A 137,574-nucleotide genomic window follows, 5' to 3' on the forward strand; every position below is an offset into this window, starting at 1 on the left:
CCACCCCAGGGCTCCCCTGCCCCTCTCTGCCAGGCACTCCCTGCATCTGTTTCTTTAGGATTGCACCCCCTCCCATTCAAACCCAGCACATCTCTACTCCCTCCAATATCCCCATTTGGGCTTTTCAGACACCCTCCCCCCAACATCACACCTCTCTGCTCCCTGGCCTGTCTACCCAATATACGCTCCCCCCACCCCTAGCCTGGCTGTGGCAAGGGATTTGGGAAACATTTGGAAGGTAAAGTGGCCACAGATGTGCAAGTCAGCCAGTGTGCCCTCTGTCCCAGACACATGAGAGACTGAGTTTGGAGGTAGGGGTGAAGTTGGGGAGAGAGTGGCCAGAGTCCCAGAGAAGGTAGGGGTATGGTGGGTGTTAAGTCAGAAGCAAAGCTCTAGGGGAGCCAAGAATCTTAGTGGAACCACCATTGTCCTCTTGTCTGTCTTGCCTGCCCTCCTCTGCCCTCCCCTCCCCTCCCTCATTCAAACAAGTGGCTCTCCCAAGGAGTTTCTGGAAGCCGCTGTGAGTCGGTATTGGGGTCAGTAGTGGCTGGGTGCTGGAGTCAAGAGTCAGGGAGGCCAGGAGGTGAGGGATAGAGTTGACTGACCCTTCCTGGGGCGTGGTCCAGAAAAGTGGCAAAACGAGCTGAAGACTCTGGGTGCGACACTCCTCCCTGGGTGGCCTGGGAGTGGGGCCATGTGGGGACCCCACAAGTGGCTGGAGTGTAGCAAGAGTTTGGGGGGAAGCCCAACGAGGTCTCAGACAGGGACAGGGGATCCCTGTCCTGGGCTGGGGGCTGCCCTCTTCCCTGGCCTGGCTCCTGCCGCCCGTGCTGCCGGTGAAACGCTGTTGACATGTCCTGAATTATTAAGCACGGGGTGGGCTCCGGAGCACATGCTGAGCGGAGCGGCTGGGGCTGCGCGGCGTGGCGGAGCAGCGCTCGCTCCCTCGCTCACTCGCTCGCTTGCAGGGACACACGCAGGGGCTGACAGCTGTGCTGGTGCTGATAAGGGAAGCCACAAGGAGACGATCGAGGAGAGAGACAAGCGGCAGCAGAGGCAGCAGCGGCAGAGGCAGCACCAGGGCTGCGGAGCTGCTGGGAGTGGGAGTGACTCCCCCACCTCAGGCCCCCACCCTGTCCCCGTCCTCCTCCCATTGCCCTGAGTTTAGAAGAGCAGCCGCTGCCACTGCCGCCACTCCGGAGGGCACCGGGGGCTGCTGGCCAGGGAGGGACAGGGGCAGGGAGGCTCCGGCCAGTCCCAGCAGCCGGGGACAGATGCCGATCGAGATTGTGTGCAAAATCAAATTTGCAGAGGAGGATGCGAAACCTAAGGAGAAGGAGGCAGGGGATGAGCAGAGCCTCCTGGGGGCTGCACGGGGGGCAGCAGCCCCCCGGGACCTGGCCACCTTTGCCAGCACCAGCACTCTGCACGGGCTGGGCCGGGCCTGTGGCCCAGGCCCCCATGGACTGCGCAGAACCCTGTGGGCACTGGCCCTACTCACCTCGCTGGCTGCCTTCCTGTACCAGGCGGCTGTTCTGGCCCGGGGCTACCTGACCCGGCCTCACCTGGTGGTAATGGACCCTGCTGCCCCAGCCCCAGTGGCGGGCTTCCCAGCCGTCACCCTCTGCAATATCAACCGTTTCCGGCATTCGGCACTCAGCGACGCCGACATCTTTCACCTGGCCAACCTGACCGGGCTGCCCCCCAAAGACCGGGACGGGCACCGTGCTGCCGGCCTGCGCTACCCGGAGCCCGACATGGTAGACATCCTCAACCGCACTGGCCACCAGCTCGCTGACATGCTCAAGAGCTGCAACTTCAGTGGGCACCACTGCTCCGCCAGCAACTTCTCTGTGGTGAGTCTTGCCAGCTGGCCCGCCAGGCCTGGGGAGGCCAGAGGCTGGCGGGGTGGGGGGGTGTGCAGGGCATCCTCAACAGGGCTTCCCTTCCTTCCGCCACCAGGGGCTGGCCTCGTGTCTCCCCGAAGCCTGGTGTTTCCCTCTGGCTCCCCAGCCATGGAGCAGTGGATGCTTGTTGGGGCTTACCCTGCTGCTGCCGCTCCTCTTCGTGGCCCTGCTGCTGCTGCAGTGCCCAGGTCTGGGGGCCGAGGGTCCTGGAGTGGGCCTGGGGGCCTGAAGCCGGTCAGCTTGTGGGGAAGGGATGCACCATGCCGTGACCAGACCCACTGACCCTTATTTATCTCTTGCTCCCTTTTTCTTCTGTGGCTAGATTCTTCTCCCCACCAAACAAGGGCAATGGGGGAAGGATGTCTGGGGGGCTCCAGCAAGGGAGGGACTTGGGGCTGCCTCTGGGGGAGGCTGGATAGAGCTGATCTTCGCACACACTGGGTGCCAGTGTCTCTTGTCTGTCTCTGTCCCGCACACACCCCCTTTCACTGTCTCCCTCACACATCCCTCTTTCATGCGGCCCCTCCAGCTTCTCCCGCTTTCCAGGCCCTCCCTCCGTTTCCTGGTTCTTGCTGCTCCCTTGCCGGGCTCGGGCTCTTAAACTGAGAATCACTCATTCACTCTTCTGTGCACGGCTCACCCTCACTGCTGCCCAGAACACACACACACACACACCCACTGCGTTGGGACATAGTTTCCTGCACACTCTCTCTCACACACTCGGTATCCCTGTCACTACACTCATGTGCACACCTGCACGCCCACGCACCCAGAGAGCTACTCATCTCTGAGCCCACATCCCTGCTCTGACTTAGCTGCCGAGGGCAGGGTCACGCTGTGAATGTTGTCCCCTCTTGTGACCCCACCCCATCTATCTCAACCACTGCTCTCCGTCTCTCACGTGTGTGAATGCACACACACACACACACACACACACACACACACACACATACACACACTCTCACGGGGAGTGGAGTGTCAGCTTGGGCTGCCCTCCTGTGCACACCATCCACAATCAGGTGTGTGAGGTGTGTGTAGGGGTGTGTCTTGTACGCTGTCTGTCTGTCTGTCGGTGCTCCATTCACCCACAGTCACAGGATGTCTATTATTCCTGGTGCTTGAGATGCTGTCCCCAGTCCACAGTTTACTTCCAGCATTGTGTACGTGTGTGTGGGGTGTGTGTTTTCATTCTTGTGACCACTGCCCAGCACATATGCAAATACATGGCGTCAACATGTGCCCATCCAGCCTAGCCTCTAGCACCACCCCGAAATGGGAGACTTTCCCTTCTCATGGCCCCCACCCAGGTTCTCACTCACTGCCTCGGTAGCACCAGGAAACATGTCCCAAGCATGTTTCTGCCCCCACCATCCCTGCAGCCTCTGGGTCCTCCTGCCGTTGGGTTGGGGGGAATTGGGTAGAAGTGGAGGGAGGGATGGGAAGGAAGATTGTGCTGGGAGAGGAGTCAAGGGGGTACTAGTCTGTTGTCCAGCTACACACCCTGCCTTCTAGGAAAAATCACTGCTCTCAAAGCCAGGGCTGCGATTGTCCCCAAGGAGGAGTGTGTGAATGTGGCCTTTCTGGTCCGTGGGGCTCCTCTGTGCGACATCCTCACCCCTCTGGGTTGGGGGGGGCACAGACAGAGCCCAGTCTCAGCAGGTGTTATTGGGGCAGAAATCAACTGGGGGCTTTGTGTGGAGTGGGAGTTTATGTCCCAGGCCCTGGCTGGGGGTGGAAGGGAAAGAGGAAGCCTCAGTGGGAGGGGAGGTGGGGGAGGAAGAGATGGAGGGGCAAGGAAGCAAGGTGAAGGAGGCAGGGGGTTCCTGCCTGGCATCTAGGAAAGGAGATACCTGGAGGATATGGGAACAGGGGTCCCCTGCTCAAGGCTGGCAAGTCCCTCTGAATCTGGAGTTGGCTGGGCAGGGGTGAGGGTGGCTCTCCCACAGGCCTTCTCCTACCCTGAGATTAGAGAGAAAAGGATAGAAGTTTGTGGGTCTCTGCTCTGGGGCTGCGGTGGCATGGTGAGGGGTGGTCAAGAAAAGCAAATACTGGGGGACAGGAATTCCCCTTGGACCCTACTCCCCTGTCCCCACCCAGTCTAGTCCTCCTACCATTCTGCTCAAACCCCATCCTTCTGAGTGTAACTCTCCCTTGGACCTGGCATTCTAGGGTTGAGTCTTCTGGCAGTTTACCAGAGTCTCGGATTATGGGTTGGGATGGGGGTCCATGATCCGTGGCATTGGGAAAGATAGGGTGTATTGTGGCAGCAAGACTGAGAAGGACGTGGACACAAAGACACAGGGTCTCTGATGAGGACATGAGGTCCCTAATAGACTCTGTGGTGAGAACACGGAAGGCGCGATGGGGATTTGGGATCTATGGTGGGGAGACGGGTACGGGGATGAGTGGTGGGAAGCTGCCAGGGTGTGGGTGGTGAGAGGGTCAGTGATAGCGACAGGCTTTGGGTCAGGGGCTCTTATGTGTTTTCTGTTGCTTTTCCTGTTTCCTCCTTCCCACTCCCCACTCTGCTATGACCTTTCCTCTGGAATCCAAGTTAATAAATGTCACATTTTCCAGCCTATTTTTACTCTGGGTAATGCACCCTCCCCCAGTCCCCTCAGCTGCTGCTCTTGCTTCTGTTACCACTGCAATTGCTCTCACCCCCATGCTCCCTTATGTCCCCTCACTGACTCCCCATCAGTCATTCAATCAATCAACATGGAGTTCTGAGCACCTACTATGTGCCAGGCTCCCTGCCAGGTCTGTGGGGGAGAACAAAGAAGGGGAGCCCTGGTCCCCAGTCCCTGTCCTCAAGCAGCCTCCAGTCTCCTGGTGGAGCGAGGATAGAGACACTTAAAAGCTTAACCAACCATGCAAGAGTTAACCAACCATGCAGGCAGTGTCAGGAGGTGGCAGGATTAATTGCCAAACGAGGTACATGGATAGTAAGAGCCTGAGTTCAGAGAGAGAGGCCACTCTGGACTGAAGAGGGCTGGGAAGGCTTAAGGGGTGAGGCAGGCTGGGCAGGGTTTGGAGAGGAAGGGAGGGGTGGGGGGTGGGAGAGCAGAGATGGCTCCTGGGTGGTGGGGGATGCACCCACCTCTCTGTTCCTGCTCCCCTCCACCTATCTCCCCCATCTCTTCTCTTCCCTCTCCCCGCTCCTCACACAGTCTCATGCCAGCCCACTCCACCTCCTCCTTTCGCCACCACCTATAATGTTCTCCTCCTTCCTCCTTGAGTCCTACCACCATCCACTCCCTCCACCCAAGTGCGCCAAGCCTCATCTGTACTTTCCCCAATGCGGCTTGCTCTCAGCCTGCCCACTTACTAGAAGGCGGAAATCACTCTTTCTCCCTAGGCTTCGTTTCTTCAGCTGTAAAATGTGGCTCTAAATCTCAGTGTCTCCTCTCAGCTGGGGACTGTACAGTGGAGCAGTCAAGTGTTTGGGTTCCAGAGCCAGACCATCTGAATTCGAACTTTGGCTGTGTGGCCTTTAAACTGTGTGATCTTTGAGAAGTCAAAAAGCTTCCATGAGCATCAGTTTCTATATTCGTTAAATAGGATACTAGAACCTAAAATAATGTGAGTGGTTGTAAGGATTAAAAGAGATGGCCGTAAAGGGCTGAGCACACTGCCTGGCACGCGTGAATTGTGCACTCTGAGCGTGTCAGCTGGTATAAATGCAGCCACCCCGGTTCCTGGCTTCCTTTCACCTGCCTGTTCCCAGCACCACCTGCTATTTTCTGACCCACGTGCTGGCATCTTCGCTACTCTCCATCACCTAGCCTTCCTCCTCTCTTGACCCTCAGGCCCCAACTCCCTCCTACCCCCTCCCCATGCTATTCAACCCTCCCCAGTATTCAGGCACGCATGCGTACATGCAGGAGTGCACACACACACACTCAAGATCCGTTCCTGTGGTGATGTTAATGTTCTGCAACTGTGCTGTCCAACATGGTAGTCACTAGCCACACTGGCTATTAAGCATCAGCAATGTGACTAGTGTGACAGAGAGAATGAAAGATCAATTCAAATAGCTGGGGTCAGTGGCTGCCTATTGGACAGTGCAGCTCCAGGTGGTCCTGGGAACGAGGTTCAGGCTGCCACGTTGGGCAGGGCTAGGCATTCCAACTGGCATCAAATGATATAAGGAGATGGCAGTGGTCTGTGATTGGAAGTCCGGCCATCTACTTTGTGGGCTGAGGTCCCAGGTTGAGCTGAGGAGGGGGCCAGTTTCTGGGGATATCAAGGTGTCTGGAAACACATATGAGCAGATACATCTTCTTCCCAGGTGCGGGACATGACCTTGGTCTTTTCCATCCTATTGTCTAGAAAACTGAGGCATGGGGAAGGTGGAGAATCCTTGAAGAGGCAGGGGTAGGGCCAGCCCGTCTCCATGAGGTCATCAGGGGTCCCAGCAGCCCCTGGAGGGGTAGGTGACCAGGGACCTGTAGGTGCTTCCCTGTCTCCATTCCCCTCTCGGCTCTCAGACTTTTCTCCCCCTCCCAACCCTCCCTCCCACACGCTGGTGACTGCCGTGACTATTAATCACTCACCCTGTTCTCTTCCTCTCTACTAATCAGGCACAATTAGACAAGGCCTCTTCCAGCAGGGCAGTCCCCCTCCCTGCCCTCTTCCCTCCCCTCCCAGCCCCACCCCAGCTGCCATCAGGACAGCTCAGAGGCAAAGGGAGCAGCCGGCAAGCCCTTTGTCACTCTCTGGCTCCCCTGGCCCCCAGTTCAAGGCTCCTCCGCTATCCTCTGCCTTCCATCCAAGCTTCTTCCTGAGCCAGTCCCTGCCCTGGTGTGGCCAGGCCCATAGTGACAGTCTCTGCGGCCCCTCCTTGATTTTGGGAGGGGCTACTCTACAAACATTCCAACGCTATACCTTTGCCACTGGCTCCAAGGGCCTCAGGGCTGTCCCTTGCCCCCTTGACTCAGGAAGGGAGAAGGTTCCCACGGAGGTTGGTCTGGGCTTCTTGTCTACCAGATGAGTTTACCTCTGACCCTCACTCCCAGGCCAGCTCTCTGTGCCCTCCAGTCCCATCTTCTCCTGGGGCATGAACCTTGAAAACATTTCGTTCAACATCTAGTTCAGAGTTGGTCCTGCCTTCAGGAGCTGGGCAGGTCAGGTCGGAGAGGGCACTCAGTAGGGAAGGGTGGGGTCTGAGGAGAAGTGAAGGTCACTTATTTTTAAAGGGAGGAGCTACCTCTCAGCCCCAGCTGTTACCCTATGGTCAGGGATGCCCAGTGTTAGGGGGTCTTCCACTTTGTGCAGAGAAGCTCCAAGTCCTGATTATTTTAATTAAAAATTACCTGATTTGAAAAAACAATACTCTGAGGGCTACCTACAACTCAGACAGCGGAACCCAGTGTGCTGGCTTCCCCACCTCCTGACCCACCACTGGCTGCTGCCCCTCAGGCTTCCTGGAGGTGGCGCTCTTAGCCTGGCTGCTTCCCATTGGCCAGTGGAGTTGGTGGAGGGGGATTTGAATGATGTATCCCAGCAGCCAAGGGCAGGCACTGTTATTGTTGCAGAGGGCTGGCCTGCAAGGGCAATGGGGAGGGCCAGGAGGAACATGCCCCACCCGGCCCCACTCAGCAGTCCTGTGGCCTCTTCATTAATCAGGAATCAACACCGAGCTGGGCTCATTATCAGCTCAGCTTCTCGTGGCACTGCCGGAAGATGCTGATTAGCATTTGAAGAAATGGCCCCCACATTTCCCTCCCGTCCTCCCTCTTTCTCCCCTGCCCATTCTCCTTCCTGGACCCCCACCCCTGCCCTTCTGCTTCCCAGGAGGAACCTGCTCCCTCTTGTGGCTGGCGGCATGGCTGCCTCTGCCGGGCCCAGGCGAGGGGCAGAAAGCATCTGGAATGGGGGGTGGGGAGGCAGGAGGAGCACCCCTGGGAGCATCAGCAGTGCAGAGCCTCAGGGCTACTCAGGTTGAGGCCCCGAGTCAGTGGGTCCCACTGGGCAGAGGAGAGGGAGTGAATGTGAGGTGGAGTCTGAGTGTGGTCAGAGAGATGGACAGTCTCCCTGGAGGAGGGGATGAGAGGGCAGCCCCAGGACAGTGAGTTATCAGTGTTTCCCTGCCCTTCCAGGCTCTACTAGCAATGCCACCTCCTTGGAGCAGCTGGGAAGAAGGGGTGGGGACACCCAGAACGGAACCATGGACAGGAGGGACAGGAGGCCTGAGGGTTTGTGTTTGTGTGTGTGTGTGTGTGTGTGTGTTTGTAAATCATGGTGGAGGTTTAGGGTCTTGGAACCATCCCAGATGAATGGGGGTGGGAAGGCAGAAAGACAGAGACCCTGGAGGTGGAGATAAGAGGGTTCACAGTGCTGTGTGTTTTCCAGAAGAGGGAGGGGGTGTCTGCAATTCTTCCCAGGTCCCCAGGCTGGGGATGGCAGCGCTGAAAATCCAACCCACGCCCCTAAACGTTCACCATGCCCTTGGGACACCAGTTTTGGGTTGGATGGGGGAGCAGTTCCAGAGATACAGGCATAGGCTGCAGCAGCCGAGGCAGCAGCGAGAGAGTTCAGAGAGGAGCCACGGGATGATTAAGGGGAAATGGAGGATTGATTTAGGAGGAAAGATTAAAGGAGCTAAATCCGTGGCGCTTGGCTCAGCGGTGACTAAGCGTGGACAGGATAATAGCTTACAAATGTGTGAAAGGTGTAAATACCAAACGGGGGGAGGGGAGGCAGTTCGGCGGGCCAGGGAAGCGGGGATGGGGGGCTGGTCAGGCCCCTGGGGGACTGGGGACCCTTGGGCCACTGCGCAGTAGGGTTGGATCCTCTCCAGTGGGGGTGCTAGAGGGAGCAAACGGGGTGTTGGGGAGCCCTGGGTTCCAAGCAGGGATCCCATCTCTGGGGCGCAGCTTCACCGGCCAGTGCTGACCTCCACGTTCCACACCCGCCCTGCTGAGGATCTGAAGCCGCGGGTTCAAATCCCATTGGAATCGCTCTGCGCCCCTCGGCACCCTCGGCCTTTCCCTCTGCAGCCATCTGCTGGGGGCCCCAGTCCCGCCGTCCCGGCTCGCGCCCCCTTGCCCCTCCCCGGCCGCGGAGGGCGGCGGGAGGCGGTGTCTCCCTCCGCGGTGGAAGCCTCTGGCGCGGCTGTGTGCGGAGGTCACTTTGCCGAGGAGCCGGGAGCCGGGGGAATGCAAATGAGGCAAACCCAGGGAGGAGAGCGGAGGAGCCCGGAGGAGACGGGAGGGAGGGCGCCCGGGCGCCGTGATGGATGCCTGCCCCGCGGGAGGGAGGAGGGGGCGCGGCGAAGAGCGGGAGGCGGTGGGTGCGGGCCTTCTGGGTGCGGGTGGGCCCGGCCTGCATGCTCGGGTGTACGCGCGGGGTTGGGGGTCACTGGCACACTCACTCACCCACCGCCGCCACCACCGCCGCCGCCGCCGCCGCCGCCGCCGCCACCGCCACAGCCACCATCGCCACCTTCTCAATCTCGGCCCCTGAACGCCCGGCGGGCCACGGGTGTGACTCACTGCGTAAGCAAACTCTTAACGAGTAACTTTGCATCGAGGGCTGGAATGCCAGGGAAAGACTTCGTTACAAATTAAAAATATTCCCGCCTGGAAAATTGACTTTCTAGGGTTTAAGGCCAAAGTGGTCGCTACCTGGGAACAGGTTTGCCTATTTACCTGCGTCCTGGAGGCCCTGCTCTCCTCTCTCCAGTGGAAACGCGGCGCTCCCTGAAATTACCATATTCTTCCACGGCCCCAAGCGCTCCTCGGCTCCCAGCTTCAGCTCGGCCTCAGCCTGTGGTCACACAGACTTGACCATCTCACCATCTCCTACTTTTTCGCCAACGCTCACGCATGTGCATTTGAACAAACATCGTGCCCATTTCCTCCTAGACCCACAAGCACTTCTACCTTGAAGAGGAAGTTCCTTGGAAAGCACCTGGGTGGCTGGGGTCGCTGCGTTGACCCTGTGGTAGGGAAGGGGTCAGGCCTTCTTGAAGGGTGGTCATTCTCCCTGTGTCTGACTGGTGTGTGATCTGATGCCCTTCCTGGGTGGATGAGTGCACTTCTTTGGGAAGTTTTACTCTCCCACCCAAATCGAACTCCCTGGCAGAGGACTTGGATTGGTTCCCCTATGGTAGCATTTATCACAACTAGTCATGATTTACCTGGACCTGGGGTCGCTGGTTTTGTGTGCTCTGTTCTCCGCTGCTGTCCACCTGGCTCAGTGCCTAGATGCTCAGTAAACATTTCTGGAATGAATGAATGCCCCAGTGGCCAGACAGCAAACTCCTTCAGGGCAAAGACCAGCAATTTTGTTCTCTGAATCGTCCCCAGCACCAAGCACAGTGCCCAACGCATCATATCAAGGAATAGTGTTGGATGGGTGAGGGGGATTTGAACACCCAGCATTTCTTGAGCACCTACTGTTTGTCGGGGCTGTGCCAGGTGTATGTCAGCACCCAGAGGCTCTGAGCACAGACTCTGGTGCCAGGTCGCCTGGTCCCCTGCTCTGCCACGTCATGTGAACTTACATTGTCTTTTCTGTAAAATAGAGATGTTAAGAAACCTTCAGAAGAGGGATTTTGTGAGAATTAAGGAGTTAATTTATATAAAGTGCTTAGGACTGTGCTGGGCGCAGAGTAAGCACTAAGTAAATGTTAGCCGTTGTTCGATTATTTAGGTACATCATCTGTTTCCTTATAATACCTCTGAAAGGTGCCTATTATTATTCACATTTTACAGATGAAAAGTGTTGGATCAGCTAGGTTAAATGGCTGAACCCAAATCCCACAGTCAGTAAAGGCAGAGCTGCAACCCTGTACCCTCCACTGATAGGAGAGCCATAGCTCAGAGCTTGGGAGTTTGCCCTAGCAGAATTCCATCCTCTAAGAAGCAAAATTGCAGTCCCCTCCAAAATTGCTGAGAGAGCCTTTACCAAGGTGCATGATGCCCTGTGAGAGTGGGCCCAGTGGGGATCCAAGATCAAATGGCTGCACCATCTTGGCAAGGAGTTCCACGCCCCACATGGGCTCCCCGACTTTCTTGAGCACCTACCTTCGCATCACTCTGAACTTTGTCTCCGATCCTCACACTGGCTTTAGGAGGAGGAATTACCATTCCCTTTTCACAGGTGAGCACTCTGAGGCTCAGAGAGGTTAAACCACCACCCTAGGTGGCCTGTCCAAGGCTGGTGTCAGAGCCAGGATTTGAACCCTGTTCTGTTAGGCTCCATAATGTGCACCCATTTTGCATGTTATGAAGCTTCTGTGGATCTGTTTCCAGCACCACATCCAGTGGTCGATCTCTGCCCCAGTTTGGGTTTTACTGGTCTTCGCAACACTCATTACTAATGAGGCCTTGTGTATATGATTTCACTCTGCAAATGCCTTTGACATTCTTTCTCTTTTGAGACTTATAACCAATCTGTGAATTAAGTGGGGCAGGAATTTCTATCCCCACTTGACGGATGAGGAAACTGAGGACCAAAGAAGTCAATAAATCACTTTACTAACCAAGATTACACAGGCTGTCACTGGTGGAGTGGGAGCTGGGACCAGGGTCTACTGACACCTGAGGTTAGTGGAGAATGCTGGGGCCAGTGGGAGGGGGGAAGTGGGTTCTAGATCTGAATTTGCCCTTTTTTCTATATGCCCTTGGATATGTCCCTTGCCATCTCTAGGCTTTTGTTTTGGCCTTTGTACAATAAGGGTTTGGACTGAGTCACCTCCCAGTTCTAATCAGTGCAGACCCGACCCTCCACCCCCTGCCCCCAGCACTTTGAGTTGGTACCATCTTCCCTGGCAGAGATAGAAAATGAGGAGGCTTTGAACCTGGACACTTGGGCCACCCCCAAGTGAAGCTGGGGCCTGAGAGCCGTCTAACCTGGGGTGCTAGTCACAGTCCAGGGTAGATGAAGATGAAGGACCCCTTTCCATTGGCCCACCCTGGACCCCAGGGCACTGCAGTGTAAGTTCCAGGGGTCTAAGTTAGAGGCATGAAGCTGGACCACATCAGGGGAGGGCTGATGGAATTTGAAGGGATAAAGCTGCCATGGAAAAGTGGGGTAGGGGGAGGTGCCAGGGCCTTGGCAGACACAGGGTGCCCAGAAGGCCCTGGAGATAAAGCCCAGGCTGCAGATTAGCCCTGGGATTAGCCCGGCCTCGGCTGCTCCTGGCTGCTTCTCATCTCATGGAGGCCCAGAGCCTTCTCCCCCTGCAGCTCTGAGCCCTGGCCCTGCTAATTGCTTGTTAACCCCGTGGGCTCTGTGACTGCAGGGAGGATGAGGGGGTGGGGAGGGATGGGGGAGAATGCGAGCCAGCCGGCCAGGGAGAACTTTTCAAGGAAATGGGGGCTGTGGACAGATGGAACTCAAGGGACTGAGAGAGAAGCCACCACTCACAAATTCTGGACAGATCTTCCCCAGCCCCTGATCGTTATCTGGGGCAGACCTAGAAGATGGGGCAGGGAAAGGAGGGAAAGTCTCCTGGGGAAGGGTTCTTGGCTTGGGGAGGCAGCTTCAGGCCTAGGGGAAAATCTAGGAGGAAAACAAGAGTCAGAGACTAGACACCTAGACTAGGGGATAGACCGAGGGGAGAGCAAACAGGATAGAAAGCAGTGGGCAAAGGAAAAGAGAGGCTGAGGTCAGTGAGGCCAATGGGAGGGATGACAGAGGCCAGGGGGATGGCAGGCTGACAGAGGGCAAGGGACAGAGGCAGAGATCAGATGGATAATTGATCAGTCAGGCCAGGAGGATAGAGAGGGACTTGAGGACATTCTAAGATCAGGGGACAGAGACTAGGAAGATGGACAGATCCAGGGCAGGGTCCAGACCAACGCTAAAACAGAGATGGTCCAAGAGGGATGGGTAGAGGGCTGGCTGGAAGGAGAGTGGTGGAGGGGTCCCAGGGGCTGCCTTCAGCGCAGACGTAGTCCTGTCTAAAAGCTGTCCAACCTACGGACAGAGGGGCTCAGCCTAGGGCCAGGAGGGTGGACCTGGGAGCAAAGGCAGAGAGCAAGGGAGGGCAGAGAAGAAGGAGGGCCAGATGGGAGGAGGAGGTGGGCTCTGAGATGGGGACAAGCCCCAGAGGCTGAGGGCTGGGTTAGGGTGAGAGGACCTGGAAATAGCCTCTTGGCCCATTAGGGCACATCCTGGCCCAGGACATGTCCCTTTCCATGGCAAGACTCTGGACCCTCAACTCCTGCTCACCCACCCTCCTTCAGGGCCAGTCCGTGGGGAGAGAGCAGTGGACAGCCAGTGGGACCTTGTGGCTGAGCAGCCGTGCCGTCTCCATGGAAGAGACTGTGGGCTGTGCTGCCACCAGAGTTCTGCCACTTAGGAGCTGGCGTCTCCACTTGCCGCTGCCTGCCTGGCCCAGGGACCGTCTCCAGGGCAACGCTCTGCTCTGCCCAGCAGTCAGGCCTGACCCGGGCTGTGCAGGTGGCCTGGCCCAGCCAGTCTGGCCTGTCCATTCCCTGCAGAGTATTGTCCATCAGACCCAGAGTCCTTTCACCCATCTCCCTTTGTCACCCCTACTCTGCACAGTCACCTCAAGGGCAGGGGTACTATGTGGCCATCCCCATCCAAAACCTTTAGAGCCAAAGCCTTCCAGGTTGGCTCTTCCCAGCACAGGGCTGGGCTCAGCAACACGTAGCCTGTGGCTGTGTGTCTAGGTTGGAGGTGCCACATAGGGAGGCTGCCCCAGCCACACCCAGGTTCAGGATCCTACCAGTCATTCACTTACATCCACCAGGTGATTTATAAGCACTAACTCTACTTTGACATCAGGTTCAGTTCTACTTGAATCTCTACTCTTGTTTACTTGCTGTGTGCTCTTAGTCAAATTACTTTCCCTCTCTGAACTTCCTCATCATGAAACGGGGGCACCAATGCTTACCTTATGTGGTTTTCTTGGAGACTCAAAGAAGAAAATAGATCAAAAGTACCAGCATAGGACCTAGTACAAAGTGGGAATGTTTGATAATGTTCATTTTGCTTTCCTTCCCCCTATCTCACTGCCTCTTTCTGCAAATTGCCCTGGGCTCTGGGGATGCCAAAATGGTGAACCAGGGTTCCTGGCCTCAGGGAGTCCACAGCCTCCCTTGAGACTATGGAGAGACCATGACAATGCCTGGGGTTAGGTTCAACCAAGGTGGTGCTGCACACTGCGGGGCACGAGTGAGCAGCTCACTGCTGTCCCCAGCGCAGCCCAGGCCTTGTTTAGCCTTCCAACTGGCCACATCAGCAAGAGCCGATTCCAGCATCTTCTTTGCCCGAAATAGGAAGAGGGGGACTGCTTTGAGATTTTGGGCAAATACTTACGTATGCCCCCCATCTGCCTTTCCCACAGCACTGAGAACCCAGGGATCTTGCCTCAGGCCCCTATAGGGTTCTTCTCCCTCCAGTGACACGTTGAGAGTCAGGCTGTCTTGATGGACTCTTGCCCTTCATCTAGGGCCTTTCTATTCAAAGTGCGGTCCTTGGACGAATAGGTTGTTAGAAATGCAGAATCTCAATCCTGCCCCCAACACACATTTACTGAATCAGAATCTGCATTTTAACAACAGGTATTCTGTGCACACATTAAAGTTTGAGAAGCACTGATCTTGGAGACCTTGGCAAATCAGCCAGCTTCTCCAACTGAGGCCAAACTGAGGAGTGTCAAGTTTCCTCATCTGTAGGATGTAACGTGGTTCTGAAGATTCAATTGGAAAGAGTGCATTAAGCATTTAGTGCAGTGCCTGGGGTGGAGCAGATGTTCTGGGACTGTCAGCAATGCCCACTCCTGCCCCACAGATGGACACACAGCAGGGAGCTGGAGTAGGCAGGGTCAAGGACTGGAACCCAGAAGCTGGCAAGGGTGCAGAAGGAGGAGGGGAGGGACAGGTGAGGAACTGAACTGAATGGTAGCAGATCTGGAGAAGAGAGTGAGAAGGGTGTAGAGGAGTGGAGTGGAAGGGAAGGAGGAGTAAGAGAAAAGGGGACAGGTGTTGGGTGACACTCCTGTCTCATTTCAGGTGGATGGGTTGACAGGAGCTGGGGCTTGGGGTAGGGTAGGCTTGGGTTGGGGGAGTTGCCAGCAATGGATTGTGGAAACATCTTGAGTCTTGCATCTGGAGGAGTTCCACCTCTCCCACTGACTAGCTGTGTGACGTTAGGCAAATCACAGCACCCCTCTGAGCTGTGGTTGCTTCATCTGTAATCACTGGGCTAATTAAACCCACCCGATACCAGAGTGGCTAAGGCGATGAAGTGGGGCAGCAGTAGATGTTGCCGTGTTTTGTTAACTGCACAGTGCTTGTTATGTGTGTGCTTTTGTTTTGAGAATCTGAGGCAGGGTGTTGGTGTGAATGAAGAACTGTACGGAGAGGAGAGGAGAGCGTAGCCAGGGTGATTAACCTAGCTGGGATGGAAGACAACCCTGCCCCGCCACAAGGGCGGCCCCAGGCCCCCAGTTCTTAGAACTCCTCACTCCCACAGCCCTCAACTCAGCCCTTTCCCTTCCACAGCCTCCCTGTGGAGCTAGGCATTTCAGAATCTTTCCCTAACCCTGCCTTGTGCCTTTTCTCCCAGCTTTTACCAAAGTGAAAATGTTCCCAAGTAGAGGGGAGGGAGAGAGAGAGAGTGATTGAGTGCACCGACCCCTTACCCCGAGGGAAGGTGCTGCCTGTGATGGGTTTGACCCTGGGGCTGGTCCCTGTAGGGTGAGCCTGGCAGAGGGGAACTTCCATCCGCCTCTCTCTCAAGCTCCTCCCCACCCCAGCTGCTCTCAACTCCCAACTGCAGCTGTGTTCCCAGCCGGAGCCTGTTTCTGTCTCCGGGGCGCCAGCTCCATCTGGTGTCCATGCTGGAGAACTTTTTGCAAAGGATGCTTATTAAAGCATCCCTGTGCCCTGCTCTGGGCCAGGTGCTGGGGACAGCAGACGGGCTCATTGCCCTTGTGCAGCATAAACTCAAGTGAGGAGAAGCTGGATATTGAACACAGGGGCAAATAGACAATCATCGCAGGTCTTTTTTATTGAAGTACAGTCAATTACAATGTGTCAGTTTCTGGGTACAGCATCATCTCAGGTCTTGATGAGTACTTTGAGCAAATCAACAATCACATTGTGGGGGGAAGATGATGCTGTGTGGTATGAGTCTGCATCTGAAGAAGGGACATTTAAGCTGAGGCTTAAAGGATGAGCAGCTAGCCATGCCAGTTGTAGGTGAGGGGCATTCCAGGAGAGGGAACTGAATAAACAAAGGCCCCAGGGAGGGAAGTTGTTCCATAAGTTTGAAATTGTCACAGAGATCTGGGAGTGGAGAGGCAGCAGAGAGAGGCAAAGGTTTCCTCACGTTGAAGACTTTCAGGCAAGGGAAGCAATTTGGTTTTATTCTCTGTAAAATGGGAAGTCATTGTTGGGCTTTAAGCTGGTGAGTGGCTTGACTGGATCCACGCAGTGTAGACCGAGCACTATGGCTACTGCGTTATGAATGGCTTGGAAGGAAAGGCAAGGAGGGATGAAGGGACACCAGTTAGGGCCCGCTGCCATAAGCCAGGGGAGAGGATGGTGAAAGGGGGACACGAGATGGAAGGAAAGTGGATAGATCCTAAGTAGATTTCAGAAGTCTAACTGCCCAGGACGGCTGCTGGATTGGATGCAGGGTGAGGGAGAGATTTCAGGGATCCTGACTTGAGAAATTAGGTAGATAGTGGGGCCCTTTACTTGGTGGTGGAAAATGGTGAGGAACAGGATTTGGGAAGATGTCAAGAGTTCTGCTGTTGATATGTTAAGCTGGAGCTGCCTTTTAATCACCTAACTGAGGGTGTCAGTAGAAAAGATGGAGCTCGGGGAGAGGCTGGGCTGTAGGTTGGTTGCTGGGATATGGGACAGGGGGCTCCAGGCAGGTCTGGTGCTCCTCACAGGGGACAGGGAAGCCTGAGCCTAAGGCATTGTCTTCCGTCTCCCCTCCTCCTCTCTCTTACCCCCAGGTCTATACTCGCTATGGGAAGTGTTATACCTTCAATGCGGATCCACAGAGCTCGCTGCCCAGCCGGGCAGGGGGCATGGGCAGTGGCCTGGAGATCATGTTGGACATCCAGCAAGAGGAGTACCTGCCCATCTGGAGAGAGACAAGTATGCAGGCAGGAAAAGGACAAGGGCTCCAGCCTGGGTCCTCTCTGCCTGGGATGGGTTTCCAAAGGTCTCCATCTCCATTGTGCAGACGAGACATCGTTTGAGGCCGGCATCCGAGTACAGATCCACAGCCAGGAGGAGCCACCCTACATCCACCAGCTGGGCTTCGGTGTGTCCCCAGGCTTCCAGACCTTTGTGTCCTGCCAGGAACAGCGGGTGAGCCCCGCAAGCTGGGTCCTGGGTTGGGCCCAGCACCAGGCCTTTGGGCTCTGAGGGAATGCTGTCCAGATCTGCCCTCCAGAAACTCCCATCCCTCCAGCTCTCCTGTGGACTTTGCCAGGGCTGTGGGCACTGGAGGGCTGGGTGGGACTTCTGGGTGTAACCCCATCATGCCCCGCCTCCACAGCTGACCTATCTGCCCCAGCCCTGGGGCAACTGCCGGGCGGAGAGTGGGCTCAGGGAGCCTGAGCTTCAGGGCTACTCGGCCTACAGCGTGTCTGCCTGCCGGCTGCGCTGTGAAAAGGAGGCTGTGCTTCAGCGCTGCCACTGCCGGATGGTGCACATGCCAGGTGGGCGCCCCACCCCCCGCCAGCCCTCCAGGGGCAGAACACTGCTCCTGTGCATGGGGGCTGGTGCATGTGTACAGCGTGTGCATATGTCTCTACCCACGTGAGTGTACACGGTATGTGTTTGGATTTTCTGCTTGTTCTCATATATGCACATGGGAGTGTGCACATGTGTGTTTGTGTGCATGTTAATATGTATTTATGCATACATGTACTTGCGTTCATCTCTGCTTGTGTACTTGTAGGGATTGTGTGCATGTGCTTGAACACGTGCATGCAAATGTGTGTGCATCTATGTGCCCCCAAGCACACATTGGTTTGTGTGCATATATGCATGTGTATATTTTCATGCTGATATGCACCAGCATGTATAAACTCACATATGCATGTGTATGTGCAAACACACACATGTGCGGGCATGCATGTGTGTGCCCACATTTGGGAATGTTGTGGGGGAGCACGGATGGAACCGTAGACTCCAGGAATAATCTTCTCTCCTTTCAGGCAATGAGACCATCTGCCCGCCAAATATCTACATCGAGTGTGCTGACCACACACTGGGTCCGTGCTGCCTTCTCCCCTCCCTGCCTTTCGTCACCCTCTTCTTCATCTCTCTGTCCACCCTTCTCCTCACTGTCTTGGTTCCCCTCCTCCCAGTCTCTTCCTAGGGGGCTTCTTCCTGGGGGGTTGAGCCGTATCCCCATACTTCCAGGGGTCTGAGGACCTTTGCAGGTGTGTTCCTTGGTAAGTGCAGGCAGTGAGGTGGGGGGTGTTGCAGAGAACCTGGGACTGAGAGTGAGGGCTGGACTTCTCACCTTGGTTCTGCAGATGAGCTTGCCTCTCTGGGAAAGTGAGATGACTTTTCCCTTGGTGTGAGGAACGTTGCATTGCTGGCTATTGGTTTAAGTAAGGCAACCCGATCTGTCCATAGGTGTCATCTGATTCACACTTCCTTCCTTCCTTCCTTTCTTCCTTCCTTCCTTCATTCATTCTACAGATGTTTACAGCCTGCGCTGGTGCTGGAGCTAAGAGTGGGAACAAGAGCCCGGTAGGGCTGTGGACAGGCATTACAATGCAGGGTGTTAGTTCTTGGGAAGGGGAACCTCAGGGTTCTAACAGGGCCCCAGGAAAGGTATGCAACCCTGCCTGGGAAGGCAGAGAGGATTCCTAGAGGAAGTGACATATGAGCTGAGACTTGAAGGCTGTGGAAGAGTCAGCCAGGTGAAAAGGGGGACATGTTCTAGGCAGTAGGAACAGCACGTGCTAAAGACCAGAGACAGCATGTGTGTCTGGGGCCATGAAAGGGCAAAGTCAGTGTGGCTGGAGGGCAGAGAACAAAGGAGCGGGTGGAAAGAGTGGAGGAGGCACTAGGAAGCCAACAACAGCTTAAGGTGAGGCAAGAATGCCATCTGATTTTAAGAAGGTGACTCTGATTAGATGTGAGGATGGATGGGGGGAGGAAGACCAGAAGCAGGGTGACTGGTCAGGAGGGCATTGTGGGAATCCAGATGCTGGGGCCATGGGGATGGGTTTGAGATGCTGGGGCAGTAGAATCACATTAAGACTTTCTCTGTCCCACACACCAACTACATCTGCCAAAGGGGTGATAGAAGGTGATTAATGAAGGAACAGATGTGTGAGTGGGACTAGGGGAACCACAAGGGGTGGTGAGACTCCGCAGAACTCACAACACCAGGGAGCCTTTCCTCCCTGGGCCTGAAGGGACAAAGGAAAGGAACGCTACTGGGCCCAGAGAGTGATCCGGGGCTGCCCGAGATGGATGGGAGCCAGGAACCAGGGCCACAAGAGGAGGAATGCAGCCTCTGCCACCTAAATACCCCAGCATCTCTCCTCTCCTTGCCCTGTGATCCTGCCGGGGCCTCCCATTGGGCAAACCTAACCCAAAGACAGTGGACAGGGAGTCTAGGTGATGCATTTGGCAGAGATCAGACCTCTGGGACAGAATAAGGTAGGGAGAGTGGAAAGTGGATCTGAAGCAGTGAACAGAGGAAACCCAGCATCCTGAGAATACCAATCCTGTCCATTTGTTCTTCTGTCCGTCCATTCATCCATCACTCCACTCATCCATATGCATGTGTGAAAACATGCATAAATCCCATTCATCCTAGGATCCTCTCCAAGCCCCTTGTGTGTCCAAGGCCTCATTGACTAATTAGCTCTGGTGAATGGGTTGTGCCCTCCCTCTGAGCCAGGAGGACCTCTCTGCCCCAGGGGGCTGGGAGGCAGAGGGATACAGGAGTGTGCTGGGCGTTCTGCCTCCACCCACTTTCTCCGGTGCTCTGAAGCTGGTCCAGGAAGGGACTCCCATCCAGTCTCCTCTAGACAGTGCCAGCACTGGCCAGAACAGGCCCTCAATGTGGCCATGCCTGCCTCAGGATACCCCTAAGATTCCTCCTTGCAGTTAGAGGGCCTCTGGGCTGCCCCTGGCCCCTATTGCAGTTGGTGCCTCTATATTGCAGACTCCCTGGGCGGGGGCTCCCAAGGCCCATGTTTCTGCCCTACCCCCTGCAACCTGACCCGCTACGGGAAAGAAATCTCCATGGTCAGGATCCCCAACAGGGGCTCGGCCCGGTACCTGGCAAGAAAGTACAACCGCAACGAAACCTACATACGGTATGTGTGTGTGTGTGTGTGTGTGTGTGTGTGTGTGTGTGTGTGTGTGTGTAGGCCGCCCTCAATAGGCCTGATTTGTGGTGGAGGCTGGGAGTGGGGCCCATCTTTATTAATAATGAGTATTCTGCCAGGAAGGTCCTTCACAGATCCTTTTCTTCTAACCAACCCCTACCTATCCTCCAAGTCACATCCTGTGTCTCTGCCTCCATGGAGGCCCTTCTGAGCCCAAATGCCTTTCATCTCCCACAGCATCCTGTACATACCTCTGTCACTGGACTTACCCACTGTTTTAGAATCCTCCATTTGTGTGTCTTTCTCCCCCAGCAACCTGGCAGCCATTAAGTGCACATGGAGTGAATGCTGTGCGGGGAGGCGGGGAGAACTAGAAGGGATTGGGGAGGAACCAGGTGGCCTGCAGGAAAGGGCCACACTGAACCTTGGGTCTGGTACCCTGCAGCCAATCCACTAATGCTGAGCATCCTCTGAGCCAGGCCCAGCGCTGGATCCTATGGAGACAGAGATGATTAGAACACAAAACTCATGCCACAATTTGTAGATGAGGCCGTGTTTGATGGTGTACTATTGATTCTTAGGCCCCGGGAGAGATTAATGTGGGTAGGGTAGGGGAAACAGGGGAGGTGTGAGTGGGGCGTCTGAGGATCCCGGGTTTGGGTCCATGAGAACAGGAGAGAAGGGAGGCATCCCAGTTAGAGATCTGTGGGATGATGCCAAGGCCAGCCTGAGCAGTAGGCAGGCTGTGTGTGTGGAGAGAAGCAGATAAGAAAGCAGTTTGGATAAGACGGTACAGTGCAATCTTGGTCTGGGCTGTCTTGGTGCAGTCTGATCATGGGCAGTCTTGAAAGTCTGGAACAGAAATTTTGGAGTGGACTGTCAGGCAGTAGGGAGCCACTGAAGGTTCTAGAGAGGTATAGGGATGAGGCAAAGTGAACGTTATTTGTTCCTCTAGAGAAAGCAGGAGGGACTCTTGCAGGCTCAGGAGTTTTGTTTTCCCAGGCCCTTTGCTAACCCTCAAAATATGAACTGACATGCATCTGGGACAGCCTCCCCTCAGAGCTTCTACACACAGGGGCTCTCAGATCTGGATCTGCTGGGCCTGGGATGTCCCTACCAGCTGCCTCCTCAGGAAGACGGCCCCACAGGGATACCCTGCTTCCTGTCTCTGCAGGGAGAACTTCCTGGTCCTAGACAGTCTTCTTTGAAGCTCTGACCTCTGAGGCCATGGAGCAGCGAGCAGCCTATGGCCTGTCAGCCCTGCTGGGTGAGCCCTGGCCCTGATTCCTCAGGGGTGGACCAGCCAAGCCTGATCCCTCTGACCGTTCTCTCGTGCTCCCCAGGAGACCTCGGGGGACAGATGGGCCTATTCATTGGGGCCAGCATCCTCACACTGCTGGAGATCCTCGACTACATCTATGAGGCAAGGCATGGGGGCCTGGTGGGGGCCATGCAGATGGAGAATGGAGGGTGGGAGGAAGGGCTGGGGGAAAGCAGAGGGGTGGTGCAGGCTTCCTGGTGGAGCTGGACTGGCTGGGAAGTCAAGCTCTGGGTTCTTTGCTGGGGCCCCCTTACTGGCAGGAAGGCCTGAGGGCACTGAGGAGTCAGGAAGAGGGGATGGGTGAGGAGGACTGGGGCGTCCTAGTGGGGGTTTGCTGGGGCTGCTGGTCTATAGGGTGGGCCTGGTGAGGCCCGTTCTGCTCCTCTAGCAAGTTTCCTGAGCTCGCCCCTCTTCCCCGACCCTGAACCCCAAGGTGTCCTGGGACCGACTGAAGCGGGTGTGGCGTCGTCCCAAGACCCCCCTCCGGACCTCCACTGGAGGCATCTCCACTTTGGGGCTGCAGGAGCTGAAGGAGCAGGTGAGGATGGGCGCTGTCAAGTGTGCAGCCAGCATCCCCTCCTGGGACTGAATCCCCCATAACGTCTCAACTAGCCTGTGGGAAGGAGTTCAGGGACAAGGAAGGGATGGCTGTGTGAGGCTTGGGGGTACTGCTTGAAATCTCCTTGTCCCACTCACTCTTCACCATGCAGAGTCCGTGCCCAAGCCGGGGCCATGCGGAAGGTGGGGGTGCCAACAGCCTGCTCCCCAACCACCATCACCCACACGGCCCCCCAAGGGGCCTCTTTGAAGACTTCGCTTGCTAGGATGGTGCTGTGTCCAAAAGGACCCAGGAGTCTTGGTCCCCTCCCTGGATCCCCACCATAGTCTCCTCCTGCTCCTGGGACAGAATATCTGGGGGCAGTGAGGGCGGTGCTCATTGGGAGGGTGGGGACTCAGTTCCTGCTCTTGCCTACCCTGGCGCCAGCTGCTTTGCACAAAGGTCCCTCTTGTCCACACCATCCACCCCTAGGCTGGTGCCCAGGGAGGGCTGGAGACCAGGCTATGGGCCCCTGTGGAGGGGAGTGTAGGGGAGGAGAGAGGGAGGTAGAAAAGGGGGCCCATCCCAACCAGGGTGGAATCCTCTGTACATTTGTATATATTTAGGGAGGACAGGGTGGGGGTGGGGGTAAAGATTTAGAAGGTAAGTGGGGCTATGGGGTGGGTAATTTAGGGACAGCCAGGGTCCCAGCCCTCGAGTGTCAGCAGGAGAAGGCAGGCCCCCAGGACTCAGGACTGCTGGGCTGGTCCTACTTCCTGCCCCTCTCCAGTCCCAGCTCCCCTTTTGGCAGGGGGAGTGGGTGGCCCAGCAGGCCTGGCCCAGCTCCCAGTTCCCCCTGCTCCAACCCCACTTCCAGAGTCCCCTCCGCAGGGAGAGGTAGATCTTTCAGAACTTGTCTGAGTTTGGGGGTGGGGAAGGGGGCGTCTCAGGCCTCTCTGCCTCCAGTCTGGTTTTATAAAGTGCTGACAAAATTGGGAATAAAGAGGCATAAAGAATTCTCTGTGTGTATATGTGACTAAGCTGGGAGCTGGGGTGGGGCTGGGCATATGCATGACTTGGTACCTGGGAAAAGGAAATCCAGGCCCCAGCCAGGACAAGGGAACCCTCCATCCTCAAAGCCCTCCCTGCCCCCATGCCTACCTTTCAAAAATTCAGAACTACTAGTCCACACTCAGCCAGTTTATTAAAGGCAAGGAGCTTTATCAGGAGTGCAGAGAGAAGCTGAGAGACACCCTACCCTCCTCTCTCAGCTCCCCAGTTCTCCAACAACTCTTCTACAGCCCAGCACCCCGGGGTGACCCTAGGAAGCAAGGCTGGCGTCAGGCAGACTGCACTGCATAAATATTCGGAGGCCACAGCCTGAATCAGCAGCGTCAAGGGGGCAGGGAGACCTGGTTTGGGGCAGAAAAGGGTGGCTCCAAGGGCACCTCTTCCAGGGCTTGCCCTGAGCCCAAGGACCTCCCAAGCCAGAGAGAGGGGGCCTGTGGGCTGCCCTGGGGTCTGAGGCTGTGGCCAGCCCTGTCCCGCGAGGCTGGCAGGGAGAGGAGCGGGGCGGGGTGCCGCCTGGCCAGGGTTCCGGGGCACAGGGCGGGGTCAGGTGCTATTGCCCTGCTCCTGCTCAAAAAGCAGCATGGCCAGCTGGGTGCGGGAGCCGAGGCTCTCGAGCGCGCTCTGGCGGCAGCGGTGGTACATGTCCTCGCTGAGCCGCGCGCTGCACGTCTGGGCCCGATAGCGCTGCAGCAGCGCAGGCTCCACGGCCCTCAGCACGTGCAGGCTGGAGAAGCGCAAGAACAGCTCGTACACATCCAAGCTCTCCAGCAGCTCCTCCTCCTGCTCCGAGGCTGCCGCCAGCCGCGCCCGGGCCGCCACGTAGTCGGAGTTGTAGAAGCAGGCCTCACTGGCTGCCTGGCGATCGAAGCGGCCCGTGTCTCGGCCCAGCTCCGGGGGTCCCGGGCCCTGGGGTGGAGCCACGGTGGGGTGAAAGGCCTGGAAGTGCATGGGAAAGAAGGCCTGCCAGCCAGAGATGGCGTGCATGCGGCAGCGGTTCAGGAAGTCCGGAGTGAGCACCGTGTCTGGCCCGGCCAGCAGGAACAGCGTGTCCAATGGGTGCTTCTTGGAGAGCAGATCCATGAGGCGCAGTGGTGAGGGTGCGGCTGTCTGCACGCTGAGCCAGGGCACCCGGGCACCGGGAAAACGCCGCTCCAGCTCTGCCACATGGGTCTTGACAGGTGCAAAGACATCTGCATGGGCCGCCCGCTGGGCCTGTCGTGGCTCGTACAGTAGCAGCAGGGTCAGGGCTGCTGCAGCATCGCCCGGCTCCAGTGCAGCCGAGGCAAAGGCCTCCAGGAAGCCAGGGGCCAGGTCACGCTCGGCTGCAGCCAGTGGCAGTAACACAGTGAGACGTGAGGCCTCGGTGACGTAGGGCACAGGCAAGATCTCCACGCGACTCAGTGGCCGTAGTAGCTGCACCCTGCGAGTGAGGGGCCGGCGGCCTCCCTGGGGGGTCAGCGCCTCCAGCTGCAAGTCCAGCGTGTACTCCATACCCCGGGCAGGATCGAAGCGTCGGTAGCCATTAACCAGCTGCTGCTTCTGGAGCCGCAGGGCTGGGTGGTATCGGCGGTTAAGCTCCTCCAGAGCTGCCCCCAGAATGTCAGCCACATCAGCCCTGTCAGCCCCACGCAGTGGGCAGCGGGGCGAGCCATCAGCACAGGAGAAAGCGTGCTGCTCTGTGAAATAGTCCCAGCGCAGCACCTCAAAGCGAGAGGCTGGGCGGGATGGTGCTGGAATGCCCATGGGCCAGGCGGCTGCCCGCTCCCCATCAGCTGCCAGACGGCTGGTGTTCTGGATCTCCCACTGGATTGAAGAAACAGGCCATGAGTAAGGCCTAGATCACGGGGGCCAGCACACAGCTGGGGGACTGGGCAGGTATCAGAGGCCACTCAGGATGGGTTCCCCTACCCTTGCCAACCTCTGCCCACCCAAGACCCCCACCTGTCCTTTCCCCAGATGGAGGAAGCCTGAGAGTCAAATGGGGGTTTCTGGAAAGGCTTCTCAGAAAAGGAGAAACAGATAGGGACTGGGAAGCAGGTTTGTGCTGTGATTCTAGTGCTAATTTTTTATTACTCTGAGATGACTGAGACCTCTCAGCCGCCCCTTACCCCTGCCTCTGACCTGTCCTCCAGCCCAGATTATACCTGTAACTCCTGGATCTCCTGGTATGTGCGTTCCAGCTCAGCTCGGGCAAAAGCCTTGTGCAGCTGGTACATGTGCACAGGGTCACGTATGGGGTGAGCCGTCAGGGCACTGCGGAAACGAGGGTCCCCCTCCTGCACGGGCTCCCCAGGGCTCAGCTCCAGGTAGCTATAGTGTACCCCCTGGGGAGGAGAAAGGGGTGCATAATGGGAAACATGAGGTGATAGTTGCCCCACCACACCTAATAGTATGTGTATCATCTTCCCATTCTATGGCCTGTTGTGGGCTTGGGGTCAGAATTCTGTGGGTTTAGGTCTACCTTGACCAGTTGTAACCTTGGGCAAGCCTCTGCTAGCTCATCTGTGAAATGGGCATGCATCCTATCTCAGAGCCATCCGGGAGCTCAAGTAAGATAATAATCGTCAACATCGAACACCTACTATGTGCAAGTCTTCCTTATTTTTTTCTTAATCCTCATAACAACTTTGAGGAATAATTATTTCCATTGGTATGGATGGGGATACGGAGGCTCAGGGGATTCAGTAATTTACCCAAGGTCACAGGGACAGAAAATGACAGAACTGGCACGGAAAACCAGGCCTAGATCTCCAACCACCCCCTTTGCCTCTCAGGGGGAAGTGTACAAGCCCAGACAGGAGGCACCGGTGAATTGACTTATCTTCCTACCTCGTGGTCGGCAGTGCAGCCCACCCCAGTGGCATCCAGAATGCAGCGGCCCAGCCACTCATCCGGGCGTGCACTGACTATGTCGTTGCGGCAGCTTTCCAGATGGGGGCGCAGCTGCTGCAGCAGTGTGCGCGACAGCAGCACCCCAAAGCCACCGTGGCAGTAGCGGCCTGGAGCAGGCTCTCCACCGATGAAGTCTTGGGGTCGGCCCAGATAGAGGTGGGCAGCGGCTGCCAGGCTGAGGCGGCCAGCTAGGCGCGCCAGTCCGTGCGCCTCGGTGTAGGTGGCATCGGGCACCAGGAAGAACCAGTCAAAGTCGTCGCCGTGCTGCTCCAGCAGGTGGCGCAGTGCCAGGTGCAGGTGCCCGATGGGCCGCTCCTCGCCCAGTGTCACCACGGCCATGCCAGGTGGTACGCGGCGGCCCCGTGAGCCTGTCAGGAACACCACACGCTCTAGCCGGTGCCCCAGAGTGCGGTTCACGGCCACACCCAGCGTGGGCAATGTGGCCTGTGAGGTCAACACCGCCACAAGCAGCCTCTGCCTGATGCCCAGCTCCGTGCTGATGTAGCGGGTCCTGGGTGGGGGAGGGGTGAGAAGATAGGGTTATTAAAAAGACAACAAGGTAGGCAGAGGGCAGCGTACATAGGCTCTGGCAGGTCACACGCTTTCTGGGCTTGTTTCCTCTCTTATGGTAGGATAAGAATAAGTCTCTCCCGGGGTCATGAGGATTTAAGTGAAATATTGATTGGCCTTTTAGGAGATGGCACTATCCATGCAGATATGAGAGATACATTGTGGGTCTGATTCCCTGTTTCATTACTTAGTAGTTGGGTCCTTGAGCAAGTTATTTAACCTATCTGAGCCTTGGGTAGCCTCATCTGTAAAATGGGGCTGATTTTATCTCTTTAAAGCACTTAGCCAAATGCTTGGCACACAGGTAACTCCACACATCAGGTATATACTTATTTCTAAATATTACGCCATTACACGAATATATCACATAAATGATGTAAAGGAATAAATGGCATAGAGATGTAGTGAATGTGTTTGGGGGAAGGGCAAACTAGGGCTCGGGTTTCAGCAACTTACCTTCTGTAACACAGAAGGTAAGTTGCAGAAATGGAATTTGAACTCAGTGTTACTTAGGAGGAATTGTTTCAACTCATATGCAGAGGCATGAATGGGATGGGTACCTCACTCTTCCCCCACAAACCTCACCCCCTCAAATGCCCACACAGGAACAAGAGATACAAGTAAATCCTAGTTATCTCTTTTCTCTTTCCCTCTATGTACCCACTCTATATACCAGTCATTTTTCTAAACCCAGCACCCACCCAGAGGGCTAAGAGGATCTTTGGGGGACCATGGGTTCAAGCAGGTTTAGGAAAGAGGCGGGCAAGTTCTATCCAGGCCTGGATGGGGCCGAGAGAGGCCTCAGATGGGCTCCACACCTCCCGGGGAAGCAGGGCCATAGGAAATTATTGGGGCGCAAAGACTTCCTGGCAGGCCAGCCCCTTCCTTCCGGACCCTGACCCAGCCCCTAGCGGCCTCCACGGCCCGTCCGTTCCGGCCGGTTCCCAGGGGGTGGGGCTGGTGGGTCTAATCCCTACCTGACGGCCTTTTTGGCGGCCTGGCCAGGCTGTGCGGGATGGTAGGGCAAGACACGCGGCTCCCAGTTCTCCCCGGCTCCTACGCCAGCCCCGGGCCTCTCGCGCTCCGCTCCGGGCTGCACCGAGTTGGGCCGGCGCGCCGCGTTGGTGTTGCCGCGCGGCGGTAACTCAGAATCTCCGGGTTGCGGTGGCCCTGGGCCGCATGGCTCCTCCACCCAGGTGACGCTGAGTAGGCTCAGAGTGAAGCCCAGGGAGATGCCCACGGCCACGGGCCCTGCGGGCCGCAGCACCGACAACAGCAGTGATGCCCGCATGGCGCCCGGACCGCGGGCCCCCGGCCGTGGAGCAGCCCCAGAGCAGCCAGAGGAGGCTCCAAGGGGGGCGGGACCGGGGAGGGGGCGGATCCGGAGGGCTTAGGCCAAGCGGGAGGGCCCCCTCCCTCCCCGCCGAGTAGAGTCCCCGGCCCGAGCCGAATCCCCTGCGCCGCGTTCCGATCTCTCTCCAGACGCCGCTTGGTACCGCTCAGGGTCCCAGCGCTGGGCGCGGGAGCCTCCGCTGGGGCCGCCGCTGTCCGACGTGTCACTGGGAGGGCCCCGCCCCTGGGGTGGGGTCTCGGGCTCCAGCTACCGGAGAGGGAGGAGAAGTGGGAGGTTAAAGGGGAAGGACCCCCGGAAGTGCCCCCTCCTCAGTGCGGGAGAGGCAGACGCCGGGGGCGGAGTCACTTACCTCCCCACGGCGTGGTTGGTGCGTCCCCTGTGACGTCAGAAGTAGCCCGCCCCTGCCTGGATGGTGCGCCCTGAGTGACGTCAGGAGCTGAGGCCGGAGCTGTCCATCAGCACCAAGGGCCGCGGGCGGGCTCAGGGCATGGGGCCGCGGCTCTGGGGCAGCCCGAGCCCCTGCTCCTGCTTCTTTCCCTTCCCCAGGCCCAGCCCGAGTCCGAGTCCCCGGACGCCGCGGGACTGGAGTGCCAGCCGGTGTTGGAGGCGGAGCGGCGACGCCGCCGCGCCGGGACTGGTCCCTCCGGCCCAGCAGCCCCCTTCCCCTCACGGGGGACTTTTACCGGACCCCAGTCAGCTGGAACCTCTGGAGCCCCGCAACCCCAGCCCCGCCGGCCCCTGCACAGCCTCTTTCGCTCAGAAGCTCAGGTCGCCTCCAGCCCAGGTAGATCTTGGACAATCCCAGATTGAGCCTCCCACGGACCAGTCTCCTGGCTGCCTCCTTCTCACCGGCAGCACACTGCCCTCATCTTCCCCAGCCCAGTCCCCCTTTTAACTTCTTCATCCCGACTCCCTCTAGCCAAGCACTTTTGTTTCCCTTTGTCTTTTGTTCCTTACTTCAGGGATGCTTTCAGAGCTGTATGATGTGGGCACCAACCACTCCTTTGTCCACTGTGTCCTTGCTTAGTTCTCCCACTCTCATTCTCACCCCCATCCCGGTAGGGACCCAGGCCTCCTCCTTGACCCCTACTTCTTCTCTGTTAGGCTGACCTGGGAGGGTGACTCCCTTCTGTTCCCAGCAATATGCCAGGCACTGTGGCGACGCTGCGGTTCCAGCTGCTGCCCCCTGAGCCAGATGATGCCTTCTGGGGTGCACCCTGTGAACAGCCCCTGGAGCGCAGGTACCAGGCACTGCCGGCCCTCGTCTGCATCATGTGCTGTCTGTTTGGAGTCGTCTACTGCTTCTTCGGTGAGACCTTACCTCATCCCTCAATTGGATTCTCCACTGTCTCCCCAAGTTATTTTTCTGAGGCACCCTAAATCTTCTTTAGAACTTTACTACCACCATGATAGCTACTTTTCTTTTCTCTCCCCTTTTTTCCATCGCACACTTTTGTAGATAATTTAGACTCCAGACCCTAGAGAACACGGGGTTTTGAATTAGATATTCTTGAATTTGAACCTGGCTCTGCACCTTATTAATTGTGATTCCTTGGCACAAGGCTGCTTTGCCTAAAAGAAGGCACAACTTTTTCTAATTTGCACAAAGGTGCCAGATGGTCTAGTGGAGTAAGTGCCCAGTGACTCTACAGAAAAGGTACAGAACTTCAGATAGGGGAGTGAGCATTATGGGCTAGGTATCCAAGGAAAGCCTCCAGGCAGAGCATTATAAGTGGTTGGATAAAGTCCAAAGGAAGCTTAGAGGTCTGGGTTCCAGTTTGGGAAGGGGTGGGGTGTGACTTGTGCTCTGGGACCTCTACATCTCCCCCTAGAATGGCTGGGTAGTAGGCAGGGGTGTGAGCCAGATGGTCCCTCCCCTGCTTCCACCCCCGAACTCTGGGCTGAACAATTGTAGAGTGGGCAGGAAGAGGAGCTCCTCTAAGGGTTCAGGACACATGCTGGGTCTCCAAGGAGTCTGTGTCACCTCACCCCCTCCACTATTCTTACCCCTCCCTCTACAGTTGCTCAGTGCAGCCTGACCTTCACTCTCCTGGGCTTCCCTGCCACCCTACCCCTCTTGGAGGCTCTGACTCCCAGGCTCTTGGACTCTCTGAGTCCTTGTGCATGCCCTGCTCCTCTTTCTGACCCCAGAACCTCCAGGACTCAAATGCTTCTCCTCATTCCCATAACTGACTCTCCTCTTTATGACCTTCCTCTTTGGCTCTCCCTGACCACTTGATCTTCATTTCTGACTTCCATCTTCCCAGCTTTTCAGAATCTACAAGTCCCTCACACTTCCAGGTACCCTTAATGGGCTTAATGGGCCTAATGGCCCTATCATTTCCATTTTTCTGAAACTCCATAACCACTATTTTCCCCTATAATCCTCTTTGACTCCCTACAACCCCTTGTAAACCCCAGTGACCCCCAACCACCCTAGCTATCTCATTACCTTCTATCCCTGTGACTCTCTCTATTACTTCTAACATAGAGAGATCCCTATGACCCCATTGCCTGATTGCTCCTACCATGATCTCAATGATTCCATTTCTCTGGCTTCAGTATTACTCTCCCTGAGAAACCCTTTAATACTATCAATGAGCCTACAGATGTCAATCTCTCCTGACCTGCAAAGACCTCAACCTATGGACACCTACCCCAATAACTCTGCTTCTCTTTGTAATAACATCATATCTCTGAAGCCCTGAGACCCCTCAGCGGCCTCATCTTTCTGATCTGTGTGACCTCACCTCTTAAGTTTTTCTGACTTCAGAACACCTCATTTCCCTGAACAATCCCTCCTTAAAGATCCCAGTGACCCTATCACTGATTCATTCTTGACTCCAATGATCTATCTCTGACTCCTCTGACCCCTAAAGACCCAACGCTCATCTCAATGACTGTCTCTCTCTTTTCCCAATGACTCCCAATTACCTATCTCTCTGACCTCCCTTGACCTCAGTGGTCCCTTCACTACTAATCTCAGGACCCCAGTGACCCCCCCCAGTTCTCTGATATTAGTGTCCTGCCTCTGGTTTCCCTTGTGATTCCATGTCCCTGACCCCTCTGACCTCCTGCCTTCAGCCCAGTAACCTTGCTTTGGCCTCTCACTAGCCCCTGTTCCCCTCCAGGTTACCGCTGCTTCAAGGCAGTACTCTTCCTCACTGGGTTGCTGTTTGGCTCAGTGGTAATCTTCCTGCTGTGCTACCGAGAGCGGGTGCTGGAGACTCAGCTGAGTGCTGGGGCAAGTGCGGGCATCGCACTGGGCATCGGGCTGCTCTGTGGGCTAGTGGCCATGCTGGTGCGCAGCGTGGGCCTCTTCCTGGTAGGGCTGCTGCTCGGCCTGCTGCTCGCCGCTGCCGCCCTGCTGGGCTCTGCTCCCTACTACCAGCCTGGCTCTGTTTGGGGCCCCCTGGGGCTGCTGCTGGGAGGCGGCCTTCTCTGTGCCCTGCTCACACTGCGCTGGCCTCGCCCACTCACCACCCTGGCCACTGCTGTGACTGGTGCTGCGCTCATCGCTACCGCTGCTGACTACTTTGCCGAGTTGCTGCTGCTGGGGCGCTATGCGGTGGAGCGTCTACGGGCTGCCCCTATTCCCCCACTCTGCTGGCGGAGCTGGGCCCTGCTGGCACTCTGGCCCCTGCTCAGCCTGATGGGCGTTCTGGTGCAGTGGCGGGTGACAGCCGAGAGGGACTCCCACACAGAAGGTGAGAGGGCCCTGGCCAGGGTGGGCATAAGAGAACTGGGAGGCCAGGGCTGGGTGGAGGCGCTGAGCGATTGGGGAGTGGGGAAATGAGCTGTACACACTAGCAGCAGAAGGCCTTAGTCAGGTTAGAGAGCTGACTGTCTCTCTGGGGAGACACCCTCCGTGCCACCGTTCATTCCACAACAATGGATAGAGCACTGGTTCTGTACCAAGCCCATTTCCAGGCACTAGGGATGCAGCAGAGACAAAACAGAAAAGGCCCCTGCCCTGATGGGGTTACATTTGGGGTTGGGGGAGAGAGAAAATAGACATGCAAACAAACAAGATAGTTTCAGTTCTGTGGAGTGATATGCAGGGTAATGTGAAATATAGACAGAGTGGCCAAGGAAGGTTACTTGGAAGAGGTGACATTTAAGCAGAGACCTGAAAGATAAGCCAGGCAAAGAGCTAGAGAAGAGGGAATAGCCAAGGGTGAAGGCCTGTGAAGGAATGAGACTGGCCTGTTGAGGAAGTGGGGCTGGAGTGCTGGGTGAGGGATGCTGATTGCATGGGGACCCTGGGCCATTGATGCAGACTCTGGGCTTTATTAGAAGGGTGATGAGCTGCCATTGGAGATATAAAACAGGGAGAATATAATGTAATTTAGCATTTGGGATGCTCATTCTGGTTACTAAGTATAGAAAGCAACGGAAAAGGGAAGCATAGAAGGAGAACAAGTGAGGAAGCAGCTTAGTTATCTAGTTGAGAGATGACGGCTAGTCTAGGTGAGTCACCTATGGCTCTGGATTGGGAGAAGGGTAATAGCTGCGGAATGGGTACCTAGAGTCTAGAAATTTTCCATAAAGACCTTTGGAAGAAAGGAACTGCAGGAAGTCCCATCTGGGAGGTGGGAGACCAGGAAAGTAAGGAGGGGGCAGTTATGGACAAGGAGAATCTGGAGGCCTGGAGTCCTTGGGTAGGAAAGAGCAGGCATGCTTTGGGGAGACGAGGCATGTGGGCCTCTGAGACCTTTCTTTGCCCAACCCTTCACAGTGGTTATCAGCCGGCAGCGCCGACGCGTACAGCTGATGCGGATTCGGCAGCAGGAAGATCGCAAGGAGAAGCGGCGTAAGAAGAGACCCCCGAGGGCTCCTCCCAGAGGCCCCCGGGCTCCTCCAAGGCCTGGGCCCGCCGACCCTGCTTATCGGCGCAGGCCAGTGCCCATCAAACGCTTCAATGGAGACATCCTCTCCCCGGTGAGCATCCCGAGTGCCTCCAGCCCGGGTGGAGAAGGGAGGGTTGTAGACTGTCCAGGCAGGACTGGGCTTTTCCTAGGGGCTAAAAGGCCTAGCACATGTCCACCCACCCATCATAACCCCTCCCGTGGGAAACTGCTGGATGGGGGAGAGGTGTCCTGAGCGTGAATTTTAATGAGGTGTGGTATGGGGGTAGGGTCTCAGGGCTGTGGACTCTGGGTGTAATGGGGTCCTAGGCCAAAAGCAGACCAGGATGTGATGGTGCAGGGAGGGGATGTCTGCCTGGGGTGGCTTTCAGGGCAGGGGGTCCATAATGGCACTCTCACACCCATGTTTACTCTCCCACAGAGCTACATCCAGAGCTTCCGGGACCGGCAGACAGGGAGCTCACTGAGCTCCTTCATGGCCTCGCCCACAGATGCGGACTATGAGTACGGGTCCCGGGGGCCGCTGACAGCCTGCTCGGGGCCCCCAGTGCGGGTATAGCAGTCAAGCTGCTCCTGCCTGCCTGGACTCATCGGTCACCAGCTCTGCCAGCCTGGGGAGGCCTGCTGGGCCACAACTCAGCCCACCTGGCCCGTGGCCTTGGGCTGTCCCTTTCCCTATCCAGGAGAGGGATGGCCTGGCTGCCAGAAGGGAGGACCTCTCTCAGTCTTAGCCTGGCCTAAGGGGAGAGCCCCCTCCCAAGCTCCCGAGGGGCTCCTGAGGGACGCGAGTGTGAGCCCCATTGGGGTGTGCTCAGGGTTGTGAGTGTGTCACTTGTGTGTGCGTGTGTTTGGAGGGATGGCCTTGGAGGGGACACTGGGACCCTTGCCTTAGATTTCTGATTGGTAGGGCTTCTCCGAGGGTGGCCCCACCTCTTCTCCCACTGCTGGAGTCCCATGGGTCACTCTCCTGCATGTTAAAGTGGAGGAGATCTGCCTTCCTCCCACATTGCCTCCACCTCTCAGCCAGGCTCATCTAAGGCTTCTTGTCCTTGACCATGGGGCAAACTGCAGCAGCCCTCACCTTGGTCCCCTATTCTCTGCAAGCCACCAGCCTGAGGGCAGTGGCCGGGGAGGGGGGTGGGGGGGTACTGCTCTGGGCTGGGCTAAGGAAGGGGGTTAGGGGGAGGGGGCTTAAATGCACGGTGCATGTCTGGTGTCTGTCATGCCACTCTGGACACCTCATGCTTCTGTCTCCCCCCATCCCACTCTGTTTTACATCTTTTATAAATGTGCCAAACTGTGCAGCTTCTGCCAGGAGTGGTGGTCTTCGGTGGCTGTCACTTCCATGGGCCAAGTTGGAAACACTGTGGCCCTTGGTTCCCTGTGTCACTCACTACACGGGGGCTCCAGGCAAGTTCTGCCCTCCCATGTCACACAGAGAGCCAGGAAAGGGGCTGTACCACTTTTATTGTCTCCCAACACCTCTGGTTCCCCTCCCTCCCCACCGCTTCCAGGGGTAAGGGCACATGCCTTCCAAGCTGTCCGAGGGCACCTGCCTGGCCTCTTTGGGTCCTCCTAGCTACCTGCAGAGGAATGAGAGCAAGTGGGGCTGGGGAGAGAGTGGGTACCACCTTCCTCTCTCCTGGCAGAGCCTGGGCTCCTACACAGGAAGAACTGGGCCCTCACCCTCTGCTCCACCCTTTCTGGACTCCTGTCAGGGCTGTCTGTGGGGGCAGGAAAGGGCAGGTGGCCAGTTAGAGGTGGGGCAAGGCGAAGCATCTGAAGGGAATGCAGGAATTCAGGTGGAGGGTAGGGCATCCCTTATGTGGACAAGGAAAGAAATGGGACCAGCTCAGGAGCCCTCTGCCCAGGCTGATGTGGAGCTCACTGAGATGGGCTGAGAAGCCAGCTGGGCAGAGAGCAGGAGGGGTGAGGGACAGGTGAGGGGCACAGACCAGGGTAGGTGGGAAGGAGAGGGACTTGAGTACAAATGGGTCATTCAGGAGAGACAAACGTGGTCTAGAGGCAGGAGGAAATGAGGAGAAGCTCAGAGAGGAAGGAGTGTAGAAAGGTGGGAGTAGCTGCCCTAAATCTAGTGTTTCCCGTTGAGAACACAGGACTCCCTCCTCTCCTCAGCCCTGGCTGTGATGTCCCGCCTGCCTCCTCACTCCCCATCTCCAACACATCTCAGAACCATCTTGCCATCCCAAGTTCAGGAAAACCTGCAGGAGGTGTGTCTCAGCCCACGGGTTCCTAGGCGACCGCTGGCCAGCTGACCTGCCTCTCTGACCTCTGCTCAATCGGATTTACTTACCCTCTACCAGCAGCCGTGTGTGGGCGCTGTCCTGGCCAGCCTGGCAGCAGTAGGTGCCCTGGTCCTCAGGTCGCACGTCATGGATGACCAGGCTGTGGGTGGGGCCATGGCTGCGCAGCTCGTACTTGTCTCCCGCGCACAGCTCGACTCCCTCCCTCAACCAGCACACTTGACCCCCCGAGCGGGACACAGTCACCTCCAGCACCGCCCGGCGCCCAACCAGAACCGTCTTCTCAAGAGGGGGGCGGCGGCACATCTGGAGAGGCAGTGCTGGGGATGGAGGACGAGGGCTTAAGTTAATAAGGACACGCAGGGCCCCCAGGAGGAGAGAAGCATCTTCCCTCCCTCTGCAGCATCCACTCCTGGTCTTAGATCTCTATGCCACCAGTCAGTTCCTCTCTACCCTCAAACTCAAAGTCTCCTCCTCCCCATCTCCTCCCCAGGAAACGCACTGCCCTCTGTGACCCGCTCCAGGAGAGCCCCGCGAGGAAGGAGGCGGGGAAGCAGGGTTCACCGGACCAGCTGTCAGCCTGCCAGTCCCAAGGCGAGACAGTGCCCACTTCAGGCCGTCCTCATCCCAGTTTCTTACCCTCAACCTCCAGCTGAGCCACGGACTGGGCTGGTCCCGCCTGGAAGCGGACCTCTCCAGCGTCCTCCGCGCGCAGGTCGCTCAGCACCAGGATATGTTTCTTCCCTGGGGGTGAGGGGGGCCGCTAGAGAGGCCGGAGCCGCCTCTGGAGAGGGGTCGGGGATGAGAGTGGGGCCGCAGTAGGTCCCCGGGTCGGTTCAGTGGCGGTAAATGTGAGCGGGGCTGGGCGGAATTGGGATGCCGAGGGGAAAGAGGGGCGGTCCAGGACCGAGGGCTCAAACTGGGGGCCTGGGAAGGACCAGGAGACTGCTCCTTGGGCTGTGGGGCGGGGCCTACTCGAGCTGGAGGTGGGACTTATCCTAGTAGGGCGGGGTCTGTCTGAGCCGGGGGCGGAGCAGTGAGAGGCCAGAGTGGGTAGAAAGTCGGCCAGACCTTCTTGTCGTACGCGGACGCGGACTCCGGGTCTAAGCGGGCGGCCTCCGAGCTCCCAGCTCCCGGTGGTCTCGACCTCCGACACGGTGCACTCGAATGTGGCTCCGTCGCCTTCCCGCGCTCGCACCGACTGGAGCTCGGAGAGCACCGGCACCTTGCGCTCTGGGGCGGAGTCAGGGGCGTGAGGAGGGAGTGGCGGTACCGGACCACGCCCACATCTCGTCCTCGCTTTAGAAGCACCCAAGAGAGTCTCGGAAGCAAGTCTGGTCCGCGGGCCCAGCACCCATGGCAGTGCCCGGCCTGGGCAGCACCCCGTACCCACCGTGCACCACCAGGTGGACAGGCCCGCCGCGTGCCATCCCCACCGCGCAGCTGTAGGTCCCAGCGTCTGAGGAGCCGCAGCGCCGCAGCTGGAGAAGGCGGCGTGTGCCAAGGGACTGGATCCTGAGCCGAGGGCTGGGAGTGAGCGGGCGCCCGTCCTAAGGGCGGGAGTCGCACAGTGTCGGTGTGAACTCGGTTGGGCATCGGCAGCCGCAGCCCCAGTAGGCGGCGGCGCCCTCTGTTGATGCCAAGCGGTTTCAAGGCAGGTTTACGCTATGGGGTAGGGCCATCCCGCGCCTTCGGGACCGGGACCGCGGCAGGAATCTCATGGGAAGGTGGCACCCTTTGGGAACCTTAGGTGTAAGAAGGGGGGTCACAGGAGCGGGAAGCCTAGAGTCATTTACCGATCATACTAGCCATGAGCGTGGATTCTGGAATCAGGAATCCTGGATTAAAATATGGGCTCTATGTCTGCCCCTGGGCAATGCTTCACCCCACTGAGCATCAGTCTCCTTATAGATAATAAGACCTACCTCATAGGGTTGCTGGATGGGTTAGAGGATTAAATGCAAATAAATTTTAGCACAGTGCCAGGCATATCACTCACTGAGTTTTAGTTATTTCTGTTGGGGCCTTGTTATTGCTGTTATGAAACTGAAATGGGCTGGGCTGGGACTGAGCTCTGACCTTCTCCCAGGTGATGTCAGCCAAGGCCTGGGAAAGCTCACACTCGAACGTAGCTGTGTCACCCTCAGTCACTTCTAGGTCCTGTGGTCCCTGAACAATGGTCACTGGGGCTTCTGGGAGCAGGAGAAGTAGGATACACTTAAGCACAAGGGGTCACTAGTGGGCATATTTAGACAAGGTGATTAACAGAGGGCACCAGTGAGTGAGGGGCATGCTGGGATAAGTGGTCCAAAGGGGATGCTGGTCAGTGGGGGGACACAGCAGGAACAGAGCAGTCAGTGTGACAGGAATGACCAGATAGGGGTCACATTTAAGGGGATCAGTGGGGGACATACTGAGGGTACAGGGGAATGGGGGAAACTGGAGTAGAGATGTCAGTGGAGTTACCCATAGGCAGGCATGGTTAGTGGGGGCCACACTAGCTGGAATGGACAGGAAAAACTGGCCAGTGGGGACAACATGGGCTTAGAGGAACAATGGTGGGACCCTAGAGCAGATGTGGTCATTGGGAAACACACTGGGGCTGAAAGCAAAACCGGGGGACCCTGAAGCAGAGTTGCTGGTGTGGAGTCACCCTCCTGCATGGTCAGTGGATCACTGGGACTTGGGTAGTCACAAGGGCACACTCAGGCAGGCAGAGGGGGCTGCAGCAGGCATGATCAGTGAGCTCACCTTCACAGTGGTTGGCAGGGCCACGGTCAGGCAGGCAGGCAACAGGGACCACCCTAGCACAGGCATCTTACAGCGGCACAGCCAGTGGTCCACAGGGACTGGAGGCTCAGTGGAGCCACACTCAGGCAGGGCAGTCACTGGTGCCACACGTGGCCAAAGGGTCAAGGGAGTCACACTCTGGCAGGGAGGTCAACAAGGGCCACACTGGGACAGGCAAGGTGAGTGGGAGACACACAGGTAGTGGTGTCAGTATGGTCACACCCAGAGCAGTTAGCAGACAGGCGATGGTTCCAGAGGCCGCACCTCTCACAGTGAGTCTGGTTGCACAGCGCAGGGCATCCGCAGTGAAGGAGATGCAGCCTGAGTCTGCCAGGCCCAGGTCACTGAGTACCAGGTGGTGAGTGTGGCCCTCTGCATGAATTTGGCACTTGGACCCTGGCTGCAGCTGGACTCCACCTCGGGCCCACTCCCCAGTCACACCCTCCTGGGACAGCTCCAGCTGGAAGGTGGCACTGCCCCCCTCGATGACGGTCACATCCTCCAGAGGCCGCAGTACCCTAAGCTGCCTTGCTGGTGGGGGGAAATGAGGAAAGAGGGAGGATGAGGGCTCCAAATCTGGCCAGGGGTTTGGGGGACTTGCACACCCCTTGGCTCTGCCTGCACCACCCTAACACCCAATCTAGTAAGGTTCTATCGAACAAAGTACAGGACCAGGGTGCAGAAAGAAGGGAGCAGAGCTGGCCTTACTTGGGTGAGAGAGGAGCTTAGTGGGGTTGGAGGAGGGGACACATAAAGGGGGTGATGTGTAGTTAGGGGGTGAAGAGGTTGGGTGAGGGGTGCTGTGACACTGGAAGGAGCACAGAATTTGGAGTCAGACCATCTGGACTTGATCCTAGCTCTGTCACACAGTTTGTGTGCTGTGTGACCTTTGGCAAATGGCTTGACCTTTCTGGGCCTTAGTTTCTCCAACTGTACAAGGCTAATAGCATTGAGACACAGGTTTATTGTGATTAAATAAATGAAATAAAATTAGATGAGAATATATATCACCACCAACAACCATTTACCAAGCTCTGTGTGGCTATTTCTCAAATGTTCCCAAAGACCCTTAAAATAGGCATCCACTCCATTTTTAGGAAGATTTGGCTCAGAGAGGTTAAGTAATTTGTATGAAGTCACACAGTTCATAGAGGGCTCAGGGGTAGGGGTGCTATCTGCTTCCTGCTTGTCAGATGGGCCCATGCATCCTGGGGCAGGTAACTGAAAAGATAAACCCAGCACATCTTTCTGGAGTATAACATTTACGTTTATAGCAAAGCCAACTTGGACATATGAAATGGAATGCGAAATCCACATGGACTTCTAAGGTAAATAGAAAATATTAGAAAAAGAAAAGTTTCGCTTTGGGCAGGCTGCTTCAGGTCACACTCCTGGGGGTCGGCCAGGGCTGACTTGCCTTGCGGCAAGGGGCACTTTGGTGGGGGTCTGAAGGGCCCTGGGCCAGCCAGGAGAGGCTGTGCCATGGGGTGGGCGATGCGTTAGGAGAGGACAGGGCACTCACGCCTTACACTGAGCCTGGCCAGGGTGCGATCGTGGTGGCTCTCACAGCCGTAGGTGCCCTGGTCAGCCAGCACAACGCCGTGGATGAAGAGGCGGTAGATATGGCCGTCCTGGGCCATGGACAGGCGGGAGTCAGGGGGTAGGGGTGCTCCACCCCGAATCCAGCGCACAGCCCCCGCTGCACCCACTCGGCCTGTCTCCACTTCAAGGCACACATCTTGGCCTTCCTCTGCCCGCACATCCTGCAGCCGCCGCAGAAACAGCAGCTCCGTTTCTGGGGAGAAAGGGAGAGGGGGCCATGGAGCCTGGTAGGGCCTGGAGGCTGACCCCCTGCTCCCTCTCAGGGATCTTTCCCCCTGCTAGGGCTGGGGCCTGGAGAATAGGTTCCGGGCCAAGACTACTTTCTCTCCATTAGGATCAAACCTCGAACATGGAGCCGGGCACTTGTGGCTGTGCCCCCTGCTCGGGCAGTCACGGTCCCCGCATCCTCGAGCTGGCAGCCTCGCACGGTCAACGTGCGGTTTGACCCATTCTGGGCCATCTCCAGCTGGGGCCCTGGAGTGACAATGGCCCCATTGCGCAGCCAGGTGACCTCGGCATCTGGTGGGGAGACTTCACACCGGAATGTGGCATCGTCACCCTCATGGACAGTTAGCGGTGTAAGCGCCGAGACCAGCTTCACCACCGGTGGTTCTGGGGGGCAAGGTCAGGCAGTGAGGTGGGCTGGGTCTTTCCCCTTCCCTCCTCCTCATCCCCTCCTCCGGATACGGGTCCTCATCTCCCAGTTCCCGAACAGAACTTTCCTGTGTCAGCCATGGGGTGTCTCAAAGGACAAGATGTCAACTCCCTTCCACTCCTAGCCAACTCCTCTCAATGCGGGCCTGGCACCTACCTCTATGACTCCCTAATAATAACATCATTCACTATGGTCCCTATTTATCTTATTTAAATGTCGCAACAGCCCTATAGGACAAGCACTACCCCCACTTTGGAGCTGGGGCCCAGAGAGTTTGAGCAACTCGCCAGTGTTACACAGCTATTGGGAAGCTGAATTCAGATTGGAACCTAGGGGAGGGACGGTTGACTCTAGAGCCCTGCTTTTAAGCACTGGGCTGTGCCTCCTCCTATCTGAGGGTTCCTGGAAAAGGGATCCCTGACACCTCATCCAAGAAATAGCTGTGCATGCACTGGTTGGAGCCAGAGGCAGTGAGGTGGGGGTGGGGGTGAGGGGGCCCAGAACGGTGTGGGTGTGTGGTCCTTAGGGGGCCAGGGCCCAAAGGGTGTGAGGGGTGCACTGTTACCTTCCACGCTGACGAGGAAGATGCGGCTGTCCTGGGGCGTGTCGCACAGGTACTCCCCAGCGTCCCTGCTCCGTGCCCCCCGCACCCGCAGCACCTGCCTTGCCCCGTCCTGTTCCAGCTGCACCCGCCCCTGGCTTGCCAGGCGCTCCCCGTCCTTGTACCAGCGCACAGGGCCCCCCGGCCCAGAGAGGTGCACCACCAGCTCTAGGTCCCCACCTGGGGCGCTGCGAACCCTCATCTGGGCCGCCTCGGGGGCCACCACCCGCACGGGGGGCTCTGTGGAGTCAGAGCTGGGGGTCACTGGGGTGAAGGGCTAGGAGGAGGGCAGTGGGAGGTAAGATGGGGAAAGGGACTGAGAGCAGTGGGGCAAGGGCTGGGCAAGGGGTACTAGAGAAAGGGGAGACTCGTGGGTTTAGGGGCACAACTCTCAGGCAGCCAGCCCAGGCTATACTCACCAGCCACTTGGACGTTGAAGCTGAGGCTGGGGGCCCCCGGGGCTGCCCCGGATTGGCAGGTGTAGAGGCCTGCATGGACCAGGTCTGCAGCCCGGATGCAGAGAATCCGGCGGGGGCCCTCAGCGCGGAGCTCCAGGCCCTCACCCTCCTGCACTGGCCTCCCATTGTGGCTCCAGAAGACAAGGGCTCCGGCCCGGGACAGTTCACAGCTCAGCACCACTGGCTCCCCGGGGGCCACGCAAAGTGGGCTGGGGGCTGCCTCTGGGGCAAGGAACTGCACTGGGGGCTCTAGACAGAGAGAGGAGATGTCAGCTGGGGCCTGCCTCTGCCTCCCCTACCCAGGCTGGCCAGGAACACCCACCAGCCAGGCTGACATTGAAGGTGACGGCATCGTCACGAGTCTCGCACACATACTCCCCAGCATCCTCCGGCTGAGCGTGGGGCAGGGTCAGGGTGCGAGCTGGCCCCTCGGCACCCAGCTGCAGGGCCTCCGATGCTTCCACCTCCAGCCCATCCTTGTACCAGCGCACCTGGGACCCAGCAGGGGCCACCTCACAGCGCAGCTCCACACGCCCTGGAGCCCCAAACTGCAGGTCCAGGGAATGGGCGGCTGGATGCACGATCCTCTCTGGTGGAGCTGGTGGGTGGACAGAGAGGGGAAGGTGAGTGGGCTCAGCCAGTAGGCCTCCACCTGCCTCACCACTAGATTCTCAGCCCTCTCCATTTGCAGTACAGCTCTTGGGAATGGTGCCACCTACAATCCATGGGCACTTACTGTGTGCTGGGTGCCATGCTAAGCACACTGCAGCTCTTTTCCCAGCTCCTCCTGACACTCCCTATTTTTGGCTTCACCTTATAGATGAGGACCTGAAGCTTCTTTACAGGGAACTGACTTGCCCAAGGTCACATGGACAGAGGGAGGTAGACCCATACTAACAGTCAGATCTATCTGACCTGAGTGCGTGGCCTCCCCTACCCCGCCCCCACTTCCTACCCTACTTCCCTGTTTTGCCTCTGATGCACTGATCACAACCTGAAAAACCATCTATTTTACATATTTGTTCTGTCTCGCTCTAGCGAGAATGCAAGCTTCGTGAAGACAGGTTTCTCTCATTGGTTCATTACTGTATGCCTCAGCATCCAGAATGGAGCTGAGCACGTATTTGCTGAGTAAATGAATTAGTGCTCCTGATTGCTGGGCTGTCCCCACCAGACCTCTGGTCACTGTTCTGACCTGATCTGGGCAAGCCAGGCCTCTCAGACAGCTGAGAACGAGAAGGCTGGGGGGCGAGAGAAAGCGTGTGCAGCAGGCAGGGCCCTGAACGTGCAGGAAGCGGGAGGGCTGGGTCCCTCAGCCTCCCGCCTCTCTGCCTGCCCAGGACGTCCCAGAGACCGCCCACCTGTGACGGTGACAGTGAAAAAGGCCGAGTCGTCTCCAGCGTCGCACACGAACTCGCCCCCGTCCTCCGGCTGGGCGGCGGGCAGCACCAGGCGGCGGCGGGGCCCATCACTCTCCAGCACCAGGGCCTCGCTCTCCTCCACCTCCAGCCCATCCTTGTACCAGCGCACGGGGGCGTCCTCCCGTGACAGCTCACACATCAGCACCACACTCTCCAAGCTCACAGCGACCAAGGTGACCTCGTCCCGGGGGTATAAGATGCGCACGGGGGGTTCTGCAGAGCAGGGACAACCACAGGCTGTCACAAACTCACTGGAGCCATCTGGCAGCATGAAGTCCCTGTTGCCCACAATCACAAGAGTAATAAAGATAATAATAAAAAGGAATAAGAGGTCCCCAATCTGTTCTCTGAAATCCCTGGGGCCAGAGGTGTCAACGAATCCAGAATGCTTCTGATTCCTGAAATGGTACACTTATCATATATTACATAACCCCCTCAGCCCCCACAGTGCTACCTCCATAATCAGTCACATTAACATTTCTGTGGTGTAACATATAGATATATTCACTCTAAGCAGGGTAATTAAAAAGTAGAAATAGTTTCACAGAGTTAAGCTCAGGTTTCACTGAATTGACTTTTAACACCTAACTTACAAAAAGCCTTTTGATTTTGAGCTTTTGTTAAAAAAAAATCAGAATTGTAGATAAGGGATGGTGGATCTGTAATAGCAAGTACTTACATACTGCTTCCTAAAGCTCCAGGAACTGTCATAAGCATTTAACACCCTCATAGCAATCCTAGGACGTACATATTGATTTATCCTTATTTTTCTGATGAGGGGACTGAGGCACAGAGTGGTTGAGCAACTTTCTTAAGGTCATACCTCATACCTAGTTGAGGGCAGGAGGAAGAACTACCATCTGTTAAAGGGAACAAACTCTGGAAGCAGTGGTAGGGATTCCAAATCAAAGTTTGCAGGAAACTCAGTAATGAGTTTTGCACATGACTAAGTTCCCTGGGGATGTTAAACATTGGTTCCAGGAGTTCATCTCCAATTGCTCTGAAGTGGTCAGTCTTTCACAGAAAGGAGCCATGGCAATATTGGAGGTGACCAGAGCACTGAGCCTGGGCCTGCCCATGCTTCCATGCACCTGGGAGGTCTCCCAAAATCAAGTCTCCAGGCCCCTTTAGTGCTCCTTTAGCATTTGGCCACCTTGTGGCTGGACTGGGGAACTGCTAGCTTTTTGGTCTAGGTCTCTGCAGAGGTGCGCATGGGCAGATGTGGCCACCCGTGAACATTCAGCCCTTGCCTCCGCCTCCCTAACTGGACTTGTTCCAAGAGTCTAGAAAATGTAGGCTGGTTCTCTGGGGCCTTGCGGGATGACGGGTGGTGATGGAGGCAGTGGAATGAGCACAGGGTGCAGCAATGGGGCTGGGGTGTCTGCAGAGCTGTGGGACCTCAGTTTGGCATCAGGCTTGATTCTCCTGGTCCACAGCCAAGGTGGTGTGTTGTGTGAGCTTCCCCATGGAGAATCCGGTGTTTTGTGGGGAGGACAAGTGTGGACTGGAATGTGTGTGGCCACAGCCATTATGTCTGGCCAGGGCTTGGGGCCGGAGAGGTTGAAGGGAGTCACTGCAGGACAGAACATGTGCAGAAAGGCCTCTTTGGCTTTGTGGCTTGTGCGCACCAGGCTGCACTAACTGGGGTGCATGGAGTCGGGGGGCCCTAAGTAGCTCAGCCTAGGCTGAGGCACTATTCCTAGGGCAGGGCAGGGGAGAGGCAACCAGATGGTACCAGCAGTAGGATGGTCTCTCAAGTGCAGCCAGTGGGGTTCTTTTGTGCCATCTAGTATTGTTTTGGTCCTACACCCCCTGCCCCCATCACATACACACTGGGTTGGCGCTGTGAGCTGCAGCCCCAAAGTTTCCGGCACTGAACCAACATCACTTCCACAGCTGTCCTGTGCTTTCCTGCTTTGAACATTCTCTCCCCACCTTTAGCCCAAACCCCGACCCCCACTTAGCTAACACAGCCCCTGCTTCAAATATCTGTTTTGAAGGCACTTCCTGCCTGCCAACCAGGTTAGCAGCCCCCAGCCTTGGGCTCCCACTGCACGCTATCGCAATACTCGGCCACCCACACTCTACAGTTCTCTAACATGTCCGGCTTTCCTGCCAGGCTGTGCATTTCAGGGGGGAGGCAAGCATGTGTGTCTAAGTGCTGCTGAGTGTTCAGAGTCCAGCCCAGGGCTGGCTCCTGTGGGTGGCATGGCAACTTTCCCCGAGGCTCTCCCTGAACCTTCTGCTCTGCTCTCTTGAGCCCTCACCCCTCACAGCACTTGTCACGAGGTGTCACTGTACATTTATTTGTGTGTTTATTGGTTAAACACAGGGGTCGCAAACTCAGATGCCCACGGGGGCCAGGTAAGGTAAGGTCAGTGGCTGAAGTGGTCTGTGGGGAGGCAGAAACGGCGGGGAGGGTGGGACAGAAGAATGTGGGCCCCATCTTATGGGGTCAGCTACTACTCAGCGCCAGCTGTCCGTCGCCATGGGGGGAAGCGGGACCAGAGCCGCCGGGTCTTCGGCTTTTTCAAGAGGACGCATAACTCCGGGTTGTTATTTGAACTGTCCTGACTTTGGTAAGACTCTGCAGGCCAAACAAAACACATCTGTGGGCTGTATGGGACCCTAGGGACTGCCCGTTTGCGACCCCTGGTTAACAGTTGCCTCCCCAACTAGACTGGCAGCTTTCTGACAACAGGGACCGTGTCTGCATTACACACCAGTGACCTACAGCAACTGTCCCAGGGCCTGGCACATAGGAATTGCTCAGTAAATGAGCTGGTGGAGCACAGCTATTCCCGGCCTTGGGTGCCAGAGAGGAGCTTGCTTACTCGAACAAGGACCCTGGGCTCTTTCAGGCAGGGACCCCCAGTACATGCACCCACAGTCCCACCTTTCTCCTCCACAATATGCTAGCTAAGGACTCTGTGGCCAACTCCCCCAGGGGCTCAGGACCGTCCTCTGGTAACCCTGGGCAGCTGGGGTGGACCCACACCTGTGACAGTGACGGTGAAAGACGCGGACTCATCGTCGATTTCACACAAGTACTCGCCGGAGTCCTCCAGCTGGACGGCAGGCAGCACCAGCCGGCGGATAGTGTCTTCCTTCTGCAGGAGCAGTGCCGGACTCTCCACCACCTCTTCGCCGTCCTTGGTCCAGCGCACCTCAGCCCAGGGCCGGCACAGCTCGCAGGTCAGCACCACACGCTCCAGGCGCACGGCTGCCACGTATACCTTGCCACTGGGGTACACGATCCACGAGGAGACATCTACAGGACAGGGACAGCCATGGCTGGATGTCAGCTGGGGCTGAGGTGCCTGGCTGCCCTGCCTGATCCATGCCTGTTCCCGGCTCCTGGAAAGTGGGCTGTGTGGTGAAGAAGAAGGCTCTCCCTCGGACCGTGACTCACAGTTGCTCGGACAGTCACCCACAGGTGGAGGCATGACCACAGTCACCAAAGCACATCAGAGGCACAGCAGCACAGTGGGGACTGTGGTGTCAGCCTCAGCTGTAGAAACACTACGTTCTCTGGGTTGGGGCAGGGACAGGATGAAGGGTAAGATTAGGGAGAGGAGGGTTGGGTGCCCAGACGGAGCGGGGGTCTCCTGCTGGCCTCAGACCTTCTGACCCCCTAGTGCCTGGGCCCACCCCCATTAGACCCTGCCCTGTGGTAGTGTTGCCAGCTCTGAAGTTCCCTCTTGGCAGGGGCCTTCAGGAGAATGGAGAAGGCAGGGCTTCCCTGTCACTTGTGCAGCTGAGACAGGTGTGCTTGTGACCACACGCTTCCAGCTGGTAACTGAACTTCAGGGTGCAGACCATGGGTAGAGGAGAAAGGGGGTGGGGTGTGTGACCAACTTGGGGGAGGGAACCATGGTCCAGGAATGTGACGACTGCCCAGGTGGGGTTAGGGGACACCTTCCATGTCCCACAGCCCACCTAGAGCCCCACCTGTGATGGTGACGGTGAAGCTGGCCCGCTCATCCCCGGCGACACACTGGAACTCGCCCCCGTCCGGAGGCTGGGCGGCAGGCAGCACCAGGCGGTGATGGGGCCCTTCATTCTCCAGCACCACAAAGTCGCTCTCCTCCACCTCCTCCCCGTCCTTGTACCAGTGCACAGGGGCGTCCTCCCGGTCCACCTCACAGGTCAGCATGACGCATTCCGAAGTTATGGCATGCACAAACACATGCTCACGGGGGTCCAGGATGTGCACTGGGGGGTCTGGAGGGCAGCAGAGATGGGGTCACACAGACACCCACTCATGGGAGACATGAGTCTGTACTGGTCACTTGGCTAGGAGAGTCTCCTCCCAGGAGGACATTGGGAGGGAGGCCAGCTGTGCTGGGGGCTCTGGGGCGATGACGTGGAACACTGAGGGCGTGGCAGGTGAGGCATGACAGGAGATCATGTGGCACCTGAGTGCTGTGAGTCTCCAGAGGATCAGAGGGGACTGGGTGGGGACACAGAGGGTCTTTGTCTAGGCAGAGAGGAGGTCACTATCGCAGGACACATCAGGGTGGTGCTTGCTGCTGTTTTCACGAGGAAGCCCCTGCTGCGTGGCCCCAGGATGGGCAGGAGGTGGTAATGACTTAGTGGTGCCACCATGGGGTAGTGCTCCCTAAAGGTAGTGAGTTCCTCATCCCTGGGTGCATTCAGGCAGGGGCCAGAGGACCTCCTGGCAATGGGGCTGAAACAGGATTTGCGCTCAAAGTGAGAAGATTGATTGAGCTGGATCACTGGTTCCTGAGCTGTCCTCCCAGAGTGGATCCCCAGTCTCTGTCCTGGATATTCTGGCTCTGGAGGCCACAGGAGCCTGGGGCTATGCACTTATGACAGGTTTCCAGGGTGGTTCTGAAGCAGCCAGAATGTAGGCTGACTTCTGAGAGCCTTTGGACTACTGCACCTAAAGCTTCCCTTTGACCCTGGCCTCCTGGGGCGGTGGGATAAGCACTCCTGGGTGTGAACCCAGCTAGGGTGTTTGCTGGCTGTGTGATAATGGGCAGGATGCATAACCTCTCTGAGCTTCAGTTTCTTCATCTGTGAATGGAGGTACTGGTCCTCATATAGTTGTGGAGATTAAATGAAAGTGAAGTACTCAGCACAAGACTTGGCCAGCAGGTGCCAAACAAATGTTAGCTCCTGCATCTTCTTCCCTTACCTGCACTGAGTTCCCCCCACACTCCCCCAGCAGCGGGTATGCGGGGGCCAAATGTACTAGAGGGTGGTGCACAGGCAGCGGGATCTCAAAACATGTGACCCCTGGCCCACTAGGCCCTCCCAGGAAGGGACCCCCAGGCAGGCAGACCAGGGGGCAGGGCTCACACAGCCCTCAGGGTCAGCCTCAGCTGGAATGAGCCCAGATTGCTGTGGTCCCTGACCTCGAACGGTGACACTGAAGAAGGCTGAGACCCCTTCCGTTCTGCACTCAAATTCGCCACTGTCCTGGACGCCGGCCTCAGGCAGGATCAGGCGGTGTTTGCGCCCGTCCATCTTCACCACCAGCGACTCACTCTCCTCCACCTTCTGCCCGTCCTTGTACCAGCTCGCTGGGAAGTCCACCCGGGAGAGCTCACAGGTCAGCACCACCCTCTCCGAGGTCGTGAAGGTCAACGACAGCTTGTCCTGGGGACTCAGGATGTGCACTGGGCTCTCTGCACGGTGAGAAGCACAGTCACAGGCGGCATCCTAGTCTAACCCCAGTAAGCACCCCTCTCCGGTGCATGTGCCCAATGTAGGGAGGGTGAGCACATCAGGTCAGATGATGGCTGTTGACACATTCGTTGGAGTTTTAAAAAATGGTTTTGGGCTCACACACCAACTCTTAGTGTGCATAAGAATTCCTAGAGAGCCTGCTAAAAATGTCCCTCCCTGCAAGGGCCAAGGAATCTGCATCGTCAACCAGCCCCCAACAGATGACTCCAATGTTGGTGAACCCAGGTTGCATTTTAAGAACACTGCTCTGGCTATTGCTTACTTTGCCCTCCTCTTGGGATGCTGCAGCTAACTGCCTCAAGGCCTCATGCCTAGGCACCAAGGAATTCCTTATCTGGCCTTACAAACTCCAGCAACAGTGCAATGGCAAATGTTACCATGGTCCCTGAATTTTCAGATTCCTACCAAGAACTGTCCTCCTTAGGGAAGCCTCATTCCCTCTCCTCCCCTGTCTCTCCAGGTGGCAGAGTGTGATTCTGGAGACAGACTGCCTGGGTTCATAATCCAGCAGCACCACTCATTAGTTCTGTGACTTTGGGCAAGTCACTGAACCTCTCTGGGCCTCAGTTTGCCCATCTGTAAACTGGGGTGACAAAAGAACCCATCACATAGGGATGTTAAGAGGATTGTGTTAATCAATGTATGTAAAGTGATTAGGGTTGGGCCCGGCACCCAGAAAGTTGCTCTGAGAGTGTTAGCAATTACATGACAGGGCAGGAAGCAGTCAGGCACTAGGGGGCCAGGGGCCGTTTGTCTGAGATGACAAACATGACAGAATTCTGCAAACTACAAAGTACTCTGGAGAATTTGGATATGATGCTGACAAAAGATAATAAGGGGGTCCCTTATCTGCTGTGCATGGGTTGAAATCAGACTTCTGGATCACTAAGCCCTCTATCTGAGCTCACCACAGATGCTCCTTACTCTCCTGGCCCAGATGTGAGAAGCAAGACAGCATCTGCCTCATTTTCCCAACAGGAATTCTGTGTCTTGAGCCTATCTGCCCACCTTGGTCCCCACCAGCACGAACCTTGGATGGTGAGGGCGGCCGAGTCCTGCACACCTGGGCAGTTGAAGCCAACCAGTGCCCCGCTGTCCTCGTGCTTGACAGCTTGCAGGATGAGTCTGTGCTGCAGGCCCTTCTGCTCTATATGGTACCGCAGGGCCCCAGGCCCCACCTGGCCCTCTGGCTCATTACTCTTGAGCTCTGCCCCATTAAGGAACCAGGTGCCCTGAATGATGGTGGAGAGATCGAGGGAGAAGACAGCATCTTCCCCATCATATACCTGCACGTCCTCCAGACCTGCCACCAGGCGAGCTGTGGGCACTGAGATGGGGACAAAGCACAGCCATGAGAACCAGGGGGTGGGGCGGGGCAAAGGGCAGAGATTGGCAGGTAGAAGGCATATTACAGGACAGGGACCGAGGGCTGGGGAAGGGAGGAAGGTGGTGGGGAGGGTGCTACTTGGAGTACCACCGCTGGCCAGCCAGGAAGGACCAACTCACCTAGGTGAGCAGATCCATGGAACACAACGTGGGGACTGCGGCCGTGTTCACTGACCGTGCAGACGCGGAAGCGGTAGTCACCCTCGGAGGGCACACAGTCTCCAGGCACCTCCACGGCCCCAGCCTTCTCAATGCTGAAGCACTGGATCCAGTCTTCCGAGCCCACCTCCTGCCGCTCCAGCCGGTAGATGAAGGGCGTCTCGGGGGCTGGCTCGGGAGGCTTCCAGGTCAGCAGGACTGTGTTCTTGTGGCCCTTGAACATCTCTGCCAACACTGGGGGTCCCGGGGGATTGTGCTTGACGCCTAAGACAGAGGCAGGGTTTGCATCCTAGCCCTGCTCCAGCCTCCCACAGCCCTCGGACCTTAAGTCCACTTTGCCAACCCAGTTTCTGGGCATCTGGCCACCCTCCTGCCCTGATTCTCCTGTCCAGCCCTTGAGAAGTCTGCTAGGGGCTTTCATGCCCTCACATTTGACTCTGAGCAGAGTGGTGGTACGGGAGTTGCCCAAGCTAAAGGTGACCTCGCCAGCATCTTCTCTGGTGACCCCTGGAAGGACCAGGGCATGCATGTGGCCGGAGCTGCTCTGGCAGGTGGCCGGCAGGTCCTCCCCATCTCGGCTCCAGTGCCCTTCAATCCCAGCCTCGCGTGTCTCCACCAGCAGCACTGCGTTCTCTCCCTCAAAAACGTCGAGCTTCCGGGGTAGCCGCTTCAGGATGGGCCCTGAGATACGGACGGTAGTCCATCAGCCCAGGGTCTGGGCATCTACCGGCCTCGGTCTCGGCCTCCTCCCACCGGCCAGCTGACCTTTGACCGTCACGTTGGCCACGGTGCGCACGCGGCCTCGCATCTCGCACAGGTAGACGCCATCGTCGTCTGCCTTCAGCCTGTGGATGATGAGGCGCCGGACCGTGCCCTCCTCAATCTGCTCGTACTTGCGGCAGGGCAGCAGCCGCTGGTCCTCGCGGAACCAGGCCGTGGGAATGCGGGAGTTGGGGACTTTACACTCCAGCACCGCGATCCCATGCTCCCGGCCCTCCACGTCCTGCAGGGGCCTCGTGAAGCGGAGGCGGGGCTCTGTGGAGAAGGGAGAGACCAGAGAGGGCTCTGGAGAGGGCCGGCCCAGGAGACTCTCCTCCCATCATCAACTGCCTAAACCCACTTCGCTCAGGCCGTTTGCTCTTCTCCCAGAGCCAGCAGGCATTGTGGAATCAGAGAAAGCACAGGGAGAGAAGTCAGATGGCCCAAATTCTCATCTGACCCTGACACTTACAAGCCCTCACATCACCTTGACCAAAGCCATTTTCATGACCCTGGGCCTAAAGGGATGGAAGGGCTTGGACCACATTCATGATTTTCAAACTGTTCTCTGGGGCCCCTCACAGGTAGCCCACAAAATTCTATTAGGGTTTGAGCTGAATTTCATTTTGAAAGTACTTTAACCATTTTCAAAACTGCATTTTACAAAAAGAAAGCCTGACAATGGAAAGGGCCAGTGGGTTCACTTGGGCTGCTGGGGAAGCACACCTGTCTTGTCCAGCACCTCTGGGAAGCTCTGCCTTCCCGCTGGGCTTTTCTGTCTCAGGAGGATAGAGTTTAGCCCTGCCTGGCCAGTTTGTGCACATCAAACTGTACCCAGGAGGCCACCACCACAGCGCAGGTGCCACATGCTTGACTGCGTGCCAGGCAGGAATCAGGAGATTTGCCAACATTTTTTCCTCTGAGGGAAAAAGTTAGGTGATAACTATGGAAGGTACAATGTTGTGAGTTGTGATAAACTCCTATTTTGGGGAACTTTCACTTCCAGTGTGAGTTTGGGGTGTTCCTCCCCCCTCACCCATGAATTTCTATTTATGAGCAAAGTAAGCATTTATCAGATACGGTTGGGGACTCAACTTGGAAACAAATTTCCTCTCCTTCACCTTCCTCTTCTTGTAAACCTGGAGAGCAGTCTAATGAAAGGATAGTAAAAATTGTGGGGCATTTTTTTTCTCTCTCCCTCAAGTTGACCTTTGGTGTGAATCAGGAATTTCTCAGTGTGAGGCCTGCAATGAGGCCTTCCCCAGGAGGCTCACAAACTAGACTTGGTTATGAATGCAGCCTCCACCTAAAATGTGTGTAAATAAAATAGACCTCTTGTTTTCACTGATTGACTTTATAAGTTGTAAATAAGACTTGGAATTTTACATCCATAAAATGATCCTTTTATCTGTCTTATATATTGGGGCCCTAGATGGGATTTCCATTGGCGGGGGGGGGGGGGGGCGGGGCAGGTGGTAAACAAAGAAGTTGAAAACCACTGGAGTACGAGAGTTCTGGGCCCCTCTTGATCTGTACATCAATCATTCATTAAAGCCCTTTATCAAAGGGTGGTTTTACACCATCTGCCTCAGAATCATTTGGGGAGTTTGCCAAGAATTTCCCAGAGTAGGTACCCTGTAGACCTACTAAATCCGAATCCCTGGGGAGTCTGGGAGGTGGGTGGGAAATGGCATTTCAATATTCAGCCTCCCTTACCCCCACCATCTTCTGGGCATTGAGTGGGGCTGGAGTTAGGAGGGCCTAGGAGGGCGCTGGAGGCCCCTCTCCAGAGCCCCGGCCGCCCGGGGGCGCCGCGGTACCTTTGACGTGCAGCTGCACCGCACTGAGCGTCTGGCCCGCGGAGTTGCGTGCCGCGCACACGTAGAGCCCGCGGTCCTTGGCCTGGCAGTAAAGCACCTTGAGCACGAAGCCGCCGTCGCGATCGCGGTACATGAGGCGGCGGCGGTCGGGGAGAAGCGGGCGGCCCTCCCAGTGCCATTCGATCTCGGGCTCGGGCTTGCCCATCACGTAGCAGCGGAACTTGGCGTGCTTGCCCTCATTCACCCAGAAGGTCTTGGGCGCGCACTTGAGCGGCTCCACCACGGGCCTGGGGGCCTCGTCGGGGTCCTCGGGCGGGCTCTCGGGGGGCTGGTGCACCTGCAGCAGCGCGCCGGCCCGCGCGTGGCCGTGCGCGTTGCAGGCGTGGCACACGTAGACGCCCGAGTCTGGCAGCCGAACCGCCAGGATGCGCAGCGCCAGGCTCGCGCCCGGGTGGCCCTCGGCGCGGCCCGGCTCGAGCGCAAAGTGGCTGCTGTCCCACACTTCGTCCAGCGCCATCCCATCCTTCTCCCAGTACAGCGTGGGTGCAGGGAGGCCCCCAACCTGGCACTCCAGCACCACCTCCGCCCCCCGTAGCACCCACTGGGACCGAGGCCCCGTCAGGAACACCGGGGTTCCCTCCCCGGCCCCAGGCGGCGGCAGCGGGCGCTCAGCAGGCTGGGGCTCGGGCTCGGGGGCCGGAGGCTCCAGCACGGTGACGGCAGCCGCCGCGTAGGCCTCTCCGGCCGCGTTGCGGGCGCGGCACACATAGACCCCCGCGTCGGTGGGCAGCGCGTCGCTCAGCAGCAGGCCGTGCTCGGCGCCGTCCGCCGGGAAGCTCAGGCGCTCGGAGGCCGCCAGCGGCTGCCCGCCCTTCTCCCACACGACAATGGGCGGCGGCTCCCCGAGCACCACGCACTTGAGCTCGGCCTCGCCGCCACTTACCACCCGCACGGGCCGCGGGAAGCGCAGGAAGCACGGGGGGCTCCCCTGATCCCCCGAGCCTGCCTTCATCGCGGCGGCGCGGGCGAAGGCCCGGAGCAGCGGCGGGAGGCCAGGAGGCGGGGCGCGTCTTGGGACCGGGTGCTGGGACCCGCGGGGCTCTCCCCTGGCCGCCCGCTCCCGGCTCGCCTCCTTACCCTCGGCCCGCAGCTGCGACTCTGAGGCGGCGGTAATTCCCGGGCCCGGGGCCCGGAGCCTAGAGGGCAGTCCTTCCTGTTTGCCTGCACAGAGAGGGGCCCCGCAGCCTCCCCTGCCTGCGGCCTGGCTTCCTGCTCCGGAGAGCCAGTCTTCCCAGCCCCCTCCCACAGCCAGGGCCTCTTTCCCCTCCTCCCTCCCACCTCCAGCCGCCAGGTCCCCAACCGCCCGCCAGGCTTGGGCCTGAGTGGCAGAGGCGCCTGCAGCTGCCAATCCCCAAAATATTCTCTGATGACACAGCTGGAGGACAAGAGCCCAGACTGGCTCCCCAGTCTAAGTATAGAGCAGGCGGGACCACCTGCCCCCAACCCCTAGCCCCAGTTCTAGCCCCCTCTCCAGCCATTCCCCTCCATGACTGGCCCAGCAGCTGCTTGGCTGAAAGGGGCCCCAGAAGGTCTGAGGGGTTGCCGCATTCTCTCTGACAAGTAACACTTTTAGGAGCTGGCAGACCCCAGCCTCCAGGCTCCTGTCCCACCTGGTGTCACCTCTGTGCTGGGTGCTGGGTTGTGACTCTGTGTGCGTGTGTGTGTGTGTGTGTGTGTGTGTGTGTGTGTGTAGGGGAAAGGGGTTGTATGTGTGGGTCAGGTCACTTGGGGTGAAAACCCTCGCTAGCCCTCTCCCCCACATTCCTGGCGGGAGTGGGAGATAAGGCTCAGGGCCACAGACATCTGCGTCAGAGATAGAAGGTCTCAATGCCATGGGCAGGGGCAACTTGGACTGCAGGGCGTGGGAAGGACTGGGGAAGACTGGGGTGAGAAGGGTAGAAGAGGGCAGGTGATGGGATGGGGAGGGGAGAGTGGGGAGGCCCAGGGCAGACCCTGACAGAAGGGAAACAGGGCAGAGTGTGGTTTCACCGCTGGCAGGGCCAGGCAAGCTATGTGGCCTCAGCTGCTCCTCTTACTGCTGGCCCAACGGGGTGGGCATGGCTGCCAAGGGCCAGAGCTGGACAGGGAAATTGTCCTGGCCAAGGTGAGGGCCCTGTTCCTCGATGCCTTGGGACCCCCAGCGGTGACTGGGGAAGGTGGGGATTCTGGAGTCAGGCGTCTGCCCCGAAGACACGCTGTGGGGGGCTTCAAGCGCAGGGGCTCTGAGCCCGAGGAGGAGGATGTCTCCCAGGCCATCCTTTTCCCGGCTACAGGTAATGGGGTGGGGAACTGGCATCTCGACTTTGAGAAACAGTGTGGTATAGCTTGGGCTTGGGAACCAGGCAGATCTGGGTTTGAATCCCAGACCTGTCACTTAACTGGCTTTGCAGCAATGGGCCAGTTACTAAACCTCCCTGAGCCTCTGTCTCCTCATCTGTAAAATGGACATAATGCCTGCCTCTCAGAATTAAGTGAGATGGTGTATCTAGAGTGTATGGCTCATAGGAGGCATTTGGGAGATAGTGGTCTGGGGGCCCAAGGGTCTCTAGGGACAGAGGTATCTGGGCATGGGCCCTTTCCTGCCACCTTTCCTCCTGTCTTTGCTTTTACTTCCTGCTCCAAACATTGTTTCTTTAGCCCAAAGTAGTTGAGACTTGGGAAGATATCAGGGATGCAGGAGAAAGATTAGTTGGGAAACTTCAAAACTAGTCTATCTTGAGTTCCCTTCTCACCTCCCCATGTTCCATTGACTTAATGAGTAAAGCCCTCCTCTGGCTGGACTTTCTTGTAATCTGGCCCCCTTTTCTCTCAGAAAGGATCCCTCGCCTCCCTGTGCTTTGTCCCTATGCAGTATAGTGAGTAAAAGTGTGGCTTTGGGATCAGGCAGAATCCCAGCCTGGCCACTTAATAGTTAAATGGCACTTCATCTTTCTAACCCTCAGTTTTCTTATCTGCAAAATGGATCATCTTTGGTGAGGTTTATAATGAGATAATCCACGTAATGGTACAGCCCTAATTGCTCAACTTGTACTGGTTCATGATTGTGTGGTGCCATCTATGTAACTGTAAGGGTAAGGATGCCACCTGCACTTTCTTAGAACACACACTCCTTTTTTTCTGAGCTACATCCTTTCTCCTCCTTTTCCTCTTTCTTGGTGTTAACCTGTCTTTTTAAAGTGTAATTATTTTAAGGAATTTCTCACGCAATTTTTCTGGCATCTAAAAAGCTATAAAGAGTAATATTAACAAATGCCTGTGTATACACCATTCAGGGTACCATTTCACAGTATCAGATGAACAGAAATTAAATCTAACTAACAATTCTAGGTGTTGGTGAAGGAAGAGAGTGCAAGGCCTCTTACACATCACTGATGGGAATATTAATTGGCAAAGCCACTTCAGAGAGAAGTTGGCAATGTCTGGTATTTTTAAAGTCCTTTAATGAAGAAGTAACAAAAGGGGAGCCTCTGTCAATTCTCCCTAGATGGGAGGAGTCTCAGTAGAGTGGCAGGCTCGTGGAGGGCAGCTGTATTCTTCCTGCTGAGGAGGAGGGGTCCTGGGTTCTGCCAGTCAGGGCTGTCCTCTGCCTTCCCTCTACCTCCTGCAGGTGCCAGCTGTGGGGATGAGCCAGCTGCTGGAAAGCTGGCCCAGGAGGCCCAGGAGGGCCTCTTCACATATGTATTCCGGCCATCTCAGCACACACGCAACCGCCAGGTGACTTCAGCCCAGCTGTGGTTCCACACGGGACTGGACAGGCAGGAGACAGCAGCCGCCAATAGCTCTGGGCCCCTGCTGGGTCTGCTGGCACTGTCATCTGGGGGCCCTGTGGCTGTGCCCATGTCGCTGGGCCAGGCACCCTCTCGCTGGGCTGTGCTGCACCTGGCCGCCTCTGCCTTCCCTCTGCTGACCCACCCTGTCCTGGTGCTACTGCTTCATTGTCCTCTCTGTTCCTGCTCGGCCCGGCCTGAGGCCACCCCCTTCCTGGTGGCACACACACGGGCCAGGCCACCCAGTGGAGGGGAGAGAGCCCGACGCTCCACTTCCCCTCTGCCTTGGCCTTGGTCTCCTGCCGCGCTGCGCCTGCTACAGAGGCCTCCAGAGGAACCTGCCGCCCTTGCCGACTGCCACAGAGCGGCCCTCAACATCTCCTTCCAGGAGCTGGGCTGGGACCGGTGGATCGTGCACCCTCCCAGTTTCATCTTCCACTATTGTCACGGGGGCTGTGGGCTGCCCACCCTGCCAGACCTGCCCCTGCCAGTCCCCGGGACTCCCCCTACCCCTGTCCAGCCCCTCTCTTTGGTCCCAGGAGCCCAGCCCTGTTGTGCTGCTCTCCCGGGGACCATGAGGCCCCTACGTGTCCGCACCACCTCAGATGGAGGTTACTCTTTCAAATATGAGACGGTGCCCAACCTTCTCACACAGCACTGTGCTTGCATCTAAGGGAGTCCAGAAGGTGGCCAAGCCCCCACAATCACCAGCCTGGAAGAAGGGCAGAGTTCAGAAAATAGATGGTTCCCACCTCCCCTCTCCTTCTGCCTGGAGGCTCCCCTCCTCACCCCATCCCACAGGTGACATGACAATAAACAACATGGTGCATACAACTTGGTGTGCATCCTCAGGCTTCTCTTATATGGTGCGTGTGTGGGAGATCTGGGCCCTGGGGAACATGGGGTAGTGGGATCTCAGGTCACTCAGCCTCACTTGACCTTGGAAATCTGGGGTTCACGAGCTGTAATTGGATGTGTATCTGCTGGGAAGCTACAACGGTTGGGGATGACGAAAATGTGCTCGAAGCTCCGGGCTGCCTCTCTGGAGACTGAATTGGCTGTCATACAAGCCAGACCTGATATGTCAATTGGGTTGCCTGTCCTGCCGCACCTCACAGTACCTACATCTAAGTGGCCATAACCCCCTCCCCTGCCACAATCTGCCCTAGCTGATGGACACCTAGCTCGAGGTCAGGTGATTCGTACACTGGCCAGAGATCATGGCTTTGGGGGTCCCACTGAGACAGATGTTCAGAGCTGGTCAGGAATTTGAGTGGGGAGTAAGGGAAAGATGTATGAGTTGTCAGCCTCTGAAAGTCGACAAAGGGAGAGAGACAAAAGAATAAAGATGTGAGGATTTCAATTTGCTGAGGATCCTGGGACACCTTCAAATCTCTCATTAGCTCTTGATGTAGATTCCAAGAGGCCAGGCTGTACTGGGATTCGGGTTCTTGAAATCTTTGGCTTTCTCAATGTGCCATGTGTAACCCCTTAACTCAGTCCTTAATGTCAGAGGGTGGAAAGGCAGAACCTACTGTCAGAAAAACATTTGATCTTGTGTGAACTTATGCCCGCACTGAGAATCCACAGCAGGATGCAAAGAGTCCTTTTCTTCCAGTCCCGCCTTGATTGGGCCCCAGCTTCCCTGGCCTTCCTGTCTGCTTTCTTCACTCTCCTCCTTCTCCCCTTGGTTTTATTATCCTCCTACCCTGCCCCACGGTCCTGGCTTTCAGCCAGTAAGTTTCATCCAGGCTCCTTTTAAGAAGTGTGTGTGTGTGTGTGTGTGTGTGTGTGTGTGTGTGTGTGTGTAGAGGGGGAGGGTTGGGATGTTCAGGTCCCTCAGACTGAAACTCTAAGCACTTTCTGATACTGAAGTGTGTATTTATGCTAACGCAAGACTCCCTTCAATTAACCCAGATGGATGGGGCATGAGGCGGGCTGGTAAGTGCCTGGCCTAGGAAGGTGGTGTGGAGGGGAGAGAACCCACCCTGTCACCCTTAGGCTAACACCTTCTCCCTGTGTGAGCTGAGCTGAATGAGCTATTGTTCCTCACAGCACCAGAGCCCCCAGAGCAGCCCATTCCACGCTCCGGTGCTCCCCCAGTCTCTGCTGATGCTGAATTCCCCAGGAGGCTGCCACTGTTCTGGAGGGGGGAATATGCTTGTTCATGGGCTTAAGTCTCTCCCAGCACCTTCACCTTAGACCCAGCATTACAACCAGTCTGCTCAGGCCCCTGGGCTCCCAACTCAGGTGGGGGACTGGGGAGAGGGCTGGTTGGGAATGAGAGATTATCCCCAAGCCCGTCTGAGCACCACTGTCTCCCTGTCTGGCTTCCTTCACCAGATCCCCCCTGCCTTGAGCGAGGCCTATCCCCAAGATCTTCAATCCTTCTACTAGGCTAGGGTGCTCCATCTTCCTGCTGGGGCTGCCTATGACCCTGTGAGGTCCAGACTTTTCCCTGTCCTGGGGATGTGGATAAGACCTGAGGGCTGGGGACACTCTACTGAGGGGCACAGTGTTCTCCACTAGGCCAGTTAGCAGACTGGTGTTGCTAGGGAAATATCTTCCCCTATCTGAGACAGAGTGGGAGAAGTGAGTACAGTATAGCAACTTTCCCAAAGCCAAAGGTATTCTTTCTAAAGGGCTGCTCTTTATTCTAAAGTTACCCTTCCTCTCTCTTTGTCTCCTTTCTGTGTGTGAAAGTGTTATTCCTTTTATGATATTATGGTGACGGTAGAAGGTAGTGGTTTGTGTGGGGGGGTTTGGTATATTTTTCAGTTTTTACTTAACAAAATAAAAATTTGGTCATTCTAATCACCACTTCTTAAACCAGTCATCTGTTGATGGACACTTGGGCTGTTTCCGTGTATCAGCTACTGTGAATAGTGCTGCTGTGAACATTGGGGTGTGTGTATCTTTTCAAATGAGAGTTTTTATCTTTTCTGCATATATGCCCAAGAGTGGGATTGCTGAATCATATGGTAGCTCTATTTTTAGTTTTTTAAAGAACATCCATACTGTTTTCCCTAGCTGGCTGCACCAATTTACACTCTAAAGGGAAATTATTATTTTTTTTTAATTGAAGTATAGTTGATTTACAATGTTGTGTTTATTTCTGGTGTAGAGCATAGTGATTCAGTTATATATGTGTGTGTTGATCCCCTCACCCTGTTTTGTTAATCCAAAACAGGTCAATCCCCTTTTATTTCAAATATTAATTTCTTTCCATAAATCATTCCCTTAGGAAGATGATTTTGCTTTTGTGAAAATATAATTTATCTCAGGCAATCTTTTGGAACTCAGACTGACTGTTGTTTATATATTATCAAGTTGTTTTCAATAAGTGGAAAGGATCAAGGTTTCCTATATTGAGGGGAACAGAAGAAAAATCTTCTTACTCTATATTATTATACTGAGAAAAAAGTTTTCTCTGTAGTCATGGGATCAACACTTCTATCCTGTGTTGGGAGCACTCCCAGTATTTAAACATCCAGAACAGGTATATTCACCTTGAAATAATGAGGCCCCTGGAGAAAGATGAATTCCAAATCTCCTATCAGCACATTCAAGTCAGCTGGCAGTGAGTAGGCATAACAGGCTTTTCTAGATACCTGGAAGTGGGGTGCTACTTACTGTAAACAGTACCAAACATGTGGCAGTGGCTTCTGAACTAGACTCAAGGCTGGAAGAATTTTGAGGAGCATCACAGAAAGAGCCAAGATTGCTTTGAATAGACCTTAGTAGATATATGAAAGCTAATGCCAGTGAGAGCTCAAAGGAAGTAAGGAGCCTACCCAAATCACCGCAGGGACTATCTAAATCATTGTGAACAGACTGTTAGTAGAAATAAGAACATTAAAGGCACTGCCAGTGAGGGTGCAGAAGGAAATGAGGAACATACCATGGAAACTGGAGGTTTCTTGTTATACAGTAGCAAAAAACTTAGCTGAATTGTGCCCTGCAGTTATGTGGAAAACAGAAGTTGTAAGTGACAAACTTAGATATTTAGCTAAGGAGATTTCTAAGCCGCCTGCTTTCTTCCTGCTGATTACAGTAAAATGTTGGACGAGATAGATAAATGGACAAAAAAACCTGCTAAATAAACTATGCATAAAGTAAGTAAGCCACAAGGAGATATTGTACAACATAGGGAATATAGCTAATATTTTACAGTAAGTATAAATGGAATATAATGTTTAAAACTTGTGAATCACTATGTTGTATACCTGAAACATATATAATGTTGCATATCAGCTATATGTCAATAAGACATTCAATTAAAATATGTAAAGGAACCAGGACTTGATGATTTGGGAAATTCTCAGCCTACCCAAATGGCAAAAGGGACTAAAATAAGAGACTCACTGTCAGGAAAGTCTGCTCTGTAGAAAGAGATATGGGTACAGCTGCTACAACGTTTTCCAAATTTCTAAAAAAAAATCAGAAGGTCTGAGTATTCAGTCACACAAAAAGCTCCTTGAAGAGTTCGAGGGTGTGACTCATAGATCCCCTTGGCCATCTCATTAAAAGCCAAAAATAAAAATATTATCCAGGAAAGATCCACGGAGGAGCCTTCTGTCTCCCATGACACACATAGGAGACCCTACAATTTTCTTGAGAATGTTATACCAGCAGAAACACCACCTCTTAAATGGAAAGGGACAGAGAGAGTATGAAATGAAAGAAGGTGGTTGGACGCCTCTCCACCCCACTCCCTGCCCCACCAGTTCTACAGGCCAGAAACAAGCTGATAAAACTAATCATCTACATGCATGTGCCACCTCTCATGAAAAAGGAAAGATGTTCTGGGAGGGAGTCAAAGCCCAAAGGATGAAGCTGCAAGCCAGAGATTATTTCCAGGGCTTGAAACCTAATGGAGTGTGCCTGGCTGGATTTCTAAATTTCTTGGAACTGGTAGTTCCTTTTTTCATTCCATTTTCTGGTTTTTGAATGGGAATATCTATAACTTTTAGCCTATGCCTATCATACCAATGTATTTGGGAGCAGGTAATTTGTTTCACAGGTGCGCAGATGGAGAGGTATTGTGCCCCAGGAATCATACCCAAATCCTCACCTATACTTGATTTAGATAATTTAAATCATGAGATTTGGGACTTTTAACCTAGTGAAATTCAGATAAGGTTTTGAATTTTGAGTTGAGGCTATAATGGACTGAAATTTTTAAACACATTTGGAAGGGGGTGAATTTATTTGGTAGGGAGCGAATGTGTGGGGCAGAGATGGACTGCAGCATGCAGAATAATGGCCCTCCAAAAATGTTTGTTTCCTAGTCCCCAAATCTGTGAACATGTTACCTTACATGGTAAAAGGGACTTTGCAGATGTGATTAAATTAAGCACCTTGAGACGATAGGGAGATTATCCTGGATTATCTAGGTAGGCCAAGTGTAATAACAAGGTTCCTTTTAAGAGGGAGGCAGGAGAACCAAAGCTGGTAGTGAAAGATGTGAGGTCAGAAGCAGAGATTAGAGTGGTAGAGCCATGAGCCAAGGGATGCCAGCAGCTTCTACAGGTTGCAAGAAGCAAAGAACAGATTTTCTCCTGGAGCCTCCAGAAGGAGCCTGTGATATGTTACTTTACATGGCAAAGGGGGCTTGGCAAATATGATTAAGGTTACTATAGACTTTAAGATGGGGTAGGTAATTGTGGATTATTTGGTGGGCTCAATCTAATCACACAAGTCCTTAAAAACAGAGAATCTTTCCTGGCTGTTGTCTGAGAGATGTGATGACAGAGAAGAGTCACAGAGAGGCAATGTTGCTGGCTTTGAAGATGGGAGAAGGGGACCAAAAGCCAAGGAATATAGGCAGCCTATAGAAGCTGGAAAGGCAAGGAAACGATTCTCCCTTAGAGCCTCCTGAAAGGAATGTAGCCCTGCTGTCACCTTGATTTTATTTCAGTGAGTTGGATTTCTAACCTACAGAATTGTAAGATCATAAATCTATGTTATTTAATGCCACTAAATTTGTAGTAATCTGTTATGGCAGCAATAGAAAACTACCAGGAATAGTGACCAAAGATGAAGTGGTATCTGGGAAGAAGAAAAAGCTTCTCTGTCATTCCTGATGTATCCTACCTCATCCAGGAAATATGAAATTCAGCAGAATTTCAAATATTTATGCGGTCATTCTTTAGATCCCGTGTGTCTGACAAAAAAATACATTCCTGGATTTATGTACTAGTTTTGTCTCAGAGTAGAATATATTCTGGGTTGAGCAGTTAGAATAGTGTTAAATATATATAGTGGATCTCCTAGAAAAATGTGCTGAATGAATAAACTAATGTGATCAAGACAGGCTCTAAAGGGGACAGTATTACTTGATTTTGAAGTGCTACTTAACACATCTACCTAAGGACTGCTGATCTTAATGTCTTTTTATTTCTAGTTTATGATGGTCATAGCTCTATAAACAAGGATGCCAAGCTGCTTAAAGACTTAAACATATGACAAGACACTATAAACCTCTGAGAAGAAAACATAGGTAAAACATTCTCTGACATAAATCTAAGCAATGTTCTCCTAGGGCAGTCTACCCAGGAAATAGAAATAAAAGCAAAAATAAACAAAAGGGACCTAATTAAATTTATATACTTTTGCACAGCAAAGGAGACCATAAACAAAACAAAAAGACAACCTATGGAATGGGAGAAAATATTTGACAAGGGCTTAATTTCCAGAATATATAAATAGCTCATACAACTTAATAAGAAAAAAACAAACAACCCAGTCCAAAAATGAGTAGAAAACCTAAACAAGCAATTCTCCAATGAAGAAATACAAATGGACAATGGACACATGAAAAACTGCTCAATATTGCTAATTATTGGAGAAATGCAAATCAAAACTAGAATGAGGTATCACCTCACACCAGTCAGAATGGCTATCATTAAAAAGTCCACAAACAATAAATGCTGGAGAGGGTGTGGAGAAAAGGGAACCCTCCTACACTGTTGGGGGGAATGTAGTTTGGTGCAGCTGTTATGGAAAACAGTATGGAGATTCCTCAAAAAACTAAAAACAGACTTACCATATGATCCAGGATTCCCACTCCTGAGCATCTATTCAGAGGGAACTTTAATTCGAAAAGATACATGCACCCCAATGCTCATAGCAGCACTATATACAATAGCCAAGACATGGAAACAACCTGAATGTCCATCGACAGATGACTGGATAAAGAAGTTGTGGTATATTTATACAATGGGATACTACTCAGCCATAAAAAAGAATAAAATAATGCTATTTGCAGCAACATGGATGGGCCTGGAGACTGTCTTCCAAGAGAAATAAGCTAGAAAGAGAAAGAAAAATTGACATCACTTATATGTGGAATCTAAAAAAAGACAAATGAACTTATTTACAAAACAGAAACAGCCTCACAGGTATAGAAGACAAACTCATGGTTACTGGTGGGGAGGAAGGTGGGAAGGGATAAATTGAGAGTTCGAGATTTGCAAATACTAACCACTATGTTTTAAATAGATAAATAACAAGTTTATACTGTATAGCACAGGAAACTATTCAATACCTTGTATTAACCTATAATGAAAAAGAATACAAAAACAAATATATGTATGTATAAAAACTCAGAAACCTACCTTAAAAAATGCTATCTTAATAATAAATACCTTTTCAGCAACCCTCCCCCAAAATGCCAAGCTGTATTTTTTGATACTAGTAATATAGCTAAATCAATAATTTAAAAGATGCATAAATCTTAATAGGAGAAATAAGTATTATATGATCAAACTATTTCAAAATCAGAATGTAAATACTTTTCAGTGTATATGACAAAAAACCTTTCAACTTATCTGACAAAAAGATTTCTTAATGGCTATTGGTCAATGCAGCATCAAGAAACTGAAATGCGAATTTTACCAAATGATTTATCAAAAAGGGGTTTTGCTTATTTTTGTTTCTGCTCAAGAATGTTGTTACATTAACACTGAGCATGTAACAAATTGGTTTGCCTGGATGTACAAAAGTTATCAACATAAGCCAGACTTGCAACTAAAAATTCAAAACATACTTATCTCAAGAGCTATTCCTAGTCCAAATGTATCTATACTAAGGCTGGAAGATAGAATAAACCCAAAATGTATCTGGAAAAGTAACAAAAATAATTTGATTGTGTTCACGCTGGAAGTATTTTCCTTATTATTATGGCACATCACCTTTCCTATCTGCTACTGCATGGCTTGGAACAATGCTATTTTAGTTGCTGGAGTATCACAGCATTAGGAATACCTGCTTCTCGTATCAGGCTTTCATCTATGAGCTCTCTGGAAACAAAGACACAAAAACAAAGTCAAGAGTTGCAAATTCAGGATGGGAATGTACAATAAAGTTGGGAACATCTAGGATCCTGTGTGTACTGTTGAATATTTGTATCAAGTGACTCTCAGCGGCTAACCTGATTTGAATTTTTGTCATGGGCACTGTATCGTCCGCAGGAACAACTGCATTAAGTACTGAGTTCTTCTTCGCTTCTGGGGAGGAAGACGTACTGACTATTTCAGGTGTAAGGCTTCCAAGTTTTTGCTTTCTCTACTAAAAAGCCTTGAGCCTTGTTCTAGGTTGTATGTATTCTTGATTTTGATGACCCTGCATATCCAAATTCACTTGGTCACCCTGAACCAGTTGCAGAAGCTCCAGGAGAATTTCTTTTGAAATCTTCTGCCATCAATAATGCCACTTTAAAAAATTTCTAATATAAGTTGCTGAGTTTCAGGCATGCGTACAAAGGGAGCCACCCTTCTCTTAACAAATCCAAGAAACTGAACATTTATTGGGTCACTGTAAGGTCTCAGTTCTCCATTATCTAAACTAAAACTGTTACTTCACAGTTTAAGCAGAATCTGAACATCTCGCAGCTAATTTTTTTCTCATTGCTGTATTCAGACCGCTTACAAAAGGAATGATCCAATCTGTACCCTCCACCTGTAGATGAGTTAGATTTGTTATCACCTGAAGCTCTTGAGGCTAAATGCAGAGGAACAGTCCCATGTTCCCTTGCCTCTTTGCAAAGTTCATTCACAATTTGCCCAGTGGAAGGTCAAATTATATGTAATCCACTGTATCCATGTTCACTTGACCAGAACCTTACAATGGAGTGATGTGGTGGTCAGCACATCAAGCAAATAAATGAACATCTCCCCAACAGTGGGAAAATGTTTGAGGTGGTATTCATGCGCTTTTAAAGACCATAATTTTAGGTCTATCATATTTAGAAGATTTGCATTTCCATTCATCTTCATACATTTCTGCCAAGGTCAATTTATTTCTCAATACATCATCACTCTGGTTATTTTCAGATTTCTTCGCAAGGTCTTCACATTCTTATCAAATTCTGCAAATCCTGTGCTTTTGAGGGTCACAGCCCTGAAGATCTCCTTTTCTACTCTGTGCACTAGGTGCTGCCTTCACCATCTCTGCCAGCTCCCTGCCTTCTTATGCTTTTAATGTTTCTCCCCACCCACCTCACCCCCTTTTTTCCCTTCCTATTTTGTCCTACCCTGAGCTTGAACAAATTTACTAAAGTCTTTGCTCACCATAGCTTTTGGCCTCTCCCTTTTCTTGGGCTCATTTTTCTTAGTATCGATCTCCTCCTTTATTGCTTATTTCAGAGTAAGTCTGCAGGTGATAAACTTTCTGAGTCCCCCGTAACTGAAAAAAGTCTTTTTATTTTCATACTTGAATGGTGGTTGGGCTTTGTATACAATTCTAGATTCAAAGATATTTTTCCCCTGAATTTTGAAAAATTCTCTCCATTTGCTTCTTGTATCCTGTTTTTCAATGAGACTTAATGTGTATATGATTCTCATACCTTTATAGTTCATCTGCTCCCCCTGCCCCCATCTCCTAAGTGGAAGCTTTCAAGATTTCCTCCTTACCATGGCATCTGAAATTGCACCGTAATAGAGCCACATTGTTAGTTTGAAAAAGGGATTCTAATTGGCATTTGGTGGGCCCTTTTGAACTGGAGATTCATGTTTTTTCTTCAATTTTGGGATATTTTGTTCTTTTACTTATTTGAGGATAACTTCCTTTCATATTCTTTCTTTTTTCTCCTTCAGAACTTTATATTAACTGATATTGAAAGTGTTAGATCAACCCTCTGCATATCTTAGCTTTTTTAAAAATAAAATACTTTGCGTATTTTGTCTTGTGTTATGTGATAGAAAAATATACTTGCTCAACCGTCCCAGTCATGCATGTACCCTTTAGCTGTGCTCATTCTGATCATTCTTTTGAGGGGTTCTTGTTATTTCATACTCATGTTCAATTTTTCAGTTGATTTTTAAAAAAAAAATCATTGTGATATCCTTTTCTATCCAAGAATGTAATAATTATTCTAAAGTCCTATTCTTGTTCTATGATTTATTTCACTGCATGAAAGTTCTTCTATGCATTGGATTTGATATCTCCTTTAAGATGTTGACTTTCTTGTGGGGAGGTTATAGCTCAGTGGTAGAGCGCATGCTTAGCAAGCATGAGGTCATGGGTTCAATCCCCAGCACCTCCAGTCAAATAAAAAAGTAAATAAACCTAATTACCTCCCCCCCAAAAAACAAAAACAAAGATGTTGACTTTCTCCCAACGTTTGGTAATTATTGGCTGGAAGCTTATCCTTTATTTCAGATTTCTGTTTGACCGTTTGTTCTCTCCGTTGTACATTTCTTAGCAAAAGGGTAATGAGAGCTTGTCATGATGTATATCATACTCTTCTGTCAGTAACTGCTATGGGGGGCTGTTTTGGTAGCTCATCTTCTGCAAGTGGGTGCTTCCTTTTCCTCCTATGTATCTAGTCACCAGGAACACTGTCCTTTCTCTCCATCTAAAGATCTTATATCTACTGCTCCCACCTGAAGGCAAATAATCCTGCTGGAATTGGACAAGAAAGGGGAGTGTATGTGGAGTGGTTGACATGCTGTGGCATGCTGAATAATCAGTGCCCTGCTGGTGGCTCCTGAGCCCAGGAGCTTCCAGGATCCACCCTCTTTGCGCATGGAGGGCCCTTGATGCTGTTTTCAACTCCTGTGGCAGTCTACTGCTGTGCACATTTTGGGCTGTGGTTTTCTTCTCTGATCAGTTTCCACCTGCCATCGTTCTTTTAGGGATTCCTCATGGTTTCTGGTCCACCAAGGGTTCTCATTGTTGTCCAGGATGATTATGAATTTATCTACTCATTTTTACATCTTTTCTGTTATTTCTAACCATTTGGGATGGGAGGGAGAGGCTGCACCATGTATTCAGTTTTGGACCAGAACCATCTCCCATCGCACTGTCTCTACCATGCATCACATTTGTGATAGGCAGCATAATGTCCACTTCCCCTAAAGATGTCTACATCCTAATCCCCAGAACCTGTGCAAATGTTATATGTACATTTTAAATTGACACAATGTTACATGTCAAGTTTATTCAAGTAAATATGTTATGCTATATGGGGAGGGAGAATTAATACTGCAGATGGAATCTACAAGTTGTTAATCGACTGACCTGAAAATAGGAAGATTATCTTGGATTTTCCAGGTGGGCCCAATGTAATCACAAGAGTCCCTAAATGTGGAAGAGGGAGGCAGAAGAGTCAGTGTCAGAATGATGCGATGTGAGAAAGAATCACTCAGTCATTGCTGGCTGTGAAGATGGAAGGGGGCCACGAGCTAGGGAAGCAGGCAGCTTCGAGAAGCTGGAAAAGACAAGAAAACAGATTTTGCCCTGGAACCCCCAGAAAGGAACAAAGCCATTCTGACACTTTAATTTTAGCCCAGTGAGATCAGTTTTGGATTTCTGATCTTTAGAATTATAAGATAATAAATGTGTGCTGCCTTAAGCAACTAAGTTTGGTGTAATTTGTTACAGCAGCAATAGGAAGCAGATACAATGTTGGGATGTGATCGCTGCCATCTCTTCCACCACATTGCCAGCTTGTTGAGAACAAGAAGCATACTGTCATTGCCTGTATTTACCCAGAATCAGCACAGAATCTAGAACACGTTCAGGGCTCAGTAAATATTTGTTGAAGAATGAAAGAATGAAAGGCTGCTCTAACTTTGAGGTTCTACAAAGACTGAGATTCTAAAGCAGCCTCTGCCTTTCCCCTTCTCCTGGTCCTGGAGACCCTAAGCCCTCTGATCTCACTCGTATCCTGTTTCACTTTGCAGGTTTTATTGCTATTTCATTTGCAGTTTCTCTTGTCATGGACCATTTCTCTCCTCTCTCCAGCCCTGTGTGTAGGCAGAATTGAGATGAAGACACTTGTCACATAGGTACCTGACTTTGCCAACCGGCCTTCCCCGGGTTATGCCTGAAACAGTGACTTTCTCCTCCTCCCCGAGATTCTGCCTGCTTTCTTCTCTTCTCCATAGGTGCCTCCACTCACATTTCCTATCAGATTTTTGCTCTTTTCCTATCAGCTTGAGTGGGGAATGTATTTTTCATTTCATCCTTTTCTTTCTGTGTTCTGAATTAAGAACATGGCCGATCTTTCTTATAGCCCTTCTTAACCCCTTTCTCAGATGATTTCATGGGTTTCCAGGGCAGACAATTAAAGGCACTCTCTGGTGACCTCAGGTTTACTATGAAGCCACTCAGGGAATCCCTTAGTGTATTTTGTGCAGAACTGCAAATTCCTCTTGGGCTAGGTGACCACATCATGCTGCTGGGTCACTGAAATATTGTTATTTTGTGGCTTTTCAGTCAGCCACTCTCAGGCTCCAGCTTCTCTGATTTCACATTGAACTTGGCTTCTGCCTCTCCAGCTTTCCCTCTGTGCACCTCATGTTCAGTCTCTCCTGGAACCAGGCTGGATGGGCTTGCTTGGTCACAGTCCAGTGCAGAGCTCTCATGCTAGATCTCCTGCAATGCTGCTGATTTGCTTTTGGTGATTCAGCCAATTCCTGGGCCAATCTTTTGTGGCTAGGTCTGGCAGCAGAACCGAGAGACATGATGTGTGGTTACTTATGTAGACAGAACTGCCTCTGACCACTCAATCCTGGGGCTTTTGGGGCCAGGCACATGGCCTCCTCTCTAGTACAAACTGTTTTATCAAATCTATTTTGGAGGTAATACCTACACTTCTTCATTCTCTTCCATGTGCCCCCCCCCCCACTTCCTGCTCCATGAAGATACCTAGTTGACTGAACAAGTAAATGATCCAATTTCATCCTCCCTTCCTACAAAGAAATTTCAAGTGTGAATTTTTCATTTTGGAGGAATCCTTAGATCTCAGTCATTCGATCTGCTCCAGAGTGGTGAGGTCCAGATCCAAGACAATGGCTCATGTTCTAGAAATGAATTATTACTTCTGTTCCCCTGTGGGCAACAGTCCAGGGGATTGCATGTTCTATGGTAGCAGGAACAAGCAAGCTTTGGACCAGGATGCTGAAGTTTATATTCTCTGGTAGTTGTTCTTGTGTCAAGACACCCTTTCTTCCTTTCCCTCCATCCCTGCTGCCTAAGCTAGTAACCAGCCCACCTTCCCTTACCCCTTTGGTAACAAGCATTTTGCAGATGTTACCCCAGGAAACTTAGGGGTGGCAGGGAAGCTACCAGTAGCAGCTGCTTACAACTCACTTCTCTCCTCACACAATAACGTGGGGGTGAAGCCTGATGCGCATTTCTGATTTTAGGCGGAGTGTTATTCTTTGGGAATAAAACTCAAAAGAGTGTAAGAGCAAGATATTATGGCATTTATTTGAGAAACACAATTTCACTCATGGTAATATGAAATTGTGCAGTAGTAGGGCATACACATACTACTTTCTAAGAACAATTTCTTTAAAATGGCATTGCATGCCTTTTAAAGATAATAATTCTTTAAGAGGTGAATTTGAACTTCAAACTTCAAAGAGTCCTTAGATTTAATTTTTAAAACAATGTTTAGCTCTTTAATCCTCCTGGAATTTAATGTGTGTGGTGTATATAAGGGAAGGAGCTTAGTTTTTTTTTCAGATGGATAGCTAGTTGTCCCAAAACTACTGAACACTCATTTAAACCATTAAAGTCAATTTTACTGTGGATAGTAAAAAAAAAAAAATAAATAAATAAAAATTAAAAAAATTGCCATGTAATCTTGGTTGTTTCTGTCAATATTTGTCTATTTCTTTGTCAGTATCATGCTGCTTTGGTTATTGTGGCCTTATAGGACAGTTTGCTATCTGACAGGGCAAGAAGTGCCTCTTGTGCTTTTTTCCCCCCACAAAGTTTCTTGGCAGTGCTTGTGTGTTTAGTCTTCTAGAGGAATTTTAGAATCAACTTGTCAAGTTCCAAAATCTTCCCATTGAGATTTTGATGGAAATTGCATTAATTTGACATTACTATAATATTGAATCTTCTCATCAGGAACATGTTATCTTTTCATTTACTTAGGCCATGTCTAATGTCCTTAAAGTTTTCTGATTTTCTTAGTATCGATATGGCTTATTTCTCAAAATGTTCTAGGTATATACTCTCTCTTTCTTGTTTCTGTTATGGTGAACGGGAAAACTTTTTTTCCTTTTACTCTTTAAGTTTTTGAAAAGGTTTTGTCTTAGTCCAGGTTCTTATGGTAGCACTTTACAGAAATACATGGAAACTAACTTAGGGGGAAAAAGGGGATGCGGTGGGGAGAATTCTTTGGAAGGTGGCCAAGGCCTCCTCTGCAGGCCAAGAGCAGAAAGGGGAGTGGGCCTCCCAGAGGGCTGGAAAAAAGAACTGCATAGTCTCTTGTTGCTGCTTCTCTCAGTAGATGTTTTCTCTCTCTGCAGTTCAGTTTTCTTTGCTGCTCTTTGTCCCCCTTTCACATTTGAGGGGCTGCAGAACAAATCTGGCTATAAGGGCTACCCATATGAATGGTGACAAACTGTGGGCTCTGGAGGCACCCCAACACTGATTTCAAAGCATTGCAGTGTCAGAAACTTTAAAAGAATCTGTCTCTTCTTGTCTAAAGAGGTTAGAATTAGCAGTAACAGTTTGGGAGAACTGCCCTTCCTACTTCTGAGTGACTGATAAACAGGGACTGACAATCATCACCTTTCTGGGATTAATAATTATACAAAAGTATTTTGAGGTCCTACTTTTACTTTACATTTGTATACTGCTTTCCTGTTCATGATGTGTTTCCTCTTAGTCCGGTTCACTCACTTTTGGGCTTTCTGCTCAGTTCACACATAGTATGACATAATCGCCAAACTTTGTGCTTTAGTGGCATGTATTGCCATTTCAAATATTTTGTCTTTAGAAAATAAGATCCTTCAAATTTTGCAACTTGGGATAAAGGTGACTCTGACCTTAATTCTACTCTCAACTGGCTTACCGATTCATTTTGAAAATAAATCAGAAAGTTGGGCACTACATTTAAAAAAAAAAAAAAGCAACTAACCAACACCTCCCTGAAAACCAGAAATTCTGGTAAGAGACATTATTCTTTAGTCTAGTTCTGTAATAGATGTCCTTTTTGACCCAGAGCCAGGTGAAAGCTGCAATGGGATCTTAGAATCAAAAAACTTTGGCAATCTTGACGCTATTTGTTACTAATTGAACGACCTTCGCAAGTAACTCAGGCTTTGTTAATCTGTTTTCTCATTTTCAAACCCGAAACAGTAACAACTTTTAAAACCGGCTGTTATGAGATTAAACACAGTAAAAATAAAGGACGAGCTGCATGTGGAGAGTTACCGAATCGCTAATATGAGAGCCCAACATTGCTGAAGGAAAAAGAAAAGCGAGTCTGGAGGGAAATTAAGGAAAAATCGTCAAAGGAACTTCAAAAGTGGCACCTCCACCAGCCCCAGCTCTTTCACACAGATGTCGAAAAACTCCTTCCTATGGTGGACACGCTCTCCTTTAATTGGAAAACGAATGTTGCTTTGAACTGGTCTTTTCCTAACAGAAAATTCCTTTTCTCCAAACTTTGCTTCCCCGCCCAGTCTGCAAACAACGAGTCAAGTTTTCCTCACTAGCCGGGAGGGGCCCCAGGCGAGCGCAGAGAGCGTCCCAGGCCGCGCGGGGCCCACAAAGGGGCGGGAGCCACAGGGGTCCAGCTTGGGGCGGGAGCCACAGGGGTCCAGCTTTGGGCGGGGGTCGGGGCCCCAGCAGCTGCAAAAGCCGAAGGACCGCCCCCGCGCGAACCAGCGGGCACCACCCCCAACCGACACTTTCGCACGACTTACGGAGTGGTTTCCGGCAGCGGTGTCCTGCTTTCCGGCCGCCCCTCCGGAGCGCCTCTCTTCCGGGGCGGGACTTCCTCTCCATTATTGATAGGCGTCGGGCTGCAGAGCTGGTGGGAGGATCACATACGAGGGTGAGTCGGCTGGAACCGGGCCTTTTACTCCTTGGAAGGGCACCATGGAGGTGCTCTTTCTTGCTCTTTCATGCTCTTTTCTCCCCGTGTCTTTTTGTGCGAACGTCTTGGCCTTTTGGCACTACCACCCACCTGAAGCTCTTCCGCTTCCTCTTTTTCTTAGGCTCCGCCCCCAGCGTCCTGTGGCCATGACGACCGCCCCCCGGGACTCCCTGGTGTGGAAGCTCGCGTGGCTGCTGCGGGAGTCCGGTGAGTGGACTTCCTGGTGGGCTGATGCTGGGGCAAGATGGGGTGCTTCCTACCTTCCAGAGTCACTCCCCTTTAGAAGTCATGGAGTTCCAGCTGTTTAAGGTCACGAGGGTTTGGGTGTCAAAGAGTTCATTTCTTCACTCCTCCGGAGTTTGTTCGGTCTGGTGTCCTGTGTCTTTTGACAGTCTAAACCATAGCCATCTTTCCAGGCCAAATTCCAGGGCCACTTCCTTCCAGCGTTCCCTGATACTCTCAGAGGAAAATGGTCGTTACTCTGCTGTTAACCCTTCGAGACCAAGAAGTGGTTATAATCATTGTTCTGTGGCATAGCGTTAAGTATAACTAAAAGCACAAGATTTGAAGTCAGACCCCACCTGGGTTGGAATCCCAACTCTTTCAAACTTGACCAAGTTGTTTAAGTTTTCTGAGACTCAGTTTTCCTCTCCAGCAAAATGGCATAATGATTGTACTTAACTCAAAGGTTGTTATGGGAGTTAATTTTAATTCATATAAAGCATTTAGTACAGTGTTTACATACGTAGTGAGTGCTCAAAATTGGTAGTAATCATAATTTCTTCCTTCAGATCCTGGGCAGAGTGGAGCCATAGTAGTTGTTCAGTAGTGGTTGGCATTAGTTGTGGCAGAACAAGTCCTCACTTTGAGATAAGACAGAAGTAGCAACTTCCTACCAGCTGTATGATCTCAACTGAGATTTTTAAGTTCTCTGAGCTCCAGTTTCCGTATTCGTAAGAGGTGTTTTAACAGTGCTTTTTAGGAGATTATGATAAAATTTAAATGAAGTAACATATGTCTAGCCCATATTGCTTAGTTAATGTCAACTGCCTTCCATCACTCTGTACCCCTATTGATGGTATCTGTGGAATCTCTCTTTATAGCAGTTTTACTTTCTGGCTTGTAATATTAACTGTGCACGTGTCTTATCTCCTTTTCTAGACTGGGAGGCTCTTTGAGGGTGGGTAGAGTCCTTGAATCATGTCTGTATCTATCCTGTGTCTAGTACATAGAAAAACCTTAATACAAGGTTTTAAGATTTGATAATTTATTCAGCAAAAATCTGACTTGGTTCCAGGGATTAGGGATGATTGCGTGCGTGCGTGCGTGCGTGCGTGTGTGCATGGGTGTTTGCGTGTGAGTGTGTGGGTGCACTGGTGCAAGTGACTAAAGAGGTAGCAGGAGGGAGAGTGTTACAGTGGTGAAATAGTTTTGTATCTTGATTGTGGTGGTGGTTACAGGAATCTACACGGGACAAAATGGCATAGAACTATGTTTTCCTGGTTTTGATATTGTACTCCATATAAAATATAACCATTGAGGGGTCATTTTAAGGGTACAAAAGGGTATAAGAGGATCTCTCTGTACTATTTCTGCAGCATCCTTTTAGTCTGTGCTTGTTTTTTCAAAAAATTAAAAAAAAATTTCTGCATGCCTACCTTATAGTTGTACTCTTTTTAGATGCAGTAATCAATACCAAAAGATGCCCTCAAGGATGACAGTCTGATTGGTGACAGTAATACCAATACCTTAGTGCTATAATGAGTGGTTATTCTTTCATGACATGCATTTTAGTGTTGTTTGAAAGTTTCTGTAAGTGTGCATGTTACTTTTGCAATCGGAAAAAGAAATACAGATGAAACACCCAGTCAACTTTTATGTAAAGTGAGTGATTATAGCGAAAAGTTCAGCAGTGTTACATGTTGAGAAAGCTTCCTGGAGAAGGTAGGTCTTGAGCTGAGCAGAGTAGAAGGGGTTGTGTCAGAAAATGAGAGGACTGCAACCAAGTCAGCTGTATTTCTAGCACTGTGAGTAGACCAGGCTGTTTTGAGCAGAAGGGGAAGGAAAATTTAGAAAAGTCAGGGTCTTGTAGTGAAGCAATCTGATATATGAGGCTGAAAAGCTAGGACTTCTTTGAAGATAGAGGAGAGCCGTTGAAGACTTTTGAGTGAGGAAAAGATGGAAAGTTTGGTCCTGCAGTGGAGGATCTACAGTATGAATTGGAGTGGGTGTATCCTGTTGTCACAAGTCTTAGAATAAAGGGAAAGAGCCTTTCCTTATGTCTCCCTCCTGTCTGCCCCTCTCCCTGCAGGGGATGTGGTCCTGTCTGGCTGTAGCACACTGAACCTGTTCACTGCCACACTGCAGCAGCTGAATCAAGTATTTGAGCTGCACCTGGGGCCATGGGGCCCTGGCCAGACAGGCTTTGTGGCTTTGCCCTCCCACCCTGCCGACTCCCCCGTCATCCTCCAGCTTCAGTTCCTCTTCGATGTGCTGCAGAAAACGCTTTCACTCAAGGTTCTGGGGTGGGAATGTACAAAAAGCCCAAGAGAGTAGTGGAGGTGGGGCTGGGGGTACGGCATGAATGCACGAAGCCTTCAGGGCCCAGGTCCAGACTTTGTGAGGGCTGTGACTGGCTGTGCTAAGGAAGAGAGGCCAAGGAAAGGGACACGTGCCCAGCCTCTGTGACCTGAGGGTTTTTTCTTTTAGCTGGTCCATGTCCCAGATCTTGGCCTCCCAGGGCCCATCAAGATTTTCCCCTTCAAGTCCCTTCGGCGGCTGGAGGTATGGGGTGATGGGGGATGTTGGTGCACAAAACTCGAGCAGCCTTTTAGAGAGGGGAAAGAGAGATGGCCTCTTTTGTTTGGGGACTAGGCGGGCAGACCTGAGTGTGCTCATTGATTTGCAGTGATGGGGCACCCATGCCCTTTTCCATTTAATGCTGCCCTGAACCATTGGTGGCTCTGTCATCTTTTCCATCCTCCCTGTCAGGGGAAGTGGGGATGAGACTTCTGTCTTCTGTGAGCTTTAGTCTTCCTCCCTCCCTTGCCTTGCCCTAGCTCCGAGGTGTCCCCCTCCACTGCCTCCGTGGCCTCCGTGGTATCTATTCCCAGCTGGAGACCCTGACTTGCAGCAGGAGCCTCCAGGCATTAGAGGTGAGGAGGGTGAGGGATGGACCCAGATGCCTTGTCCTGAGGGACACGGAGGACCAAGTTCCGACATTCTTCCTTCTCTGCAACCTTCCCTGCCTCCTGCCTCCCTCTGGACAGTGTCCTTGCCCCCTCTGCTGTGCCCCCACTGCTCCCTGTGCCTGTCCATATATTTACAGTCCCACCTAGCATATTGTAGTCCATATTCTCCTGTCTGCCTCCCCACTCTCCCCACAGTGAACTCCTTGGGGCTGGGGCCCTGGGCTTTCTTTAAACCTGCATCTCCCAACTGAGCTTAGTATTTAAAGAGTGAATGATTGGGCAGATGACAGACCGTGGCCTTGGCATGGGGGGAGGGGAGAGTGGAGGTAAGAGCCCCCGTCTGCCTGCTCAGGAGCTCCTCTCAGCCTGCGGTGGTGACCTTTGCTCTGCCCTGCCCTGGCTGGCTCTGCTCTCCGCTGACTTTAGCTACAATGCACTGACTGGCTTAGACAGCTCGCTGGTGAGTGAAGTTTGGAAGGGGCTTTGGGGAACGACAGGGATGGGTCTTTAGTGGGGAGGGCCAGCTGGCTGCCCAGGGACGTTTAATTTCCCAATTTTTCTTCCCATCCCCCAAGCGTCTCTTGTCGGCTCTGCGCTTCTTGAACCTGAGCCACAATCAAGTCCAGGACTGCGAGGGCTTCCTGATGGTGGGTATGAGCAGCCTGGCTGAGCTGGTGCCACACGGGCCTCTGATCGTTCTCCTCTGACCCTCTCTTTTGGACTTGGTTTTACTCTAAACTTGCTCTTGCCTATCTCCCCACTCCTCTGCCCCACATAGAGCCACATCTGGGGAGGCAGTACTGTTTGGAGGCACAGGCTCTAACATAAGACAAACCAGCATTTAAATCTTAACTCCTAATCCCTGTTTGACTTGGGACAAATTAGTTAATCTCTCAGTTCTTTCATCTGTAAAGTAAATCATAGAAGTATCTACTTTTATGGTGTTAAGATGACTGTGAAGAGTATCTGATGTTGTTTAGCCCAGCACCTAGCTCAGAAAAGGGTAGCTTTTGTGGTGAAGATGAAAAACCCTTCTCCCATGTCTCCCTGTCAGGGCTAAAAGCAGATACTAGTTAAAATGTTAATAAACTGTCGTGATATTTAACTAGTGGTAAAACCATTCTAATCTGTAATAAACTGTTCAGCATGAGTTGAACTCAAGTTTGATTTGTGCAGAGGTAACCAGCTGTTCTCAAGGGAGAGTGAGGGAGTGGGGAGGTGGACGGCAGGGCCTTGAGCAGATTCTCTCTTTGACCAAACTCTAGCCAGGTTCCTCTGAAGTCAGGGAAGTGGAAATTTACAAAAAGCAGGAAGGGGGCATCAGTCCACGTGAAACCTGTCTGGGTTTGCCTGCTGCTACTTGCCAAAGTTAGACTCTTACCCTCCCATGGAGGCTGGAAGACAGGGGCCCTCTCTTCAGGTGTTGGCTGAAACAAATGAAATTCTGGCAGCCTCGAGTTTTTCTGGGCAGCAATGTCAGGGGGCTGGAGTTGTCATTCTGGAGCCGTTAGAAACTGTGGTAGATTTGTTTAAGTCTTTTAGTGTGAAGGTAGTGGGTAGAAGAGTGGTTGAAATCATTTGTGTTGAGAGTCTGCAGTCTTGATAGGTCAAGGTTGAGGCCTAGTCGAGAAGAGGGCTCAGAGGAGCCTGGCTAGAGTTTGGTCAAGGAGAGAATCTTCATCACCCCCACCACTCCCAGGAACTGTCTGAGCTCTGCCATCTGGACATCTCCTATAATCACCTGCGTTTGGTGCCGAAAATGGGCCCCTCGGGAGCTGCTCTGGGGACCCTGATACTGCGAGGCAATGAGCTCCAGAGCCTGCATGGTGAGTGAGGCCATGTGGTGGGGGAGAGGGGAGGCCAAGGTGTGGGGGAGCGGGGCAGATATGGGTGGGGATGGGAGTGTTGTGTGACTCAGGGTGGCCTGGGACCCGTGTGTCCCCCAGAGCCTCATGCAGGCTTTTGGGCAGGTCTGAGGTGCCCAGGATGGCCTTTCTGCTGCGCCCTCCTGCAGCACGCCCCCACCCTGTCCCACACCCCCTCCAGCCTTGCTCGCCCACTTGCCCGTCCTCCTTTCTCACCTCTGTCCCAGGCCTGGAGCAGCTGCGGAACCTGCGGCACCTGGATGTGGCCTACAACTTGCTGGAAGGACACAGGGAGCTGTCGCCGCTATGGCTGCTGGCTGAGCTTCGAAAGGTGAGGACCTGGGGGTGGGCTTCATGCCCCTCCTTCCCTCCCTCCCATGCTGAGTTGCTCAGTACCCTTCCTCACCCAGGGAGGCCCATGGCCCACCTAAGTCTCTTCCTGCCCCTCAGCTCTACCTGGAGGGGAATCCTTTGTGGTTCCACCCAGCGCACCGAGCAGCCACTGCCCAGTACTTGTCACCCCAGGCCAGGGACGCCGCCACCGGGGTGAGTGGTCTTCCTGAGTCCATTCTGCTTTCCCTTCCCTGCCCAGGCCTCTCCCCACGCCTGCGCCCTCTTGCCTCTCCCCACCCCACCCCTAGGTGAGGGGCCAAAGCCTTGGTCCCCCTGCTTATTAAGCCATTACACCCACCAAGCCTGGTGGTCCTTATGGGACTAGGAGGGCTCCCAGCCCCAGCTTGGGGCTCTCTAGGGCATGCGCTCCCCCCACTGACAACGCCCCTCCCCTTTTATCTTTGCTCAGTTCCTTCTTGATGGAAAGGCCTTGTCACTGACTGATTTTCAGGTTTGTGTGGTGGGAGTGAAGGGGGTGGGGTCGATTTGGGAGGACATGAAGGGAGGGCGCTAGTTGAGGGAAACAGATGGTTGTCCAGGTCAGGGTCTTCTTGGTCAGCTGGAAAGTAGGCCCAGCTTGGGCAGGGCAGAGGTGCTCTCCTGGCTCCAACCTCCTTCTCCTTCCTGTCACCCCGCACCAGGCCTCCACATCCTCAGGGCTTGGGCCCCCAGCCCTGCCTCTGCCTTGGCTAGTGGGGAGTACCACCGAAACCTCTGGCGGCCCCGACCTGAGTGACAGCCCCTCGTCGGGAGGCGTTGTGGCCCAGCCTCCTGTTCGTAAGGTTAAGGTAACTGGTGTCCTAGGCTGCCTCGTGCTAGGGGTCGGTTGCCTTTACGAGGGCTCTGGGTTGCCGCTGTGCTGGGAATGGTAAGGGCTTATCCTTGCTTGTGGGTGAATTTTTTGGGTAGTTAGGTAGGTGGCCCCAGATGGCAGGGTGGGAGGCCCTGGGTTTCATAGAATGTGGTCCCTCTACCCAATCTCAGAGCCGAGTCCGTGTGAGGTGGGCGAGTATCTCGGAACCTAGTGATACAGACCCGGAGCCCCGGACTCTGGACCCCTCCCCGGCTGGTGAGTCAGTCCTGCCCCCTGCCCCAGTCCAGCACTCTCCAGTCTTGTAGTCAGGAGGACTTCTTTTTTTGGTGGAGTGGAGCGTTGTGGCGGCTCTCCTAGTCCTTCTTTCCTTTTAGTCTGGGGAAAGGAGCAGAGACTGTCCCCAAGCAGCATTTTCCAAAGGGTTTTCCATGGAATGTTAATTTTGTGGGATGTCAGAAGATAATATAATGAGAGGATTCCGTGACTCGATCAGCTTGGGAGAAGCTAGGGTAAACAGGGTTATGTAGGTGTCCTCCCTCCAGGACATCTCAGGACATTAAACGTGCTACTGTGTATCTCAACTCTCCCAAGCAGCAGGTGCTGCGCACTCCAGAGTTGCACATGACCGCAGTGTTCTGTAAAACAGACTTTGGGACGTGCTGCCGAGGGGAGGCCTCTGGCCTTTCTCTGACCTCCCTCTCCCCCTGCCATTACACCCCCTTTACTTCACTCTGAGGAGCACACTCTGAAGAGGCTGGGTTGTCAGGGTTGTGGTGGGGCTGGGCTTGCTTACCTGTGCACTCCCCTACCTGCCCAGGATGGTTTGTGCAGCAACATCGGGAACTTGAACTCATGAACAGCTTCCGAGAACGATTTGGCTGTGACTGGCTGCAGTATAGGAATCACCTGGAGGCCTCTGGGACCCCTGTTCTGGCGACCTCCAAGACCCCTGCCCTCAGCACCCTGCCCCTGGATGTCCCGAGCCCTGAGACTGTGCCAGGCTCTCTGCCCCCAGAGAGGGAGTCTCCAGAGGAAGTGGCAGAGGAAGTCAGGGTGGAGCCGGAGCTACTGGAGGAGGAGGAGGAGGAGGTGGTGGAGGAGCAGGGAAAAGAGGAGGGAGGAAAGGAGGAATGAGGAAGAGGAGGAGGAGCAGGAGCACAACGAAATGGAGGGTGAGTGCTCAGTGACCACGGGGGAGGCTGGGACCAGGTGCTGGTGGCGTGTCTGGGAGGGTTAGGAGAACCCAGGTGCGGGCACCTGACCCCTTTTGGATGGATGGCCTACCCCACAGGAGGGCAGTCTTGGGTATGTCACCCTTCTTACAGGGCCACCCTCTTGGTCTCTCTTCAGTGGAGCTCTGCCGCCCCATGTTGGTGTGTCCCCTGGAGGGACCCGGGGGCGTGCGGGGGAGGGAATGCTTTCTCTGGGTCACTTCTGGCCACCTGTTTGAGGTGGAACTCCAAGCGGCTCGGACCCTGGAACGGCTTGAGCTCCAGAGTCTGGAGGCAGCTGACATAGAGACGGAGACCCAGACCCAGAGAGAAGCAGTGCCCGAGGTGAGCAGGGGAAGCGAGGGTTCCAGAAGAGGTGCTGGGCTTCTTTCAGGAGCCGACTCCGACAGCATGGCGTCGGGTGCCAGGTGCGGGCTGGGCGTCTCCCACGGTCTCTTGCTGAGCTTGGTGCCAGGGAGAGGAGCCGTGGGGGCAAAGGCTGGTCCCCAGGTGGCTGGGGAGGCTGGGCTGAGGAGCAGAGCTTCTGGGCTAGAGCGTGGCTGTCAGCAAAAGCATCTGAACAGAGTCCGGAGCGGTTGTTTTCCTCCATGCTCTCAGTAGAACCTGAGTCCTTCTGACCCCCTCTTCCTGAGCAGGGCTCAGACCCATGCCCCAGGGGCCCCATCCTTGTTCTGCGCTTCTCCTACATTTGCCGGGATCGGCAGTTGCGTCGCTATGTGGTGCTGGAGCCAGATGCCCAGGCAGCCATCCAGGTGACGGGGCCTAGCGCAGGGGCCCAGGTGGGCGGGGGGAGATTGAAAGGCTGAGGGCTGGGGTCCTGCTCACAGCTGGGTCTGGCCCACCCTATTCCAGGAGCTGCTTGCTGTGTTGACCCCAGCAGCCACCTCAGCTCAGCAGCAGCTTGGGGGAACAAGGGACCCACCGGAGGGCAGACTCCAATGTCTACGTTGTGGCCATGAGTTCAAGGCAGAGGAGCCCAGGCAGGGCCTGGACAGTGAAGAAGGCTGGCGACCTCTATTCCAGAAGACAGGTACAGGCCCTTCCCTTGACTTCCCTCCCCATGCACGCCTCCTGCTGCTTCTGGGAAAGTGGCTTCGAGGGAGGGAATGTGGAGGGGGAGCCCTAGGGAAGAAAAGGACGGAGACCAACTTTTCTGCCTGGAGGAAAAATTAAAACCATCTGCCTGCCACATTTACAAAAAAACAAAGAAAAGAAAAAATTACATCTTCCCCCCACTAAAAGTCAGGAAATACAATCTCTGTAGCTGTTCAAGTGTACTCATTATTTTTTCATAACTTGGAGGCTTTTCCCCCCTTTTCTGGCTAATATTTCAGAAACTGCATAAAGCCCAGTGAGCCCTCCCTGCAGTGCTGGGCTGTCTGGCCATTGAGTAGGATGCTCTGGGAGTTGGCTTAGGTTGTCCTCCCTGACTGACCTTGTGAGCTACTTGATACGGAGGAGCACCTCGGGGCATCTCTTGTTCTGTTCTTCAAGACGAGAGATTTTCCATTGTAGACCAGTCAAAAAACCGTGCCTCAGAAGACACTGAGGAAGAAAAAAGTATTCTTGATAACACCTATGTTGAAATGTATGATTTTTATTATTAACTTTTCTCTTCTTGGCAGCCGCTAGAGCAAGGGTTTAAATTTTACCCAGAAAACAGCCCTCTCCATTCCTGACCCTGAACCTGCCCAGGTGACCACAGGCTCCTGAGGCCCGGCAGCACAGTGTGTGCAACAGAAATAGCCCCACCTCGTCCCGGACCCTGTCTGTACTCCATGCGTCATGTGGCCCCGGGGTCCCTTTGGTGGTGGCATTTGTTGTGAACATTCTTGTGTGCTCCATTCTCCTTTGATTTGATCCTTCGTTACCCTGTCTGAGCAAGAAAGAGAATGAACGTGCCCTGTGATGTTAGGAGGTTTAAATGTGACTAAATGGCACCAGGCACAGTGCCTGGCGCAGAACCAAGGTCCTCCGCAGTTGGCAGCTGCCACCACGACCCCCAGCCCTGTGGTCTTGGGTGGGTGTGTTAGTGATGTCATCTGTCTTCCTCATGTGCAATGTGGAATTGGGGGAGTTTTTGTCGAAAGGTCTAGCCCGTCCCCAGCTTGTTGTAGCTTCTCAAAGAATATTTCCTGTCTTGTCTCTGATCCGTGTCCTGGATTCCATTACCTGATTCCATTTGCTCATGCTGACCACCCTCCAGGATAGACATTGTCATCATCCCCATCTCACAGATGAGAAGCCAGGCACAGTGCTTAGGTGACTTGTCACAGTTGCTTAGATGACAGCATTTGAGAGACGGAGCCTGGAATTGGACCCTTATCTGGCCCCCTGCCTTCCCCACCTGTTGATTTAGGGCTTTCAGACATCAAGTACACGCCCAGCCCAAGGCTGAGGGAGGGGCCTAGAGCAGGGCCTGTCTGTGTTTGACCCACTCCTGAGAGGGCCTGAAATGAGAAGGCCGAGTGTATTTTAAGGAGGCTGTGGGCTGTGGTTTTGGGTTGCTCATCCCTCACTGGCTGGGGAGCGACTGGTCAGCAGCTGGGCCTGTGGGGGTCATCAGGTGGTTTAGGAAGGTGGGTGGTATGTGAAGCTGAAAATGTGGGCCCAGGTGGGCCTAAGAGTGTGTGTGTGTGTGTGTGTGTGTGTGTGTTATGAGCATGGTAGGGGGTGTGGTGACACGCAGCGGGGTTCATGGGGACTATGCCCATTTCCCCTCCAGAATCGCCTGCTGTGTGTCCAAACTGTGGTAGTGATCACGTGGTTCTCCTGGCTGTGTCCCGGGGAACCCCCAATGGGGAGCAGAGACCGGGAGAGCAATTTCCAGCCCCCTCACAGTCCCCCAGTGCTGTCCATGACCCTCCTGGCCACAGCAACCACACCAGCAGTGCCCCATCTCAGGCTCCAGTCTCCCATGACCACCACAGTTGGAGCCTCAGCCCCCGTGAGTATAGGCCAAGAGAGACAGGGGTGCTGTTTGGGGGAGGGGAGCTAGGACCGGGGCAGTGGGGACAGGCTGACGGCCCACCACTTGCCCCCAGCCTCTGAGCGCTGTGGCCTTCGCTCTGTGGACCACCGACTCCGGCTCTTCCTGGACGTCGAGGTGTTCACCGATGCCCAGGAGGAGTTCCAGTGCTGCCTCAAGGTCTGTGCCAGCCTGGCTCTGCTCTGTGCCCCCAAATGACCAGGGTGTCTGCCTGTTTCCACTGCAGCCAACTGTGTCTGAGCAGTCACTCTGGAGCCACCAAGTCTGGCTTCCAGCTTGAACCCTGGCAGTTGCTCTCAGTGTGGCTGTGAACACGCTCCTTGGTAGTTGAGTCTCTGTTTCCTGTCTCCACGGGGATGACAATAGCTACCGTAAAGGAGTATGGAACACATGTGAGAGCTGATGTCTGAGGGCTGCCTAGCACGGCCCCTGGGGCTCAGTAAACGGGGCCTCCTCTGTTACTGTGAATACACGCGGCTATCGGACCCTCTCGTGGCAGTCCTAGCACTGGCATGACACTAGGGAGATAGCGTACATCAGTCTGGCCCTCCATCTTCTATCCTGGCATGAGGAGCAGACAGCTGTGATGCTGTGTGAAAGTGCCGGAGTCGGGCTTAGGCCCTGGAGGGGCAGTCAGTCCAGCCTGAGTGGTCCAGGAAGCCTCTCCTTCCTGCAGATGATGGCTAATCCAGGTCTTGAAGGATGAGTTACAGAGGAGGGAGGAAAAGAATGTTCTGGGAAAAGGAAGCAGCAAATGCACGGAGATCTGAGAGATTAGTTAGTGGGGAGAACTGGCCGTGATTGGGGCAGCCGGGGGTGGGGTGGGGGCAAGTGTCCCAGGAGGAGTATGAACAGGCAGGCAAGGGTGGTTTCAGAGCATTGTCTTGTGCCTGCCAAGGAGTGTGGACTTGATCTGAGGCCTGCAGGAGCCACTGAAGGCTTGGAAGCAGGAAGGTGTTGATTGATTTTGTGTTTGGGGACAGTCGTTCTGTCAGGGGGTGGAGGATGGGTTGGAGGGGGCAAAATAACAGGCAGGGAAACCTGCCAAGAGCCTGACGCAGGTCTTAGTGCAGGCGGGGCTGTGGGGTGGAGAGCATGGCTGGGGTGGGTGACCCGTGAGGACTTGGGCCCAGGCCCTGTCACGAGTAGCCAGCTCTCAGGTTGGCAGCTGCCTCCCTAGTCCTGTTTCTCATCAACGTCCTCTTCCCCTTAGGTGCCAGTGGCATTGCCAGGCCACCCTGGGGAGTTTCTGTGTCTTGTGGTCGTGTCTGATCACAGGCTCTATGTGTTGAAGGTGACAGGGGAGATCTGGTAAGTGAGCAGGGCCGCGGCCAGGGAAGGGTCTGGGCCTCCGTGGTCTCACTCTGCTCTCACTCTTTTCTGCCACTCTGCCCTCACTGTCTCCCCAGCGGGCCTCCGGCTAGCTGGCTGCAGCTGACCCTGGCCGTCCCCCTGCAGGATCTGAGTAGCATAGAGCTGGGCCTGGCAGGACAGAGCCTGTGGCTGGAGTGGGCAGCTGGGGCGGGCAGCTGTGTCCTGCTGCCCCGAGATGCCAAGCACTGCCGGGCCTTCCTGGAGGAGCTCGCTGGTGAGAGAGGGGAGGGGGAGGAGGGAAGGTGGGGTGGGGGCCAAGGGCCACAGCGCCCAAGTGCGGTGCCCACAATGGAGACAGCCAGGTAACAGGACTCGTCCCTCTTGGAAGTTCCTGAAATCTAGCAGTGCGGAGATTGGGAAGGTGTTGAGAGGTTGGGATGGAAGAGATGGAGTCTTTGAGGGCTCCCTGTCCCTGGCTGGCTCTGTCCAGATGTCTTGCAGTCTCTGCCCCCCACCCGGAGGAGCAGCGTCAGCACCACGGAAGAGGAGGTGACCCCGAAGCACCGGCTCTGGTGAGTGGCTAGGAGGTGGAGGCCGGGCTGAGGCCCAGGCGGTGGCTCTTGGAGCACAGGCCCTCTCTCCACAAGCCCTGGCCCTCGGCAGGCCCTGAGCACGCCCTGAGCACCCGGGCCTGCCGCCTGTCCTCCCGCCCATGCCTCCTGACCCAGGCCTGGCCTTCTGCTCTTCCCCCCTTGCGTACTTCCCACCCCCTGGCTGATCTCTCCTTCCTGGGCCCGCCGCCTTCCCCCTAGGCCATTGCTGGAGAGAGACTCTTCCTCGGAGCCTCCCCGGTTCTTTTACCTACGGGTGTTCCTGGTTGAAGGTGAGGTCGCTGTCCCGGTCCCCCAGCACTTCTCCGTGCCCTTGTAGCAATTCTCAGTGCTGGGACGTGGACTTCTACCCAAATAACAGTCTCCTTGTTCCCAGTCTCTCTGAGAGGGGCTAGGAGGTGCCCTGGGGCCTCTGTTGCCCAAAGACCTTTGCTTTTGGGCCCAGGTTTTCTGTGATGTGAAGTTTATCATCTGGGTCTGCTCTGCCTCATCCTTTTGGTGAAGGCGAGAGCAGGTCCTTTTTCTGACGGATGGGTGGTGGGGCAGGTTCCCTTTGTCTTGGGCCTCAGAGGCTTTGGAGGCTAGAGATCCCTGGGGTTTGGGAAAGGGAGGGCCTCGGCCTCCAGAGGCATAAGCCGCGTTGTGGCCACCTCAGTTGGTCATTCTCCCAGGCGGCCCTGGGATGCCGCCCTGGGGGATCTGGGCTCCTCTGTGGCCTTCCACTCGGGCCTCACCCTGCCTCTTTCCCTCCAGGCCCTGCTGCCTGCCCTGTGTCCTTGTTGCTGACTCTGTGCACCCTGTACCTGTTAGATGAGGACCCCACGGGGTCCCAGGCAGAGCACCCTCCTCCAGCAGTGTCTGGTGAGGTCTCTGTGAAGGCGCCGCCCTCCAGGCCAGGCCCTTCAGTGCGTGTCAGGGAGCAGCAGCCGCTCAGCAGCCTGAGCTCCGTGCTGCTCTACCGTGTGGCCCCGGAGGACCTGCGGCTGGTCTTCTATGACGAGGTGTGGGAGTGTGTGTGTGTGTGTGTGTGTGTGTGTGTGTGTGTGTGTGAGGTGGGGGGAGAGAGGTGGGGGTGGAGGTGGTGGGCGGTGTGGGAAGCGGGTCTAGGAACTGGGGCTGGATGGAACTTGCTGTGGGCAGTCGTGGTATTTGGAACACAGAAAATTAGGGTGCGGGGCGCTGGGGGGCTGTCACGGGGTTTGGACAGCAGGAAGGGAGGCAGTGGAACACCCTGGACTCGTTGCCCAGCCTTGGGTTAGCTGGGAGGCCCTAGTGAAGCACCTGGCTTCTTTGAGTTTGTGATTGGTTGGGCCTGTGTGCCAGCCATTTGATCTTTACAGCCCCCACGTGAGGAGGTAGTTACTAGACCAATCATAGGTGAGGAAATTGAGGCTTGAGGATGTCAACTGACGTGCCCAAGTCACAAGTTGTAGAGCTAGGAACTGAACCCCAAGCAATTCCTTGGAATTGACTCCAGAATTGACATTCTAGAAACAGGATCAAAGAAGATGGTGAATGTGAAAGCCCTTTGGGGCTCTTCAGTCAGTGTCGATTGGGTTCTGTTTAAAAAACTCAGAGTCAGGATCTTTCACAGGGAGTGACACAGGCTTGGGAAAGGGAAGAGGCCATGAGCCAAGGAAGGGCAGCGGGTCATCCCCGAGGACTCCCTGGCCCCCTGCTCTGCTGTGGCCCTCTGTGGGTCTCACCTCACTACTGCTTGTCTGCCAGGTGTCCCGGCTGGAGAGCTTTTGGGCTCTCCGTGTTGTGTGTCCGGAGCAGCTGACAGCCCTGCTGGCCTGGATCCGGGAGCCCTGGGAGGAATTGTTTTCCATTGGACTCCGGACCGTGACTCAAGAGGGTCTAGAGCTTGTCCAGTGAGGCTGCTGTGCAGGCCCTGCCCCCGGCCTCGGGAGCCATGGCTGCAGATGCTCTCTCTCCAGACTCTGGCTGTGGATTTCTTCCGCCTTTGGGCGCTGGCCAGGGAGGCCCCAAATGACCCACAGCTCAAGGGCAGGGCGGGAGGACTGGTCGGCCTCTGGGTGACCTGGCCCGAGGGGACGGGCTAAGTGATCAGTAGGAATGTTTGTCCTGCACTTTTTCTCAGGTATCAATAAAGTTGTTTCCACTCCAGATGTCAGGGGTGTACTTGGAGGTATCACTCCTGAGGCCTGCTGGTCTGCTGCCTCTTTTTAACAGGAACTGTCCCACCCGTAGCTCTTCCCCAATGGGCAGGCCAAGCAGCCTTGTTTGAACTGTGAGACCCCGTCTCTGACCCTGCTGTGCCCTTGCTGATGGGATCAGGTAGTACTCCCGCCCCTCCACCCGTCCTCAGCCAGCAGCGCCTGTCGTGTGGCCTGGCGTGGAAATCACCACCTAACAAAACAGCGGAGCCAGTTAGTCTCACTTTCAGATTTCAGTTGGGAACTAAAGAGAATCTCAGGCCTTGGGGAACTGAATACAGTGTGACTGAGAAGAGGGTGTGTGGAGCTGGGCTGTGGGGTGGGCATCTGGTGATTTCCGTCCCTGCCTTCTCAGCACTGCCTCACTCAGTGCCGGGGCCTGGTTGGGTTGACTCCGTGGCCACCATGATCAGTTTAGGATTGGGCTAACAAGGCCCGGTCCTGGCCTTTTGCTGGAGCAACCAAGAAAGAGGCAGATTTCCCCCATGAGGGCTGCTGAGGGGAGAAGCCTGCAGCTGCTGGCCCTGCAGGGAGAGCCTTCCTGAAAGTGGAACCATGCAGAGAGAGAGAGAGGAAGACAGAACTGAGAGGTGGAGCCACCAGGGTCAAGTCCTGGTGGTGCCCGGGGGCAGATACCCCTGGAATTTTAGGGTATGTGATCTAAAGAGGACCCCTTCCTTTTCTCTTTTTTGGCTTAAGTTGATTTAAGTCAAATATGAGCCACTGAAAGGGTCCTAACTGCATACATCCCTATTCTGACTTGACCTGTGGGCCTGAGTGGGGATCTGTTTCTTGCACTGAAGAATGAACACAGCGGGAGTAGTGGGACCTCCATATTGAGTAGAGAGGCCTTGATAAGAGGGCTTGGGGAGGGACTGCTGAGGACTCAAGCTAAGCTGCTTTTGAGCCCCAGAGCCTGGCTTGGCTAAGTGTGTGTGGTTTTGAGAACTAACAGATGGGTCTCATTTTGGGAGCACGTACCTGCCAGGCACTGAGCTCAGTAGTAACAGTCTTCTCGCAGGGGTCATGGGAGGTGGGTGGCATCTTGTTACAGGTGAGGAAACTGAGGCTTAGAGGAGGTGAATGACTTGTCCAAGTTCCCATCAGTAAATGGAGGAGAGCTGATGAGTCCAGGCTCATAGGACTTCAAACCTAGGCTGTCGGCAAACCACTGGGCCGCACTGCCTCCCCCTTCCCTGCAGCGCATGGACCTCTGTGCCAGCCCCACTTAGAGCAGGCTCATTGCCAACCCTGCCCTGGGCTGGGGGGTCTCTGAATATTCCTGTACTTGTCCAGCACAGGCAGGCCCAGATGTGCTATTTTTGAATTTTCTCTTTTCTTCAGAGTGTAGTGAGATGTTAGGAGAAGTATTGATTCGTGGGTGGTTTCTACCCCTTCTAGCTGAACTGCAGTGAATAAAGATGCTGGATCTCTCAGTTCTGAGTGAGAGAGCTAAGCTGCAAGAAGAGATTTGGAAGGGACCATAACTGGTTAAGAGTCTGGAGTGGGAGGGGGAGGGTTTTCAGAGAAGGGTAGTAGAGGTAGTGTAGGTGCAAACCTTTGACGCTGAGGGGCTCTCAAGGTGGAGGGCCCTGTGCCTTGCTCCCTGTGTGGGATTAGGGAGGACAGTGACCTGTCAGATGTGCCGCATGACCAGGGCAGCTGGAGCTATGGCAGTTCAGAAGGACCTGGCAGGATATGATTGGTGACACTTGCCCGTATCTCTCTTGCAGGGAGAAGGGAGGTGGCCCAGAAGAGCCTGTGGGCCCACGGTGGGGCCTGGAGGCCACTTGAGAGGCTGCTGGAGAGTGTGAGGGTCCACTGCAGGGGAGTGGGAGAGGCCAGCTCCCAAATGCGGATGTAATCGAATTAGACTTAAATTCATTGAGTTTCAGTCACTGATTGGGAAGAGTTTACTTGAATGTTACCAGGCTAACTCTTCTGTTGGTTAGAAATGGGCACCTATTACAAGGAGAAAGTCGAGTTATACAGAAAAAAGTTTTATTTTTGCATACTTGAACTTCAAGGACCACTATGTTTCCGGAATTCCTATTTCTTACCATTGGGATGGTCAACATTGAGGGTTTGGAAGGTGTGGCTCTAGAGGGGAAGGGAAGTAGTTCTTTCATGGTGGTCTGGGGGGTGACTCCTTCCCCCCATTAGAAGTCCTTCAACTCAGGGTTCCGGGGAGAGGGCTATGTTCTGATAACTTGGTCAGGTCTCACTGTAAAGCTTCGTTCTGGGGAAGTCCAAGGTGGGGCCTCCTGCAGGGAGGGTGGTTGTAGTAGGCTGGAGAAGACCTAAATTCTCCTGGAGTCCTGTCTAACCTTGACCCAGCCAGCCCTCTGCAAACTCTGGGTCCTGACAGGATGGAACCATGTGGGAAAGAATCAGTGCCACTGGAGGTCAGGCCCTCATGAAGGACTCAAAGTACCACATCAAGGTCCCTGGATTTAAGGAGGGAAAAGAACTGCTGGGTCCCCGGTGGGAGAAGGTGCTAGGTAGTTAGGGCACACTCTTGGCAACTCTGCCCTTTCTGACCTCCATGTAAGGCAGCATTGTTCCTATCCTGAAGCACGTGCATTATGTACTCATTCATAAATTCCCTGAATGGATGAATGTATTTATTCCTTCACCTGACAGAGATTGATAGGACACAGGTCCTGCCACAGAGCCCATTAAACCATATGTCAAGGCGGGAGAGGTTCCCCAGTGGCTCATAAACTACTACTCCCACGAAACAGCTACTCTCTCTGGGCCAGGACTGAGGGGGAGGGAGTGGTGAGGCCAGTATTTAAGGCTCCATTGAAGATTTATAGAGGAACACCCCTAAATAATGGTGAAGGTCATAATCTAACATCTATGGCTCAGTGAGTCCTTACTATGTTCCATGCATTGTTTATAAAGCGTCTGATCTTCCCAAATGTTTCTCATGTTCCTTTGATCATAAGATACAGAGCCAGTAAGCTCAAGAAAAGAGCCCTTAGTGCATACATGTGACCCATCCCTGGAAGGCTGGCGCTGAGGCCCCAGAGATAGGGTTTCTTCTGTCTCTTGGAGCCAGATGGTTTCTCTGTCTCCTCCCTAGCAAGGCCTTGGTCAGTTCTAGTGGGAGAGTAGGGAGGAAATGGGGTGAATCTTGGAACTGGCCAGTTGGGAAGTTCTGGCCAGGGTGGAGGTCCCTCAGTGACAGGCCTGCAGAAGGGTGGAGAGGCCCAGAAAGGACGGTGTAGAGGTTCAGGAAATAAGTTCACCTACTTCTGTTTTGCTTGGAGCTGGCCTGAATTTTTAATTGAAGCAAATTAAAACTTCCCAAAAATATTAGTCCACTTTCTTGGCAGTGTGCAACCCTCCACCCCCACCCCAACCCGCTCCCCGATCAGTGATCTTGCACCGTCTGCAAACAAGAGCCAGAGCTGGTCCTGAGATGGCCTTCCCCAGCCTCTGGCCCAGAGCTCCCTTTCATGGAGGCTGGGCCCTTTTACAACCACATTCCCAGAAGCCCCACCAGGTCACAGTCAGCCTGGGTCGGGTAGAATAATCTCCAGTCATTTTAGGATGATCTAGAAAGTGGTGTGAGGCTGGGGCAGTTGGAGAGGAGCTTCTGCTATTTCCTTGTGCTTGAAATCTCTGGGCACAAATCTGTTTTCTGTAACAATCCAAGGAAGTCCGCTGCACCCTTTGTCCTGCAGGTGCTCTTTGGTGAGCCAGAAGACAAAGATGCTGGTGTTGCCCGCCCAGGTCATTACCACACCTGGGAGTGTCTGACCTTCAGCTCTGCACCTCACCCAGGGGAGGTGCCAGGGCGCACCTCCTTCTCAGACCCTCTGAGCTACTGGGGCTGCTCTGCCTCTGACACTTGTGCACAGATGTCCGTCAGCAGGACTTGCCTTCCATACCCTGGACTGACCCCAGAGATCAATCTGTCCGCTCATTCTGGCCTTTCCCCTCGAACGAGTGCTTATCGATCGCCTGTCTGGCCTTGGGCTTGCTGGCAGTGGAGGCCTGAGGCAGTGGAGGTACAGGATTCACTCCCTGAAACTGTACTTAACAGCATTATGCTACATTTTCTGTAGAAACAAGGTGGGAGGGGGCAAAATATATATTCACGTTTGCCTCTCTTTCTGTGAACAGATTCTGGAGGGAATAAACAGATATTGGTGGTGAGGGATGAAGATGAGAACAAGGCAGAAGAGGGAGGGGGTGGTATTGAGGGTTATAGTTTTACTTTATAGATGAAAAAGATATTAAAACTCTCAATGTATTATGATTCAAAAGTTATATTAAAAATTTATGTAAGGTCCTGGGTGGGGGTCATTGGCCAGACTGAGTGGCATACATCTTGATTCCTAAGACTTTGAAAGAAGGGGAGCAGGTGAGCTTGAAGACCCATCCCTCTTTCTCAGCAGGAAGTCTGTCTCTGATGGGTCATTTCACGTGGAGTGAGAGGTGACATCCTTCCTCCTCCTTTGCCAGGATGCTGCAGTAGCTTCTAAGAAGACCTGGCCCAGATTGGTTAGCTGTGGCTGAAATTCAGCCACAGTTCTGTGTGGCTGCTTCGCCTGTCTCTGGGGGCATGCAGTATTTCGCGTTTACCTATTCAAGAGTCAGTGTGTGTGACGGTCATAGAGGAAGAGGCACAGGAGATTTAGATTCCAAAGATTATGCGTTAGTTTTGCATCTCGCTCTTTAACCACAGGCAAGAACATGCTCTTGCTGCTCTGTGGCTCCTTCGTCTCTAGTGAGGGATGAGACCAATCAATAACGTATCCAGCTCACAAAATTGTTGAGCGCAATGATGTACACGGAAGCACCGTGTGAACCAGAAAGTGTTAAATAAATGCTGGTTTAAAAAAAAACCTCTGCCTGTTAGTTATTACAAACCTGCTTTGTTGCCTAGAGATGCCCTCTGTAACCAGAGAGGGATAGCCTGCATCTCACTGCCCATGTGTTTATGAGTGGCTGTTTCTCCAGGGTGCTTCCGAGGCAACCTCAGACACTTCCGGGGGTGCGAACAGGCCATGGCATGTGTTTTCTTGGCCCATCCTCGGTCACTTGATCATCTTGGACTCAGTGACTTCTATGCCCTCCACAAAAACATTTCTCAGTTTATTAGTTACTATAATTACTTGTGCACTCGCCTTCAATGCCACAGACATTATTGAGCTCTTAAAGTGTGCCAGGCTCTCCGTGAGAAGACGGGTGGGAGGTAGGGATAAACCAGATATGCTCTGGCTCTTGGGGAGCTTACTGCCCAGGGAGGTGGTGGGAAAAGGCACCTTGGAGCTGGGTCAGGAGGATGGGAAAGATTTCAGTAGGAGGTGATCATTGTAATGGCCATTTTGGAGCATCTACTTTGTACCAATCATTTCATTGACATGACTGCACTTGGTACAACTCTAAAGGAAAAATGTGATCTCTACTTCATAGGTGAGAAAGCTGAGGCTCTTAAGAAAGGGGATTCTCACCAAGGGGTGGCTGGGGCCCTGTTTCTCTTCCCCTGAAGCTGTATTGCCTCTTAGATCTTCTAAAGTGCCCACCCTGGTTCAGCCTCTAGTTTTTTAAATCTGTCCCTTTGTGGTACCAGGTTCCAGGGTTACCACATCCTACCCGAAAAACACCATCGAGATCCTCAGCCCCCAAATACCCATGCAGGTCCCGTTCTTTCCTGCAGGGGGCCTTTCCTGAGCTCTTCCTTCTGCCCGGAATGCTGGCCCCTCTCCTGCTTCCCCAACCCACCCCTCAGTGCATGGCTAATTCTTTTGTACCCTTCAGGTCCTTGCTTAATTGTCCCCTCCTTACAGCTCGCATCTTTAACTACGCAACCTGAATATTCCCTGTAAACGTGCTCTCCCCGTATGGTGCTTGCCAGATTTCATAATTATAAATTTATGTCTTTGCTTGTTTGTAGTCTGTAAGCTGCCCAAGGGTAGGGACCAAGTCAGGTTTTTTTCACTGATGTATATCCAACACCTGGCACTGGTAGAGTGTAGAGTGAATGTGTGGATCTTGGTTACACACTTGCGAGTGCCTAAACTGTTACATTTTCAAAACACCTTTTATTTCAAGCCCCCATCCCAAGGGGTTGGTAGGGCTCCCCTGATCTCACCCTTCCCTCCCATCTTGGAGGGAAACTCCTTCTGCTTTGCTGATTGGGGAGGGCAAGGGGTGACTCTTCCACCTTCTCCCTAGCTTCTGGTCAAGACAGTGCGGGTCTTGCAAACACTTTCTTTTTCCTCCTCTGCAAACCTTCCTAGATTTCCTGAGAATTTGGCTCTGGATGAAGAAAAGCAGAAAGGCTTGCTAAGCTTTCTGTCCCACCCATTCCCCTCAAACAACAAAAGCCAAAGCAGGCTACCTGCTCCGGTGGGGTTGGAGGGGAGTGAAAGGACTCATGTCAAAATGTCATCCTAGCACAAATGAACTGAATCTCTGGAGCTTAAAGGTAGGCTCCCCAGAGGGGTGAGAGAACCTTCAGATGCAGGCCATGCTGTCCTGGGATTGGGTCTGTTTCAAAGCTGAGTCCAGGTTTACTGAGGGACACATAGATTATGACGACATAAACCACGGCAGAGTAACAATAGTAAATAAGAAGAATGACATTTATTGAGCGCCTATTCTGTGCCAAGCATCGAGTTGGTATTTATATATAGCATCTCTGACTCCAGAGTCTGGGCTCTTTCTCAAAGCCATGTTACTTCTCTCGTAAAATAAGGTCTTACTCACCACAAGTTCAATCAACAACAGCATGTGCCACTGGGCGCTCTGTTCTGGGGAGTAGGGAGGAGATGGCAAGAGGGAATTCCAGGCCAGTCTAAGTGACAACCTGGGGTTACCTGAACCCACACCCTACTGTCTTCCAGAAACTCTTCAGCTTGCCAAGTTAGGATTACAAATGCAAAGATTGGTCCATTGGCCAAGGACCGTCAGAATCTACCCTGGTGGAGGTAAAGCTGTCCTGGATCTTTCTGTCTTCTTTGAATTGGTGTGGCTGGGATCTTCAATTTGGCAGGAAGACTTACTGCCCTTTGAGATGTAAGCCAGCTTCCACTTATTTCATGTGTGTACATTTTATCATTTTTCAAATTGCAAGTTACCCGAGGGCTTCTGCGGCTCTTCCACTTGTAGTAGTATTGATACCAGCTGACACTTACTGAGCACTTCCTACGTGCCAGGCACTGTTCTAAGTGTCTCACATGGATGAAATCATGTCAGCCTCTCAACAACTCTGTTTTCATTGCCATTTTGCAGATAGGGAATCTGAGGCCCATAAAGGGTAAACAACTTGCTCAAGGTCATGCAATTATCAATGACAGAGCTGGGCTATGAACTTGTGCTTCTTAATCACTCCCCTCTTTGGCTTCTAGGAGCCTCCTTAGAAATTCGGGAAGTGAGTGGTATGTTTCAGTTTATGCTCATGGCATGGAAAGTTTAACACTTGCGGGAGGGCATCAAGGCATGGTTGAGGGGACAGGGAGCACTGTAGTATATGAGGCTAAACATTAGACACGAAGCCAGAAGCCCTTGGGTTCAATTCTCTGCTATGCTGCCTACCAGCCTTGGACCTTGGGCAAGTCACAAACTTTCTGAGCCTCATTTTTCTCACCTGTCAAATGGGATTAAGATGCTCTGCCACAGAGGGTTGTTGTGTGCTCATGAATATCAAAGTGGTTTCTACCTAAATTTAAGGTAGTGGCATGATCATGGTTGTTATCTTTAGGATTAAAGGATGGAGATGGTGAGGAATGATGTAGGAATAAGAGAGGTAGGGGCTACCCGGGCCTGCTAATAGGATGCTAATTCTCTCACTTGCTCTCTCCCAGCTCCCTGATATTGGTACCACTAATGCCTGGTGCCCACTCAGCCTGTGCCCTGGACTCAGAGCCCATCTCTCTGATTGTATCAGTCAGGATGCCGAGCTGCAAACAACAGCTACTCTAAGCTGGAAAGGAATTTATTAAAAGGAATAATGAATATTAGGTGGTACTTTGGGGAGGAAGAGAGAGCTGAGAATAATGACCAGTCACACTGCCAGAGTGTCTATCTTCTGTAACTGGGCACCAAAACCTCCACCATGCATGCGCGCGCGCGCACACACACACACACACACACACACACACACACACACACACACACACACAGAGTGGTCATCCTTAGTGCATGCAAGGAGCACTCTTTTGTCACAGGAATGAAGACCCCATTGGGAACAATCTACAGGAGACTGACAATTACAGTTGTGCTGGAGGCAGTGGGACACAGAGGAAAAGCCTCTTGGACGCCAGGAGATCTGAGTGGGAAACATGTGCTCAGTGTGTTCCCTGGGGAAGGTGGGGCCTCAGAGGGATGAGCTGTGTGATGCCCTTGGGCATCAGTGTCCAGGGCCCAGGTTGGCAAGACTCTCCCCAGGCTGTCTTGGTATGAAAGGACCTCCTGTCTGACTTTACTGGCTAAAAGAAAGGGACTAGGGCCATGAGCAAGACCAAGGTGTCAAAGGTAAACTGAAGGCCAGAGCCCTCAGAAATGTTCCCAACTGGGGAATTCAAGGCTCAACTCGGAACTGAGTTACCTGGCTCAGAGCGATAAGGGACTGGGACGTGCATTCATGTGCTGGGGCCACCATAACAAAATTCCATGAACAGAGTGGCTTAGACAACACAAATTTATTGTCTCCCAGGTCTGGAGGCCGGAAGTCGGAGATCAAGATGCCAGTAAGGCCATGTTCCCTCCAAAGGCATTAGGGAAGGATCTGTTCCAGGCCTTGCTCCCACGTTCTGGTAGGTTCTGGGCTTGGGGCAGCATCACTCCAATCTTCACATGTTGTTTTCCCCTAGTATGTCTGTGCCCATATTTCCCCTTTTTATAAGGACACCATTCATACTGGAAAATGAGCCCACCCCACCCAGGATGGGTTGAGCTGAGACCCAGGTAAGGGCAGGGCTGGGAGAGGGTAAATTACATGCCCAAGGTCATAGGGTTAAGCCTCTTCCCCACACGGAACCCCTGGTGCCCATCACCCTGTCCCCCTCCCCAGGAGTTGATTTCTCTCTCCTGAGCCTGGCCTGGCCGCTTTCACCCTCCCCTGCCCTCAGCTCCATCCTGGGTTTTCCCCAGACACCCTCCTATGTTCTAAGGATTTAGGGTTGTGGCTTCAACAGGTATTATCGAGGGCCTGTTATAGACATGGCATTGTGCTAGGTGCCCAGTTTCAGCGAGACCCCAAAGGGTCAAACAGGGCTCTGGTCTTTCATTTCAAAGACCTTTGCCCTTGGAAAAGAGGACATGACCTCAGGGTCCAGAGAGGTGGAGAAGGCGTATGAAAACTGAGCCACAGAAGCTTAGTGCTGGATAGAACTCTGGAACACTTTTTCCCCAGACCACGCTGGCTATGATGGGGAAACCCAGGCCCAGGGAGGGGAGGTAACGTGCCAAGGTCAAATGTTGGGTGGTGCCTGGTGGTAGAAGCTGGACATCGGGGGCTGTATTGGGACTGAAGGGACAGGTGGTGGGTGCTTCCCCGGGTCTGTGAGCTCAGTTCCCAAGGCTGGCGGGGCTGGCGTCTGTGGAGGGGTCGCCTCCAGGGCTCTTGCGGGGAGGGGAAGCTAAAAGCAAGGTGGTGCGTGAATCTGGGGATTGTGGGAGTGGAGGGCGGCGCACCCGCCCCCGGCAACGCGTGGAGCGCCGGAAAAGGGGCTGCGGGACAGGTGGGGTCCTGCGGGGGCCCGCGCGTGGGGGCCGGGCCGGCCGGGGCGGGGTGAGTCACCACCCGCCCGCTCCCATTGTGCGGCCCGGCGGCTGCGGCGGCGGCGGCGGCTGCGGCGGCGGAGCTGCGGAGCCGAGCGCGAGGAGGTGGAGCCGCGGGGTGCGGGCTCCGGCGCCTGCGTCCGCCTGGCGCCCCTGGCTCGCCGCGGCCGCGGGCGCCCCCCGGCCGTCCGGCCCTGCGCAGTGACAGGCCCCGGAGCGAGTACGGGTGGGAGATGAGGCGCGGCGGCCGGCCCGGGTCCTGCACGCTCCAGGCCCCCGAGGTACCGCAGGGCGGTGCAGGGCGCGGCGGGCCGGGCCCGGGGATGTCCCGGGCGTGGCGGGACCTCGATGGGCGCACGAGAGGGCGGGGGATCCGGCTCCGGGGAGGGGGAGGGGGCGGCCGCGCGAGATTCCTGACCCCGCCCTCCTCCCCCAGAGCTCCCCACTAGGTCCCGTCAGCGCCCCCTTCTTCTCACCCGGGTCACGGATCCCTCAGTGAGTCAGAGCCTCCCAAACCGCCTCTCCGGACATGGCCAACGGAGTGATCCCGCCGCCCGGGGGCGCCTCCCCCCTACCCCAGGTGACTGACCCTCGCGGGGTTGGGAGAAGAGGAGGGGGAGGGACTTCATGGAGGAGAGGGGCGTCTTCTGGTCGACCTTGGGGGGACCCCCCCCCCGATCCAGAGTTGGAACTAGGCAGGGAATATGGAGAAAGAAGGGGTCTTTTGGTAATTTTTGGATCTGTTGCCCCCACTCCTTACAAGCCCTGGGGGCCTGGGAGGTTGACATCAGCTTGGGGCACAGGGAGTAGAAGATGGAGTTTGCTGGGCTCCCCCATCCCCACCAAGGGCTTGGAGTTGGGGTGGGTGTGGGGCGTACATGGGTCAAGTGTCCTTAGGAGAGTCTGTCTGAGTCTACAGGTCCGGGTGCCCTTGGAGGAGCCCCCTCTGAGCCCAGACATGGAGGAGGAGGACGATGACTTGGGCAAGACCTTGGCTGTGAGCAGGTTTGGGGACCTCATCAGCAAGCCCCCGGCCTGGGACCCCGAGAAGCCCAGCCGCAGCTACAGCGAGCGGGACTTTGAGTGTGGGTAGCCTGGGGACCCCTAGTGTGGCCGCCCTCACCACCATCACCTTCATTGCCACCATCACCGTGCTCTCCACTGGCTTGGTCACCCGGTGCCGTCTTATGCTGGATGCTGTGCTGGACGCTGTGCTGGGCCACCATGCCATGTTAAGTCATCCTGCCTCACTCACCCATCACCTGTCTGCCTGCCAGGGGCGCTGGGCCCCAGACATAGGGGAGATGTAGAGAGATGGGCCTGAGGCCTCCCTTGGTGACCTTCATCTTCTCTAAGGCTCTGTCATACCTCTGGCCTTGCTTTCTTCTGTCTGCCACCTCCCCTCCCTTTCTGAGCTCTGCTGACTTTACCTTTCCTTTCCTCGCTGTATCATGTCCCCCCATCCCCACCATGACCTCCCCTCTCCATTGCTCCATCCCCCCACTCTCCCAGGCCTTATCAATGACAGGACACAAACACAGGTGTTGGGGGGAGCCTGGCTCTAGAGGAAGGACTAGGGTGCACTTGTTTGAGGCTTTGAGCTAGAATAAGGTGTGTGCCACTAGGGTGGCAAGGGGCCCTCTTCTGCTGTAGGGGTCCCAACAGGCTCTCCTGCACCCTCAGTTCACCGGCACACATCCCACCATACCCACCACCCGCTCTCGGCGCGCCTGCCTCCACCCCACAAGCTGCGGCGACTGCCCCCCACCTCTGCCCGGCAAACCAGGAGGAAGAGAAAGAAGGAAAAAACCTCTGCTCCTCCCTCTGAGGGGACCCCTCCCATCCAGGAGGAGGGGGGAGCCGGAGTGGATGAGGAGGAGGAAGAGGAGGAGGAAGAGGAAGGGGAATCTGAGGCAGAACCCGTGGAGCCCCCACCCTCAGGGTCCCCACCAAAAGCAAAGGTAGGATCTGCCCCTGAAGGAGGGCTGGCTGTTCAAGGAGGGGTGCGGAGAGGAGGGGAGGCCACAGCAGCGGGGAGTGGGGGCGCGGGGCAGGCAAGGCGGGGCTGAGTGTGGGGTTGGGGCAGGGACCCAGGGCACGTGTGGTTTATCCACAGTTTTCCATTGGAAGTGACGAGGATGACAGTCCCGGCCTCTCAGGGAGGGCTGCCTTCACCAAGCCCTCGCCGCCAGTGGGCCTGAGTTCCGACAAGAGCCCCCAGCACTCAGTCAGGTACTGGCCTCTGGCCCAGCCCAGAGCAGGTCCTGGGCTCCTTCCTGACCCTGAGGACTGTCCCCAGTTCCAACCCCAGAGAAGCGAGGAGGAGAGGAGAGGAGGTAGAGGAGGCAGGAAGGGGCGTGCTGGTAGTTGACAAGGAGAGAACCAGAGGGCCGACAGGGAAAGAGTCTTCCAGGAGAGTGAGGGTGTCTGGGTGAAGAGGGGATTGAGAGGAACTGGGGACCAGTGTGATGGGGGTGGGAAGGTGAAAGTGAGCTTTTTCCTGCCCAGGAGGAGCCTGTGTTTAGTCTCCAGGCCCTGTCCCCTGACAGAGGGCAGAAGAACCCCTAACCTGGCCCGTGTCTGTGGAGGTTCTCTGCCAAGTCCAAGGTTGCCATGTTGCCTCCTCAGCTCCCCAAGTCCCCGGGCCCGTGTCTCCCGAGTCACTGGAGAGAAGAGTCGGCCCTGGAGCCCTTCGGCCAGCTATGACCTGCGGGAGCGGCTGTGCCCAGGCAGTGCCCTGGGCAGCCCGGGTGGCCCAGAGCAGCAGGTGCCCACTGACGAGGCGGAGGCCCAGATGCTGGGCTCCGCCGATCTGGATGACATGAAGAGTGAGTGACATCCTGTGGCAGCCCCCACGGCCCACTCCCATGGGTGCCCAGCCTGTGAGAGACCTTGGAGAGGCCCCGTGCTCTCCCCAGCCCAAGGCTGAGCCCCTCTGTAGTATCCCTCTCTGCTGGAATGTGGCCAGTGACAGGGAGCTCACTACTTCACCAAGCCACGCCTTGGGTGCCAGAGCTGAGAGTTCCCCACACTGCACCTCTGCCCTTCCGTCCTGATTGTGTCCTCTGAGTCACCCCCGGAATACAGCAGCCCCTCTTCCATGTGACGTTTGGAGATATCATCGTGTCCCCCTCCCCTGAGGCTCTTCTTCTCTGGGCAAATGCTTATCTGCTTCAAACCAGCTCCCTGAGTCTGAAACCACTCTTCTAGGCTCTGCATCTCCCTATGTCAGGGTCCCCCACTCCCACCACACCACCCTTGGCCACGCCTGGCTGTGATCTCGGCACATTCCTTCCATCTTATCAGTGCCCTGGTTTCTGTGCCACCTGTCATCACCCATGGGGCTCTGTGCCCAGGCCAGGGGCATCACTGACCCCGCCCTCCTCCCCCTTGGAACCACTTTGTGCGTGTGGGGTGCAGGGGAGGGCTTTGAGCTCAGTGCGTCATGGAAAGTTGCCAGGGCCTGAGGACAGGGACAGGAACAATCCGATGGCAGCAGCAGCAGCAGCGGTGGCAGTGGGATGGTGGTGGGGTCAGAGGGAGGGTGTGTTTACAGACCCAGAGTCAGGGCTGGAAGCAGCAGGGAGCAGATCTGGGGACCTGGGGAGTCTGGATCGGGAGGCCCGGCCACTTTCAGCTCTGGTTGGACAGAGACCACTCCTGTCCAGGCTCCCACCTCTCAAGAGAGCCAGGGCTCTGGGAGGGAGCAGGGCCCAAGGCCACAGCCATCCAGTAATGACGAGCCTGCTGGAGGAGGTCACAGAGCCCAATGGGGCACTGAGCCCTGGGCCTGGGGACACTGAGGGCCGGAGCCCTCCTAGCCCTCGAGACTTGCTGGCCTCAGAGGACTTAGAGATGTTTGTGCTGGACCTCGAGGACTATGACCTGTGGGAATCCATCAGGGGCGAGCTGAGCCCCATGGCAGGGGGACCGGCTTGTGAGTAACTTGGCTGCTGGCCTCCCCACAGCTGCTAGCCTGAAAGGGGCAGATGGGGAAGAAGGGAGGGAAACTCAGCCTGAGTCTGCCTGGACGTGTACCCATGGGGGAGACATGGGTGCTGAGGGGGTGCAGGGAGAGTGCCGCGGTCTCGGGGCCCGGCCACTTAACGTGGCTCACTGCAGTGCAGAGTGAGAAGCAGTGGTTGTGGCAGGGGCTGTGGACTGAGTTAGGTGTTGTATTTTTATTGTGGCTTAGCCAGTGGTTCCCCATGTGACTTTGGACTAGTCCTTTCCCCTCTCTGGACCTCAGTCTCCTTATATAGGAAATGGCCACTCTGGATGATGTAGTTTTGTTGGCATGGCCCCTGGGTGACTGTGGGCCACCCCCCAAGTAGGCTGGCTGGGCAGAGCTGGAGGGGCTGGCCCCGAGGCCCTGAGCTGGAGTCCAGGGACCGCCAAGCCCACCTTCTCTGCAGGTCACCGGCTGGAGGACAACCCTGGTGTGCGGCGGCACCTGGTGAAGAAGCCATCTCGGACGCAGGGTGGGAGGGGCAGCCCCGGTGGCCTGGCCCCCATCCTGCGCAGGAAGAAGAAGAAGAAGCAGCTGGACCGGAGGCCTCATGAGGTACAGGACCCTGAAGGGGTGGACTTTTGGCTTCCTCTCACCTCTCCTTCCCAGAGACCCCCTTTCCCTCCCTCCTCGCCTGGCCCCATCACCATGTCCACAAGACAGCTGGTCCCATCTGGTGGCCCCCAGGCCCTCACCCTTGGCGCCCACCCCAGGTGTTTGTGGAGCTGAACGAGCTGATGCTGGACCGCAGCCAGGAGCCCCACTGGCGGGAGACGGCCCGCTGGATCAAGTTTGAGGAGGACGTGGAGGAAGAGACGGAGCGCTGGGGGAAGCCCCACGTGGCCTCGCTCTCCTTCCGCAGCCTGCTAGAGCTCAGGAGGACCATCGCCCACGGTAAGGGCCCTGCAGGCCTGGCCCTGGTGCTGCACACCCTCTTCACAGACCGTAGAGCTCAGCCTGTGCCAGGCTGCCTGGCCCGAGGGACTCATCCCTGGAGCCCTGGGGCCAGGAGAGGTCTGGGTGCCCTTCTGGGGTCGTGGGGTCCAGCTGCCTGCACAACCATAAGCTCTGAGGGGCAGGGCTGTGCCTTGGTACCTGGTACTGTACCTGGGCATAGTAGGTGTCCGTCCACGTGCAGTAAATCAGCAGATAACACCCTCTCTGGGCGAGGCAGGGGCCATGCCCTCACCCTTGTGCTTCCTTTTTTCATCCCTCTTGGGTTGGGCTGTGACCATATGGAACTGTGTGTCTGCCTGGGTGCCCTGGGGGCTGGGCTCACCCAGCATGTTTGCCTGCCCTCGGGGAGCAAGGCCACTGGGGGGTGTTTTTTTCTATCTGATGGGACCGTGTTTCCTCCTCTGACTGTGCCCCCAGGAGCTGCCCTCCTGGACCTGGAGCAGACCACTCTCCCAGGCATCGCACATCTCGTGGTGGAGACCATGATCGTGTCTGATCAGATCCGGCCAGAGGACAGGGCCAGTGTCCTTCGCACCCTGCTACTGAAACACAGGTGCCAGGGTGGGGTGCCTGGGAGGGGGCCTTCAGGTTCAGCTGCCCTTCCAGGAGCACAGACCCTCCTGAGTGGCTCTCCAGCCTCTGCTTGAATACCCCAAGTGACAGGGAGCTCTTTAGAAAGTATCAACTGTTAGAAAGTTCCTTCCTACACTGAGGCAGAAGGGCTAGAGGCCCTGACCCTCCATTCTCATTTCCTTATGACCTCAGTCCACCAAGGGTCTCTTTTCCTCATCTGCCTTGCCCCCTTTGGCCTCTCCTCAGCCATCCCAATGATGACAAGGACAGTGGCTTCTTTCCCCGAAATGCGTCCAGCTCTAGTGTGAACTCGGTCCTGGGGAATCATCACCCAACCCCCAGCCATGGCCCTGACGGTGCAGTGCCTACCATGGTCGATGACCTGGGGGAGCCAGCCCCACTCTGGCCTCATGATCCTGAGGCCAAGGAGGTCAGTCGCCTTCTTCTGACCTGGGCTCGTGGGGTGGAGAAGGCTTCCAGTTTCAATGGAGGCTATGGATGGCTTCACTGAGTGGATCAGGAAGATTGGGTGCCTGGCCCCATACTCGGCATGTGGGGGACCTATGTGACCAGCACGAGGGACCTGCCCTGGAGAAACAGGATGTTTAAATGGGATGATGGGGCAGACCCCAGGGAGCCACTTAAACAAGATAAGGCTGAGGTGATAGTGGGGGGCTTGGAAGAGGGACCTGGATCCTGGGCTGGTCTCCTCCTGATATGGGGCACATCACCAACAGTCCCTACATTGGTTGGGGAGGGAGAAAGCAGGGCCCAGATCCAGGGATGGGAGGGCAGAGTCCAGGCCTAGAGCAAGGGATGGGAGGGCCTGCCATGGCCTCCGGTCTGGGTCCCAGCCCTATTCCAGTTCTGCGTCCTCAGAAGCCCCTCCACATGCCTGGGGGAGATGGTCACCGGGGGAAAAGCCTGAAGCTGCTGGAGAAGATCCCTGAAGATGCTGAGGCTACTGTCGTGCTTGTGGGTAAGGAGGGCTCGGCTCTAGGGGCAGGGGCTGCGGGGCATGGGTGCCTCTACCGGGGTCTGTGTGTCATGATTTCTGGCCTGCAGGCTGCTCCTTCCATCCCCGACCAGGCCTGCCCCCCCCCCCCTGCCCCTGCTCTTCTTCTCAACCCATCTTGCCCCTAGCCCTTTTTTCCCCAATCCTCTGCCTGTTTTCCATCCAGTTTTCTGCTATCATGGACTGTTTCTAGTCCATGTAGCACCTTTGTGAGGATTAGAAAATAGCATGCTTTCCTTAATACCCTCGATTTCCATCTGTTGGTAAATTATAATAAATATTCAAACACGCAAACAAATATGGTTTCTTTAGATTGGGGTTTCCTTACGCAGTGCACAGCCTGCACAGCTGTATGTGATGGCCCCAGATACCCACTCTAGGGCCTGCCTTGACTGCTCCCCTTTGCCCAGCACCCTGTGCCTTACTCTGCCCCCAGGCTGTGTGCCTTTCCTGGAGCAGCCAGCGGCAGCCTTTGTGCGCCTGAACGAGGCTGTACTCTTGGAATCTGTGCTTGAGGTCCCCGTGCCGGTTCGCTTTCTCTTTGTGATGCTGGGGCCCAACCACACCAGCACTGACTATCACGAGCTTGGGCGTTCCATTGCCACCCTCATGTCTGACAAGGTGGGTCCTGCAGTCCTGGAGCAGGGTGCTCTCCTGTTCACCTGAGCCCTACTTGTTTCCTGTCCCTCTCACTGCCCCTAGTGGAGCCCATGGATGCAGGGGTACTAGAGGCCCTCCCAGGTGCAGGCCTTGCTTCAGAGTGGTAGAGGGAACTGTTGGTTGAGAGAGAAAAGCGAGCCTGGGGCTGGGGCCGTGGGAATGGTGGGGTGGATTCAGCAGAGAAGAGGAAGCCCAGACTCCGAAGTTTTGGATGTGACATGAGACTTGAATGGGAGTCTGGATTCTTGTGGGCTCGGATAGGAGGGTCCTCTGGCCAGGGGTGACATTCAAAAGATTTACCAACCTTCAGGGTGGGGCCTTCTCCAATCAGAATGGCCCCTGCTTTGCCAGGCTTTAGCCCCTTAGGTGTTGCATTGTGGCAAAGTCTGGAGGCTCTGAGGGGAGTAGAGGGCACTCTTGGGGGTGCAGGTGGTGTTCCTGGGCTGGGGCTGCCTGCCGGACAACACAGACTTTTCACAAGTGGACAAGACCTGTATATGTGGCTGAACGTTCACCTTGCCTCTTGCTCTGTGATGGCCCAACACCTGGTCCCCGAAACCCCCATCCCAGGGGTTCCCTGGGCCGCCAGCTCAGCCCCTGCCTCTCCTGCCCCCAGCTGTTTCACGAGGCTGCCTACCAGGCAGACGACCGGCAGGACCTCTTGAGTGCCATCAGCGAGTTCCTGGATGGCAGCATCGTGATCCCCCCATCCGAGGTGGAGGGCCGGGACCTGCTGCGCTCCGTGGCTGCCTTCCAGCGCGAGCTGCTCAAGAAGCGGCGGGAGCGCGAGCAGACCAAAGCTGAGATGACCACTCAGGGTGGCTACGTGGCCCCCGGGAAAGGTCAGACCCTTGGGGGCCTGGAGCCCCCCTTCCCAGCATACATGCTCCCACCCCAGCTCCCGAGGCCCTGACCCCAGTCCCATCCTGACTCCTGAGCCCTGTTTATGGCTTCCAACCCCTGACCCTGGTCTCTGCGACGCGTCCCCAGCTGGGAAGGATGGAGCCCAGGGCCTGCTCCCAGCACGAGGGGCATGGTCTGTGTTCCAGCAGCCCCTTGTGCCCCCAGAGCTGTCAATAGAGTTGGGGGGCTCCGAGGCGGCCCCCGAAGATGACCCCCTGCTGCGGACGGGCTCGGTGTTCGGGGGGCTTGTCCGGGACGTGAAGCGCCGGTACCCACACTACCCCAGCGACCTGCGGGACGCCCTGCACTCCCAGTGCGTGGCCGCCGTGCTTTTCATCTACTTCGCTGCCCTCAGCCCTGCCATCACCTTCGGGGGGCTGCTAGGTGAGGGGGTGGGAGGAGAGGTGAGGGGGCTCAGTGTCACCCGCTGGGTTTCTGGGTCAGGGCATCCCAGTGATCACATTAGGGGGCCGGTGGCTGAGAGGAGATCACCCCTCTTGTGACCATCTTAAGGAGCTGCTGGCTCAGCTTAGGGGGTCCCAGCAGTCACTTTTAGGGGACTACAAATGGGAGGGGATTGGGGACCCGATGATCACCTTGGAGGCTGGTGGTGAGGGGCAGGAGGGATGAGAGTGGTGAGGGGCCCTAGATATCACCCTAGGGGGCTGCTCTGTTCTTCTTGGGTCCCAGGGTTAGGGAAGCTAGACGAGGAAGAGGGGCCAGGTGGAAGGAGCTGGGCCAGGCCCATCCCACCGACCCTTGCCTGCCCCAGGGGAGAAGACGGAGGGGCTGATGGGTGTGTCTGAGCTGATTGTGTCCACGGCTGTGCTTGGCGTCCTCTTCTCTCTGCTGGGGGCCCAGCCGCTGCTCGTGGTCGGCTTCTCTGGGCCACTGCTTGTCTTCGAAGAAGCCTTCTTCAAGGTGACAGCCTGCCCCACCCCTCCCCCGGGGTCACCTGCCCCATCCTATGCCCCAGCCCAGGTGAGAGGGCCCAGCGGTCTCTCCCCCTCTCCCTTGGGGGTCACCTCTTGCCTGTGCCCTGGGTCCCTGACGTCCAGGGCAGACGGCTGTGGGTAACCCTCTCTCCCTCCTGACCTCTAGTTCTGCCGAGCCCAGGACCTGGAGTACCTCACGGGCCGGGTGTGGGTGGGCCTCTGGCTGGTGGTCTTCGTCCTTGCCCTGGTAGCCGCGGAAGGCAGCTTCCTGGTCCGCTACATCTCGCCTTTCACCCAGGAGATCTTTGCCTTCCTCATCTCGCTCATTTTCATCTATGAGACCTTCCACAAGCTCTACAAGGTGGAGGCCCCGAGAGGTCTTGGGGGTGGGTGTAGAGGGGGCTGGGCAGTGCCCTTGGGAGGAGACCATGGGAGGGAGTGGTGTGGGCAGAGGGAACAAAGAGGAAGGCTCTGTTGGGTGTGAGCATGGGGGGTTGAGGACACCCTAGGCTAGGTCTGAGTTGAAGGGCAGGGAGTCAACCCAGATGTTTGAACTCCAGGATTCACCTGCAAAGGTATGTGGCAGGAGGAGGGCACTGTCAGTGCTGCAGGGCTGGGGGTCCTCGCGTCACCATTTGCAGAGGGGGGGTGTGTGTGAGATGTAGCTGGATGTCCTGTGTTACATTGCCCGGTCAGGTCTGTCCCTCACAGGTGTGCTGATGGTAGGAAATCAGGGCCACCTACCCAGGTGAGCGCCAAGGCGGCCATGTAACCCACACAGGTGTTCATGGAGCATCCCACTGCTGCCATTCTACCCCCCTGGGGGAGCCTTGGAGGCTGGGCAGGACCTGAATGGGAGTGTCCCGTCTCCCACTGAGGGGCTGCCGGGCCCGAGGAACCAGCCCAACACGGCTCTGCTGTCCCTCATCCTCATGCTTGGGACCTTTCTCATCGCCTTCTTCCTACGCAAGTTCAGGAACAGCCGCTTCCTGGGTGGCAAGGTGTGTTGCTGGCAGGGTTGGGGCCTGGGGAGGCTCCGTGGGTCTCCCTCAGTTCCTGCTGTCACCGCCAGGCTCTGCTCCAGAGTGGGGCTGCGCCTTCTCCCAGTCAGCCCGGGGACCTGAACCGAGTCCTTGCAGCCCTCCTCCCTGTCTGAAGCCTCAGAGAAGTGTAATCAGGAGGGGAATGCCCTCCTGGGCTGGGCCGACACCCGTGGGGTCTAAAGGGACAGGTCAGGGGACTCCTGGATCCTGCTTAGACGCAAGCAAGATTGGGGTTCTAAGCCCCCGTGCTCCTCTCCTGACCCTCACCACTGTCCTCCTTCGGCTCCTTTACCCTGATTGGCCCCTCTCAAGGCTCGCCGCATCATCGGGGACTTTCGGCATCCCCATCTCCATTCTGGTGATGGTCCTGGTGGACTACTCCATTACAGACACTTACACACAGGTGAGTGACTCCCAACCACCTCTCGCCGCTGGTTCTCACCCCAGGGCCTTGAGAGTGAGGCCTCAACACCTCCTCATTCTCCCAGCAGCCAGTCAGGCCTGGAACCCCGCTTTCCTGGTGAAATGCTGGTGTGCTAGGGCTCCCAGGGGTGCTTGGGCTGAGGCTTTCAGAAGCAGCCGTGTGGTCCACCTGAGTGGCCAGCTAGGGGGTCTGGGGCTGTGTGTGACCCTCAGTCAAGACTCCTGGAGGAGCAGGTGTGGGACTGGGAGCAGAATGACAGGCGTCCCCACAGCAGGTCTCCTGACAGCTTTGGGGCTCACGGAGAAGGTATGTCATTTCCCTGTCCTCTACCAGACCCTTGGAGGGACAGTGACTTCGGAGGATACAAAACTAATTTCCTCCAAACTGTTCAGACCTAAATTCCCTGGAGCCCTGGTACCAGGGGCACAGTGCTTGCAGGGAGCAGCTGCTACATGGAGTTCCTAGCTTGGGGAGATAGCATCCTTGAACCTTATCTTTCTTCTGGCCGTGCAGAAGCTGACAGTGCCCACGGGGCTCTCAGTGACCTCCCCCCATAAACGCACGTGGTTCATCCCGCCCCTGGGCAGTGCCCGTCCTTTCCCACCCTGGATGATGGTGGCAGCCGCCGTGCCTGCTCTCTTGGTCCTCATCCTGATCTTCATGGAGACACAAATCACTGCGTGAGCGGGCTGGGGACACCCTGGATGGAGGAGGTGGGGGAGGGGTGGGGAGCTGTGGGATTGGCAGCCGTAGGGTGTACATCGGCCTGGGGCACAGTTTCCCCATTGTGCTTTGACGTGACATCTGTCAGTCGCCACCGCCATTTGCAGGGTGGCACTTGACAGTCCTCAGAACACCCTGGCAGCGTGTTCTCTCACCCAGTGATGCTCACATATATCCCATTTTGGTTAAACCACAGTGATGTGGTGAGAGCTGGCATCTGGCTTTTGCGGTGTTTTAAATATCCACAGTATGGGAATTTGGCTCAAATTTGCTTAAATGTGAGAACTTCAATTTGAGAACTCGAAAGGGGAAGCTGGCAGGTCCCGGGAAAGCTCTGCTGTGGGTGTCCTTGCCCCACTACACTGTCCCTGCGGTGTGTGCCTGATCCTGCCGCTGGCCCGCCTGCCTCTCATCCCCGCTGCCCGTCCCCTCCCCGCAGGCTCATCGTCAGCCAGAAGGCACGGAGGCTGCTCAAAGGCTCCGGCTTCCACCTGGACTTGCTTCTGATCGGCTCCCTGGGTGGGCTCTGTGGGTTGTTTGGGTTGCCCTGGCTCACGGCTGCCACCGTCCGCTCAGTCACCCATGTGAATGCACTGACCGTTATGCGCACTGCCATTGCGCCTGGCGACAAGCCCCAGATCCAGGAGGTGCGGGAGCAGCGGGTCACTGGAGTGCTCATCGCCAGCCTCGTGGGTGAGAGCATCCTTGCAAGGCCCCGGCCCCGCCCCACAGACTGGCCTTCTTGGACTTTAAATCCTTTCTCCATCCCAGACTTGACCCAGGCCCCTTCTGAATTTCTGAATGCGTCATGACTGGCCCTGCTCTGACCCCCAAACCTGCTTCTTGACACTCCATGTGCCCTTTTTTCTGGAGCCCTTTCTTGGTTCTAAGTCCTGCTCCATTTCTCCATCTTCTCTTGGTCATAGTGATGAGGTCCAGCTCGTCCCCTCCCCAGCAGGCCCACCTGTCCTCACGGGGGCTGTCCAGGGGTCATGTAGGTCTGTGTCACCTCCTCCAGGCCTGTCCATCGTCATGGGGGCTGTGCTGCGCCGGATCCCGCTGGCCGTGCTCTTTGGGATTTTCCTGTACATGGGGGTCACATCACTGTCTGGTATCCAGCTGTCCCAGCGTCTGTTGCTTATCCTCATGCCAGCAAAACACCATCCTGAACAGCCCTATGTGACCAAGGTAGGGCCAGGAAATATGGAGGTGGGGAGATGGGCTGACGGCGAGGGTGTCCAAGGGATCCCTGGGCTGGAGATGGCTGGGATGACCATGGAGGAGAAGTTGGGACCTGGGGAGCCGAGTCCCCAAAGATAAGTTGGGAGCTGGTTGGTTGCTGTGTGGTGAGACCTGACGCCTGTTCTCCAGGTGAAGACCTGGCGGATGCACCTGTTTACCTGCATCCAGCTGAGCTGCATCGCACTGCTCTGGGTGGTCAAGTCCACGGCGGCCTCCCTCGCCTTCCCCTTCCTGCTTCTGCTCACGGTGCCACTGAGGCGCTGCCTTCTGCCCCGGCTCTTCCAGGACAGGGAGCTGCAGGCGGTAAGGGATGGTGCCTGGTGCAGTCTTGGGGGCATGGGCCCTGGATTCAGGGAGATCTGGGTGCCAGTTTCTGCTCTTGTGTGATGATAGCAAGTTACTAACCTTCTGAAGTTTTATTTTCATCTGTATAATGGGGCTACTAATAGATTCTCCCTTATAGGATCATGGTGCGGATTAAACCAGGTAAAGCAATGCTAATCCAGGTAGAGCAGTGAGAACCACGGTTTGGTGTGAAGAAAGCACAGGGCTGCTATAGATAGCTGTGAAGATCATGTCCTGAATCAAAGCACACAGCTGAGGGACAAGTAGGGGTGAGGTGGCACCACAATCCATCCCGAGCCCTGTTTTTATCAGCTAGGGGAAGGGACATCTTTTTGAAAATCGCCCACCCACACATGGGGTCTCAAGGCACCGCAGGAGCGAGGAGCCCCAGGAAAGCACTTCTCTGTGGTAGCTGCTGTCATTCTCATTGTTAGGAGGTATTGCTGGGGGGTGACCTGAAGGCTCTGGCCAGAGGAAAGTGCTTCAGCCTGGGGCCGCGGTCCCTGTAGACAGCCAGGCCTAGGAAGGTCTGGGGGCAGTGAGGGCTGCTGGTCAGAGGAGTTGCAGGGGAATGGGAGGCGGTGAGTCTGCGTCCCTGCCTCTCCCAAGCTTCTCCTCCATTCCACAGCTGGACTCCGAAGATGCTGAACCAAACTTTGACGAGGACGGCCAGGATGAGTACAATGAGCTGCACATGCCAGTGTGATCCTCTCCGCGGTGCCCCTGAGACCCCGACACCTTAGTGATCGACACCCCGGCCCCAGTCAGAGCCTAGTACCAGGGCCAGTGGACGCCTCATGACCCAGAGACGTGCCTGGAACCACTACTGATGCCACGGCCAGAGTGGCCCCCTGACTCTGCCTGAGGCGCTGACCTCGTCTCACCCAGGCCCTTTCACAGACCAGACAGGCACAGGCTTTGAGCTCATTATAACCACACCCTGTGTCTTGTGTCTGCCTCACTTTTTTGGTTCCACCTCTGGTTTCTCAGGTCATACTTATCCATCGGTAACTGGAAAAATTCTATTTTCAGGGTCATCAAAATCAGGGAGAGTTTCGAGGCAAGGACAGACTTCTTAGGGGAAAAGGGACAGAATCAAGACCACAGAAGTTCAGGGCTGGGCCTTATCTTCACTCTCTCGATCCCTCTGAAGTACAGTTGAGGAGCTGGAGGCTCAAGGTCTGGCTCAAGGTCATACACTGTTAATCCAGCCCCTGCTTAGAAGGAGAGGGCGGGGGAGGGGGGTTGCTCTGCTTTAGCCACTAGGGAAATCGGAGCGTGCCACTGACTGTGGGGCCACAGAGGGGAATGGAAAATGTTTATTTTCTTTCCCTGATCCTTGGCATTCCTAGGAGCAGGGACAGTAGCTGCCCAATCCCCTAGACGCCAGGGTGGTGCTGGATTTGGGGTCCTGGACCATTTTAGATTCTCCAGGCTTAAAAGAGAGGCAGTTCTGAGGCCACTCCTTGTGCAACAGTCTGTCATGCCAGAAATAACCTGGGAGGCCTCCAGGAGGGTGCAAACTGGGAGCCCATTGCGTCACAGCTGCTAGGCAACCAGCCTCGTGGTTGAACGGTTGTCCCTGTGTTGCCCTCTGGTGGCTGCTCTCTCACACTGCAGGCTCTGACCGGACTGGGCATGGGTAGCACTGCCACCTGGTGGACCCACTGTGGTCAAAGATCCCATTCAAACACATTTAGTTCCTCCTGGGGAGATAAGGGGGTGAGGCAGAGAGGTTCCGTGGACTTCCACAGCCCTGGGCAGCCCTGAGCATCTACAGCCGGGAATGCCTCCACCCCAGGTTAGCCATTTCCTCTGGAGCTGGCCCTGCTTCTTCCTTATCCTTTCCCCCAGTTTCCCCACAGGTGTTCAGGCCAACAGGTAGAGCCCTGAAGCTGATCAAGAGAGAAGGGACACACCGCTGTGAGGCTGTTTTGTTCGAAAGGAAGAGATGCGCCCCTCCAGCTGTCCCGGATTGTCATTCAGGCTGAAGTATTTCAGCCCGGTCGGCCTCTTTGGTCTCTGGCACCACGGTGGCCTCCCGCTGCCTCTGGCTCCAAACTGATTCCCTTGGCCTCTGTGAAGACAAGATTCCTTCTCCCTTAGATTGACCAAGGCCAGGTGGCATTTCAGAGGAACTTTGCCAAAGTGCAAAGTGAAGGTCAAACACAAAAGAACTAGAACTGAGACGTGTAGAGCAGAGCAAACGCGAAGAAAGCGGGGGCCACACGTACAGGTGGGCCTGGCTGAGAAGCTTCGCGCGCGGGACTCTTCCTTTCCTGAGCTCTGGATCAGGTTGCCTTGCCTGTTCTCAGGGCCTCAGTGTGGGCGGGCTTCCCTCGGGGGTCTGAAGGGTGCTGAGACCCACCACCCCCTTCCCCGAAAGGAACCCCCTTCTTCCGGAGCCCCTGAGAGAAAGTAGCGACCTAAAGACTCGGCTCTTCATTGGACACAGATTGTGTCAATCATCTCTGCTTGGCAAATAGCTGAGAAGTGTGGGCGTTGCTCAGTTGGACAACGAGAAGCAAGAGGGCGGGGCCTTTTGAAATAGGGAATGAGTGTTGGTCTGGGCTCGTGGGTCAGGGTGGTCTCCGGAGTAACTAGGCCCTGAGGCTTCAGTTAGAACAGTAGGTGAACAAATTTCAGTGAAAGTTTGAACCAGACATCATTTCTGACTGTGAACATGCCCCTCGATGGAAAAGGATATGAATAAGGCTCAAGAGCCTCGAACCTTAGAGACCACAAAACCACCGCCTTTATGCCCCTCTCCCCGTCGCCCCCTCTAGGGACGGAAGCTGCAGCTTGGTGAAGTACAAGGCCAGAGCTGGCCGACACGCACGCGGAGCTGGGCCTGGGTGGGGGCGATTCTAGGGTGGGGGCCCGTGGAGGCTCTGAAGTGCTTAGTGGTTGCAGCGGCCCAAACGTTTACCAGGCACTGGGTCTCTTGGGGGATGGCAGAGGACAGAGTGACAGTGGGGGCCAGGGAAAGCCAAGGGGTGATGGGACAGTAACAAACCCACAGAACGACAATTGGCCTGACCTTTCAGAGATCAAGGCAGAGATGGTTACATTTGGGGACGTTCAGAGTTTGTCCTGAAGCCTTGGTAGCCTCGTGTTTTCTCTGGCTTTCTCTTCACTGACCCTCCAACCCTATCCTCCGGAGGGGCTGCAGCTAGACTGAGGCCACCTTCTTCCAGGTGTAGAGGGAGAGCCAGGGGAGAGGAGCCCCATCCGGCTGGGTGGCACAGCTCTGGGGGACTAAGTGGGGGCGTGGAGAAGCCGTGGTACTTTTGAGTGACAGGCCAAGCTGCCCTCTGCTTTACAGAGGAAGCTGTATGGCAAGTGGGCACATCCAAGGTGGTGCAGGACCCTTCTGATAAGGAGGACAGCGGGCCTGTTGCCATCTTAGTCCCCGCCTTGTGGCTTTCCCAGCAGGGTTATGGCCGCATCCTGGGAGGCTGCCCCACGCTTTCAGTATCCTTGGACAAGTTCAAGCCCACTTCAAGCCCAGAGAAGTGCTAATTCATTCTTTGACTTTGAGCAAAGAGGGTGGCTGGCATTTCCTTGCTCTGTGCTGAAGATTCAGCTCACTTGTGAGTCTCCTGCCCTCGTGAAAGCTTCTGGCTGTCAGAGCTCACAGACCATCTGCTTGGATTGCCCTGTGCCCCTCCTTTAGGGCACAGAACCTGGCAATAATGTGTCCCGTTTGGCAGCCACTGTGACATCTTTTCTTGTATCGTATCAGGTGACTCAAATAATGATCGTGCCTGTTGACACTTAGAGTTCTCAAAGGGAATTCTGAGCAGCAGTGGAAAGACAAAACAGAACTCAAGGGCACTTGCGCCAGAACACTGCCCATGTAGCTGGCGCTTAAGCCATTGCTGAAAATAACAAACAGGTTCTGGGCAAGCATCGAACAGGGGATGCAATCCAATGTGGCAAATAGGAAACCCAGGGTGAGGCGTTTGGGTTCCAGATAGATAGATGGTATAATTATCTGAGAGAGAACTTGATCAGTTGTGTGATTCACCACTTGTGCAAAGAGGAAACTTTAATATTTGTAGGGTGTATGTTCTAGAAGGAGGATTTAAAATTTAAGACCTCTGCTGGGGTTATTTGTAATTTAGCTGGAAATGTTTCTTTTTATTGAACAATCCTTTATCAAGTGCTGACTAAGCAGACAGCTGTTGGGATGTTTTCTGGGTGGTGGGTGAGTCCCACTTGGACCTGGGGAGCCTGGAGGAGAAGCAAGGAGCTCCTGGGACAGGGCTGCCAGGGCTCTAGGAGGGGAGGGACAGAGAGGAGGTGGGGCACAGCTGGAGATGGAGGGAGGCTGGATGCTGCTGGAATGACAGGGACGGGGAGGGGCGCCTGCCATAGCACCTCTTCCGCTGCACCCCCATGGCTTGTATTTGCCTGTCTCCCCTTCTGGGCCATAAGATAGGCAGAGACCCAGTCAAGAGGTCGAGGACCCTGCCCCACTGAGGATCCAGTGACAGCCAAGGGTGACAGCAGCAGAACTTTCAAAGAATTCTGAGAATGTTTCTGTTCTCACGTTTGTTAGTTTCAATTACAGCTGTCACTTTCTCCATGTCTAATAGTCATAATACCCAAAGAGGCATCGTGGGTTTCTTTTGGAGCCAGCTGGTGGGAAAGATGTTGGCGATTTTGCATACCAGGCTGATGAGGAGACAGTGGCATGTGGGAAAGAGAAAGTGCCATCAGGGGCCCCAGGAGACAAGATGAGGATGGACGGGAGCCTGGGAGATGGCTTGGGGCTCAAGCCAGCAGGAAGTTTTGAGTTCCATCTTAGCTGTCCTGTTCCTGCACCATCAGTGGTTCTTCCAAATGTTGATGATGGAGGAACTGGAGCATCTTCATTCTGGCTTTTGGAGGGCCCATTGTGTACAGGGCTTTTTTTGTAAGAGCTTCCCCCAAGGCTGGAACCCCTAGAGGCCACCCGATGCCTTGTTTTCTCTCCTCCAGCCTCTGCTTGTTGGGTCCCAGCCCTACCCCCTAGTCCCACTGTAGCTGAAAGTCATTTCTTATTATTACTTCTCCCTAGTGTGAAAATACAAATACATGGTATGCATATTTATTTTAGAAAGGGCAGGAACCATGCCTATTTCTATGCTGTTTACCAAGCAACCAAAAGGGCTGTACATAGCACATTCTGTCTAATGACTGGGCTAGTGGGTTGGGGCTGTGATCTGTGAGCTTCTTCTTGGCTTGGCTTACTTTGCTCTCGTTGAGGGCATTGAGGTTGAGTGGCAAGAGCACAGGGCTGGCAGTTGGGAATCCTGGGTTTTAGTCTTAGCTCAGGCACTGGCTGGTGACCTTGGTTATGTCCTATCATCCTTCTAGGAGGTTAGGGGTTTGCTCCAGTGTCTCTTATGTGAACCATGTTCTTCAGCAGACCTTGGTCCCTGCAGTGCCTGCTCCAGAAGGGTGGGAGGTAGGAGGCTGTAGTGCCATGGTTACCCCCAGAATATCTCTGGGACAATGTACGAGGCTTAAGAACTTTTTCCTTAGCCTCGCCGGATAGAAGGGAGGATACATCTTGGGGAAGCCTCCTTTTCCATTCCTAGGGACTCAGGGATCATAGCAGGTAATGTAGCATGAGCAGGTGGGGGCTGAGCCGCTTGACCTTGGAGAATGACTTTGGGAGTCACGACTGAATAATCAGACAAAGCTCTGAGAGAGAACCAGAATTCAATTAAAGTTTAATATCCATAAAAATTGCACAGTCCCAAGGGATAAGATGTATATTAAAAGAATGTGGGATTATTTAGAGTTAAATGGAAGAAGATATAGTTACTTTGAGTCAAATAAATGCAAAATCAAGTGTGGGCCTTGGATGGGAGTTATGGATTGGACTCTGGTTTGGAAAACCCAAGTCAACCACTTGTACCTAAGGGAGGGATCTGTGATCTCGGCCACCTCTGTCTTTAAGTTAGGAAATCAAACTGCAGATAGGGCTTGATTGGTCTATAGAGTAACCAATGAGGATGCAGTCAGCATCCCACTCCAACTCTCATTGATTAACAATGTTAGTTAGAGAAAAGGAAGTTATCTCCCTTATATGTAGACATTTGAATAGCCCAGAGAAAATTTTAAATTCAGCACACAGCTGTTTAAGGGAATCAAAACTATAGTTTTAATATTTTCAAGTTCAAAGAATTTGTGCATATGTTATTATCTTAACCCATTCAGGCTGCTATAACAAAATGCCATAGGCTGGGTAGCTTATAAACAACAGAAAATTAATTCTCACATTTCTGGAGGCTGGGAAGTCCAAGATCCAGGTGCTGCAGATTTGGTATCTGGTGATATTTCTTGTTCATAGATGGCAGTCTTCTTTTTTTTTTTTTTTTTTTTTAACATTGAAGTATAGTTGATTTACAATATTATATTGGTTTCAGGTATGCAACACGGTGATTTGATATTTTTATAGATTATATTCCATTTAAAGTTATTATAAACTATTGGCTGTATTCCCTGTGCTGTACATTACATACTTGTGTCTTATTTATTTTATACCTAGTAGTTTGTACCTCTTAATCCGCTATCCCCTATCTTGCCTCTCCCCCACCCCTCTGCCCCTGGTAACCACTAGTTTGTCCTCTGTATCTGTGAATCTGTTTCTGTACTGTTACATGCATTCATTTGTTTTATTTTTAAAATTCTGCATGTAAGTGAAAACTTACAATATTTGTCTTTCTCTGTCTGATTTATTTCACTAAGCATAATACCTCCAGGTCCATCCATGTTATTGCAAATTGGCCATCTGTCTTCTTGCTGTGTTTTCACAGGGCAGAAGGGACAAGGGAGATCTCTGGGGTCTCTTTTATGAGGGCACTAATTTCTTTCATGGGGGCTCCATCCTCATGACCTAATCACCTCCCAAAGGCCCTACCTTCTAATATCATCACTTTGGGGGCTAGGATGTCAAAATATGAATTTTGGGGAGGACACAAACATTCAGTCTATAGCAAAGATACTTTATATTCATGCAATTTTAGAGAATTTGGTTATTAGAATAATGGGCCACTAACATTCATCTTTTATGTTTTTATTTGAATAATTGAGTTTTTTTATTTTAAGTTGAAATCTTTCTAAGTTTACATAAAGATTGGAAATTTAAGAGAATTTAAGCTTGACTTTTTTGTATGCTTAATTTATTAAATTTATAAGAATCATTTTAGTACTTGGGAAGCTTTGTCAGTCAGATGAAGTGCTTAAAAAGGAATTGAAGATATTAAATTTATAAATGCTGCTTAAAATGTTGAAGAGATTTAATTAACTAAGTGTGTAAATGGGCTAACATTAATCATAAGCCCTCTCAAAGTGATTGTTAATATTTGCTAGACTTTAATAAATAGGATAATAAGATTCCTAAGCTGATTTTAAAAGCTGAAGGAAGAGCCATACATTTCTAAATCTACACATTTAGTAAATCAAATTCTAATTTTCAAGACCCAAATAAAGCTATGAGTGGTCTTTTCCGTGCACAAAAGCCACCCTCGGGGATGTAAAAACTTCCCTCTAACCAGTGAGCAGGTCTTCAGGGGTGCAGGAGGGAGGAGGGTGAGTGGGAAGTGGAAAAGAGAGAAAAAAGATTTTTTAATTGTGTTTTTATGTATTTTTATTGAAATATAGTTGGGAGAATAAGATTTTAGTGTCATTGGATTGTCTTGTTCCCTAGGTCAGGCTAGTTAGTGTATTCCACCCAATGCCCAGTTGCTCGCTCACAGGGAGAGACTACAGTTAAATCTATGCTCACTATGAGGGTGATCAGAATATCTGAGAAGGGTATTTGGCAGCTAAAATAGTGGGTTACATCTTGGTGACTTTGGATCCTACCAGTCCCTCTGAGCAGCCCCTTCTAGGTTGGGTTTCACTGCTGTTCACTGTAAGTTGCTCCCCAAATCATCTCCCCTGAGTAAGAGTTTGTGGTAGAGGCTGAAGTTTTTGTTTCCCAGAGGGAAAACAGCTGAGAGCCAGCGGAATGTGCATCAGTCAGAAGGCTCATTTGTACCCAACAGAAGCCACATTTCGCCAATTTAAGCAGAAACAGAGCTATTGAAAGCCACTCACTGAACCATTGGGAAGGTAGGAGAATTGAACTCAGAAGCGGGATTGGCCAGAACCACCGTCAAAGACCTGTCATAGAAAAAGTTTGGTGAGAACACTGCTGCCACCGCTGAGCATGAGATGCCACAGTTTGCGCCCCTGGTTGTGGATGCCATCCTTGGTATTGCTGACATGGATGCCCCTGGAATGGCTACTAGAACGATGCTCCCCTATCTTGCTTCTCTGCATGACTAGCTCCTGACCTAAGGTCTCAGATGGATGTGTCTCATTGGCCAAGCTTACATCATGTGCCCATGCCCAAGCTGCAGGAGAGGCTAGGAATGAGAGAACGTGGCATTTTTAGCTTCTGTGGTGGGAGATGGGCTCTGATTCCCTCTGAGACTCACAGCAGTGGTGTGTTGGAGCCAGCTTACAAAGGTTGATTGTTAGAGCTTTAGGGACTTGTGAGCTGGTTGTTGAACACCACTTTTATTTAAAAGTAAATTACAGTAGGTACACTTTCCCCTCCTCCTTCTGCAAAGTACAACTAAATCCCTGGACACTATATATAAAAGAAACACAAGAAAACTCTGAAAGGAGAGACCAGGAGGCACCTTGGGACCCAAGGAAGAACACATTGATGATTAATGGAACAGAATAGAGACCTCAGATATAAACCCACACAAATGTGCCCAACTGATTTTTGACAAAGAGTACAGAAGTAATCCAATGGAGGCAAGATAGCCTTTTCAACCAATGGGGATGGAGAAATTGGACATCCAGAGGCAAAAAGATGAATCCTGACCTAAGACTTATACCTTATATAAAAATGAACTCAAAATAGACTTCAGACTTAATTGTAAGATTTAAAACTATAAAAACTTCAGAAAAAAAATATGGGAGAAAATCTTTGAGATCTAAGGTGAGGCAGAGTTCCTAGACTTGGGAACAAAAGCATGATCAATAATAGGAAAAATTGATAAATTGGACTTTATCAAAATTTTAGAATTTTGCTCTGCAATTGACTCCAAGAGGATGAAAAGATAAGTTACAGAGTAGGAGAAAATATTTGCAAACCACATATCTGACAAAGGAGTAGTATGTAGAATATATAAAGAATTCTCAAAACTCAACAGCAAAACCCAAACAATCCATTTTGAAAAACAGGCAAAACACATGAAGAAACACCTCACTGAAGAAGATATACAGATGACAAATAAGCACATGAAAAGATGTTCAGCGTTATTGGCCTCTAGAGAAATGCAAATTAAACCTGCAAGATATCACTACACACCTATCAGAATAGCTAGAATAAAAAATAGAGAAAACACCAAAGGCTAACGAAGATATGGAGAAACTCATCACTCATACATTACTCGTGGGAAGGTGAAATGGGGTAGCCACTCTGAAAAACAGCTTGGCAGTTTCTTAAAAATGTAGACATGCAACAATTACATGACCTAGCAGTCATACTACTGGGCATTTATCCCAGAGAAATGAAGATTTATGTTCATACAAAAACTTGTACAAAAATGTTTACAGCAGTTTTATTCATAATAGCCTCAAACTGGAAACAACCCAGATACCAATCAATGGGTGGATAGTTTAGACAAACTGGAATACTAGTCAGCAATGAAAAGGAATGAATTTTTGATATACATATAACCTGTGTGTATCTCCAGAGCATAATGTTGAGTGAAAAAAGCCAGTCCCCAAATGTCATACACTGTAAGATTGCATTTATATAATATTCTTAAAGTGACAAAATTATGGAAATAGAAACAGGTTAGTGGTTTCCAAGGGTTAAGGAGGGGATGTGGGTAGGAAGGAAGCGAGCAGTTATAAAAAGGTAGCATGAAGTGTCCTCATGGTGATGGCAGTGTTCTGTATCTTGGCTGTGTCAGGGTCAGTAACCTCGTTGTGATATTGATCTCAGCATAAAAAACTTACTTAGAAAAAGTAAAGTATAGGAACTCAATTGAATATATTATATTAAAAACAAAGGTATTAAATACTCAAAATTTGTCACTTCCTAATTATTTTTTTACTTGTACTCTTATCGGTGCTCCTGAAATTATTTATGCCTTTTGTTTCTGGATGGTGGAAATACTCTATGATGGTTGGCTATGGTGCCTCTCTGCCCAATTCTGCATTCAGCGACATCACATTGCCAGCTTGAAATCAGCCACAGTAGGAGGAGCTACAGCATAGAAATGGGCAAATGCTGCAAGTTAGATCTCCCCTCCCTTCATAGCAGGTTGCTAAACTTTTACAGGGACACCGCTGCTTATACAGTAAGGAATTTCCCAAACATAGAATGCAGGTTTAGATACTGGCTGACCACCTCCCACAGGAAATAACAAATATGTATAAAAAATGAATAATGATTCAGATCAGTTATGAGAAGAAGAGGAAGCTGGGCTCTTCTTAAAGCTATTTCAAAGCTAGTTCATTGCTAACCTCATTTTATACAAGGCAGTTGTGGACTGTGGGTGAGTCTGGGTCTGGAGAAATGACATCGTTACTGTTGATAATCTTGTTTTTGAATATTCAGCAGAGAAATGGCAAGATGGTGGAACTGCAAAAAAAAAAAAAAAATGGAGCCTTATGAAGACTCAGATGTCATTGTACTTTTCCCTAAGCAATATCTACTCTCTCTCCATCAGATCTGGATTCTTTAGCACCCCAATCTAGGGCCCATGTAGCTACTGGTTTTGCTCTTACAGCAAACTTTTCCTTCCCATGCTTCTTCATTTGGCCATAAGTGAGATGGGAGTGGTTGGTGACGGGCTGGTGGGTGAGTGGATGATCTGATCAACCATCCTATTCCATATTTTGGTCACGGTGACTGGTCCAAAGGATGGGCACGCGCAGACAAGGAGACACATGGACATCTGGTATAAGTTCTCTTCATCCCCTGGGATTGCTGCATTGGCACTGGCAGCATCCATGCCCCCTGGCACACAGAAATGGCCTCTCTGCAGCCAGGGTGTGGCCAACACAGAGCCAGGTAGAGATGACAGACAGACGGACAGAGTACCATTTGAGCCGAGTCCCTGGGAGCCCCTGAGGCTCTGTTCCCTGCAGCTCATCCTTCTTAGCTAAATTCCATTTTTGGCTAGGAAAATTCTAGTTGAGATTTTTGGCAAATGCCGCCAAAAAATTCCAGATAAACACAAATTCCTTATAGACTCTCCCTTGGTCTCCATGGTTTCCCTTCCTTTTTCCTGCTCTTGATCCCTCTCCTCTCTATCTGGAACTTATATATGTGATCTAAAACTGCCAGTCAAACCTAAAACCATGGGAAACCCCTTTCCACCTAGACATCTGGTTACCTTACAGGTCATCTTCAGAGGTCCCCTGAGTAGGCTGCTTCTCTCTTCTGAGTGTTTTTGGATGCAGCAGCCAGCCACGAAGTTGAGTCAGAGGCAGTGTAACAGCATGATTCTGCTGGTTTATAGCCTGAAAGAAACATTTGGGCAGTAATATACTTTTTTTTTCAATGTAGAAGAAACCTCCAAGAATCAAATCAAATGTTTTTGAGAAACATTTGGCGGCGGTAAACTGATGGGGCGCTAAGACACCTCCGTCTTTGGCTCCCATATTTCCTGATTTATTCTGGCACCAGAATGTCTGTAGTGCCACCATCAAGCCACATGTTAATTTTTTTTTGTCTACGCAAGGGTGTAAACTGCATATGCTTTATTTCAATTAGCTTAATTGTTTTTGGTATTTAATACTAATTGTCTTAATTAGCTTCCAAAGCACAACAATGCCGACAACGGTAATGACTACATCTTATCCATATGGTTACAGAAGACGGATGATTCAATTTCCCATCCTCAGGCTGTGCGAGTCCCAGGAGGAGGACCGGACAGATGTGGCTGATGTGAGAAGAGGAAGATGGAAGTCCTCCAGGGAGCTGACCTGGCCTTGAATGCAAAACCTGAATATCAAGAATAGACGAGGAGGTGATGGACAGGGGAATAAAGCAGGAGAATGAAGGATTTATGTAGCACCTGGATCATCTATTTTCTTAATGTGCATACAATAGAGTGATGCTGGGTGAATGCTAACAACAAATTTCCCGGTGCCAGCAAGTTCTATTGGCTCCAATCTGAAGAGGCGATGTTTGAAGACCAAATTGTGGGAGACTGAAAGTGAGAAACAGCCCCGTAATGCAATCTGTCTTGGGAAACGCTGGAACCAGTCAAAACCTCGGTGACATTTCTTTGGCAAATCTGGCTTAAAAGAAGTTCGTAGCTAGTGCCTGGCATAGATTGGGAGCTTAATGTATGTTTTAATCAGCACCTGTCAGGAAATCCTTTGGGCTCAATCTTCAAAATATATCTAGAACCTGACACTTAGCACTTCCTTAACTGCCACTATCCTGCTCTGATGCGCCATCATCTTTGACCTGCCCTCCCCCACCAGCCTCTTGACTTGTCTCCCTGTGTCTACTCTCAGCCCCTACAGTTTATTCTCAACACAGCAGCCAGAGGAATCCTTTGAAGCATAAATCATATCATATCACTCTTCTTCTTAGAACCCTCTAATGACTCCCATCTCACTTGGAATAAAAGCTGGAGTCCTTGTGATGGCCAGCAAGGTCCTCCCACCTGACCTTACCTTACCTTTCTGAGCTCATTTGCTCCTACCTTCCCCGACTCTCTCCATCATGCCTGCCCTCAATTCACACTGAGGACTGCATTGCCCAGTTCTGCACCTACCTGCCACCTGAGGCTAGTGACTATCATATTAGACAGGGCACACATAAAACATTTCCGCCATCACAGACGGTTCTACTGAACGGTGCTGCCCTAGGGACTTCACACTGGCTGGAAAGCTCTTTTCAAAGATATCCATCCACATGGCAAACTCCCTCAAATCCCAAGTCTTTGTTCAAATGTCACCTTTTCCAAAAGGCCCATCTGACCACCCAATTTAAAATCTCAACCCTAACCTGGTTCATTCATCAACCATCCCTGCTCCCCTCCTCTGCTCTATTTTTTCTATAGCATATATAACACCTTATAGCATATTATACAATTTAGTGATTTGTAATAATACTCATTTATTATTATTGTTAGTCCCCCATGAAAACACATGCTCCAAGAATATGGATTTTTGGCACTTTTGTCTGCTGCTGTCTCCCCAGCATCCAGAACAGTGCCTAGCGCAGAGTAAATACTCATTAAATATTTGTCGAAGGAATTAGTTAACAGATCAACATATTTTCTGATCACCTGCTGTGTCCCAGACTCTGTGCTGGCACTGGGGATACATAGAAGAATGAAATTAGACATGGTTCCTGCTGTCATGGAATTTCTGTTCTAGTGAGAGAGACAAGTAAACAAACAAATACCAAAAACAAATTCTGGAAAGTTCTATAAGAGAGACAAATAAGGAGCAGAAATAGAGAATATCGTGTGTGTGCACGTGTGTGTGGGGGTGTGTAGGGGGTGGAGAGACTTTCTGAGGAAGACAGGGCAGCTATGTAATGAAGGGTGTGGGGGCGTTGCACATGCCTGCAAAGGTGAGTGACTAGTGCATGGGAGCTGACTGTGAGTTAGTGATCATCAGAAATCAGTCAGTGAGCGGGTGCTGCCTCCTTGGCAACGTGAAGTGTGATCTTGAACCAGCAGTGTTTGAATCATCTGGCATCTTTTTAGAAACGCAGATTCACAGAGCCAACCCCACACTTGGGAGTCCGGACTTCAGAAACCCCTCAGGTGAATCTGTTGCTCCCTGCCCTTTAGCACTGTGCCCCTCTGTAGAGTCAAAGCCCACGGCGGGCACCCGGTAACCATGGGGCAAATGAATGAATCAGTGAATGAGTGAATGATGTGGGGATGCCTGTAGCAATCACCACAGTGCCTGTTCCTCTTTATGTTCTCCTTCTTTGGCTGAGGCTCAGATAATAATTAACATGAAATACAAAGAGATTCTTTCTTTAACTGAGCCAGAGGGCAATCAGTAAGTGCAAGAATGAAAAAAAAAATACCTTGGTATCATAGGAATTCAGAGATTTGGAGTCAGAGGGGAGGGTGATAGGCACTCCTGACTGGGGAAAGCAAAGGTTTGAGGCTGAGAGGAGCAAGTCTGGATTGTGGCAGAGAGAAGGAGGCTACCAGTGGGAAAGGGCAGTTTGTGTGGGAGTAAGTCGGGAGGATGCTGGAAGGCGGGCAGGTGTCCCCTGCTGGTGTAGCGAGTACACGGGAGGTCAGGGGAGCTGCCTCCGGGTGTCTTAGGAAGGTAGTGCGGCCATTTGCTAGGTGACTGGATGACAAAACTTACAGCTGTCTTGGTATTGCTTATAGAATACCTTACCTCTGTGGTTAATGTTGAAAAGAGCGGGAAGGTACTGTCACTGTCTAGCATCTTCTTTATGCCACACACTGTTCTAAGCATTTCTCTAGCGTGTGCTCATTCAATCCCCACAATCCAGTGAGGTAGCTACTCTTCAATTTGACCAATGAGGGGACTGTGTGGCACAGAGAGGTCAGTAACTTACCCGTGGTCGCCCAGCCAGTAAGTGGTAGAGTCTGTCTCGAATCCAGGCAGCCTGGCTCCACTGCACTTTGCTGCCTCGACTACACTGTGAGTCCAAAGGACCTTGGGAAATAGCGCTCTGCCTTGCAGCTCCCCTGTCCCCTCAGAGGCCCTCTCCGGGGTGGGGGTGGGGCGCTTCAGAAGGTCCCGCTTTCCTGGCACCTTCTCCCTCTGGTTGGGCCCCACTCTCCCCTCCTCTGCCCTCGGGTTCCTGTGGTCAGTGTGTCTGCCAGTTAGCACTGGGCAGGTGGGCTGGTGCAAGTAGTAGGAGGGGCTGTGGGCTTGGCCCCAGGTCTGGGCGGGCGGGGGTGGAATCAGATTTTATAGGGCCTGAAGTCTATACTGTCTTGGGAGTCTTCTTTAAGAAAAAAATACAAAAATGTCTTGCTTTTGCAAATTCTATAAAGTCATTGACCTTATGAGTCCTTGGCAACCCCTCTCCCTCAACCCAGGGCCTCAGAAGGGACCTCATTATCTTCTTGGAAAACCTGCCTCTGGGTCTGGGCCTGGTTTTCCCAGACGTCCCAGAGCGGAAAGACTGGCATCTTTCAATTGCTAAGATGAGCTCCTCTTACAGCAAAAGTCAAGAGCATGAATACACTCCTGGAATCTCTTTTTCTCACCTCACCAAAGCCTTGGGGGTGGCCTTTGATCGTTCTAGCTTGGGAGAGGGCAAGAAAACCCCATCTTGCCTCCTTTAGGACAGGGGTTTAATCAAAGGGCAAGGCAGTAGGTGGAGGGCTCTGCCTGTTTGAGTCCAAAGTTAGGGCCCCACTGCTGGAAACTGGGACGTGGGGACTGCTGGCCAAGAAAGGAGATGGCATTCCCCTGGCTGGGCTCTAAGGGACAGGCTGCCATTGGCTACAGTAAATGACTCCAATTCCTTCCCTTTTGTTGGTTTCATAGTTATTTTAGCTTGTTTCTGCACATGTTTTGTAAACATGGTCCAGTCTGGGAGTGGTCTGTCCTGCTGTACCTTCAGCGAGGACCTGGCTTTATTTTTTTTTAAACACTTTTATTGTGGTATGGTTCCTGTACAGTAAACTACACATATTTCAGATGTACAGTTTGATGAATTTTGATAGATGTATACACCCACGAATCCACCACTACAATCAAGATAGCTAACATTTCCATCACTCTGCAAGAAGGACCTGGCTTTTTATGCAAGTGATGATTTAGCAGGTAGCAAAGCTAGACAGTAGCTTCTATAAACAAGCCTTTTCCTGGGCCCCGCTTGGGCCTGCAGGGCTATACCAGAAACTGTTTCTGGCCTGTCCTTAGAAGAGGGACATGATCACGATGGCTTTAGCAGTGTTAAATGAGATGTTTGGAGAGGATTCAAGCCAGGAGAGGCCAAGAGACAGGCCAGGGGGTAGGGTAGGGACCTGAGGGTGAGGATGAGCAGTGAAGCAGGGAGCTGTGTGGGGATGCGGGGAGTAGGCTGGTACACTGTCCACCACCCATGCCCATCATGCAGATTCCAATCAAAGAGTGTGCCACTCCAAAGGCGTGACTTGTGGTCAGTGTGTGTGCTGTCACCTTCACCGTGGTTCTCCTGGGACTCCACTGAAAGGGTGAACTTGATATTTACATATCTCTCTTCTCATTTTCTTCTTTCTTTCTGTCTCTGTCTCTGAGGAAATTGACTGTAAATGGCAACTTCACAGATAGTTCTGAGCTGCAAATTACAGCTAAGCCAGCAGTCCTGGGATTTACAATCATAACTTCATGGAATTGAACTATTAACTAATCCAAACACAGGTATATTAAGTTGCCAACCCTGGCGTCAGCAATTACCAGCAGCACCTCCATCAGTCAATAATTCTAAAATGGTTGGAATTGCTGCTGCCTCTTTAATCAGCCTTGGGGAGGCTGAGAAGCTCCTTTTTTCTGCCTCCTTCATGTTTTCCTGCAGGAATTTTAGGGACCTGGATGGGATGTCTTTTTTTTTTTTTTCCCCATCCCTAGAAGAATCATGTGATAAGACTTGAAGCCTGAAGATGGTAAAGCTGAAAATTAAGTACTAAATGTTCAAGTGTCTTGAAATGTGTCCTTTTCAGAAGGACCACGTTATCTGAACAAGAAACAGAACCACGGGCAGAGCTCACCTAGAAATGGAAAGGACCAGTGAGTTGTAGAAGAAATACTTGCTGAAGGTAACAAGTCCAAAAGGCAGATTGACCTTGAGAGCAGGATTTGTTTTCATCAAGGTCTCTGTGTAGTGGAATACTAGTCCTGACTCTAAATGTGTGAACTTGGGCTCCGTGTCTTCCTTCTAATTCAGGATGCCCTTGCTCACCGGTTGCTAAGGGGTGGGGATTTTAGGTGATGGATGTACAACACTAAGTAACATCACGAGAAAGGGATTCTGTTTAGAGTCACACTGGCTTGAATCCTGGTTCACCCTTTACTTAATCTCTCTGTGTCTCAGTTTCCATGTTTCTCAAGGGGAGGAGATTGATCACTACCTTTTGGTGTTGACATGAGAACTGTGCCTGGCAAATAGTGTTGTATAAGTTTTTATTGTTTTGATGATGAATTTGTTTTCAATGCTTCTGGTCAAAAAGAGAAGGTCTCAATTTGATGCTAACACATCTTTAACACCCTCTCTAGGCACTGGCTAATCTCTCTTTAACAGAGAGTAGGGCTTAGTTTCAGAGTTAGTGAGAATGTTATGATCGTGTTTTTCATTATATTTATTTTTATGGTTACCTCCTATTTATATGACAAATGACATTAGTTTTCTTTTTGTAACAGTGATATAACTTTAAAAATTAAAAAATTTAAATTGAAGTATAGTTGATTTACAATATTTGTTAGTTTTACGTGTACAGCAAGGCGATTCAGTCGTGTATATATGTGTATGTATTTCAGACTATTTTCCATTCTAAGTCATTACAAGATATTGAATATAGTTCTCTGTGATGTACAGTAAATCCTTATTGCTTATCTATTTTATGTACAGTAGTTTGTATCCGTTAGTCCCATACTCCTAAGTTATTCCTCCCACCCTCCCTTTCCCTGAGGTTGGTAACCACAAGTTTGTTTTCTACTGACATTAACTACTTTCTTTTAAAGTAACTTTATTTAAAAAAAATTTGAGTCGATTTAAACAAAATTATTAAGAAAATGTTAGATATAAGTGGACAGTGAAGAAGGCAAAAATGCTAATGGTGAGACATGGCTAGCAGAAGTAGCAGACTAGGCAGTCTTGTCTAAAAGATCTTCCAGCACAAGTGTTGAGACTGATGACATCTTTGGGCATGTTTATATTCAGGGCAGGGTGCTTAGCAGGAAGTTTCCTCTGGCTTCTTCCTGGCTTCTGTTTGTCTTTCATTTGTGAATGGCCACAGAGATGCCATTGGGTTAGTCGAGTGTGGCCAGTCCTATGCCCATGGCCTCCCCATTACCCTGGTCCCTCCAACTGCTGGGATGGAGGCGTCCAGAGGAAGCAGGTGGACCCTGACTCTCAGTGCAGGTCACGGGCCGGGCGGTGGTGGTGGGGTCACACTACATGGGAAAGTGGAATTTTGAAAAACTGATCATTTTCATCAACTGTGAACAACAAATAGGGCTTGGTTAATCCTGAACCCATGGCTTCTCCTTCCAGACACCAGACTCCTCACTCCTTCTAAATAAGAAAGAGCAGCTCCGCCAAGTCTCAGGAAAGCAAAGGGAATGAATGCTGGCTCTGTCCACTGAGGGAGGAGGCTGGGCAAAACTGGATGGAGTAGATAGACCCAAAGAACATACGTTTTTAGGTACTATGGACAAATTGACTTAAAAAGATGGAAATGTAAAATTCTGGAAATGACAAGATCTAACTGAGCTATTATAGAAAAGCAGATCTGGGGCTCATCTAAGGAAAAGCTGGGTAACACAAGCTGTAAGTTAACACAAGCCATCATATGGGTGGTTGAAATATAGGCCTGTAATGAAACCCCATCTGCGAGAATTTCTCTTTCTATAACTATATCTTGGATCTCCAGAGTCCTCCTCTTGGGGCTCCATCCTAGAGCAGTCTGTGCCAGCTCTGGGCTGGTCCTAGGTGAGGAGAGGTGGACGACACATCTACACTAGAATGTCCTGTTGTTACCATAAGCTAAGGTAGCCTTGAATTTTCCCCTCCAAATCCCCTACTGCATCCATGGTATTCCTGTGATATCGGCTGCAAGTTTTAAAACCTTGGGGGCCAGAGTTCAATTTCCCTCGCCTGTTATTTCTCCATCCACCCACTCGTTAATTCCTCAAATGTTTTTTGTGTGATTACTATGAGCTCAGTGTCTTTCTGTTCATTCTTCCCGTTCACACTGCCATTTCCCTCGGCTGATTCTTCATTCAGTAAATACCAAGTGCTTAATGTGTGCCAGAGCAGGATCTGTATCATCTCATGCCTGAATCCTTGATTATAGTGCTGGGCATATTGATGCTCAGGAGGTATTTACGGAATTGACATAAAGGTGTCTCAGGCGTCTCTCTTTTGCTGGGGATGTTTTTTGTTGCCTTGGTGGGGAGAAAAATGCTCTCATGTTACCCTGGTCTAGCCTGAATCCCGAGGGCTTAAACAGACATCCTCTTGGGGACCAGGTCTGGGGATCTACCCCAGCCCCTCCTTGTCTTCCTAAAAATTCTATTCTGAGAGTATGGAGCTTAATTCACTGGATGCCCAGATGGTCAAATAAATGAAGTTAAGAATCTGCAGGCAGCTAAGGGGTGGAGATGCAGGAGTCACCAGAGATGCTCTGCCTTAGGTCACTTTAAGTTAACCCACCTTCTGCTTTCATTTTTAATTAGTTTTCACAGAATCCTTTTCCACTGGGAGAACCTAAATTGGCATTGTTTTTAATTACTAAAGGAAATTGACAAACCACATAGAAGTATTTATATACTTAAACTCAATCCCTGTGTGGAGAAACACCTTGTAGCTTGGTGCTTTATTATAGATAGATAGATTTGTCCCTTGCTTGTTGAAAAAATAATCAGACTTTAATGCTGGGACTGCACATTAGAGTGGAGAGGAAGATGGCCCTTAACTTTTCATTACACATTTTTCAATAGAATCCCCTTGGGGTAAATAGTTTTTTATTCTGGAATAATTTGCCATAGTGTTTACAGAAAGATTTCTTATTCAACAGTAAAATGGTTGTGTTACTTTGATTACATTCTTAGCCCTTGATAATTGTCTCATTTTCCTTTTGTGAAAGGAATTCAGACACCTAACACAATTGTACCTTGACATCAATTCAGAGCGTCATGAGGAATTTTGCTGACAGAATTCAGTGTGTTGTGAATATCTTCCTTGTCCACATTTGGTTTCCTTAAATCATCTGTAGCACAGACGTTGCCAGCTGCTGGAAAATGAAGCTCCAAGTTCATGCTGACTGATAAGGAGAAAAATACCTAATTCAAATTCCAAGAATTATTTGACCTAAATGAATTTCAGCTTGAGAAAATGGGGTCAACTCTCTGTACCCCAGAAGAACCACCCTGGTGATTAAAAAGGAAATCTTGAGGAATTAAATTATGTTGCTGTTCAGCTTTCATACACACACTTAGGGGAAAAAAAAGCCCATTGCATCAAAGGCTGTCGGAATAACTCAATTTAGTGATGGTGGCAAAGCATTGCTGAAAAAAGGCTTTCTAGGCAGCAAGCTTTGCTCCAGGGAACTGCTACACACTTCAAAATTGGTATCCGAGAGAAAAGGAGAAGTCTTTCAAATGAATAATTTTATGACTTTCAACCACACACATGCTGCTTGAATATCAAATTATTTTAAATGAGAACTTCAAAAAGATCTACCTGTTAAATGAGTAAAAAGCTCTAAACCACTGCCTAACAGAATGAAGAGATTTGGATTAAAATGCCAAACGGGGCAGGGCACTCTTGTGCCAAGATTCCTAAAACATGTACAAAGCAGAGTTTAGCCCCAGATGAAAGGGAGGCATTGACCTCAGGATTTTAGAGAAAATCAGATCCAGCCCTCCTTGTTTTACAGGTGAAAACACTGAGACCAGAACACAGGTGTCCTGCCAGACCCATCCCCAGACTATTCAAGTGTGTAGTTCAGACCCGTTCCAGGTTAGCGTTCTCTGGGTAGCACAGAGAAAAGTTAGTGATTAACTACTCTGGGCTGTGGGATTAACAAAAGATAGTGGTTTAGGTGTCCACATTCCTAGATGACATTTACATTGTAAAACAGAGCTTCAATACCTTTAACCCTTAGCTCATTGCTAAGGCAGGGATTGTCAGGCACCGCTCGCCCATCCTTTATATCAACAAGTAGATATGTATGCATGAAGTTAGCTACTGAGTGTTGTACAGGAAACTCTATGTTGGTCTGGTAGTTGGAAGATGCAAATTCTTGTCCTAACTCTGCCACCCAGGAGCCACATGTAACCCTGGGTAGTTGGTTTATGCAAGATGAGCTGCAGGAAACTGGGCATGTGGACTTTTGCCCCAGGTTTCTTCTTTCTCAGGGAAGTAATGAAGAAGATACAGGCTCATAGAGGTGAAAATGCTTCGTGAACTGGTTAACATCATGGGAGAGTGTATTCATCATGTTTTTTTGTTTTGTATTTTTGATGCTTTGCCATCTTGGGGCCTTGCTGACTCTGGAGAGACATCTCCTCCCAGGGACAGCTAATTTCTAGAGAGCAAATAACTCATCAATCCAGAGCCCATACCCCCAATCAAATTCTTTATCAAATTCTTTATCTATCAAAGCCCTCCTTTATCAAATTCTTACACTCTGGGCCACTATTCTCCTGCCCTGATCACATCACCTGAGGGTCAGGTACCAGACAAGTAAGGACTCCCTCTGCCCCAGGGCCCAGTGAATCATTCAGATTAGCCAATGCCATGCCTGCTTGCCCTGCCTCACCTGTTTCTTCACATGGAAACCGCAATAAAGGCTCGTGCCCCCGTTTTCTCCTTGCTCCTTCTGCTTCCTGACTGGCCCTGGTTCTTCCCTGTGTGTCCCTCGGCGTCATGGCATGCCCCCCCTTCTTTTGGGACCTATGAGTATAACAAACTTATCTTTTAAAAATCAATCAATCAATTAATTATCATTTTAAAATTAAGACTTTATTTTTTAAGAGCAATTCAAAGTCCACAGCAAAATTGATGGGAAGGTTCAGAGATTTCCCATGTACCCTGCCCCCCGCCCCCCAAACCTTTATAGCATCCCACACTATCCAGTCAACTTCCCCTAGAGAGTGGTACGTTGGTTATAATCGGTGAACGTACACTGACACGTCACCATCACCCAAAGTCCACGGTTTACATGACTATTCACCCTGGGTGTTGTGCGTTCCGTGGGTTTGGACAAATGTATAGTTTTTACCGCCCTAAAATTTCTGTTGCTTAATCTATTCATCCACCACCTTTGTAGCCACTGATATGTCTGTTGTCTCTGTGTTTTGCCTTTTCCAGAACGTCATATAGTTGGAATCATATGGTATGGAGCATTTTCAGATTGGCTTCTTTCACTAAGTAATATGCATTTAAGGTTCCTTCTTTTCTTTTCATGGCTTGATAGCTCATTTGTTTTTAACTTTGAATAATATTCCATTGTCTAAATAAGCCACAGTTTATTTACCCATTCACCTACTGAAAGACATTTTGGTTCTTTCAAGTTTACTTTCCATAAGTAAAGCTGCTATAAAAATCCACATGCAGGTTTTTGTGTGAAGATAAGTTTTTAACTCCTTTGGGTAAATACCAAGGATTGTGATTGATGGATCCTATGGTCAGAGTGTGTTTAGTTTCGTGAGAAACCACTCAAGTGTCTTCCGCAGCAGCTGTACCATTTTGCATGAGACAGTTTCAATTTCCCCACATCTTCTCCAGCATTTGGTGTTGTCGGTGTTCTGGATTTTGGCCATTCTAAAAGGTGGAAAGTAGTATCTTGTTTTTATTTGCATTTCCTTGATGGCATATGATGTGGAACATCTTTTCATATGCTTATTTACCATCTGTATATCTTTGGTGAAGTGACTGTTGAGAAATTTGGCTTATCTTTTAATTAGGTTGTTTTCTTATTGTTGAAGTTTGAGTTCTTTGTGTATTTTGGATAACAGTCCTTTATCAGATTTGTCCTTAATCAGATATGTCCTTTACAAATAATTTCTCCCAGTCTGTGGCTCGTCTTCACATTTTCTTGACATTGCCTTTTGCAGAACAGAAGGTTTAAATTCTAATGAAGTCCAAATTATCAATTATTATATCATGGATCCTGCTTTTGGTGTTTTATCTAAAAAGTTATCACTATACCCAAGGTTGTCTGAGTTTTTCCTTACGTTGCCTTCTAGGAGTTTTATTGGTTTGTGTTTAACATTTAGATCTGTGATCCATTTTGAGTTAATTTTTGTGAAGGGTATACCTTCTGTGTCTACATTTATTATTTTTTTAACATGTGAATGTCCAATTGCTCCAGCACCATTTGTTGAAAAGACACAAACTATTCTTTCAGTGGCAGTCATTTCCTGATCTGTTGGCCTCATCATACATAAATAATACTAAAATCTCTGTTTAAAAACAGGTCTGATTTTTATTCCACTGGGATGGGATGCTGCTTTTGTTAACAGCTGTGTCTCTGCTGCCCAGTGATCACTTTTGCTGGCTTGTTCAGCCCGCAGGTCTGCCTCTAAATCTTGGGGGCCTGGAGTGCAACCTGTCCCTAGGAAGGGAGCAGTGACTCAGAGCTGGGTGACGGGCAGGTAGGTCAGCTCCTCCCCAGCCATGCCCAGAGCCACGCGCACCCCAGGACAGCACCTGCAACCACACTGCACTGGCCCAAGGAGAAGTCCAGGCTCTGCCTTCCCACCTCTGCTTGTTTCCCCTTTTATCTGGGCTCTCTGATCCTTCTTCTCTGGCACCATATGTGTATTCTCCAGCTCTATCTTGTCATCTGTCCAGCTTCTACAAATTAATGGAAGGCTCTCGTTAGCATTTTAAAGTTTTTCTTCATTTAGTTTCTGCACATTCCGTATTAGGTTTATCCTTATTTTGTTTGTTCTGACTTTTTGACTATTGTTAGTTGTCCCTTTTTAAGTGGGATTTTTCTTTCATTATATTTTCAAATACGTTATGTGTATGTAGCTAACTATTGATTTTCTTGTATAAATTTTTATGGCTAGCCACCTTATTGAATTTTCCTATTGATTTTAACAGGTTTTTTTTTTTTTTAAAACATGATTCTCTTTGCTTTACAGGTATAGAGTGGAAACTAGCTGCAAATAATGATATTTTTTCTTATGTTTATGGTTTATTCTCTCACAACAGTGTTAAGTTACAGCGGTGGGAGCGAGCATTCTTCTCCTGTTTCCTTGGCTTTTCAATTTGGTTTCTTAGGAGAATGCTGCCTCTCTGATTCCATTTGTAACCTGGGATACTGAACCTGAGCTCTGAGCTAGCGCTCTGGGCTGTTACTGGTTTGAGAATTGGGAGTCAGGGTGTTAGGGGGTCAGGGGGTTCTCAGAGCTTGGAACTCACAAGGCAGATGGACCACTTAATCTTCTCTACATCTCTAACATGTGTTCTTGTCCCCATCCCAACTTCTTTTTGAAACTTCCTCCAGCTTGACTTGTATTTTCAGGAGTTTAGCAAATAATCTTAGGGGAAAGGAACCACAGAAAAGAAATAGTCACAAAACTAGCATTATTGAAATGAATTGTTTAATTAGAGAAACATATGGCTGTATTTCTAAGTATTTTTGTCCTTAAAAAATTTTTTTTTTTTTTAAAATCACTCAACCCCTTTTTGGGCACCAGTGACAGAATTCAAAACCAAATCAGCTTAAATTAAAAAAAAAGAATTTGTTGATTCCTATAACCAAATTGCACAGAGGGTAGGTTGCTCAATCCCCTCCTCTTTCGAGGACTGACTTACCCCTAAAGCTGTTGCCATGGGGTAGGCAGCTCTGGAGATGTTGTTTTTAACGTAATGACAACCATCTACGGAGCTCTTGGTAAGTCCTGGCACTGTTCTAAGCACCTGACATACATTCTCATTTAATCCTCAGCACAGCCCTCTGAGGGGGCATGGTTACCCCTGTTTTACAGATGAAGAAGTGGGACCTTGGTGAAGAACTCGCACCAACTCACAGAAGCAGGAAAGAGGTGGGCCTAGGATTTGAAGCCACTCCGATGGAAGAGTTTTGGTTCTTCAGCTCTGTACATGCTCCTGTCTCTTCCTTCAAAATCAGAGAGAAATGTGAGCTCTTCTCATGAGCTCCAGTTGGAAACATTCTGGAGCATGGGCTCTGATTGGCCTGGCTTGGTCATTTGCATATCCCTGAGCCAATCACTGATGTCGAAGGGACCAGTTACTAGGATTAGCCCAGCCTGAGTCACATGCCCGTCCTGGGGCTATAGAGAACCAGATGGGGAAGGAGCTGTTTCCCAAAGAAGGTGGGGGTGCTGGTTTGGGTAGACAAAAGGATACATCTCTCCAGCTCCCAAACCCAAACCTTCCACTCCAGGTAGGCCAGCCATCCTGATATTCTGGGAAGAACATTGCTGCCTCCCCATCTTTGTGCATGCTATTCCCCCTCTCTGAAATGCCCTTTGCTCCTAAGTCCTGGGTACCATGTCCCTTCTTTCTATGGGTAGTACCTTTCTTTAGATAGCATAGAGCTTCCTCCCTTCCGGCTGATTTTGGAGAGTAGCTCTATAGATTTCTCCAATCATATGACTGATGAGAAGATGGTTCTGTTTTCTTGGGGAAAAAGAAAAGCTTCCTCCACTCACTATTCTAAGATCTTGCACACCACCCCTTCGAACTTTCCAGCTGATGGAACTTAGCTGGGAATTGAAGAAGTTCAAGGTGTCTGTGCCAAGATATTAGCATATACTGCCCCAGGCAGAGGCACCACTGGAGCGCTCCATCTGTTTTGCCAAGTTCTGTTATGTAAGTGGCAGCTGAGGGTCTCTTTTGAGAAACATGGTGTTTGTGAATGATGTGTCTTAATAGAAGAACAATGAGACACACCAGCACACAGAACGAACTTTGTGGGAACAGGTTTTTTGCTAGAGGGTAATTTGGAGGCTTAAGGATGTGTAGGAGGAATGGCAATCAGGGTGGGGTGGTGGGTTAGGACGCTGACAGGAGAGATCTTTTCATTTGTGACACATTGTTGGCGGCTGAGACTTCTCTGGGGGTGTCTGTCTAGGGGCAGGGTGGACTCAAGATTCTGGAGAGACAACCCTGAGGGGGTTGTTGGGGCCACTCTTCCCCTCTTCTCTCACCAGATGAGAGATCACCCCATGCCTGGCCCACCTGTGGCTCTGGGTATTCTCGCTAAGCTTGGGAGCAGTCATATTCACTTGGTCAGTATGGTGGTTGTAAAACTTCTCAAGCACTCTTCCTACAGGGGGTGAGGTCTATGTCCCTTCCTGTTGATGCTGGGCAGATTGTGACCGCCTTGGCAATGGAGTACGACGGAAGGGCTAGAACAGGCCGCGAGGCTTCCACCTGGTCCTCTCACAATGCTCGCTCTCCAGAGACCCTTCTCTTGGGAAGCCCCCTCCTGCCCTGTTATGAGAAACCCAACCCACGTGGAGAGCCCACGTGGAGGTAAGTGTTGCTGGCCGATCCTCCAGCCACCGCAGCCCAGGTGCCAGCCATGTGCCTGCAGAATCCCAACCTGGAAGCCCCAGATAATCGTGCAGAAGAAAAGAGCCATCCCTGCTGTGCCTGAATTCGTGACCCACAGAATCCGTGAGCAAAAGAAAGTGGTAGTTGTTTTATGCCATGCAGTCTTCGCAGTTTATTATAAAACTATTATAAAAACAAAGATAACTGGGACAGTCAGAGTCTCTTGGTATCAAAGGGTCCCAGAACTCTCTTCAGCTCCAGTGCCAGAGAGTGATGTGCAGCTCTGTGCAGAGTGGAGTTCTTTGCAAATACTAGACTCCCAGGCTGACTGGCATTATTTTCTAAGCCTTCCAGTATGTAAAAAAAATGATGCCATCCTGCCCAGGAGCATTTTCCCAGTTTGGAATCTGCTTTGGTTCCCATGTTATCCGGGCACTCTACCTTACTCTATCAGCCTTGATGGAAAATTCCAGTGGACCTTTTTCTTCTACAGCTATTTATAGTTTCTAAGAAGCAAGATCCAGCACCTTATCCCCGCAGTTTGCCAATTGACATGGAAGACTTGATCTCCATACTTTTCCTCCTCCTGTCATATTATTCATCTCCTGGTCATTGAATTTGAAACTGGGTTTAGATCGCTGAAGCTTGAAGGAGTTCTATTAGCCAGTCAATCAACAAACGGTGGTAGAGTGATTACTCTTTTTTAAGGGCCTGTGGAAGAAATAAAGAAATATATGACTTAATCCACACTCTTGAGAACTGGTAATTTATTTGGGGAAATAAGACACATACATGGAAAGTAAAATAACCCAATGATTATAATATTTCCAGCATTTAAATAGCATGTTACCTATGAGAGAGGGCAGCCAGTACTGTTCGCCTTTTTGTGTCTGATGGAAACTACGGACACTTTTTATAATATATAAGCTTACAAAGGAAACCAAACATACTGAAATATGTCTATCCAAACACTAAAAGCCAAAACCAAAACCAAAACAAATCTGTGAATGTAGTAACAGCTAATCTTCTGTATTACCCATTAAATAAGATCTAGCAGCAATCTTATAACCACCGTAATTTTGAAGTGGCAGTGAGTATAAATGATATACTGGAAACCGGGGGGTATCTGCCACAACTGTAATGTGGTTCAAAACATCTTTGATTTCTATTGGTGACAAAAATCACAGGTATTGTTAATATACACATGGGGGGAGCAGCATGCCTACATTTATAGTTGAGGGAGATGCTGACTTTTAATTAGAGGTTCATGCAGGCAAAAACGGTACATGTTCTTTAGCAAAGTTAAAAACAACAGAATTGAAGTCAGTCTTGCTTTTATCATCACCATGTACCATCCATTTTAATATCAGTGATAAAAACATCCCTGCAGGGACAAAGATTCCCATTGCCCCTCTGCCCTCAACTTCAGTATGCCACTGAGTAAGCGTGTCCTTTTTCCCTATCCAAGTTCACAGATCCCTGAATTCTACTCGTAGACCCTCATGCCAGTCTCAGACTCCGGGTTACAAACTCCCATTGTATGTTGTGTCCTAGTTTA

At 52.6% G+C, this 137,574-nt stretch overlaps 7 protein-coding genes and 1 pseudogene across 13 annotated transcripts; 5 read left to right on the top strand and 3 right to left on the bottom strand.

Moving 5' to 3' along the window:
• Positions 1–218: 218 nt before the first annotated feature.
• Positions 219–23,151, top strand: ASIC4 (acid sensing ion channel subunit family member 4). Its single transcript, XM_032480335.1, is given in 13 exon segments — positions 219–1,145; positions 1,148–1,230; positions 1,233–1,856; positions 16,858–17,002; positions 17,091–17,218; positions 17,409–17,571; positions 18,073–18,129; positions 20,049–20,202; positions 21,389–21,410; positions 21,412–21,481; positions 21,558–21,637; positions 21,969–22,073; positions 22,246–23,151. Coding segments are annotated over 13 exon segments (2,196 nt in total). The 5' UTR covers positions 219–694; the 3' UTR covers positions 22,360–23,151.
• A 107-nt stretch (positions 23,152–23,258) lies between these two features.
• On the bottom strand, positions 23,259–28,187 carry CHPF (chondroitin polymerizing factor). Of its 2 annotated transcripts, XM_006186877.2 has the most exons (4): positions 27,584–28,187; positions 25,974–26,547; positions 25,289–25,468; positions 23,259–24,947 (listed from the first exon to the last, which is right to left on the bottom strand). In XM_006186877.2, the coding sequence occupies exons 1-4, from the start codon at positions 27,895–27,897 to the stop codon at positions 23,688–23,690; spliced, it is 2,328 nt and encodes a 775-aa protein (XP_006186939.2). In that variant the 5' UTR covers positions 27,898–28,187; the 3' UTR covers positions 23,259–23,687. The 2 variants fall into 2 exon arrangements, with proteins under 2 accessions (XP_006186939.2, XP_032336225.1); XM_032480334.1 differs by lacking the exon at positions 25,289–25,468 and having other exon boundaries at positions 27,584–28,143.
• A 3-nt stretch (positions 28,188–28,190) lies between these two features.
• TMEM198 (transmembrane protein 198) lies at positions 28,191–34,237 on the top strand. Of its 2 annotated transcripts, none has more exons than XM_006186879.2 (5): positions 28,191–28,744; positions 29,065–29,269; positions 31,092–31,667; positions 32,699–32,901; positions 33,250–34,130. In XM_006186879.2, exons 2-5 carry the CDS (start codon positions 29,104–29,106, stop codon positions 33,385–33,387), a joined length of 1,083 nt encoding a protein of 360 aa, XP_006186941.1. In that variant the 5' UTR covers positions 28,191–28,744; positions 29,065–29,103; the 3' UTR covers positions 33,388–34,130. The 2 variants fall into 2 exon arrangements, with proteins under 2 accessions (XP_006186941.1, XP_014416517.1); XM_014561031.2 differs by having other exon boundaries at positions 28,192–28,744; positions 29,100–29,269; positions 33,250–34,237.
• A 41-nt stretch (positions 34,238–34,278) lies between these two features.
• Positions 34,279–53,780, bottom strand: OBSL1 (obscurin like cytoskeletal adaptor 1). 4 transcript variants are annotated; one of them, XM_032480331.1, is made up of 21 exons: positions 52,459–53,780; positions 50,645–50,914; positions 50,309–50,560; positions 49,841–50,143; positions 49,365–49,661; positions 48,001–48,273; positions 46,571–46,843; positions 45,618–45,890; positions 42,560–42,832; positions 41,521–41,796; positions 41,160–41,447; positions 40,705–40,980; positions 39,827–40,096; positions 39,405–39,677; positions 38,147–38,413; positions 37,172–37,284; positions 36,486–36,642; positions 36,164–36,325; positions 35,732–35,836; positions 35,143–35,412; positions 34,279–34,411 (listed from the first exon to the last, which is right to left on the bottom strand). In XM_032480331.1, exons 1-21 carry the CDS (start codon positions 53,468–53,470, stop codon positions 34,404–34,406), a joined length of 5,691 nt encoding a protein of 1,896 aa, XP_032336222.1. In that variant the 5' UTR covers positions 53,471–53,780; the 3' UTR covers positions 34,279–34,403. The 4 variants fall into 4 exon arrangements, 3 of the variants coding, with proteins under 3 accessions (XP_032336222.1, XP_032336223.1, XP_032336224.1); XM_032480332.1 differs by lacking the exon at positions 40,705–40,980 and having other exon boundaries at positions 52,459–53,609; XR_004320101.1 differs by lacking the exons at positions 34,279–34,411; positions 35,143–35,412; positions 35,732–35,836; positions 36,164–36,325; positions 36,486–36,642 and having other exon boundaries at positions 37,189–37,284; positions 37,844–38,413; positions 52,459–53,609.
• A 554-nt stretch (positions 53,781–54,334) lies between these two features.
• On the top strand, positions 54,335–57,119 carry INHA (inhibin subunit alpha). Of its 2 annotated transcripts, none has more exons than XM_006186880.3 (2): positions 54,335–54,791; positions 56,126–57,119. In XM_006186880.3, exons 1-2 carry the CDS (start codon positions 54,530–54,532, stop codon positions 56,956–56,958), a joined length of 1,095 nt encoding a protein of 364 aa, XP_006186942.1. In that variant the 5' UTR covers positions 54,335–54,529; the 3' UTR covers positions 56,959–57,119. The 2 variants fall into 2 exon arrangements, with proteins under 2 accessions (XP_006186942.1, XP_014416516.1); XM_014561030.2 differs by having other exon boundaries at positions 54,398–54,622.
• A 7,883-nt stretch (positions 57,120–65,002) lies between these two features.
• LOC102513994 lies at positions 65,003–66,235 on the bottom strand (annotated as a pseudogene).
• A 6,239-nt stretch (positions 66,236–72,474) lies between these two features.
• On the top strand, positions 72,475–87,174 carry STK11IP (serine/threonine kinase 11 interacting protein). The gene is given in 26 exon segments (XM_006186922.3): positions 72,475–72,591; positions 72,755–72,840; positions 74,945–75,150; positions 75,343–75,417; positions 75,693–75,788; positions 76,177–76,284; positions 76,400–76,471; positions 77,524–77,650; positions 77,917–78,020; positions 78,140–78,235; positions 78,492–78,533; positions 78,724–78,870; positions 79,067–79,151; positions 79,714–80,026; positions 80,028–80,068; positions 80,247–80,452; positions 80,764–80,880; positions 80,981–81,158; positions 82,854–83,075; positions 83,173–83,276; positions 84,331–84,428; positions 84,527–84,705; positions 84,922–85,003; positions 85,244–85,314; positions 85,796–86,043; positions 86,771–87,174. Coding segments are annotated over 25 exon segments (3,228 nt in total). The 5' UTR covers positions 72,475–72,591; positions 72,755–72,779; the 3' UTR covers positions 86,921–87,174.
• Positions 87,175–96,060: 8,886 nt separating this feature from the next.
• On the top strand, positions 96,061–110,742 carry SLC4A3 (solute carrier family 4 member 3). Its single transcript, XM_032480337.1, is given in 25 exon segments — positions 96,061–97,244; positions 97,400–97,543; positions 97,883–98,048; positions 98,647–98,924; positions 99,080–99,195; positions 99,592–99,791; positions 101,379–101,527; positions 101,686–101,866; positions 102,347–102,482; positions 102,749–102,932; positions 103,382–103,481; positions 103,954–104,138; positions 104,794–105,019; positions 105,246–105,464; positions 105,853–106,001; positions 106,182–106,376; positions 106,797–106,811; positions 106,813–107,016; positions 107,371–107,391; positions 107,393–107,461; positions 107,996–108,162; positions 108,645–108,898; positions 109,224–109,393; positions 109,577–109,750; positions 110,421–110,742. Coding segments are annotated over 24 exon segments (3,687 nt in total). The 5' UTR covers positions 96,061–97,244; positions 97,400–97,492; the 3' UTR covers positions 110,499–110,742.
• The last annotated feature ends 26,832 nt before the right edge of the window (positions 110,743–137,574 follow it).

Source organism: Camelus ferus, chromosome 5, assembly GCF_009834535.1.
Source record: "Camelus ferus isolate YT-003-E chromosome 5, BCGSAC_Cfer_1.0, whole genome shotgun sequence".
Classification (NCBI taxonomy): Eukaryota; Metazoa; Chordata; class Mammalia; order Artiodactyla; family Camelidae; genus Camelus; species Camelus ferus.

Coding starts and splice junctions, on each gene's coding strand:
- CHPF (XM_006186877.2), bottom strand. CDS start 27,897: ATGCGGGCATCACTGCTGTTGTCGGTGCTGCGGCCCGCAGGGCCCGTG. Junction 26,548..27,583: donor GCCGCCAAAAAGGCCGTCAG/GTAGGGATTAGA, acceptor TCCCCCACCCAG/GACCCGCTACATCAGCACGG. Junction 24,948..25,288: donor AGGAGATCCAGGAGTTACAG/GTATAATCTGGG, acceptor TCTTCAATCCAG/TGGGAGATCCAGAACACCAG.
- TMEM198 (XM_006186879.2), top strand. CDS start 29,104: ATGCCAGGCACTGTGGCGACGCTGCGGTTCCAGCTGCTGCCCCCTGAG. Junction 29,270..31,091: donor AGTCGTCTACTGCTTCTTCG/GTGAGACCTTAC, acceptor GTTCCCCTCCAG/GTTACCGCTGCTTCAAGGCA. Junction 31,668..32,698: donor GAGGGACTCCCACACAGAAG/GTGAGAGGGCCC, acceptor AACCCTTCACAG/TGGTTATCAGCCGGCAGCGC.
- OBSL1 (XM_032480331.1), bottom strand. CDS start 53,470: ATGAAGGCAGGCTCGGGGGATCAGGGGAGCCCCCCGTGCTTCCTGCGC. Junction 50,561..50,644: donor GGCCAACGTGACGGTCAAAG/GTCAGCTGGCCG, acceptor TCCGTATCTCAG/GGCCCATCCTGAAGCGGCTA. Junction 45,891..46,570: donor CTTCACCGTCACCATCACAG/GTGGGGCTCTAG, acceptor CCTGTCCTGTAG/ATGTCTCCTCGTGGATCGTG.
- INHA (XM_006186880.3), top strand. CDS start 54,530: ATGTGGCCTCAGCTGCTCCTCTTACTGCTGGCCCAACGGGGTGGGCAT. Junction 54,792..56,125: donor CATCCTTTTCCCGGCTACAG/GTAATGGGGTGG, acceptor TACCTCCTGCAG/GTGCCAGCTGTGGGGATGAG.